At 39.4% G+C, this 144,179-nt stretch overlaps 1 protein-coding gene across 2 annotated transcripts; it reads left to right on the top strand.

Annotated features, from left to right (window-relative positions):
* Nucleotides 1-25,270: 25,270 nt before the first annotated feature.
* Nucleotides 25,271-130,908, top strand: ATXN10 (ataxin 10). Of its 2 annotated transcripts, none has more exons than XM_050915129.1 (11): nucleotides 25,271-25,395; nucleotides 31,105-31,296; nucleotides 34,376-34,458; nucleotides 54,357-54,453; nucleotides 55,403-55,567; nucleotides 68,404-68,484; nucleotides 74,280-74,445; nucleotides 79,528-79,636; nucleotides 82,945-83,114; nucleotides 112,396-112,459; nucleotides 130,235-130,908. In XM_050915129.1, the coding sequence occupies exons 1-11, from the start codon at nucleotides 25,271-25,273 to the stop codon at nucleotides 130,420-130,422; spliced, it is 1,440 nt and encodes a 479-aa protein (XP_050771086.1). In that variant the 3' UTR covers nucleotides 130,423-130,908. The 2 variants fall into 2 exon arrangements, with proteins under 2 accessions (XP_050771086.1, XP_050771087.1); XM_050915130.1 differs by lacking the exon at nucleotides 25,271-25,395 and adding an exon at nucleotides 26,845-26,980.
* The last annotated feature ends 13,271 nt before the right edge of the window (nucleotides 130,909-144,179 follow it).

The raw sequence follows: 144,179 nt of genomic DNA, 5'->3' as shown, positions 1-144,179 counted from the left end.
AACTGCACGCTTAATTGTGTTACATGCCTTGAAGAGGTAACAAGCAGCTCAGGAGGGCTGAGCTTGATCTTCACACTGCCCTTGATGTTCTCTATGGCCTTGAGCAAGTCGTGTAGGCTGTGTCTACGCTAGCAAGAAGTGAAACATAAAAAGATCAGATCTGGAGACTGAAACAGTTGAAGGTAAGGAGTTGATGTTCACCATCCACAAACACACAAACCCTACAGGTTGGGTTTTTTTCCTGAAAAAAATCTAGTCTGATCTGTAGTACCGAACATCCATGAGGCTGGAGTACATTAGGAGCCTTCATGGTACGCATCTTGATTTAGTTTCATCCAGGGTGAATCCAGCTGTTACTCTACGACCTCTCCACAGTATAAACCGAAGCATAGTACGGGGGGGGAAACCAGGAGATTAACTTCAGAAGTGCGCTAATGGTGCAAACTGAAATGCCAATGCAGATAATCCTTTTACTCCTGCTGTCTCATAGGGATAATGCTATACTAGGCTCATTTATGTGTGATCTGTTTAGCTGCTATGATAATGATAGTACATGTGATAGCATATTTTATTTCAGCATTCACTTGACAATAAGTAAGCAAAGATTAAATGATGTTTAGTAGGTGCATAACTAGCAGAGGTTAGACTGAAAATCACCAAGGAGGCGGTTCTTCACACAATGGGTAATTGAGCTGCAGGGTTCCTTGCTACAGGATATTGTAGACACTAAAATTTCACAAGGTTACAAAAGTGGCTGCACAGACTCCCAGAAGTAAAAATCACAGAGGGATATTTTTTCAAAGACTTTTCCTGTGTGTCAGGAACTCTGAGCTGCGAATTGCTGGAGGATCGGAGAGTGTCCTTGGGAAGAATCACTATGTGCTTGCCCCAAGTACCCAGTATTGGCTGCTGCCAGAGATAGGGTAATGGAGCAAGATAGACCTCTGATCTAACATGTTATAACAATTCTTGAATTGATCACTTCTTTCTTTAAAAGGCTTTAGATTTTTCAAATTAAATCATTCAAATAATTAATTTCAATGATACAGATTTTGAATGATATTTATTTGAAATATATCTCTTTGGGGAACCACAACATCATTTCCAAGGAGAGGAAAACTGGATATTCCTTCTTCCAGAATAGCTGAGGTCCTTCTACAGACTCAGTCTCACAATAAAGCCACAAGTCTTCCCCCAAAGTTGGGAAGTGGTCCATGATGGGAAAGGACACAAACTCTGTTGTCTCAATAATGTTGTGGTAGAGTACTGAAAACTGAACATTGCCACTTCAGCCTCAATGTTTTGGGGACTGGGCATTCACATTTTTACACAGAACTGTGATTTCCCCAGAACCCAGATGCTTTTTATGAAAACGGATCTGTTCAGTCAAAATCTCAGCATCCCACTAAACAACAGGCAAAAAAATCCCTTACCAGCTCACACTGAAGCTTTTAATCTGTTACTGGTGGAAAGCCTCAGTGCACACATATGATGCAGTGTAAATCTACAGCTTATATGGACACAAGCAGCTAGTGTCGCTGTTGGCCAAGCTCAGACTCTTCCATATTCATCAGGGGATCCGATGTTCTGGTGGGTCAAACCAGGTCTGAGAGAGCAGCTCTATAATGCTCGGAGAGGTTATATACCCTGTGACAGGTTTCCTTCTCAAAGCCAGTTTGAGACTCTGTTGCTCTTTAGCAGTCTTTTCAAACCCTGCACGGCGCTTTGCTGTCCCATCACTATGGCTGATGCAACTCTTTAAGAACTTCTGTTGTAAACCAGGTCTTTTACATGGTCTGTATTAAAAAAAAAAAAAAAAAAGAAATCACTGCTTTGCTGTGGAAGGTGTTTTAACCTAGGTGCTTTTAGTGGTCCAGTATATAGGTCAATACCTTAAAAGATCACATAAGCACAACAAAGCAGCTATAAATAACAGCACAAGGGTGTAAAAAAAGAAAAAAATTACCTTTGATTTATCATAGAAATCAGGTACACAGAGTTTGGTGTGCCTATACTTGTAGTGACTATAATTCCTTTGTCCAATTTTGGCCTCAAAGCAAGCACCCTTCCTCCACAGTCCCACGCATAGTTTGTTCTTCGTGCAATTCAAAATGTGGACTTTTTGTCAACTGGTGGCTAGAACCTGGTTGACATTGCAGGAAATACACTTTAACCCCTTCTCTATAGACTGGGTGAGGCCTGGCACTCTCTTCCTTTTGGATCTGTCTGTCCCAAGCCATAAAACATTTGCTAGGGGGTAGTGATTAGGAATCCCATCTATAGAAGTGAAGCAGCTGTTACCGATCTATTGCATTCTAGGGATTAATAAGTTCTAACAAAAAAAAAAAAATCATGTCATGTTGTGAGCCTCCTAGTTTGTAAAGCCTGAGTAAATGTTTTTAAAATCTGACCCCATCCTTTTAAAGTAGTTAATTTCTGCAGAAAATTCAGAGGTAAGTTAAACCACTTTCTAAAGTTACCTGAAAGCACATTGGTTTTCTTTATCAGAGGTACGTTTATAAGTATGGACAACGCTGCACAGATCAAAAGCACCCTGTGCTGCAAAAAAGGAAATATATGGTAATTGATAGTAAGAGGCAAACTCCCAGCTCCTCTTTCCTCCTTTACAGGAGGAGCTGGCAGTGCAGCCTACCATTACTTCTGCTTGACACTCCCTGTTACATGATACTCTTTTCAGCGCTAGGATTTTGGCAAAATCTTAGTGTTTGGGCAGAAATTTTCTATGCCTCGGGTCAGTTTTTGTTTCTTAGCCAAAACAAGCCCGATGTTTTCAAGCACGAAGCTGTGGCAAATCAGAGTGACCGTAGACCTGAGCTGATGGGTGCCAGAAGAGGGGGTGAACATGCATCCTGCCACGGAGGAGCATATGATGTGCTGCCTGTTGCTAATGAAAAGTCTAAATTTGCAGTTTTCCTATATTAAAGTAAGCATGGATTTCTCTCTCTCCGTCCCCGCCCCCCCCCCCCCCCCCCCCCCCAGCATGCTCTCAGCCTGCTGAGCAAGTGCTCCCTAGTTCCCAGGTGGGATGGCCTTTCTGTCAGGCAGGCAACTTTTTCCATCTCCAAGAAAATCTACAAAAATACAAGAACTGAGAAACTTTTGAAAACCAGCAGCCTGCAAATGCTCAGTCAATAGGGATATGTTAGGCTTCAGCACCTAGCCACTACATCTTTTCAAGCAGGTAGAATTTAGGTGCACATCTGTTATAGGTGAAACCATCAGAGCTCACGAAAGCTCTTTGGTATTGAATCATCTTAAGTTTTCATCACCAAGTGCACTAGAAGCTTAAATCTCTGCCACGGAGCATGCCCTGAAGTGTCAATCTGACCTTTGAAATTCCTGCCTCCTGCCTTAGGTCACAAGCGATTCATGGGTCGGGCATCTCTGCAGCCTCTCAGTTCCCTGGAAAACCCAGTTCGTCAGGCGTGCCAGGCCCTTTTCTTCTCAGGCATTAGACTAGACTAATTATATGCCACCTCTAGGATAGGCCAAATATTCTGAAGGGGATCTGGTCGTAATTGTGACACAACCTTTGAACAAAAAGAGGTGATAAAAAGATAAGAAATCTTAGAGTGGAAAATGGAGTTTGAAGGAAAAATGCCTGCAGCCAATGGGGTTAAAATACTGATGAAATTAACTGTTTGTTTTTCAAGAAAGAGCATTTATTTATATAAAATCTCCCAAACCCAAGGCAATTCTCAGTCCCAAAGGTTGTCATGTAATTGTGGTATGGCATTCAAGCTGCTCTGCTGCAAGAGTCTGCCTTCAGCTACATTGCTTGAGAAAGATTAAAGGTATCCTATCTAGCTGCAGCGGCACAGAGCTGTGGCAATAATACTGTGGTTACTTTAGCTTAAGCAATTATATTTTGAAATGGGAATAATGAATTCAGTGCAGAGCTGGAGAAAGCTTTGTGGTGACTTTTAATTACTCAGTTCTAGTTGTGTAACTGAATTAAAATGGCATTGCAGAATAGTAGCACTGCACTTGACATCCCAATTTTTCTTCCTTAAAGGGTTTTCTGTGTCTTAAGCTGCTTATTTTTTCCTTGCGATAAGATTTGGGATGCCAGTTTGGATGGGTTAGGTGTATGTTTCAGCAATATCAGGATTACTTTGTTTTTCTTTAGCTTTTATGTTATATTGATATATAAAAAGTAAGATGCCAAAAAAAAGTTACTTTAAAACCATAATACGTGTTCTTTTTAGCAACAGATCTGTACAAAAAGCAGGATAGTGTGTTTGTTGTTCAGAGCTGCTTGTAAAGGGATGCACACGAAAAGCTGTTTGCAATGCATGGAAGGAAGTTTGATCTGGTCTGGGAGAAATAAATGCCATCTATTGGGACTTTATTCATCAGCAGTTAGAATATCTCCACACACATCTCCCTTCCAGGATGTATTACTACGCCCATTTTCAGTTTGAGGTTTAAATTTTGTGAAATGGAGCTGTGCAGTATGGCCAGATGCTCGAAGGAGTCAGCACAAAACAGTGAGTTCTGTCATCTGGAGTAGAGTCTTGGGAGTGCGGGAGGGACGATGCTGTGGTCCCATCGAGTTTGACTGCTACACTGCAGTGTATTTACCCATGCATTTATGCAGTATTTTGTCTTGCCAATGTCCCAGGGCATACAAATGAAGGGCAGAAACAAGAGCCAGACTATCCAGCCCAATTCCTTGCAGAGATAATATTCTTGCAATTAAGGAAATACACTCTCATTCAGCCAAAGCAGGTAATGGAAACCAGGTTAAGCAGGCCACCATCTCTGCTTGCGCTCTCTGTATCCCAGCTGCTTTCTGCTTTTACCCTTCCTGCTTCCTTACTGCTCCCCCAGCCCCAAGGAGAGATCAGGTCTCCACTTTGTGTGTGCTGGCTCCTCAGCCTCTGCTTTCCAAGAACAGTACTTCCCTAGACCCTGGGCTGAGTTTACCTAAGCATTTCCCAGGTATCTGCTTGCACTCCGTGGTCCGAGACAGAGAGCTAGACCTTTGGTCTGACCCGTGGCCATTGTGTTTGTTACTGTCATTTTGCTCCTGAGCTGTCCCTGACAGAAAGTGGGATGCGGATGTGTGAAGAGGTGTTCTTGGTTGGGGATGTGAGGCAGGTTTAGGAGTCTTGGTCCAGCCAAATTTCTCTAATGAGAAATTTCTCTTGCACACAAACAAAGTGTAGCTAATGCTGGAGTCTTCACTAAACCAAGATGGGAAAGAATCCTAAAGTCAAAACAATTCAAGGAACAAAGCCTCCCTTTCTCCTCTGAAGACTTTAACCCACAGGCCAGTAGATTTAGTTGACAAAAGGGCTGGAAAATCTGATACAGGCAGACAGATGCAGACATGTATAAGATACATAAAGTAGTTACCTGTAGGCATAAGGATTATAATACAAACATACTGATGTTTGTTTGTCCTTGCAAAGGTGGGAATGTCAGTATAAACACTGAAGTGCTGGTTTCTATACCATCGTGTAATGATCCATTGTTGACCCTTGATAATGTACAGGGCAAACTTACTTATCCATTCAGCTGATGAGCACAGAAGCAATCCGCCCCTCTGATGGCACGGCGTTGCCTGGACAGGCTGCAGGTGTCTGAAATTAGCTGAAATCTTTGAGACTGAATTACAGCCTGCCTGGGCTCCGGCTGCCCCTCCGGAAAGGTGTGTATCTTCCATAGCTCCTACATCACATCTGCCAGCCCAGTGCGAGTATCTCAGCTAGCCTAAATCATCTATTATGGTGCTGCACATCTGTGTTCAGGCACCTGAATTGCTCCCCTCAGGAGCTCTGCTGGAGCCTGTGTTCAGAGAGAATTATGGCTAGGCAATAGTGGATTTTCACCATTGGGAAGACCAACACACTGTGGAAGGAAGAAAAAAATTATAATAGATTACATAGAGATTGCCTGACTAAAATGCTACCAGCTGTGCACAGGAGCAGGGAGTTTTGTTACTGCTAGCAGGAAAGGGAGTAAAATGCCCACTTTGTTAGTTGGGGGAGACCCAATTTGTAAAGTTCAAATCTGCATTCAGACCAAAGTCTGGGGTTATTTTGATCAAAGGAGTGAGTATTGCCTGCTGCAGAGACAAAAACAATAGCCAGACTGGACTGGCAGAGAGCGAGCTGAAGCTTTCAACCACCAGCTGCTTGTTTCTTGGAGCACTGAGCCTGGATACAGCTGTCCAGGAGTGAATTAGTGCACAAAGAAGCTGCATTTGGGAGCACTGAGACTCTGTTAGGTAGATAAGACACTAGGAGTAGATTAGATTGCAGTGTGCTGAAGGAACATCTGTTTGGGGAACAGCAGGAGAAACAGAAAGAAAAAGACAATATAACGTGCAGAAGTTAAGTTTTTGACGGTATTGTCAATTATTTGAATTATTGGATTTCCAATAAAGTTTTCTTTGTTCAACCATTAGTGAACTTTCCTGCTGCTTGCTGCTGGCAAGGAGCTGTGTCATTGCAGGAGGTGCAAGGAGTTTGCATATAATGGATACTGCAGCGGAGAACGGCCAGTTCAATGGCCATACTTGATTTAAAGCGGTGAACTGCACCAGAGACACCGTTTATGATGTTGTAAAAGAAGCATCTGCATTGCTCAGGGTTATTTAAGAACTATCTTTATTGAATCACTCATTGGGTCAGCAACATGAATTTAACAGCACAAACCCCTCCTGCTCACCTCTTTTATCTCTCTGCGTGATGTACTTTTGTCCTGGAAAAATAAAAATAACTGGTCCTGACAACAACAGTCATTTGAAGAAATAAAAATGCTGATAGGACAGAATTGGTCAGCAGCAGATACCAATTTTGCACTTAGGGTTGTAGAGGCTACAGAGGGCTCCAAGTGCTGCATTCCCGATGAGGATAACATCGCTGATTTATTTCATAATTTCACCTGCCTCTCACTGATAGATGACTGCTTATTTTGATCCCTGGAAAACAGTTCTGCACAATAACATAGGTGCATTGAATGCTCCAGAGGTCAAGCAGCTTGAGCATGGGAAAATATTTGTGAATGAGGCCCAAAAAAACTACTGAAAGAGGTGATTTCTGGCTCAAAGATTAGTCTTCATTTAGAGACTGAGAATTTATTGCTGCCCAAACCAGCATTATCAGCTTTCTGTCAGCAACAATCATCAGGATTTCCTTTCCCAATCAACGTGAGCTGTGACCTCATCGTTGCAAAGGTGAAACCCTGACAGGGATTAAAGGCTAATAGAGAGAAATGAGGTAGCAGGGCTAAACAAAGAGGAGATTGTTACATGGCAATAGCAAACTCAGGCAGAATGTTACAGCTGAAACATGAACCACCGAGCCAAAGGGGGAAAACAGAGTATTTTTAAGAAGACCCTGAGTAACACTGGGTCTCTCTGTCTTTCAGTGGAGAAGGAAGGCAGACTGCCATCCTTGCCATCAGAGATTTTTGAAGCGGGATTAGGATAGCCTTGTGGTTTGTCAAGTGTTTAATTGCAATTCTGCAGGGACGCAGCCTGAAAGACACTGGAAACCAATTTAACAATCATGCCTATCATTATATACACCAAATTGCTCCTGTGCACATATAGCATTTAGTAGTCTGAAACAGAGATGCCGAGTCTGGGGGCAAGGTTTAGAACATGAAAAGTGATGAAAGGCAAATACATGTCTGATATTCATCAAAGCAATTGAATCCACGGCTGAATGGCGAAAAGAGGTAAAAAGGATTTTATGTTGTTGATCTGTGAGTTATTAATTTTTTTCACTCATCCCTTCACTTTCTGGAACCAACAAGTGAGGATATTTATTCTGGGGGGATTCTCCTTATTAAAGGTCACTCTTGGCCGCCGCAATATCTTTTCATCATAAAGCTTACCGCAGACTTGATTCAAGTCCCAGTGGAAGCCGTATGTATCATAACTTCCAGTGGGCTCTGGATCAGTCCCTTTGGCAGTCTCCAACATACCCCTGGTTTTTCCAGCAGAGGTAGACTTGTGCTGTAGTCCAGATCCAGGTGTTTTGGAAGTTCATGGCATCCAGGTTGCTTCTGCATGTTTCAAATGTCTTCGGCCCACCAATACAGGGTAACATCTCCTCCTGCTGTGTGCTGGGCCCTCTTTAAAAGGGACTAGATAATTTGACCTCCCACTGGAGCACAGAAATTACCTAACAGTGGTGAAGGTACTCAGCACCTTACTGCATGAAGTCTCTAGGTTGCAATCACTTGTGAGGGTGCAAGTGGAGGATTAGAAACCAAATCCATCTCAAACGTACAAGAATAGTATTGAATTGGACGTGGACCAGATGCTGTTATATTTGACATGGTCTACTTACAGCACATCTCAATCTGGCACAATGATTTCAATTGAATCTTAAGCAGAAAGGACGGATGAAAACGTTTTTATTATTATGATGAGAAGTATATATGTAAATCAGGGTCCTCGCTGATACTGAGCAGCCTTCAGAAACTACTCAGAATAAAAATATCTCCAGCCTAATGCATTTTAGGGCTTTCTGTGAGGAATCAACACATCTTTAAAACCTCCAAGGTGCTTTATTCTTTCTATTTTAGAGATTAATGTCAGCCACAAATACAACAAGGTTAAGTCCTTCTCTAGTAAAGAAATAACCAACTCAAGCAATCAGGTTGATCCCCAGCTCCCAAAAGGTGGAGCTGCAGGAACAGCCTTCAGCTGCTTTTGAGATGTTTTTAAGCTTGCTCCAAAACTTGAAGTCATGTGTGGATAATCCCCAGCCCACAGGGAAGCATTAAGATGCAAGGTTCATATCTGCGGAGGGTAGCCCGACTGAAATTTGGTTCCTAACTAATGATAAAAACACGCAGCAGCTTTTGGAGGCTGGGCAAAGTCAGTGCCCTTTCTGGGCTGAATTGTGTGGTTTTGGCATGGCTGAAACTTTTCACTCAAGGGCATTAAAATTTTTAATTGTATGAAAATCTTAGAAATATTAGGATTTAGCAATGCTATGGCTTGAGCTCTATTTTTTAGTGCTATCAGGCTAAGAAATATGAAGCCTACTGGGGTAGAGGTATAAAGAGTCCTGTAGCAAAACCCAAAGCTATCCAACATCGAAAAGCAAGTGGCAGGCTTTAGATTTGTTAGACAACAGTTTTCAGAGAGGAAGACACATACATCACACTGAACTGAAGGGGAAATTTAAGTAGGGACAATGTAATTACCTTATCTGGAATCAGGCCAGGAAACCAGACTGGGATCTTTATTCTCAATGAAAACTGCATGGATTTATGCTTGGCAAACTAATTGCCACGAATAATTTATTAATTTATATGTTCTCTTTTGTTTTCAATTTAATTTTTAGTGACCTGCAAACAAAGTTAACTTTTTTCTTTTTTTTTTCTTCCTATCTTCAGTTCTGATCAAACACTCATCAGGATCCATTTCAGTTGCTGCCTTTCTTGCAAAGTTCTTGTTTTGTTTTATTTTATTTTATTTTATTCATGCTATTTCTGCTTCATGGATGACCGGATCTCCAGGCACAAGAAAACGAAAAAGATTTCAAGATCTCAGCCTATTTAAATGTCAGGTTTGAACGTTCTTACCAACACCTGAGTTTGGGGGAGGTGGTTTTGCAGACTTTTACAACATGGGAATATTTTAAAGACAAAATTAACAAATATCATGTCACTTGTTAACATGTCTTTACCAGGAATGAGCACTGGAGATTTCACACTGGCATGTGGCATAAAGCACCTGTATCTCCCTCAATTACAGGGCGTGCTGGCACCTTAATGCCCACACAGTCCTGTGAAAACTCTTATCCTACAGAATTAAGATACGTTCCTTTGAGATCTTTGGCCTGGTGTGTTTGAATACATTTTTATTTGCATTATAATCAACTCTAAAGCATGCCAGCTAGGCAATATAGCTGTGCTTTCCACAACATAACCTATTAAGGGCAGAGATCAGCATTACTCAGCTACAACTACCAGAGCCCTCCTCGTTTCCTCCCTCTCTCTGCAAATACACTCTAATTTGGAGTGAGCTGGAACTATTTTTTTCACTATATGTATTGAAGACAGACTTGGTGTTTGTATTGGCCCAGGGCCTGACATGGCATTTGTGAGGATGAACCACAAGCATGCGTACTCCAGCTAAGCTGAGCTAGGAAAATGTGCGCTACAACCAGAAACTACCTTCTCCCCCCACCCCTCCATTTCCAAACTGATAAGGCAAGGAGGAAAGCACACTTCAAGCTGCTTCTTTGTAACTTGTAGCCACGGCTTCCTCTCTTACATCGCACCACTCTGGACAGTCACACATTGAGACCACTTCGCAGCGCTAGGGACAGTCAGGGCTGCGTGAGCAAGCTTTGTGGGATGGCTTTTGCAGGCGTGGGAGGGGAGGAACATGGAAGTGGTCACAACTGGATGGCGCTTTGGCTTTTTTCCCAATAATTTGTGAGGCAACACAGCTAAGCTTTCATGGAGGAGAAGATAATATGCCCCTAATATGCGTAGTAATTGAGCATGTTCCCAACTAGAACAAGGAGGAGAGAATACTCCAAGGAGGCAGTTGTAACTCTATATCCCAATTTTATCCCTGGTGTGCTCCTGGAGTAGCTCTGCCCCTAGCCCCGGCTAGCAGTAACTCACACTCACACATTGCAGTGAGCAAAACTCCACTGCGTTACACAAAGACGCGTTCTGTAGTACGGTTAATCCGAAATGGTGTGATAGAGCGGTTTGGCGCGTGAAGCAACTAATGAACTGCAGAACCTTTTGACTTGATGGTCGTCAGTTCAGATCTCACCCAAGCTGGTAGCAGCCAAACACCCCCAGACAGAGACTCTCCTGTTCTTGGGCGTCTTTCACAGGGAATCGTGGCTTTCTCACCGCTACCCCAACACCCAATACAAATAACACCTCCCTGCCTGGTAGCTTGCCTGAGATAGACTGGTCCTGCACCAACAGAGCCGGTAATTGATCGTATTTCAACAGGCACCGTCTTATGGTTCTACCTTTGCTGAGGGACATCAATGGAAGTGCTACAAACTGAATGCCAGCTGAGACCCACGCTATTTCTGTCCCTTAGTATGGGAAAAGCTCCTGGGATACTGCCTGATGGTATTTGTGCTGTACTCATTCCAGGGGCAAACCCAGACATTATTTTCCAATAAATTCACGAACTGATGTAAGGAGGAGATGAAATTTGTGTTAGTATACGTGAATCAAATCTGATTTAGAGTGTAAGGGCTTTTCAAGGACCAGCCACTATAGAGCAAACTAGCCCAGGTTCAGTCCCTGTGCATTAACAGCGATGCTTGGACCTGCAGGAAGCGATCAGATTGTAAGGCAGGAATGGCTCCTGTGCACAGGGGTCACAGAGATGCTCATCCTTGTTCGAGGTCAATGGGAGCTTCTAGATGCCCGAGTAACTTCCATTTTCAAAGCCATCTACTTTCCATCTGTGCTCAGCAGAAGGTTGTTCATCTCCTGGAGGTAACTCCTACAAAATACCTTCATTTGTAGTGTGACTGGAAAAAATACCATCACTTAAGCTCATTAAGCCATTTGTCCAATTAATTCAGTGAAACTAAATATTTCTTTTGCTAAAGCAGAAAATTTAATCTGTACTTTTTTCACAATATTCCTTGAGACTGTATTGCTGGCACTTAGTATTTGCAGTTCCATACTTAAACTGTGATATTAAAAGTAGTTGTGTGTTGTTATTTCAACCTAGATTAGGATGCACTCTCTTTTCTCTGTTTTTATCCAAACGTTGCAAAGCTTTTAATGAAAATTTCTTTCCTCCTTCACATTAAAATGTTCATAAACATTTTTCATCCCCACTTCAAAACCTGGACAATTTCAGAGAATTATCTTTCTGAGAAAATAAAAATCGTTACTGTTTTTGAAAAAATCTGAAAAACACTTTATTTCATCCAAATTCAAAATTTAAAGAAAATAACATCATCCAAAATTTGGAAAGCTTTCATCAGCTCTGAGACAGATAGATTTATAAACTGTCACAAAGTGGATATAGTCTGATGGGCTTTTTTGCGATTGAAATGGATAAAACCTCTTTACATTTAAGGTTAGCAAGCGCTAACTGAGACAGTCCACTTCAGCGTCTCCTCTAAGTGAATTATTAAGAATGCAAAGGTAGACACATTGAGAAACTGCAGTTAATATGTTTCCCTGACACATTCCTCAGTCATTTACACATCCTCTTTTTGTTTAATCATTAAATCAGTCAATCTTTTCTTTTCTGCTTCATGTGTGTCTAACTTATATTGTGTAGGGATCTCAGATGTTTTTTTCCCTCAGAAACCCTGCAGTGATTAACGAGATGTTTTTATAAATCAAAGAAAAAAAAATCAAGAAAAGAGGTTTTGTCTTTATACAAGCAGGTTGGCTTCATTCTTTTGGAATTTCTTCCCCTTTACTCTTGTTAAGAAAAAATAATCTACCCACCTAGCTTACTGTGAAGTCCTCTTAGCAAGTTTCTTAAATGCGAAAGACAAGTAGGACGCTGCATTTAAGAGAGATTATTGGACAGGGTGTCTGTAGAGATTGAAATACAACTTTAAAAAGAAAGTATTTTTAAGAATCTTGGCTTGAGGAAGGAAGCTGGAAGCTGCTGTCAGCTCAACTCTTTGTTTGCCAGAGGTCAATGAGTGATGAGAAGAGATTACGCAGCAAGTAAATAATGTTGAGTAACGAGCTTTGAAAATCTTCCGAAGCTTTAAGCTTGCATTTACTTCTTTCATTTCTTCTGCATCAGCTTGACTAAATCTTCCTAATTAAAAAAATCAACATCTGGAACAAACATTGATTTGTCATGTAAACCACAGTGCTCGACAAGTCTTCTTGCTGTTTCTGGCATTAGCAGAGTGCTGAGGGTGAGCTTGTGGCTGCACCTGCGCTGTACCTGCTCAGGGGACGGACTCTGTAGGGTTTTGTCCATCCACCCCTTCTCGGGAACATTTTCCCCTGGACCTAATTCTCTAGAGCTTTCCATTGACTGGCATCTTTCTGCCCTGTGCTCAGACAGGTGTGGGCAGCCCCACGCTGCCCTGTGCCAGGAGGGGACAAAAGGGATGCGGATGGCATTTTCTGGTTCAGGAGCTGCCTGTGGCTTGCCTGGGGTCTAGTTTGGGCTAGGTCCGCTGTAGCTCTGGGCTGTGTCACAGCACTACAGGTGGCCATCTGCCCAGCACAAACTGCAAAGTTTATCTTAAAGTTTATCTTCCTTTCGAGCTCTGACCTGCCTCCCCAGAATCACCTACCCTGTCATCCTTTGCGGGAAGGGTGGCAATGCCAGTTATCACATCCTGCCCTCTCACGCTCCCTGTCCCTCATTCCTGCAGGTCCCATCCCCTCCCTTGCGTTAAGGTGAGTGTTGAGCCACCACGCAGCAGACCGGCGTCAGGAACTAATGAAAATAATGACAATAATACAAATAGGAATAGGAATATGATGTGGCAAAAGCGGAACAGTCAGATCAGGTCACCAACCCAGACAGATGTGTGGCCACAGAAACACTCGCAGCAGCACAGCATGGGAGGCAGGGAGGTGTGGGACACCAGCAACCAAGAGCAGGCAGGAGGAAGGAGGGCAGAGAGTCCTGGAGTCGGCTTCCAGCCTTCCTGTTGGATCAGCGCTCTGAATCAGCTTGTTCTTCTGCCAGGTGACTGCTAGACCTCAAACAACAGAGCGAGGGTGGGAACTGGCACCCAGGGCAAAGCAGGACTGCCCCTTTCCGAGAGCTGTCAGCTCCAACATCAGTCTGCAGCCATCGCATTCGCCTGGCTCAGCTCCCTGAGCTGGATCATCAGCAATCACCGCCAGTGCATGAGGGAGGCCAGACTATTTCAAGGCAGACGATTTAAGTCATCTCTGGCTTCTGAGAGGTACAGTCTCCCACAGGGTATTTACTGCTCTTCCCCCCATCCTTGTATAGCTGCCAGGGAATGCCATGGGGCAGAAGCGGGGCTGTGAGGCTCATTGGCAACCTCTTCTTGATGTCTGCCATTGCACCAAGGGCTGAAAGGGCCCTGAACAGTAAGAAGGGATGAAATATGCCCCAGTTAATGATGCCCCAGTAAAATACCAGCATACCAGAGTAGAGCTACATTGCTCTTGTTTAAAGGAATACATGAGAGGCCAGACTGTTGAGAATGAAGGTATCCCCTGAAATAAGGAGAGGAATTTCTTAGAAAGGCTCTTTGCGGCATATCAATATGAATCAATACAGGGGTAAAGCAGCCCAACTCGTTTAAGACTGGGAACGTTGTTAAACAGTGAACACAGTGGCTGAATGTGCCGTCGTGTTTAAATGTTAGCTATCATTAATGGGATGGGAAAGCGGAGGAAGAAAAGACAAAAATGGCCCATTCATGAGAAAACCAGTCATTATTTCTTCCTTTACAAACAATGGGGAAAAAAAGGAAAAGTGCTCTCATGAGAACCTGTATGAATTTCCTTAAGAGGGTGTACTTTAGATGGAGAATAAGCTAAATTCTGTGAGATATTGGGGTTACCAAGGTAACAATGCAGCGTTTTGAATACGAAAGCAAATAGATGTATAAGCCCAAAGTAAATCATTAATGTGCATCAATATTTTTGAGATGGGTTGAAGTGACTTATATATTGTAGTCCCTCTTTATTTAATATTTCAAAAGTGTTCTTTGATTTAAAAGCAAACACTTAATAGGCCTCTTTTCAGACAATTATGCTCCCTTTTCTACACAGCACTCTGAGAAGAGACTGGTTATTGATGCCGTCTAATAGAACAAACACACAAACTTGATGGAGTCAAACAGAACAGAGGGGCCTTGGTACATCAAGAAACTTAAACATGGGTGTTATTTTAAGGTTGCTAATCATCCCAAGATGGCTCAGTTTCTTGCAAACTTGCATTGGTTTCAGCACCCTGCTGAATTCAGGCTTACTCTGTCAATCTGCATTATACTTTTTAATTGCAGCGAACAATTTTTGGTAACAGTATTTTTTAACCAAGTCTTTCTACAATAACAAATGAAAAAGTGGCTATAGATAGATTGGGTCTGGACATAACTGTTTTCCAAGCAATTATCTTCTTATTCGTACCCTATTTTCCTTGTTTAATACAATTAATTCAGTCCAGGAGACCTGTTTGTAACTGCATGATGAATAACTCCTAAAGTAAGTTAAACAGTCAGTTGAAGAGATTTCTTACAGGATCATGACTTGGCCTTGACAGGTACTGAACCTCTAGTTGCTAATGGTTGCTAATAACTGTGAATGATAATTTTTTCCCCAAGATCCAACCACTGTTCCAACATTTCTTCCCATTTCATTGCTGTTCTAGTGACATACTCAAAGTTTGGGCTACATATTTAGCAGTGCTAAAACACGGTCATTTAAAAATGCTACTAAGATGGAACAAATAGAGCTAGAGGTACTTAGCTCATTGAAGTTTAGGACTAACAACAGAGCATTATTTCCCAGAAGAAAAAAATACACTGCACGCCTAACGTTATGGAAGGGAATTAAACTATGATCTATAGTTAGAAAATCTTTGTAACTACTTTCATTAGTCCAGCAGAGAAACAAAGTTCTTCTCTGATATGGGAAGTGTTAAATCTGTGGCAATTTATTCAGTGCTGGAGTTTTTACAGTTCATAATGCATGTGAATGATTACAAAAAATAAGTTCTTAAGAATTTAAGTAGTGTTTCTTCCCAGGATTATTTTTGGAAGCTCCTATTTGCTGTACATTATTTGTGTCCCTTCTGTCTTGATACATAAGTGACAGCAAGTTTGTAAGCAGCTTCTGTTGCAGGTCTGAAGAAGGACACGGGTACATGAGAACTCCTCTGGTTTCTGCAACTCTGTTAATGGTCTAACAAAACATACCTTTTCTTGCAAATCTTGCCTCTTTTAGACCATCCCGACTACAGCAAACTCCCGCCACTTCCAGACGCAGAGGGCAGCTTGCTACTGGGAGCAAGCAGTTTCCCTGCAAAAGCACCACATCGGGATGCTTCTCTCTCAGGACATCCCGCTGACCGTGCCATGAAGCGACATGCACGTATAGAGGAGAGATGGGGGAAAGCGGCTGCACGGCTAAGGCTCAGCACAAGGATGAGAGAGAACTCTGCCGACCTTCCCTGGGAAGCTCCCGGCCGGATGATGGTGCCACACCACATCACTGCTGACAGTTCCCTGAGCAGATTCCTTCCATGGGTAATTAGCCTTCACGAAGCATGAATGGACTAGTTTTCTATCAGGAGACTGAATTTTAGCTGACAAATTAGACAGATTCCCCGAGGCCAGAGTTATGCAGCTTTGCCAGTCTCACTAAAAATGTGATTTATAACAGATTCCTCAGTAGAGGCACTCCTTGCTTCAGGAATGAAGGTGCACACCATACTCAGACTCTTTGCCTAAAATGATGGTCTTATAAACCTTTGTCTTCTGCTAGGGAAAACTGACTCTGTTACCTGCTTTTGATTTATCAAGTGACTCCTCTTTTGTCCAACTGAGCGTGACGGTGCTGGGCAACTACAGTCCGTATTCAGAAGTCAGGCATGCGCAGGTGTAAATAACATTTTAGAAGGTAAGGGGTTGTTAGTTTGGGAAGTTATACCAGATGTAGCTGGATGGAGTTTCTAGCTGGGAAAAAACTCAACAGATTTTGTCTAAGATAAGTATCTGGCTTTTGATGACGTTGGCATAAAACAGAAGCAGAGGAGCAGAGATTGTGGCCCGCGGAGTTCAGGCCTCTTACCTTGCATGAATTATATGAGAAATATCTCATCCTGCATGTTCCCCTGCACTGGGGCGCTGAACAGCGTGAATCCCGATGCCTGTTATTTCTGAGCATAGCCCCAGGGGTGTGATGAGCCTGCTATGCTGATTCGCCCTGCAGGCAAGGATGGCTATTTCATCGGTGCTGGGCGAGCATGGGTAAAAGACAAAAATGAAGTCTAGCAGACATGAATGCCATATTCTGCTTTATTCCCCTTCTCATCCTGCCTCTAAACCAGACCACACAGAAAGGGAGACAAACAAGATATTTTCCCAAAACTAATGGGAAGACCTAGAGTCTTGTGCAGTTGCAGAGTCCCAGGTAACAAAAATGATGGGCAAGGAGAAAGGGGAAGAAAGAAGTCAGGAGGGGCTTTAGACTAACATAATCCCAGACACAGTTCCTGCCAACTGAGGCTCCACCTCCAACTCATCACTGGGTTTTCTCCTCATTTACCCCTCCAGTGAAACTGGTATTTGTAGTCAGTGAATATCAGCACTTGCTCACATAAAAAGCAGGCTCGCCCATCCCTGACAGTGTCTTGAACATGTCTGTGTTTGCACAGTATTAATAGTTAATATTTATTTTAATTATTAATTTCTATTACTTAATAACTGCATGCAGTGTTATTGAGGTACCAGGCACATCCAGAGGCTGGTAAATGACGGGAGGAGAGGCTAATAAAACCCATGCAGTCTAGATCTAGCAAGTGGATGTGTGGCAGGCAGATGCAGACACAGTGGGCTGATGTTATTTGTATGAGTTTTGGGCTTAAGGAGGACATTGCACAGGTGAACAGATGGACAACCCCCTCCTTCAAAACTTGCTTTTATCTCCATGTGAGCTGGGAAATTTATAGCTCCGTAGCATTATTAATCCCAGTCATTAAAGGTGTGGGAGTTTTAAATTTAGAAAATCGGAATCCTGTCATGTAAATACAAATACTGACTTCTGCAGAGGCTGAATCTTATAATCAGCACATGCAGAAGGAAATTATCAAATTTCATTTATATTTGTGGCTGCTTAAGGAAGTTAAGATGGCGGTTTAAAAAAATAATAATCTATATATCACTTAACTTTAGTCTACTGACATGATCTTGGGGGAAAAAACATATAAAACATGAATGGATCAAAGCTTCCCTTCAGATACATAATTAGATGAACTTTTTGGACAGCCTTTACATACTGGTTTAAAAGAAACATAATTTTCTTTTTTTCAGGTCCACAGGTATGACAGCAAAGTTTCATCAGATGTTTCTTCAGTGTGTTAAGGTTTTGAAATTAAAAGGCAATAAAATATCCTCATATCCACAAATCTTCTGAAATCTTCTGAAGATACTTTAATAGCAATATTTGTTCCCTTTTTTAAAGTTTAGGTTGCATGTTTCTTTCAAAGGAATATAAAGCTGGCGTAGGACAATTCTAAGAAAATAAGACCTGGGATTTTTAACTAGATCTTCAGGAGTTTCATAGTATTATATCAAAATTAATACTCACAATTTTCACTACCCTTTTCTCATGACTATTAAACTTTTCTTATAGCTGCAAAAACTGACAAAGACCTAAAGAAAAACACTCTGGAGAACTGAAGTTTCAACCCTTTATTTCTCAGTTCTGTATCTGTCAGTCAGTCAAACAACTCTGTATAATTGGATATATTTTGTCCTTAGAGGCAGACAGATAATGTATGTGACAACTTCTGAGTTACCAATAGCATCTTCTCAAATGCTATTTCTTAAGGTGACATAAGACTGGCTTTCATAAACGCTCCGAAACCAAACTTCGTAGGTATTTGTTTCCTAACACCTAAGATACAAATCCCAGTCCTGTTGCCCTTGTCTTACAAAGCTTATCTGCTGACACAGTATTGTAAGTACAGAAAACCTTCTAAAGTCTTGAGTTTATGTGATTTAGTTAGATCCTAATCTTATTTCTGTGTAGGCTAAATGAAATGCTGCAAATTTACCTATCATCTCCTGTCATTTTAGTTTACAATAAAGATTCATAGATTCACTCATGAAATTGTTTTATATTTCACAAATGGAATTAACAAATTAAATGAACTGAACATCTGCAGTGAATAATATGGACTCAGTATAGTCATTCTGAGAGATGATTTTAGGTTGAGTTCTGCAGCCCATTGTTTTACCTCCACTAGATGTCAGTCTGTTGACAGAGCTGGAGGGGTTTAATCCCTGTTTCATAGTGAGAAGCATGGTCAGGATCACAGCTACAATTCTTCACTTCCAATCACCAGCAGTAACCCAAAATAGGAGATACTCTGAGTCACTATATTGGTTTTTCTTGTTCTTTGCTCTTTTAGCCCGTCTTTTCCCTCCAGCAAATTTCTCAGCATTGACAAGGTCCACCAATGCTGATAAATGGGAGCAGCGCCGAGTAACGTGGGATTCCCTGTGGGCATTTCCCTTCGCTCATCCATTCATAAGGGGCCAGGCTTGACACATCTACTCAGGAGGACTACTTCACTTGCAAGTTCCTCGAAAATATTTAAGTGCATGCTTTTTTACTCCCTGACAGCGACCAGGTGGTGAGGCACTTTTTGGTTATTTCTGTTCCTTAGTAGGGATACTTATTTTTATTTTCTAGGAAGAAGATATAATTTCAGAAAGTATTCTCACCACTCCAATAGTATCTTTGTAAGACAGCTGAAGGAGCCAGGCTGGACTGCAGGCTTAGCAGATGAATTAAATTTCCCAAGCAGCAGAATCAGGATAATATTTCCAGGACCATACACAGGATTTTGGAGGATTTTGCTCACAGATGCTAAGCGGTGGCTTCTGCAGCCCCGAAAAGGTAAGTTTCCCATGCGCAGCTCTGTAAACATCATGCAAGCCCAGCATGTCAGGTTTAATGTGCATGTGGAGAGTGACTACACACTGCATGCAAAGGCAATGAGTCTGCTTGAACTCTCTGTCCTGTAACACAGAGTTACTCCATGTATACACAAAAGCCTGGTGAGCTCAGTATAGAGCACAGGAGTGATTTATGTGCACGTACTTAATGGCAACTTTTTGGATGCTCAGCTGTCCAGGCTGCTGAAGTCCAGAAAAACTGTTGCTGCTATCAAAACACAGGAAAAGCCAAGATTTTCACATGAGAGATGAGATCTGATTGTATTTGTATGGGAAATCCGTATTATATGGCACAACTTTCAAACTTAGCACTGCTCGTGGGAGCATTTTCACACGGGAGTCTAGGACTTAAAATAACACTGGATAGTAGAAAAGGTCACAAGAGGAGACTAGTAACTGCACACTATCACCTTCACAGTCCTCCTCAAGAATCCTCCTTTCCCACAAAGCCTTAAACAAAAGGCTCGTAACTTATTTCAGATATCCTGTCTCTATGCAGCACGATCCATTTCTGGGCATGCTTTTCTGTAGACCCACTGCTTACTGTCACCTTGCCCACATCCATCTTTTCTTCTTTAGTCTCATGATCAGTGTCAGCGGCAGCCTGCCTTGTGGAGAGAGATGTCCTTCCCTGCTTTGTGTACTGCCTGGAGCATCCCTGTCTTTTCCTACAGACATTAAACTACGGTAACCGAATTTTTTCCCTACTACGCTGTTAAACTATATTATTGTCAACTGACACTCAAAAGAGGAAAAATCAGTGACTTTTTTAAGGTTTAGTTTTATCCAAATTTGCATTACCTTAGTGTACAGGAAAAAAGAAAAATGTCATACAGAGGGTCTGATAGACAGTGAAGTGGACTGTATCCCACCTTCTCCTCTATGCATCCATTTTCTGTTGTGGCTACGCTCACCTCCTTAGTTGTCCCAATCCATACTTAGCCTGGCTCTCACAAAAATGAGAACGTCGCTCATCATGTGCCAATCTGAGTCCTGATTTAGTGTATACTGTACAATAACAGGGAATAACTCCCCATGCTTTTTACAGGTCTCCCTCTCTCTGATGTGCCACATGCCATGGTTTTATACATGTAAGCAGGTGCAAACACACATGCAGGCATGCACAAACTGAACAAGGTGTACACTTCTGTAGTGGTGGGTGCTGTGTGCTGCAGACAAAAGGGATCCTGTTGTGCCCATCAGACACTGGGGTTTTAAGCAGGCAAGCCCTGTACGCAACGCTGCTCCTGCAATGCAGAAGTCAGCATGGGTTTTGCCACCGAGTTCCTCCCAGTCCTGGTAATTAACTCCCAAACATGGAATTTAATGTCAAACCCTGTAGTAGGGAGATTCTCTATCTATGAGAATAAATTTCTAAACAGAAGGAGGCCTCTCCCTGGCTAAGGTTTTTGCTTTGCTTGTGCCTTTGCAGCATGGCAATCGCTTCCTGTCGCAACTACAAACTGACTGGGAGGGAAGAGGTCGCCGTGGCAAGGGAGGGAGCCAGTGGAAAGGCAGGCAGAGAAAGGCACTTCTTAGGATCTCTGGAGGATGCCCGGCCAGCTCGCATCCAAGTTCAAGCAGCCCAAGAGGTATTTTCAGCTGGAGGACAGGAGAGGCGGCAGCTAGGAAATGCGTGGAAGGTGGGGGCAGAGCTGCGCACAGCGCATATGGGTTGGGACGGGGAAAGGGAGGAGGTGGTAAAATAGCACGAGCTTTTCCTCTGTCCTTGGAGGCAGCTGTTGCCAAGGGCAAAGCTAATGACAAGCAGAGAAAAAAAATGACCCTTCCCTGGGTGTTTCCTGGTCGATACAGTTTAAAATCAGAACGCTGGAGAAGTGCAGAGGCGATGAGCCAGGGCTGGATGCAGCCCTCACACTCCCAGGGCTGACACGTACTCTACTGATGTGTAAGACAATCTCTGTGTCCCTTACACACAGAAAACTGCAGGACTATGTAAGGTAGCGTACACATAGCCTCCTTTAACTTAACACCAGCCTTCTTACAATTCAGCTGCATTTCCTGCCATACCAGACCAAAACCTGACATTAAATTCTACATAATATAAATCAACTGGTACATGAATGAGGTGAAATTCATGTACCATGAAATTCCCCAGGTTATGAAGGAACTAGACTTCGGGTACCAGATATCCTAAGTAGCGTCCCTCCGATCCAGCTGAATAGGGCAAAGATTGTGTCCTTCCATACGCTCGTGCAGTTGCCCAACACGATGATGATGCTGATCCCGACAAAAACACTCCATGCAGATGTGGCATAAAAACTTTGTGAAGGGCAGATGACAGTTACAAAATTCCTCATTCACTCCGGAAATTGGACTGCATCTAACAAACGAGGTGAGAGTATCTGCAGTGATTCTGAGCCTGACAACTCTTCAGTGGACAGCATTTAATCCGTATTTACTTCTTGGAAGACACCATTTGTTTCCATGACAAACTGCAAGTGCTTTGAACATCTCCTCCAGGGCCTTGCAGGCTTTCTTTCCAGATGGAGGGATTTCTTTCTTACAAAGAATTAAATTTATTTCTGCTACTACATAACCAAGTAGTGACACATACATCTCAACATCAAATGCAACCACTCTTCTATGGCCTTGACACATGTGTAACATCTCATCTGAAGCCAAATAACCTCTGGAGTTGTTGGCTTGGGGCTGCAATAGCTATTCTTGGGATTAAGACAGTCTGCAGTATCCATTTCATATGGATTCTTCATTGCTCTTGAATACCTCCAAAAAACTTAAAAACTGTTTTGTGTTCCACCTCTGGTGGTTAAGAAGATGGTGCTATCTCCTCTCAGATGTGTTCTTCCTTGTCTTAACATAGGTGTTCATAATTCCTTGGCCAATTACTGTCATTTGCCTGATGTAAGCGGGAAACTGAGGACTGGCATGAGGGTACGGTGTACTCCACAGCTCAGTGGATCCGCTGTGGGGCTCACTGCTCAGCAACAAAGGCTAATCAAAAGCATTTTCCCGAGTGCATCAATCAATTTCACTGGATCCTATTAAATACTAGACCAAAAATAAAAGCTTTGGTCTACAGCTTCAAAGCTTTGTGGCCCAAGTCATACTTAATCTAATACAGGCCCAAAATAAGAGACAGAAAACTAATATTTATGCCGGAACTATAACATGCTGTGGGATTTGCTTCTTTAGTGTAAAGTAACTTTTTCCAGAGCCCAAATTTTATCTTCTGATGGAAGTTACCTCCAATAAAAAAAGGGCAAGGCTAGTATACATGTTGTGATTAGAACGAGCGGCCATCACTCAACATTTGAGACGTGAAGGATTCAAAGTCTTTGACCTGCTTTGCGTCCTGCAGGGCCAGCGTTTGCTGAAACGGGGCAACTGTCTCCCTCCAGAGTCTCAGCTGGGATGGATCTTTCTCTGCATCCAGCTTTAAACACGGGTGCCTCAAGAGACTGGAATACCTCCCAATTTGATGCAGAACTCTTAAAAATAGGTTCTCATTTTATTTTCCGATGGAGTAGTCGGCTCTAGGTGGATTGTTTCCTTTCTTGTAGTTCTCTAAATCTGTGCTAAGAAAAATGAACGTTATTTAGATTGTAAGCTCTTTGGGGGAAAAACTGGATCTTTAAGGGATCTGCCTGTGTTCACAGAATCAGGCAGATCAGATGAGCTCAAGATATAACATCTGTGAGTAATCTGGTAAAAATGACTAAATTCTATAATTGATATCCTTGAGACCCTGCAAAACTCCCTTACGAGAAGCCTACCTCAAAGTATTGCATAGCCTTGTAATAAAGGTGGTTTCAAGTATGTTGTTGACCATGAATGAAAGCATGGAAAGACTAAAATGAGGAAAACCAAAAATGCTGTGGCTGTTTAAGGCAGAAAAAAATTAAAAAGAGGTCATATACATAGGCAAAACTATTTTTCACAAGGATCCACGAATAATAATCAATAATACTGATGGAAGAAGCATTTTATGAAACAGGCAGCAAGTCTAAACAGGGTAAAGCTGGCCTTTGGAAATTGTTGGAAGAAGATATTGCCAAGATCACGACTCTGTTAAAGATTGCCAGAAAAAAAAGACTTTTCTGCTCTGTATTGCTTTCTAAGTGTTCTTAAAAAGAAAATATTTATATGTGGAGCTGCTGTATGCTATCTAACCTTGCCCCAGGATAAGTATGAATTACTTTTGTCTTCCTTTATGTCAGCTGGGGTTAAGTTGAAGCCTTAACAATGCACTAGTTTGAATTAGAGAACTAATGCATCCCCACACTGATGTCTTGGATATCTATGGTCTACTCTGTATTTTCAGCTATTTCATCTGAAACATATTGCAATGTAACTCATCAGTACACTACATGAAAAATCTGTATACTTAATGGAGTAAAAGCTGGTTAACGTCACCTTAAAACAACATGTTTTAAAAAAAATCCCTAAACAGATATGGTTATAAGGGGTAAATAAAAAATTGTTGCTTACAAGATTTGTGTTTGACAGCAGACAGGCAAAATGTCAACTAAAAGATGAAGACAGTGAGTTAAATTGGACTGCTGGGCAAACTGTGTCCCTTCCCAAACAGGGCAGGATAGAACCAAATACAAAATTATGTATTTGCAGATAAAGACTATACCAATAGTCTTGCTGACTATTTGAAGCTATTTTTTCTATAGAGCTGTCAAGAACTGGTTGGTTGTGCATTAGTAACACACAACAATTACCAGGAAGAGGCCTGGAAACAGCACTTACTAATGTACGAACAAGTTTGACAGTGGACGTGATGAAAAGTCCGCCCCACTGGTAACCCAAGACATGCAAGCCGATTTCTAAAAGAAGGATGCATCCTTCAGACACCAGCCATGGAGGGGCTAGCTCTGGGACGGCAGCGAGGTCCCCTCTGCTCCCCGCAGCGCCAAGCACCGCTTACACGGCCTCATTCCTGCATTTACATGGGGAAATGCGGAGGAAGGCATGAATGGGGAGAAACTAATCACAGGTGGGTTTTTCTGCCATACGCTTTCTGTTGGAGGTACTGCTTTCAGGTTCCTTCAAGTATCTTTGGTAAATTTAGTTAGTTCCAGTTTAATGAGGCTTTCTATAGTATTTGGCCACAATTAGTCTTTTTATCCATGGGAAGGTTGCTTTTCCCCCTCCCAATGTACATATGTTAACTTTAACTTTTCATATGTACGTCTAGAACATGCTGAAATATTTATTTGGTCCATTTAAAGGCAGGCACCTCCAAAAGCAGATGGGACGAGGGGAAGGACCAGACTCGAGGTCTGCGATGCGCAACCAGCCCTCACCCAGCTCCGTGAGGAGAGCCGTGGGGCGGCCCCGAGAGCCGCCGTGGGCCCGCGGAAGGAGGCGGCATTGAAAGCTGTCCCCACGGCTAGCTTTTTACGGAGGGAAAAGGCAAGGTTTTACGCCCCGTGGACCCACGCAGGACGCTGCCGCTGCCGCTGCCGCTGCCGCTGCCCCTACGCCCGCCTGCGCCCGCGCCCCCACAGACGGGGCGGCCATTTTACCGCCGGGCCCCGGGCCGGCCCTGCGAGGCGCACCGCCCGTCCGCCGGGGCCGGGCCGCCGCCATTTCTGCGCGGCGGGGGGCGGGGCTAGGCCGCGGCGGGGCAGGCGATGGCGGCGGCGGGAGCGCTGCCCGCTGCGGCGGGGCGGCTGGGGCGCGCCGTGGCGGCCGCGCCGGAGGCCCGCCTGGAGAGCGTGCGGGCGCTGACGGCCCTGTTCCGGGAGGCGCAGCCCAGGTAGTGGGGAGGAGGGGCCGCCCGCGGCCACGTGGGCCGGGGGAGGGAGCTCCGGCCGCGGGAGGCGGCGGTGCCGGCGGGCCTGGGTGGTCCGTGTGAGGGGCAGGCAGGGCTCGCCTCTACTCCGAGCGCAGTCCTGCCCCTCGGGTTGTCGGCTGCGGGCTCCGCTGCGAAAGGGGCCCTCAGTGCCCACAGAGGAGCGGCCAGGTGCCGCCGGTTCCTGCTGTGAAATCTACCCCCCCCCCCCCTCGCGCCCCGGCGGCTCTTCGTGTGGGACCCGGCGGTCACCTTTGGGGCCTGGGGCCAGTGGGAGTGACCTGTCCCTTCTCCACTCCTTTCCCTTGGGGTCCCATGGGGAGCTGGCAGTCCGCTTGCGTCCCTGTGCCTGTGGTGGGCCCAGGACAGGGGGGAAAGCTTTGTGTCTCCCAGTTGCAGGTGACAACGGTTGCAAAAAGCCGTGGTGAACCCGGCAGGGTGGCTAGGAATGCGTAAGATGTGCCCGTGTGAGGCCTTGCTGGGTGACAGTTTCATGCCCGCACGAGGCCAAGGCCTTGGGACGAGGGTGGTGGTTGTAGGCCTCGGTGACTGAGGGCATGTGCTGTGCAGCAGGATGGGCCGTGGTGGCTTCAGTGGGAGGAGAGGTTGGATGCCCCTTAGTAGCTTTAAGATAGGGAGAGAAAGCATGGGGTTACTGGAGAAAGCCAGGGGCCGGTGTGGAGCGTTGATGTGCCTGTAAGGTTGGGGGGAGCTCTGCAATACCGCACAGCACCGCTGGCTTTGGCAGAGGTTGGGCATGCAGAGGTTCAGCTGCGTGACTGGGCTTAGAGTAATGGTTTTCGCTCCTCCTGGAAGGTGGGAGGAGGCATAGGTTGGTGTGAAGCTTGTGCTCACTCCTCCTAACAGTAGTTGTTTGAAGATTATTACACGTAAGAACGAAGAAATCAAACTTTTTAGCTTAGCATAAAATTCTGGTGGTGTTTTGTTTTATTTTGTTGTTTGTTTTTTTTTTTTAAAATTCCCAACAGTATTTTTGTTAACTAAATCCACATTTAAAAGTTGGGGGGCAAGATGTACTTACAAATATTCTCTTATGATCTTTGTTTGTACAGGACACCTGGTGTTCATCTCAGTTTCTCTAGGAAGAAAGGAGGACCTGTGCAAATTTTGGGCTTACATGCTGATACTTTCTCTGCCTGCTTCTTGCCTTCATCCCTGAAACCTCTGCCACTGTGTTTGACAGAGGAGTAGATATTCCCCAAAATAGCCAAGTTTTGTGGGTGCAGGTGGGCTGGAAGAGAGACACTGTAATTGCCCTTGCGGAAGGACAAAGGTGTAGTGTTAGCTTACATCCTATAGGATGTGACAGAGTGGATCTGAGAGCGACTTTGGCAGTAAATTTGCCGGCTGTGGAAAATACTGTTGTTGCTGCTGTTGAACCAGAAGACACAACCCAATGGATGTTTGATATTTGAAGTTGTGATATTTGGTGACATTTCTTTTGTTATTACGTGATTGTTCAGTGCTTGTGGAAACAAAATAACTAAAAATATGAGTTCTAGTGGTCTGTAATTCAGAAGCAAATAAGGTGAGGAAATAATGCCCCAACTACGAGACCATGGTGTGGAATTTGGGAGACTTGAATTCAGCTGTGTGCTTTACTCAAGACTTCCAGTGCTTTTGAGCAGATGACTTGATTTCTCTGTGCTTTCCTTACTAATCTACAAAAGGAAGAAAATGGCTTTATTCTATTAGCAGGAATATTGTGAAGTTAAATACTTTAAAGGCTTGTTAGGGACTCTGCTTACAGGAGTGGAATTGTGTAAGTACCTAAAACATAGAGTGGAAATACAGAATTGCAGACTTCTGGGTTGTTCATATAATTCCTAATTTCATGATTTTTTGAGCCATGGCCTTTTGAACAGGGTTGCATTAATGTTTTTAACTCTGTGTTCACTAGGATGTTATCTTGTGCAGTTTCTATTTTTAACAATCAAACACTTAGGTCTTACAAGGAGTGACAATAATCTTCGTTTCGGCATGGATACATGAATTCTGACTCTTTGTTTTGACTTAACAAGAAATTTTGCATGTCTTCCTTGTTTGAGAGCTGGGCTGCTGTACCCTTTGCTTCTGCTTCCTTTTGTATTCCTGCAGAATACTTCATGCTGAAATCAAGGACAGGTGGCAGTAGCAAATTGTGAAGATCCTGTCTTAGGCAACAAAACATAGGAAACGGACGTTTGTGGAATATCCACAGAGCAGTTCTGAATGAATTTCAATGCCTGTTTACAATAGAAGGTATTTTTTAATCTGAAAGCTACTTAGCAGGCTCTTTGCTAGTTTTGTAGATTAATATTTAAAGATTAGGGAAGAGGTTATGGAAGGAAAATATTTTCCTTTTCAAAAATACATTTTAAATACTTGTAGCTGCTATTTTTATCTGTATGTGAATCTTTGTTGTACTGCTGGAAAAGCATTATTTTTTAAAACAATGGTTGTAAGCGTTGCTGTGGAACAATTACCTGAAATCACTCTTGACTGATTTCTTAATGTTAGCTAAACATTTTCTGCCCTCCTCACTAATTTGAGAATTTCGGTTTTTGTGCAGAAGGATGATTTTAATTAAAATTCCTTTGTAGTACACACTCAAATTGCAATGATGTATAAATGCTTAAGTACCAGAGTTGCATTTAAATTTTCTCTCTATAGAATCTTGCTTTACCAAACAGCTTTTAAGTCATTCCTTGTTTGTTTGGAATAACTTTTGCTTGTTCACTTAGGCTTTTCTGTTCTAGGAGGAGGTTTGATTTCTGCCCAGAAAGATCTGGCTTGAGCACATTCATTTTCTTTCATAGTGCGCAAGAGAGATTTGGAGTTCTGTCTCTCCTCACGGATATGTAAAAATCCACATCTACTTCCACATTCACAGTGAGGACGGCACTTCCTTGTGTACCTCAGTTGCTCTGTTAGGACACGCAAGAGTTTAATCTTCATATTTTACTAGAAATGTCTACACTCTTAGGTTTTTTTTTACTATCAATCTAATATTAAGAGAAAAGTTGTCACAATGGCCCAGTATGCTTGTGATCCAGTATCTGACTAAAACTTCTGTTCTGCTGCATAACTCTGTAACAAGAGTAGAAACTTTTCCAGGATAAGAATAACTGTAAGGTGTCCTTTTACCGGTAGAGTCACAAGAAAGTGCACAAAAGTACTTGCAGCTTTTTTCATTTCTGTTTTACCAATTTCAAATAATTGAGTGTTGTACAGTAGTACGTCTTGCACTGACCACTGATTTCTCTATTTTGAAGTTGGGTCAGGAAATGACCAGTTTCATGTGATAATCCAACACATGGCATAGGCAAATATATAGGCAACTGCAGTTGGTCTGAGAGTTTTCCTATTTTAGAATAATTTCAGTGTTTAAAAACTCAGCTGACTAACAGCTAATGGTTCTGTATGGCATCTTCACTCAACAGAGAAAACATGGCTTTTGTGTGTTTGGGACAGGGCCTGGCTGGGTGCTCTTTTACCAGACTGTAGCTCTTGTGATGTTTAGAAAAACTTGTCTCTGTATGCATTTACCATGTGTACTGTGGTACGTCAGCCATTGAATCTTCTTTTGGCATGCACGCCTGTCATGAAGCGGCAGGAGCTGCATCACTTCTTGTAAGTCGAAGGTTCAAGTCCCATGAATGTCTTTTCTTATGTCTTAAACAAAACCAAATTCCAGACCTTCTTTCTGGTTATATAAGCTCCACTGTTTTCTTTATGACTGAGGGCCAGCTCTGCTTTTGGTCTTTGTTGTGCCACTTTGGTATTTTTGCCTCAGTATTACACCACTGTAAAATGTAGCTTCCTCTCCCCCCCCAAATAATTCTCATTGATGCTGTGGTGCTTTTTTTTAATGTTTTAATGTAGATGGAGATTGTGTAAGTGTATTGGTCTTGATCAGCTGTGAGGTTGTAGAATAAAATACATATTTCCTGGAGATCTGAAATCTAATGTTGTAGTAATTTAATGATGATGTTTGTGTACGTTGTTGTAACAGTACAAGTGCTCTCCCTTCTTTGTAAGTCTACTCCACACCCTAACAGACCTCAATATTGGATGCACTGTACTGTTAGTAAGATGTAGACGAACGTAAAAGTGTCACTATTGGAGCAACAAGAGCGATAAGAGGCTTAGAAAATGTGAACTGTGAGTCAAGGCTGAGAGAATCAGTTTTGTTTAGTCTAGGAAAAAGAACATGGCAGGAGCAGAGGTGGGAAATATGATAGTCTTCAGGCATGTCTAAGGGTGTTACAGGTAGGATGTGTAGGTGTGGCGCTTAGATATGGTCTAGTGGTGGAGTTGGCAGTGTTAGGTTAACGGTTGGACTCGATGATCTTAAGGGTCTTTTCCAACCTAAATGATTCTATGATTCTATGGTTTGGTTTATGGATGTGTGATCACTTATGATAAAGAGTAGGTAGAATTTGTAATGGTGCAAATGTTTAGACATTTGAGTGAGCAGCAGAACACAGGTAATACTGTATCATCCACTAATGTTTGATCAAGAAATGTTTAAATTCTCCTTTAGGAAGAGTTTTCTGTGTGAACTTATTTTGTTTAATATTACTTTCCATTTCATCTCACTTTCTTCTGTTCATAGCTTAGGAGGTATTTCTCAACCTTATGTCTCAGATCTTAACTTTCCTGTTTGATCTTGAGTACACGACAAGTCTGTTTAAGATTCAAGGAGGCTGCGTCTGGATTTCCCTTTTTTGACTGTGGCCAGAAGTATTGGATGAGCAAATTTATTGAACTCTCCTGTAGCAATGCCATAAACACTCTTTGGTGTGGCTTCTTTTCACCGGCATGTAGTATCAAAACTGAGTTAGCACTATTTGTAATGTGTTGCCCTCGTCTCCTTTCTGAATCAGGGGAAAGAGTATGTGAATAGCTGTAGTTTGGAAACGTTGTGCGTATCTGTATGACAGATCATCTGCAGATGTGTGTGTCAGTCGTGGGGGGTCTGGTGAATCTACGTGGTGCAGCAGCATCAGGTCTCTCATCTATTCATATAGTATCTGTCTGTATGCTTATGGTTTTGTAGTGTTGTTGTCCTAGGTCTTGATACTCTAAGAAGTGGCATGGTGTTTTTTGTGTTGGGGTAGTTGTCTGCTGAAGTAGACAGAGTTGACTTTCTCCCTTGGCTTTGATTCACACACTTCAGAATGATGCTAGTGCAGCCACCGACTTTTCTTCATGACTTCTCTTTCTCCCTCTGGTGAAATTTGTGGCAGGCTATTTTATAATGGAGCTTGTGATACCTTCTGAAACATCTAGTGCTGGACATCTAAACTGTGTTCATTAATTAAAGCAATTCCTAATTCTTAAAACAACACGCAGTGTCATGTATAAACATGCTAGCTATATGCATTAGGGAGACTTTTTTTTTTTTAACGAAGATTTCAAAGAGCTGTTGGAAAGCTGTGAGGAATACTAAGGCAACACAACTGTCTCACAGCCCCTTTTCTGAAAACGCTGGTGGGATGATTGTGTGCATGTATTTTGCTCTTTCTACTTGAAAGACCTTGTATACTATGGATAGTTAAAGATTGTTGCAAAAACATCTTCGGGTTTAAGAAAGAAGTGTAATTGTCATAATATAGGCTTTTTGATAGTGCATTTTTTTTTTGTTCACTACAAATTTATTTATTTCAGAGAAATGGCAAAAGAAAGTATATTTCGAGACCTCCTGGAAATCCTGATGAGCGCCTCAAGTGAAATTGAGCAGGCCTATAAGGACTCCTGTGAATTGGTAGAACTAGACACCTGCCTGCTGCTCATAGCAGAGTGTTTCAGATGTCTGAGGAATGCCTGTGTTGAGTGTGCCAAGAATCAAGATGTCATGAGGTATAGTTATGATCCATTTTAACCCATACAAAAATATAACCTTCTGATGTTTGTGTGGTTTTATATAGAGATTCTTATTTTACACTGCTGTGTTAGTTGATTTATTAACTGGTATTTCCTGCTTGATGCAATCACTTGAAATGAAGTATGCAAGAAACAAAAATAGCTGACCTATTTGTAGGTCAGAGTTTGGGGCACTGCTGAATAATAGAACAAAGTGTTTGTGTCCTTAGTACGAGTTGATTATGCAAATGATATAAGCCTTTTGGAAGTCTGACTGTAGAACTATCCTTTTTTCTCTTTCGTTTCTTTAATTTTTTGGATAACATAATAAGTAAATAGTCTTAATTATCAGTTGCAGGTTTAGTATGTTTTTTAAGGTACATTTAGATCTGTCTGGCACTCATGGCAAAGTATAACATGTAGAATTGTGCATATCAATCCTGATACATACACAGGTAAGCTGATATTAATGGATAATAAGTCAGTCTGGCTCCTTAAGTTATTTAGCCTCTCTTTTTTTGCCTGTGTCTGTTCCAACATTGAGGGGATGCATGGAATACAACCAGCTGTAGTTACTGAAAACCTGGTAGTCTACCTACTGTTTAAAAAAAAAAACAAAACAACCCCCAAAAAACCCCAAACAACAACAAACATCCCCCCCTCCCCCCCCAAGAATCCAAAACCAACCAACCAAAAAAAAAACCCCGAAAACCTGTTACAAGTTTGTTAGATCATGAAGAATTGTTGTGGAGTACAGCCTTAAAATTTGGTTTCTTGGGACTTGTAAAATTTGGTTTATTGAACTAAATATAATTTTGACATGGGACAAAGTCGCAACTTCGGTGCTGGGGCAGAATTTTGCTAATGCCACAAAAGTTGCAGGACTTTTCATAGAAGGCATTAGTTTTAGAATAAGGTAAATCTAAGTTCAGGCTCTTACTTTTTGTTCCTGGCAGTGCTAGCGCTCATGATCATGTTGTGGGTCAAGGAACTGATCTGACAGAAAATTTATATGGTGTTTTATAAATTTTTGCTGGGTGGATGTATAGCCAGACTGGGTTCCTTATTGTAACTTACTGTAGCTCCATAGTTACTCGTGTTAACAAAATGAGGGGAACAGAACTGCATGGCTGGGACTTGATAGGATTGCCCTTTTCAGTAGCATGGCAAATACAACCTAGTTATGGATATCTGAATTCCATAACTGAATTCCATTCCAAAAATGAGTCTTTACTAATTTTTACTTTCTAATGGAATTAGGATATCCATCCTGCTTCTGAACAAAAATGTGCTCTGCACTGGTTATACTTGTGCTGCGTACTTGCCCTCACTAGGCAGTTAGCATAGCCTTGCTCATTTAGGAAGCTGGATGCTAATAATTGTACTTTCCTTTAGACTGCAGGAGGGGGAAGGGCTGTGTGTATAGAAAGTTCTGACCATGTTTCTAACAGTGAAGGACTCAGTGGGTCACTCATTGGATACTGTTTTGGCTTTGTAGCAATGTGACAATTTATGCTCCTTTTAATACCGTACTGGGTGCTTTGGGCCAGCTGTATATTAGCCATATGTTTGTGTTGATTTTAAACGGTTACAAATGCACAACTTGTTTAGGAATTACATGTCCTGAATGATCAAAAGTTGTAAATGGAAGGAAAATTATGTGCCTTTGATGTTGGTTTGAAGTGTGCAACATTCAGATATTACAAAAAAAAAAAAAACCCAAACTACAAATTGGTTGATCAAAATCAGAACTGATTATTTCTAGGAAAGAATGCAAAGATTGTAAACACATGGATTGTATAACAGCTTTTAAACTATTGGGGGATATGAAGCTTTGTTCCTTCCAGGGTCAGTTTTTCTGCATTGTGTGCTGTGAAGAAATTTGGAGTCTGAAAGGAATGGGAAATGTTTTAGTAGCTTGTATGTATACCAGCGTGCATGTGTGTATTACATATTTATAAATGTATCTTTGGCTTCTTTTCTGTGTTAGAACTTAATGAGAAGGAGTATGTGTTTGTCTAGAAAACATCTGCAGAAGACAATTATTTAGCATTCATATGTGATATATTTTTTAAGTAACTCATGCATGGGTGTGGAGGTTTGTAGAGATGATATTGCCATGTTCTGAAGTTTCAGCCACTCTGTCTTGGCTGATCTCTTCTCAAAAAGCTTGACTACTAAAGTACAAGAAGTTAAAAGCTGAAAACTTCATCTGCTTATACTGTATTCTTTGACTTCCGTTTTTTACTCCTGTTGCATGCATATCCTGGCATGTGTGTTGTCTACCTCCAGGATTGCTGATCTTTGGCTGTAGAATTATTTTGGTGTTTTTGATTCCAAATGGCTTCACTTCACTGATTTATCTTCACTGTCACCATGTTTTTCCATGGAAGTGTTCAAGGTCCGGCTAGATGGGGCTTTCAGCTGCCTGGTGTAGTAGAAGATGCCCCTGCCTGTGGTGGGGAGGTTGGACTAGATGATCTTTAAAGGTCCTTTCCAACCCAAACCATTCTGAGATTCTACCTATGATTCCTTCTCACTGGAGAAAAGAAAAATGATTACTTGACCTTCCCTGCTTCCCTCTGAGATATTTGTGTTTCCCTTTGAACTGGCCCTGTTGTTTGATGGCCATCACTAATCACTTCGTTGATACTTAAAATCCTCAAAGTTATTACTAAGTACAGTACATTGACACTTTCCCTGAACATTTGAACTTCAAACAAAGCAACATTTTTACACAAATAAAGCTGTTTAAGTTACAGGAATAACCTGCTAATTTTTAACATCTGATTTAGAAGAATAGCGGACAGAGAGGAAAGGGTACTTAGCTCTGAAGGTACTGTGTCCAAAATTGTTAATATGCAGGCTAATGCAGTAAACCTGTTCGTTTTGCTTCTGATAGTAGCAACACTACTACTGATAGTCAGGCACAGTTAAGTAGGAGAAAATGTTTTTTATTTCAGAGTTTATGAAGAAGTTAAAGACTTGCTGTTAACTTCAGTGAAAAGCATTTTCACTTTATTTGAGTGTATTTCATATCAAGTGATTTGGTTTTTTTTCCCCAATTTAATAATAGGAACTTGGGTCTCATCTCTACATCTGTCCGTTTGATCAAATTGCTTCATGGAATAAAAATCAAAGAAGAATTGTTATTGACTGGTAAGGCTGTGGATTTTGTTAAATATATAGCCTGCGCTATATTTTTTTATGTGGGAAGTCTTGTGGTGGTATGATGTCACCTTACTGATGCATTTTTTTCATAAATAAGCTTAATTGTTTCTTGAATTGCAGTTAAGAATTGGGGGGTCCTTCTCTTCTGCTGCTTGAAAAAATTCTCAGCCCCAAGTCTAGTCCAATTGTATTTTCCCTCAACTGTTCCCTGTAGATTGTTAAAGGAAAGATATGTGGAAACTTCTTTAAAATTAACCAGGATATCTGAATTGCAAAAAGGAAAAGTTCCTGTAATACTTCCATTCAAAATATGTTCTGCTGTTTTACTGTCTTTTTATTTGATCTGCAAACATAGTGAAATGAAGAAATACTTCTTTTTTATTTTGATGACACTTGAAATAATTTATCTGATTCCAGGGAACGAATTTTGGCTGTGACTTTTTAAAATTATTTTTTAATTTTCATTTCTGTACTGTGGTTGCTGGCCAATCAGCGTAGTAACTACCAAGAACTAAGTACTGATTTGAGTAATGTTCACATTTACTTAATGGATGAGTGTTTTCTTTTCTTTTTGTGCAGTGAAGAGAAAATCTGACTATAGTATCCTTCCTCCTTAATGGCAGTTGTTGCTACTGATTTCTACCAAACTCATTTCACTGGATATGAAGGCATTTTCAGTAATTCTCTTCACAATCTGCCTTTCCCTGTGTGTGTGTGTGTGGAGCTTGATACAGGGTATTGGACCCCAGTCTTTACCGTCTGCGGTTGCAGAGAGTAGGGAGCATTTGGTTTCTCTTGCTACTTTTATTTCTTTTCACTCCCATTACTTGGATGAGGTTTTTACTGGGTTCCTGTTGCTGCTTTTCTATCATTTTGTGAAAGCAAGTGAAACTACTGTCATACAGTAACTTACCCTCAAACACCTTTATGAAGCTGGGAAAGAGCAGTGAAGTCCAGGATACTGTTTTTCCTTTTGCTGCTATATTTGGCTCAAAATGAAGCCTTTCAGGCATGTGATGGTATTATGCTTAAGCCACGTTCACTCCTTCACCCGTTGCTGGAATCCTTCTTCCAGGGAAGGATCAGTGATGTTAGCAGAGCCCTTCAGTGTGGGAAGACCAGGCCTAAACCCTGTGGGTGGCAAAAAGAGGGCTTGCTCAATGACCATGAAGAGGAGGAACTGATAGCACACAGGAGTGGCTCTCAAGCCGTGTCACAGGGTTGAACAGGGAGGACTGGGAAAAGGCATGGAGGGCGAGAATGTCCTGCCCCACAGTTGTGAACCCATTCATAGACCGGTAAGAGAAAAGGAAAAGCGATGGGAACTGAAATGCTGGTTTTGTCCAGCCTGACATTGTCCCTACTAGAGTCCTTGACAGCAGTAGGCTCGAAAGGCTGTCCTGGGGAAGTGGACTTCCCACCTTCAGCTTATTCAAAGCATCAGGAATTGTGATGTGAGAATACCACCTTTCAGTGGTGCCTCCCAGCATCTGCAGGAGAGTGAGCAGGATGTACCCCTTGTTGGTTACATACATGGCCTGAGGTTTCCTCTTCAGTCTTGTGGCTGCTGACCCCTCCTTGATGGATTATCATATGCATGTGTGCTGTTCTCCTGCTGCTGGGATCTGAAGAACCAGCAGTGAATGTTACTCAGCAAAAAAGAAAGGAGGGGGTGGAACCCAGTAATTTGATTAACTGCTTCAGACTCCTTTTGCTAGCAAGAGGATGTTGTAAAATCTCTTTTTATCACCATTGAAAATTAAAGGGGGCATTGACCAGAAGGTTTTTGACAGTATTTCAATAAAAAGTGTTTTGTGACTGTTACTCTACATAGCTGTTCAACAAATGAGTTTGAGTTGTAACTGAAATTTGATGTATTGACCCAGGATAGATGATTCATTTGATACTCTATGTAGTATTGATCTCATTGGGAAACATCTGTGATGAGCATGGCTGAGGTATTCCATTTATGTTAGTACAACAACAAAAAAAATCATAGACAAGCAAGTGTTGCTAATTCCTTGCTGAGTGATCTGATGAACTTTGTTCTAAGTGAAAATTAAGCTAGTTCCTAGAGCACCAGCTCCTTCTACAGGGTATACCTTGGAAGTTAAGTTACATTCAACTGTGGATTATTAGTCGTATTTTCAAAAGCGAGGCAGATTGCTAAATTGGACTTGGATAGCACTGTTGAAACAAAAGAAACCCATGAAATTAGTAAATGTTACTGCATTTATTTACTGTATTTCTGCTTCATGATTCTCCTCCTCATATTTCATATAGGAAATTGGGTCATAAGGCTAGGGTAGCATGTGTATTTTGTTCTAGCAGATAATTAGGTGTTAAGTGGAATATTTCAAGTTGTTCATTTGGATGTGTGTCCCATTTCCTCCTTTAAATGGCTGCTTGGATTTGATGATCCCTCTCCGTGCCTGTTGTATCCTTAAGGTATTTTAAATACCTTCATGTTGCTTCCATAGCAACAAAATACAAGGATAAAGAGGTAATGCTGTATTGCAGTGAACAACACTAATGTTTCAGTTCATGTCACTGTGAAAAATTCCCAGAGCAAGTCATTGTAGGCTAAATAAATTTGAAGTTCCAACATTATTATATTTATAAAGAAGAGAGATTGAAAATTCTTTATGCAGACTTATTTTAACCTGATCTGTGATATGTTTTCACTCTTTTATCTATTGGTAACTGTTAAGACTTGTAAGTCTCTGAGTGGTGTGGTAATTTTTGTAGGAAAGTTCAGTGTAGTACAATTTGTAATGGATAAAACCAGAAATGAAATGAAGGTTATATTCTCTGGCCACTACTGTAACCAGTGTGGTGGTTCTAAGGGAGGGGACAAACTGCCTGTTCTAACAATACAGGAGTGATCAAAGCAGCAAAAAAGGAGGTGCTGTGCAAACTGGTGTGATTAAAAACTGTTGCTAAGATTCATTCAATTAAATTAAATCCAGACTCCTTTGCATCTTCTCTGCTAGGAGAAATACTTTTTTTAATAGTTTATCTGAGGCCCAAGTGTTACATACATGGTTAATTTGGCTCCTCACTTCAGTATATTTACTGAAACAACTCTACTGCAAGTTTTCAGCATATCTTTTTTTTTTTTTACACTATAAAAAGTTAGATAAATTCCTGTACACTTGTAATGTACTTGTCCTAGCCAGCTGTGGAAAAAGTTGTTGTTTTGAGTACATGATATGCCACTAAGGCAGTGGGCCAGAAAACCTGAAGGTGAGTTAGTATGTCTGTCCTGGAATAGCTCTTTAAGGCTTCAGATAGGTTTAAAAATAGCTAGTTAATTCGTACATATGGCATATAAAGATTGCCCAACCCCAACTGCAAGCCAGCCACCCCTGTAATAATAATCTTCTTTCTTTTTAATAGATATATTAAAAGAACATTTTTAGGCCTTTCCCATATAGTGTTGCTACAGATAACTGTTTGTCCCCACTCTTCCTCCCTTTTTACTTCCCAAGTTAGTTTTAGTTGCATTCCATAGCCTAGTTTCTCTTCTCGTGATTGCTTACAATACATAGTAGTAATTTGTCTTGAGCAATTCATATTCTGTAGTGCTTAGGGAAGGGACCCTGCTCTAAGGAGTTGCACAGTGAAAGCCAACAGCTAGGTGAGTGCAGGGGGTTGATGAGCAATGATGCTTAACAAGTGTTTAACAATTTGTAGCCCTTCTTCTGGGCAGCGTCAAGACTGATTTGTGTCAGATAAGTTACACATCCTTGTAAATGTGCTCTGTTTTCTTACTGCTCCAGCAGTCCTCCCTCCTGTCTGCAAGAGAGAACTTCTCAGTCAAGTAGAGAAAAATTCAAGAGCTACACTTCTTGGACAGTATCTGAAAACTGGACTTCACCTCAGTGTTCTTAAAACTATGCACATTGAAAGTCTAGGAAGTGGGTGATTGTGTAGGGAGGTACTTAAGTTTTTAGATTACGGAGCTTGGATATTCCTGGTGGGAAGACAGAGAAGATGACAAATACTGCACCCCTCTTCCCAGTTCAGAATTAATTTGAATAGGGATTGAAGATGCAGGAACTGTACCTACTCGTGTGGAAATGCAGCATGCAAGAAGGTCCATTACATTTCTTCGTTAACTGATTTGAGACCACAGTCTTCCAACAAATGGCTAATAAGATATTCAAATTTTTACTTTGAGTCTTAGGAAAAAAATTAAGTCTCTGCAGAATATAGATTTAATGGGATTTTCATAGTACCCTCTCCACATCCCTTTTGTTTTAGTTATTTTTTTTAATTAAAAAAAAAAAAAGGCCTCATCATAGTAAGCTTTTTTTTTCCCTGCTGTGGGTACAAAGACCAAGAACACTTGCCAGAGGAGCAGGCTGATGAAGCTGCCAGATGAACTTTAACTGAACTTAAAGCACACCCAGATCTCTTAAGAGCTAAGAAGTAGTTCAGTATGTTAGGGATTGCAGCAGACATAGGAAATATCCTTGTCAGAAACCCAAGTAGAAAATCTCCTTCACTTCATAGCATGTGTCTTGGTTTGGTTGTGGGGTTGGTTTGGGTTTTTTTTTTTCCTTTTTCCTATGGCAAATCTTAAGCTTTCCAGCAGAATCTAGCAGACCTTTGGGAAGGTACATTGAGGTTTGTCAAGATGATGGATCTTTAGATTCCAGAGTGTGAGATCTGGATTTAGGATTCATCTATGAAATCTGGAAAAAACAGATCACTTTGTTTCTCCTTAATAAATTGCAATGAGGACATGCCTGTTTTGAAGCAAGCTTATGTTCAATAGGCTGTGTCCCATTTGATGCTTTCGTTGATTCCCACCCCCACCCCATCCCGGACAGAAGGAGCTTTAATCTTTTTGTTTGTAAATAGATCTTCTCAAACCTTTCACCGCTTCAAAATATTGCTGATGCTGAAGAATGTGCTTTGAATTCCAACATAATTGCTTAAAAAGTATTTATCTGCCAAAATACTTTTCTCTCCTCTAGGATGAAAAGGCATTATTGAATGCCTGATAGCTGCCCTGTGTGGGACAATTTGTTGTGCAAGTTCTCTGAATGAGTTGATTGTCCTCTCTGAGTGCAACTGCACCGTATCAGCCACAGAGCAATACTGCGCTGTTGGTGTGTGCCTGAGAGGTGCTCTGAGCATTGCGCCAGCAGTCCTCAGTTCCAGGCTGCTGGTGATACTCGAGCTAGCTTTAAACCAAGTAGCGCAGGTATTGTTGTTATGCTGATGCCATGCCTCTTAAGTTTTTAGGGGTTTTAACCAACCAGGGAAAGCTGCATAAAAATGCATGAATGGGAGAAGGTTAACAGCATATGTTCATGTCATGGGTACTCCTGGAGATCTTGGTCAAAATCAGGGTCCAGATGTGCTAGCTGTTACACAAAGGTTTAGGTCGTTCGCTGCTCTTAATGTTATGAAGTCCAGAAACATTGGGTAAATTATAGTGGATGATAAGCTTGAATTCTTGAACAGGAATTTGACTTTGCTTTCAATTTTCTGAAAAGTGTTCAGGTGTGGTTAAACTGCTACAGGTACTTTATTCAGAACAGAACTTAAAACATTCCTTTAAAAGCAGTGATGAAAGATGACTCTATGTAAATTTTTGAATACTGCGCTTATTATAGTAACTTGAGCATTTTCTGGTAGGATGTTCAGCAATATGAATATCATATGTCTAACACCTGTTCACACCCCCTTTCTTGAGGGAGGATGTGTGGGGAAAATATGGAATATCTTGTTTTAAACATTTTTCAAATACTCCAAATGCCATGTACTTACAAGGGAGCTATAAAGATATGTTTCTTGCTTTGAGTAGAAGAGGAGAAAGCCTATGATGCTTTTCAGGTAAAGATGACCACAATGAATTTGAAACTTCTTCAGTGCTCCCCCCCCCCGCCTGCCAGGAGCATTAATAATAACTTGGATTCTGCTTCAGTCAGTGTTCTTTAAGTACTCAAACTGATTTGGACCTGATCAGCTATAATGTGTATTTTCTTTTAGTTAATGAAAAAACAATTGCTCTTGACTCATTGCTGCCTTATGGGTTGATCGTGGTCTAGGAAGAAAGTGCATTGGAAAGTACTTTTTAATCTGTCAGTGTGGAAGAGAAGTACTCTGCAGAAGAAATGGCAATAAGTAACCTTGGAATTCAGAGCTCTGTAAAAATAAAAACATCACTCCTTCATAGAGATTAAAAAAAAAAAAAGGCATAAGGGTGTGCGTGTGCTTCAAAAACAAGAGGTAAGGAACCTATGCTATATATAGCTTCCAGAGATATTATTTCTTGCAAAAGCCAGATGAGATGGAAGCATTTCGTCTTTGATGAAATAACAAGAGAAAAACTTTCTCCTGAGGTCTGCAGAAGGGGAACATCACACGATTGAGCAAAGAAGGATACTTGATTTCTTTGTAAACTCTTGAAGGTGAAGGCATGCTGTGTTTAAAAAGCCACTGAATTATAAGCTGTAGGAGTTCATGTAGTACTAGAAAGTCATGTTGACGTTTCGTTATGAGAGATCCCTGAAAAGAAGTGGGGAAGAGGAGATCAGAAATTCCCAGCAGCTGCATTGGGTAGCTTATCCCTTCGAAAAAGTTGTTAATTCAAAGTCACTTTCAAGGGTTTACAGAAAAGGAGATGTTTAATCGAATGTGTTTTTTTCTTGAAGAAGAATGCGAGTAAAACAGGGAGCTTTGAGTTGTTACGTTTGCAAAAGTATTCCTGAAAACAAAAATGAATGAATACCAGTTAAGTGATTTAATTGATTTCTACTTCCTCAAGAGAGGCTAGGAGAAAAAAACCTTTCAGTTCTGTCCTCACTCAGTGAAACTAAGCATGAGATGTTTCTTTGCTCTGACCTGTTCCTAGTTCTGCACTCAACCATTTGCAAATTGGAATTGCACTGGAAAACCAAGACTGGCTAATTTTGAGGATATGGAAAGGCAAGGGAAGGTGACGTTCTCAAACCTGCCAAAGAACGCTAAATTGATTTTCCTTTGTTCTCTTTTAAATGGGCAGCCATGCGTCCTTAACCATTTCTTGATTCTTGTCAATATTTATGTCTCTCTCTATTTATTTTCTTCCCCTAGAAGGCAGTGGCAACAGCAGCGCTGTTACTTTGGGTCCCATTAAAAAGACTGTATCTTAGCAATAAGAAAATGAGCCAGAAGTAAATACTCAGACCTTTTCAGAATGCATCTGAGTGGTACCTTTGCAGAACCAGTTAGTTTGAAAATCAGGGCATTTAGGGCTTACATACTGGCATAGGAGTCTGTCTATCTCTGGCCTATTTTTGATGCCTTCTTCTTTTTTTCCTGTACCTTATGATTTGGAATGACTGGTCATTCAGCAATGTATTTTAAATTAACAGGAAAGAGAAACAGAGTGGTCAGCTATGGAACCTAAATATTCTTTAACGAATGCCAATATTGACCAAAGGAGTCTGTCTCTTATCTTTTGTGCTTCTCTCTTATTTCCTGTTCAGTATCTTTCATGTTTCTGTTTTATTCTTTAAAAAATTAGCATTCTGCTTTCACTGCTCTTTGTAGTTCTTTAATCATGTTGCACTGAATGGTTCCACTTCCAAATTACTGCTTGTGTTTTATATATGAAAAATAAATATTTTAAAATATGCCTGGAAAGTGTGATGGAACAGTAAATTTTTACTAGACACGTCATAGCAGAGTGAATATCCAGAGCTCACCCAATGCATTTGGGAAACCATTGCTAAGTTTTATTGCCTATAAACAGAGGTCTTTTTTGCTGTCTGAACAAGTGTCTCCACACAGGCTTGGTTATATGGATTTGATTGTAATGTGACTACAGTTGGAGAAGATGTAACTTTTAAATTGTATCCTGGAGACTCTCAAACACAATGGCTACTAAATTTAAACCAACAGGACTAAGGAAGGAAAGTTAATCCTTCCTCTCTTCCCACATCAGTGCCCTCTATATTTATCTCTGGAGGAGAAGGCATACTGTTTTGTTGGGGATTTTGTTGTTGTTGGTTTGTTTTTGAGGTTTTTTTGTGAGCAAATACTGTAAATTATTATGCTGGAGATTGTTGTACAAGTTATATGTTATGTGCTGATTTACATGGAATGAGAGAGTAAGTGGTTATAAAGCTTGAACCATTTTACTTGTCATACAGAGTCAAAACATCATGAACTGTTTAATAGGTGACATTTGTCAATTTAAGTTTGTATTCATATTAGCTTTTCTTTCATGGGAGAGGAAGTGGGAGAGAGCGGTTCCTGAATGGACCCACAGTCCATGGCGTTAATTCCCAAAAAGCAGCATGAAAGGAGCATGCCTCAGTTGCTTGGAAGAAGAGAGAATTTAAAAATCTGCACTTCCATTTATTTTTGTATTTGGGGTTTCCTTTTGCTTACTGCTAGCATAATTAAACTACTTATGTTTTACAGCTTAAATAAACCAGATGCTAATTTAAACAGACTTTTTTTAGCCATATAAATAAGGGACAGCCCTGATCTTAAGAGTTGCCAATTTCCATGTGTGATCTTTTCTTTGTCTGTCTAGGCTTTTTGTAGAGGGGATTGGTGCCAGTACTTTGCTGCCACTGTTAAAGTAAAAACTATAATTACATTGTCAAAATAATATTTATAGTATTTTTGGGGAATAATTGTGGGAGTGTGACGAATATATTATACTCATCAAACTTTTATGTAAACATAAGCATGAGTTTTTTATTTGAGTTATTGGTGTTGTTTTTGGCCTTTGTGTTTTTCCAATCTGTAAAAATAATATTGGGATTTTCATGGTCTTTGTAGCATTTGCAGAGTGTATGCCCTAACAATCAGTTGATACACTATCTGGTAGAAGTAAACTGCTGTTTGCACTTGTATTGGGATTTTGGTTTCTTGTTTCCATAGCTTAAGAAAATCCTGTGTTTTTTTGAGTTTTGCTATCCCCTAATTATTATAGCTCAGAGCATTTTACTACTTTACCAAACAGGAAAGTTTCAAGTAATTGGTTTGTTCTCTTGGTACCATTTGGGGTTGTTCGGGTTTTTTTGGTTCCTTTGTGTTTAGCTCATTAAATTTTTTTTTTTTTTTTTTTTTTTTAAATTGAAAGTGAGTCTGAGTGCTTTTGAAAGGTGACTGTGAGCATCTCCCAGAAACATCTATGCTAGGCAGCAAGTATGGGATTTTCTAACAATAGACGATTGCCCCTTTGCTAGTTAATGGTACAGGCGGGACTTAGGCATTCTTGCTGCTGGGTGATGGTGAGTTACCAGATGCAAAAATACTTCAGTCCTGCCCTGTACTGCAGTTTTAACTTTATAACTGCTCTGTCTGTGCTATGTTTTGGTGAATATTGCCACAGCTTTTTAATGGCCTGTCTGCAGAACATCTACAGCAAGGTTTACAGCTGTGCAAGCTTCACCCTTCCTAAGCATGTCAACCTGATGCCACCGTCTGTGGGCAAGAAGGTTCTCTTGGTCTTCATAGTTTGTTCCAAAATCCATTAAAGGCTGTGGAAAGACTCTGATTTGGGTGGGCCTTGGTTCAGGTCATTGTTCCAGATCTTTGTTCTTTGGCCTTTTTTCAGAAACTGCAAAATAGGGAGCCAACTTTTACACCTCTTTCAGCTGTCCACAGAAGGAAAAGAGCCAAACCTGGACTAAGATGAGTCAAACTGATGAATTGTCCTGAGTTAGCAAACACTGAATTCTCTTTAGCTCTTGTGTGTGTAGTATTGCCCCTGTCTGCAGTGGTTAACTCTTGCTCCGTGCACTGAGTGTCCCACACTTTGAATCTTGTGCAGTGCGTACAGGCACAACTAACTGTGCCCTGCAGGGTTAGTACAGTAAACTATATTTGTGTGATACAGCAGTAACTGTCACTTTGAGTAAATGCCAGTGTTACCATTGTTTTCAGCCTGACACATCTGTGTTTGCACACGTGGCTTGGCTGTGACTTCTGGTAGTAATATGGAAACTTTGCACATGCCTTAATTTCTTTTTCTCGTTTTATAACATCTGGAGCGGAGTGAAGTTTGAGGAGAGCAAATTCAGATCCATTGAAGAAGGGCAGCTTTAGGACCAGAGACACTATTTAAATGCAACATTTTCTTATCTTAATGGGGGGGAAAAAGAGGAGGGAGTGGGGCTTCCAACTTCCAACAGGGCCTGGATCATCATTACTAGACCCTTGATACCACAGGCAACTCTATTTGTCAGATCCTGTGTCTGAATATAGTAAGCTCCAGCTTGCTGTGTTTATCCGTTGTTAGTCCTGTGGAAGACTCCCCTCTTATTTTAAAACCTTTTTGTAACTCTGGTCTAAATGTCCTACTGAACTTGAATCCAGTGGTTCTTGATAGTGGGTTTTTTCCTTACCTTGGGCATGATTCTCTACTTGAGTCCTGTTGCTTCTGCAGTGACTGACTGATTTAAGCTGTGCTGAGCTGAATTACTTTGTTTACCGTGGACTGTGAGTATAAAAGTGTATTATTGCAGTGGCTTGTTGAGGTACAATTTGAACTACAGCCCAGATCCTACCTAATGAGGTTCACATGTCAGATACTGATGACATGGATGGCATTGGAAGCAGACTTTGAAATAGTGACAGAAAGGCTGGTGCTTTCCAACAGTTCAGTGTTTGTTGCACTGATGATCAAAACCGTCCTTTCCATGGAAAAATTTTTTGATTGCTGTACTGGGAGACAGAGGCGGTGACTGTCTCAGAGACCATGTAAATCATTTTGCACCTTCTAGGAGAGAGACTAACCTGAGCTAATATCCTTAAGTTGTAACAATTAGTAGGTCAGCGGGCTGCCTTGTAGATTTCCCTTTTCTCATTGCTGGTACTGCTTTTAGGCAGTGTGTATAGCTGTTTTGGTTTTTTTTTCTTGCTCCTGCAGTTTGGAGGCTTTCTAGTACAGCCTGCCAAGATGTTGCTGATTTATGACACATGCATAGTGGTTTTATAATGTGGACTGATATCCACTTGGAGCACAAAGGAAATGGGAGTTTGCTGATGTCTATTTAATTAGAATGGTTTCTGGTTACTTTGGTTGAGGCTTGAAATGAACAGTAATGCCTATATTTCTGTGGACCTTTAAATACAGTGTTCTGTAAGCCCTTTCCTTCCTTCCTTCCTTGCACTTCACTGTCCCCTACCTACCAGCAAATAACGTCAACAAGATTCATAATGAGGCAGATTTCTAATCAACCTTTTGATGATCTACATAAATATATGTGAATCAAAACTTGCAAAAATATCTGTAGATTTAAGATGGTTGCCATTGGTTGACTGTAAAGGTGAGGGGAAAAAAAAAATTACTGTTCTATTATGGATGGAAAATTTGTTCCCTGCCTTTTTCTTTTGATGGAAAGACTGTGGTGTTTTTGCTTTGCTCTGACATTGTGTGGTGAATCGGCAGCTGCACAGGACAGCTCTGGTGTGAGCAGGGCCATCATATTTCTGATCATCTTACCTTGCAGCAGCTGCTCGGTGGCTGCTTCTAGCTTCCCTCTACATCAAAGGCAGGAAGAGGAACCAGTCTTTATCTCATAACATGCTGCTAGGCTTTGGCCAGAAAAGGGCAGGCATCAATGGGTTTTGCGAGTTGTATACTGTCCCTAATAGATCCTGTGGTTATTGGCAATGATGAGCATAGTGCAGGTCCCATGCTTCTTCCCTGTCTTATGGCTGTGGTGGAGGAGAAGAGAGAAAGGATACATTTATTGTAAAGATTACATTATGTTCTTAGAGGATATGACCAGATCTAGGTGGTTTTTCCCAGCAGGGACATCAGGATTGTAACATCAAGGTGGGAAGAATGGGGCAAACAAACCTTTTAATGCAGAGCACTTCCTAAAGAGAGAGCATCCTAAGTATAATGTAGGGAGAAGAAGCTTAACTGTTTTCACATGTACTGAGAGGAAATGCCCCTACTAAAGAGTCTCCCACAGAGGCCCGAGAGTGCTATAGTTCTTCCTCCAGGGAAAGTGAAGATGGAAGGGGGATGGAGAGGAGCTGGAGGAAGATCCAGGCAAAGAAAACAATGCGAGGCATCTGCTTGTCGTTGGGTAAACTGTCACCTGTTTGGATAAAAATCCAAGTAGTTATAATTACGTAGAAGTTCACCATGGCATTCTCTCAACCTTTTGATGATCATTGCCATGGCACGACTTCTGGACTCTCTAGTTACATGAGCATTGTACTAGTGGAAAAGGAGGGGGCTGTCTGTAACTGTGGCTTTCCAGACACAAGCTACAAGACTCTTTTTTTCCATTCTGCAGCATCCTTTTTTGCTAGTAGCTTTGGGCTTGGAGAGAAATGCCTTGTGCCTGTCCTTCACTTTTCAGTGAGAATTTTAGGGAATATTGCCAGTGTAGAAAGGAAAAGTTACAAGATTTGTACCAGGAGACATCAAGTTCTTTCACTTTCTTCCATCCTCTGGGCGTACATCATGTGTGATATGGAAGGGGCAGTAACAAGGCAATGAGAAGAGGCAAGCTGCCTTTGTAGGTATAAATAAAAATAAATGGTAATGCTCAAAAATGTGGACGCTAAAACTGTTGCTGTATATTAATGTGGGTATGCAAGTAAAAATACTAAATGTAAGTTTACTTGTTGATCTCTGTCTATTGCAAAAGGACCAGGATCCATTTATTAGCCAGATACAGAATATAAATGGTCCAAGGGGGGGAAAAATGTCTGATATCCTTTCCACAGACTTACAGAAAAAGATCATTTAGCTTTTCTAGGGAAAATACAAGCACTTCAGTGGAAATTTTGGTTTAAATGAAACAACATCCACAGTATGCCATCAAAAATAATTGGAGAAATTTGCTCATAATCTTGGTTAGTATTTTACATGTTAATCATTTTCTTTTTTTTTTTTAAGACCTGTACAAGGTATCATGTAGTAGTGTGTCATATGGTTAGATACCACGAATAACGCATAGTGGGTGGCCAGTCCTTTTTGTTATTTTTCTTGGTTTCCTGGCATGGTTTAAGTCCAGGTTGAGACTCCCCAGTACTTCAAACTTGCTGATTTTGCTACAGCAGGGTCTTTAAAGAGACATTGTCTGTTAGATTTAGGCTCAACTTTTAGGTTGATTCAAGAAAAAGATTTTACATCCTAACACATGCAGGAAGCTTATAAATGCAGTTCCCAAGTCTGCAAGCACTTACACGTGTTTTACTTCACATAGGAGAGTAATCTCAGGCATGTGTTTTTGCTACTTGTGGGGATATAACAGGAGTCCCATTTATTATGCCTTTAGACTTTAATAGATAATTTATTAAAGAAATGAACACACTTAAGATGTTTACTTTCTAAAAATACAATGATGCAATTAAAATACCAGAAGATAAAGAGAATGGTCCTGTTACTGTATTTAATAAGCATTGCTAATGCTGTATGAATCAGAATCAGTATGAAATTGATCTCACGTCAGGCAGTGGGCTGTCAAACCGGCTCTTTTCCTGGTAAATGCACAAATAAATTTTTTTGAATCTAGCATTATGAGATTTCATTAGAACTTAATTTGCATCAGAGGCTAATTTGATGAGTGGTTTCTTCCAGCTCCCTTCCAATTCACATGTAACTCCATGTTTTTAATAGCGTGGCGGGGATTTTTCTTGCCTTTGAGTCAAATTCTCCTTTTTAGTAAGAACAAAGTGTTGATATTTTGCCTAGATGTTTATCTTCCAAGACCAGAATGGTTGTCCAGTCACTGTACATAATGTTCTGTTAATATTAGAGTTGGCATTTCTGAAGGGAAAGAAAAAAAATTAAGAGTGTTACTTTCTTTTGGAGGTGGAGGAGATGAGGAGTGGGAACAGAAACTTATTAAACACAACATTCTTGGTATTCCACAGATGGTAAAAATGGGTTACTAGTCTGCACTGCAGCAAGTGCAGTATGATCAAGGCGGAAATATAATCGGTAGCTAGACGTTCATTTTATTTACAGAAATAAAATACTAAGCACTATTTTAATAACTTTAAATGACAGAGCCCATATATGTATTGTACATTCAATTTGAGTAGTCTAGACAGACTGTTTTCCAAGGAAAATACATTTTCATCAGTATTTGTGGTATGATTCATGGTGGTGAAGAGGCAAATAACTCTTTTTATGACTGGAAGTTGCTTTAACTTGCAGCCACAAGGAAACAAGTCAATGACCGGATGATAGTGGTGGAAACTAACATTTTATAGTAATAGAGGTCTACACCTTATGCTGAGTTGAAGGTTTTATTTTTCCAGGGATGGCAATATATCACAAAATGTTTTGCCATTGTTTACAAACAACCAAAGGTGGTCTGTGTAATGGCTCGCAGTCCACAATTTAGATTTGTAAAGCTCACAGGTGACTTAAAAGGTGTACAGGCTGTCAGGAGGCTGCAGTTTGGTCTAAGTACTTGTAAACCTTTGTGCATGCCCCCAGTGTAGAGGGGGCACACCAGCTATGTCTTTCATGCATAGTTAACGGTTAGCAAAGCATTAGAGAGAGATGTGCAAGTTTGCTAGCCTTATGTTTGCAGTCTAGCAAGTGATGTTGTACAGCTTCATACATGCTTTGATTCGATGTATTTTGTATCTCTGTGTAACTCCAGTAAAGGCAGAGGATTGTACTTGTAACTACCTCTGTGCTGTCGGCCCCAAATAAAAAAAATGGAAATCTCTTCTTGTGACTGTTGTAAGCCTCTGCAGCTGAGATCAAGGTTTTCAAAGTGATTGGTGAGCAAATTCACGGGCTCCTGTTCTTGACTAGAGAAATTGTAGTAGGAATTTGAAAGATAAGTCTGATTATCCACCAGGAAAAAGCTCATGTTCTGTAAGGAAGACATAAAAATGTGTATGAATATAAAAATTTAAATAATATAGACTACAGCAAAATATGTTGCGTAATAACATCATGGTTGTGTGTAGCAATCTAATCAGGAAAGGTACGGCGCAGGGGGAGAAATTGCAGTTAATCTTGTTGATAGAGGCTTACCAGCAATAAACTCTTCTAACTTTGGTACTGGAGCTTTAATAAACTTTTTGGAAATATTATCACCTAACCATGTGGAGCAGAAGGAAACAATGTATTGTGTTTTAAAATCATAATGCTTAAAATCTTTGTCCTGATAACTTCAAGGATTTAAGTTTTTATTTAATACACAATGTGATTCTGCAGATCACACTGTGAAATGATGTCTTTTTGAGGAGCAAGATGCAGGGTCAGGCCTGTGAAAGGTTCATGTGTGTCCTTCAGACCATCTGGGTAGTACTGCAATATAATTGTTAAATGAAAAGTGTGTGCTAGAGCTTGGAGAGCTTGGTTCAGTTAGTGTGTGATCGTAAGAGATTGAAAGGAACAAATGGGGCTGTGCTCTTGAAGGTACTGAACTGCTGGAGTGCATTTAAGCCATCCTCGTGCAGGGCCATACAGCCGCCTCACATTTTGCATGGGTGGCTAAAAGATCAGTTTACATGTAGACAAACATTTAGGTACCAAAATTCATTAGGAAAAGAGTCAGTGTTTCCCCTTGTACATGTTGCCCTGTTGTATAAAGAGGTTATTTTTGTAGAGCCTAGAAAATTCTCCATAATCCATTGCAGGCTGGTTGTGAAAGCAACATGTAATCTGAGTATTTGCATTTGCTAAAGAACATCCTGCTTTTATAGGAACCATTGAAATCTCAATGGGGGGAAAAATTTCTTCAGCTCTAGGGTTGATCTGTGTATCAGAAGTTACATCTTAGTACATGTAATTTCACAGTGGTTGACCATCAGGTTAAAAATAGTCTTGTTGACCACACACAGCGTAACATTTTTAAAATTAAAATTTAGCTGTGCTGATAGCTACAGAATTATTTGTTAAAGTCAGTGCTTGTAGACACCAACAGCTAGGGGGTGGACTTAAGATGTTAAATAAATCAGTCCTATGGAAAAGACTTTTTTTTTTTTTTGTAATTGTTATGAGTGGTATTTCCCAAATGCTAGCTAATGCAGCTGGAAAGAGTGGTTGACAATTATTTTTAGCTTCATAAAGATCTGGATGTTTTCAGGGAAAAAGTGAAATAGTCTTGTTGTCTTCTTTTTTTTTTCCTTTTTTTTTCCTTCCTCTTTTCAGAAAGCACATGGCTTATTGAATGGATGGCAAAATGGTTTCAGCTGGTATACTGTGCAATGAAGTCTGTCTTAATCAGCTTCTAGATTTTCTTGGTTTTGCTGTAAGGACAATGAAATTGTTGGAGAGGAGAAAAGCAGTAGTTGTATTCTACAGATTTCTAAGCATAGTTGAATCATATGTTGCAGCATTCAAGTCCAATAGAGATAAAACAAAAAAAAAGAAACATCGAAATAGAATGCTAAGAAGAGACTTCCATAGTTGGGAATGCAATACTTCACTTCTGTTGTAGCATTTGCATTTTTTAACACATGCATACCTTGCTGTGAACTAGCAGCTCTAGTTGGATTTTTTGGGGATTTCTTTTTTAAAGCATAAATACCAAAGTACAGATTTCCAATGTTCTTATCAAAATTCAGTGTCACTTGGTAGCTTGGTGCTAGGCTAGTACACTTTATCTGGAATCATCTTTGGAGAGAAATACTGCATATGAGACATTGGCATACTCCAAGACCACCAGGTGCACCTGTGGGGTTTTGGGGGGAGGGAGGGAGTGTTTGGGTTTTTTTAAGCATAACCATGCAGATACTACTGTGATGTGATTTAGAGAACATACTGTGATGAGCTACTCTAGTTGTAGTGCTATAATGACTTTTAAGGCTGTTTGCCCCTCTTCATTGACTTTCCGTCTGTGACTGCTGGACATGGCACATAGAATCATAGCATGGTTTGGGTTGGAAGGGACCTTTAAAGATCATCTAGTCCAACCCACCTGCCATCTTCCACTAAACCAAGTTGCTCCAAGCCCCACCCAACCTGGTCTTGAACACTTCCAGGGAGGGGGCATCCACAGCTTCTCTGGGCAACCTGTTCCAGTGTCTCACCACCCTCATCATAAAAAAAATTCTTCCTTATATCCAATCTAAACCTACCCTCTTTCAGTTTGAAACTGTTGCCCCTTGTCTTGTCACTACAGGCCCTGCTAAAAAGTCTCCCTCCATCATTTTTTATAAGCCCCTGTTATATATTGAAAGGCTGCAATATGGTCTCTTGGGAGCCTTCTCTTCTCCAGGCTGAACAACCCCAACTCTCTCAGCCTTTCTTCATAGGAGAGGTGTTCCAGCCCTCTGACCATTTTCATGGCCCTCCTCTGGACTTGCTCTAACAGGTCCGTGTCGTTTTTGTACTGGGGACCCCAGAGCTGGATGCAATACTCCAGGTGGGGTCTCACTGTATAAGTCTGTCCAGCTTGTTGCTGAAGACCTTCTTGTCCCACTTGGTCAGGTGAATCTCATCAGCTCACAGCAGACCTGGCTTCTCAAAGGTAGATCACAGAAGCCAAAACATAAGTGTTCACACTCCAGTACCTGAACCATATTTGGCATATGTCATTGACCTGGCATCACACTAAATACTCTGAAATGAGTTATATTTTTTTGTAAGATGAGTTACATTTTTTTTTTTTTTTTTTTGTAGGGAAAAGGAGTTCAGGCACTGCAGCAGCAGTGCAGCAGTTGCATTGTAGTTGTGACAGAGCACATGAATTGATTGGACAGATTGCGAGCTAGGTCCCGTTGTGTGTAATCTGTACTCCTGGCGTAGCTCAATTACCTCAGGTGTTTGTAGAATCACATCTTTCTTTTGAATTGCTGAGATTCATCACATGAGATTACTTGCATGGGGAAATGTTGCATTATCAAGACATCCTCTTTTTCTGCTTAGTTGTGAATAGATACAGTAGCTTTTGTCTCACAGATTATCTGCTTGCCCATATATTGATTTGTGTCCTCTAATTAAAAGAAAAATGTTAACCATTACTGGTTAAAAACAAACACTTACAGATGAAACTTTTTTTTCCACGGTACATCCACAGAATCGTGACCTTTTCGTGGATCCTTTTTGCTTGTTCAGGACATCATGATTGAACAAGGGCAGTGTTTATTGCTTTCGCAAATATTAAGACTCCAGTGTGTGATTAATGGAGAATTTGTAGATATTTATTATCGTACTGCAAACGTGTTCATAGCATTTCATCTTTGTTACAGTAAGGATGGCAACTTCTAAAAGATCTTTTAACATTTTTTTTTTCCTGGTCTGTAGTACTTTTTTCACAGCTTAATCTCTAATGACCAAAGTGTAATTGATAGCTGTAAAAGGTCAAGCAAATTTCAGGTAAAGATTGGAGTATAATCAACCAACCTCATGTCTCTTTGAGACGTCTTTCTAAGAGTAGGTAAGGAGTTCACCAAGAGAAATAATACCCTACTCCTAGGATTTACTGCCTTGTTAGTTTTTTCTAGCAGGGAAGTATTTCCATAAAATGTCTGCTAGAAAAGTAGCGTGCCCATGCTTGCTGTCCTTCAGAAAAATTCTGAGTCAGCAGGATGGGAACCAGATGGATGGGAGAAGCGGAAGCATAATGACGAGCAGAAAATAATAAAAAAGTGCAGATGTGCAGGGAGAGAGAACAAAGATCTTAAGAACTAAAGCATAAAGGAGAATATGATTCAAAATGCATTATGGAGAGGACATACATATTTTGGGCTTAAAAAATATATATGGAAGAAAAAGTTACTATTCCCTAAGCCCAAGAGACTTCGTTTTAGACTTGCTTTCTTTTTGTTCCCAAGAGGACAGATGCCCAGACTTCTGTAGGAAATCTGGCTGCCAGCTGGCACAGCACCTTTCAAAGAGACCTAATTTTATATTTTCAGAACCTAGCAATATCAGCCATCTCCATCTGTAATAGGCTGCTGTTTGTAATATCTGTTAAACTGCATTTTAACATTTAATTTTAAGTTTCTTTGCCAACCTATTAATAAGGGCCAGGCTATTGAGAGCCGTCAATAGGACCAAAAAAAGTGTTTTAATTTTGTGAGGTCTGTGGGTTCATGCTTTTGATTTTCATTAATTTACATCTTTTGACGGGCTGTAGGATAGTAGCTTGTATGATGAAATATCATCTTCCCATATTTTAAGTCTATATTGAGAGGAGGCTGGAATAAATCCTTTGTAGTAATAGTAGAAATCTGCCATGTTAAATTCACTGTTAAAATTGGAGGCAAAGTTTCTTGTAGTACTGGCTTTAATTTTTCTGGGATAGAAATCAGAAAGTATTGAGCACATCATCATATTATATAATGATTTGTCCAGCTAAATAGAATTTAATGTGGGTAGCAAGAGAAACAGATTCCATTCTCTTACTCTGGCTCTACCTGTAGCAACAAAATTTTCAAGGCGTTGCTGGCCAGTTTAGGGAGGGTGCCTGGGGAGCTCTCCTAGTAGCAGGCAGAGCTTTTCTTGCAGAGTTCAGGTGATGACAGGCGGCCTCTTTGTGTTAATTTAATACGAGGAAGAAAGCCACCTCAGATCCAGAAGAGGCAAAATGGCTACTGCCATGTGGCAGCCACTGGTTCAGCATGAGTCTGCTTCAGTTTGTGCTAACTGTAGCTCCAAGCTTTCATTGATTTCAATCTGTCTTAAACCTTGACAGAGTCAATTAGTTCTTGTAATCACTAGTAACCAGTGTTTGATATTCATATAAGTCTAACTGAGGAAAAAAATTTATTTGTTTTGGGTATAATTCTAGAATACTTTGTAAAATTATTTGCATTAGAAGAGAAAATGCAAGTATTTATGTACAGTAGCAGTGAAATACTGCACCCAAAGCTTAATTGAGATGGATTCTGTAGTGTATAGCTGTAATGTTGAAGTTTGTCATTTATATGAAATTTATTAGTGTTTCTTTGAATTCCTGTTAATATATTTTCTGGGTTTTTTTCAGCTCTTCGTTGTAGTCTCCAGTTTCTTGGAAACATTGCAGCAGGAAATGGAGATTCCCAGAATAGCATTTGGAAGTGTGCTTTCCCAGATCTCTTCTTGTAAGCATGGATGCGGGGTTTTTTTCTAATGTAATTTCTGTGGTTATATTCAAATCTTTTGTACATGATAGTTGTGCCTCTACTAGCACCATTAAGCTTTGAAAAATAACTTTGGTGAGAATGGGACGGTTGAGACCCTATCCTGTAGATGTTTTTGGTTTTTTTTTTTGTTAGTCAACCGCAGGGGTCAGGACCTTTAAAAACCTGCTTGTTCTAAACTAACAGTAAATTGATTTCATTTAACAGAAACTGGAAGAAACTCTATTTCAAATTATGAGCTTCAAACATAAGCTTTATTTCATAGGTGTTTTCAAGTAGTTATACTTGTTTCCAAGAACATAGCTTTTTCTTTATTCACTTTGCTGCTGTGCAGACCTGTCAGTATTTGTGGATCAGATGGAATCTACAAAAGTGACTTAATCTTTGTGTCTTCCAATCCTTTTGCCCCCCTCCTAACCTCACCAGAATATCTTCCTGGACGTTTGATGACATATGTGTAATGAAATATTACATAAACAATTTTGTGCAGACACATGACAATATTGTTGATGTGTTTGGCCAAATTTTTCGTAGTGAGCTAGTAACAAAGGCACATTCATTCAATTTGATAATCATTCTGAGTGTGGTTTTGGAGCCCACTTGTCAGCACTAGATGTAGAAAGACCTTATGATAATAGAAGCAGATGATTATTATGGTTTCACCCAATTTCTAGATCTCCAGTTAGCTCCAATTTAGCATTAGTTTTGTAACTTGCCCATTAAGTTTGACCTTCAGCTAGGAGTTGGATGTTTTTCTTTGCAGATGATTTCTATCCCTCTTAGGCAATGACAAACTCATGATTCTCTAAAAGACAGTAAAGAACAACTCCTCAACGAGCTGCATGCCACTAGTCTGTTTTTCCAGGGTCAGTTTTAACTTACTTTCTTAACTCCTTATTTTCTCTTGAAGGACATGCCTAACGTACAGTGATAAGAAAATTGTTGCCTATTGTTGTATGGTCCTGTTCACCTGCCTTAATTCAGAGAAAGTGAGAGAACTACTGGATCCTGGGAACTTGACTGTGGCTCTTCATGTCCTGAAAGTCTACAAAGAGCAGTGGGAGTCTGAGTGGTCGTATGTATCTTTACATTTTTTTTTCCCTCTCTTAATTAGGTTTTTTCTAGTGTAAATCTCTGTATTAGAATGTCTAAATTTGTGACACTGCTAAGTAGTAAATGAAGATCTATTTAGAAGTTAGTAATTTGGTAGAGAGATAATTTTCATGATACTTTCAGTGACTGTTCTGATTACTGCTAAAATAAGACTACATTTTTGTTGAGGATATAGACAGGAATTTTAAAATCATAGTTTTTTTTTTTTTAGTGAAACGGAGTTCTAGAATGCAAACTAATTTATACTTGTGTGCTGGTTTGTGGAGATTTTTTAAATAAAGTTAATGCAGAATATAGTCTTACAGACTTTGGTTATTGGGTCATGCTAGGAAGCCTTGTATGACTAGAGCTTGTGAGTACTACATAAAACATGGGGGTTTTTCTCTTTTTTTTTTTTTTAGCAGATCTGTTGTATACTGCAATGTGCAATCATTTTTATACCAAAACACAGAAGACGTTTTGTTTGTGAATCTTGCACATTTCATTTTCACACTTCAAGAGCACCTAATCAGTGGTTTTATTCCATTGAGCTTTTATATTTTTTGCTAATGGCCAGTGTTGTAAATATTGTTGTCAGTTAGGTATTTAAGAAATGTTCTGCCCTGCATCAGCAAGGATGCACATTCAGTTAATTGTTATGTGATGCATTCCAAGGGGAAAAAAGGATAGTTTGTATATTTTTGTAGCCTTCTTTTGAAGGTCATGTTTAAATTAAAAATTTAATTAGGAAGAATTGTCGGGGTTTTACTAGTTATTTGGAAAGTCTCTAAACAGAGTTAAGATGATTGAATGAAAAGCAAATGTCACTTAATAGTTTGCTTTTGTACTGAAAAAATGACTTTAAAATTTGTTTGTGGCTGGGCTTTTTTCATAACCAGGTCAATTTGTTTAGGACATAAATTGTTTTCAGAAAGCAAAGTTAAAGTTTCAGGGTCACACGACCAGACTTCTATTTCAAAAGTGACAAACCGAGTCTTTAGTTTTGGCATCTGTCAATATAAACACATGTGAAAGAATGCTTTTCAGATAATTATCTTGATTATCCTTCATTTTCTTTATGTATTGAAGATATGCTGAAACGTGTTTTGACTGAGATATGAAAGCCAGGTAGAGCTGGAAGAGGTGGTCATGGTGTTAAATTTTTATTTTGAAGGTAATTGCAGAATAAATGCAGAATCAAAATAAATGCTGAGGCATCTGTTTCCCTGATCTTCCTAGCCTGAAGTGAATTTTGTTGATGACGATGAAAATGTCTTACCTCCAGTATGGTTGTTTGATGTGAGTGGGAAACAGTCTCTCTTCAGAGTAGTCTTGAAATTAAAAAGGGGCAAACTTCTATGCAAGATATAAGACCATGATGAAGGAAAAAAGATTGGTAGAAAAGAGTAATCCTAGTCCTGCCATAACACAGTTGCAGAATGTTTGCCCTCTAATTCCTGTCAGAATGCTGAGTTCCTCATACAGGGAATATACAAAAAAGCATTGGAATAACTTCCAAGCATTAAGAAAATACATTTGGTTTTCTTTCATAGTACTTTAACATTGGCTAGTTAAGTCTCAAAGCTCATTATCAGTTTTCCCAACTGAAAGAAAAAAATAGTGCGTTTATAGTATAAGTTTCTTGGCATTTTATACAGTCGTCTTGAACTGAATTATAAATGGAAATCTTTCAATAATGTTGGCACTGTTTCCAAGTCAACACAGGTAAAGTGCATTCACAAGTGCAAAATCTAAACCAAAAGGTATATTGTAACAGTGCAGTATCAGGCATTGAACAGTATTAAAACAGCATTACCTTGAAAGTGAAAAGGATAATTCCTTGCTAGAAAGGGGCTGATTTTTCTGTCTCTTTGTAGCTCTAGAGCCTTTTTGTGATTCATCTTGTACCTATTTCCCCCCCCCATTTCTTGATGCTCACTTCATTTGTTCTTCTAATACTCCATTTCTTGTATCTCCCATCTCAAGAAACACATTTACTCTCTGGTTCTCCCTTGTGTTCATCTGTTCTTATTGTGAGATAATATTTGTCATGGCTGAGGGTAATTTAAATGGCAAAATATGTTCTTTCTTCATATGGAGGTTTTTTTTTTTTTTAAAAAGTTATTTCCATCCTGAAAGAAACTATGATATTTATATATTAGCATACATGTAGTATCTTTGGTCTACTTCATGCGGAGGAGGAGGTAAGAAAGTACATTTTCACATCCTTTTTTATTTAAAGAAAAAAAAGAAAGATTGGTGCAAGAGGTTTATTTTTTGTATTCGCAGTGGAAATCTGCTAGTGTGTACCATTCCTTATGCAACACTGAACAAAGTTTTCTGGTTTTGGTTATGATCTTTCTGTCTCCCCACCCTCCCATTAGCCATAGGTCAGTGTGTTACACTAATGTGATGCTTTTATCTTAGACCATACATGCATCTTGTGAGCCTGTACTGCACGGTGTATTTCTGTGTAGTTTAAAGGTTTGGAAGAGCCTGCAAAGTTAGTAGTCTTGTTACGAGTACAATTATCATTGTAAAGTCTTGCAATATCTTTTTTTTTTTTCCCCAAATTATCAAGAGGTTTTTTTCTTGTTATCTTGGCAGTATTAATGCAGCATGTATTTCATAGACAACAAGTTGTTCTTAGTTTAGCTTTAATTACAGAGGATATTCACTTAATCCCATGAATAACTGACTGCGTTTTCCCAAGGTACCTGCAGCTTGTATCTTGGATTCTTCTTTGCATTTTTCTGTCATTTTTCCATTTGTAAAGCACATACTGTAAGAGTGTTTACGAGTATGACACCTGATGTCACACAGCTGAACCTCCCAGTCCAAATAGTTTTCTCTTATTTTTTTTTTCTAGAATATTAGAATTTGTTTGATTTGAGGGTAGTCTTGAGTTGAGTCTGAAAGCCTGTTTCTTTTATTAGCACTAATCCTTCTACTGTGAGATAAACGTGGATGGATACAATCATGTAATGTAACGATGATACCTTCTGTTGCTTGCTTTCTTTCTTTCCTTTTTCCTATTGCTGAGCAGCAGGAAGCAAGCTAGCCAGTTCTTGTACTGACTTTCTTGTGTCTTGCCTACTCGAGCAGTTTTCTCTGCACGTTCTCCGAATTTAGGGGAAAGCTCTACTGATGGCAACCATGTTGCATCTATTTTTTGTAGGAAACTGTTGTGAACTTTTCATGGCTCTCCATTTACTAGCATAAAGTGCTGCTCTGTTCCTGTGGTCAGACAGAGCAGGCAGTGTCCAGAAATGGCTTCCTAACACGTACTTCGCTGTGAACAGAAAAGCTGAACAGTAAACAGGATTTCTTATTTTGGTAGAAGTAATGTTATTTACTTTGGCTGATGAAAGCTGAAGATTCTTGTCTTGAATATGAGAACGTTTTTTTGACAAAGATAAATGAAAAGTTAAGCTTTGTCCTTGGGTCGGTGTTGGTCCTGATACATAGTAATGCTGTCTCTTTAAGACAGCTTTTGAAATTGTGTGGGTTTGTATGTGCCTTATGCTGATAGTAGCTATTCTTTCATTAGAGCCTTCTATTTCTAAAATATTTTTGGATATCGAATGAATTGCAGTTTTCTGCAGTTAGGTGTGTGAAAGACAGACACAGTCATTGCTGCTTTGAGGATATGTTTAGAATAAGTTTGGACGCTGGTGTATTCCTGCTCTTGCTTTGGTGTCCATTTTTATCATTGCATATAATCTTCCTGGTTTGAACTAATTCTTGGTTCATTACTAAAGCACTTCCCCCCCCCCCCCCCCCCATCGAGGAACTATGTTAGTTTCTGATACGGAAGAGTATGCGTGAGATGTAGTCAGGTAAAAGTGCATAAAAAGATTTCTGTCCCTTATGAAGTTGAAGCTAAGCTTTGGACGCCTCTCTGGCTGGACTGTATAAAAAATATTTTGTCAGCAATTCATTGAAAATTTGGAGCTGTACTTCAGCTCTCACTGATGTACATACCACTAGGATTGCTTAAACGAATTTACATAGCCGCGGTATTTGCAACAGAGCCAGTACTCTGTTGTAAAGATTTGGGTCCCTTGCGCCACAGCTAACAGTGCACAGCAACCATTTTTAAGCAGCTGTTACGGCATTATATGGCTGAGCCGAAATAAAAACTATTCTTCTTCCAGGAGGTTATGCTCGCTGCTGGACTCACAAATGACTGAAATTAAGACGTTCTTACTTTTAAAGTTAAAAATATTACTTAATTCCTGCCTACCTTCTTGTCTCTCAGCTGGAGCATCTGGTTTCCTATTACACTGAATAAAAAGTGAATGCCACGTGTGTTTATTCCTCTTGGCTGGGCTTTCTTGCTGTCAAATGCTGCTTTTAGGTATTGAAAATCTTTCTCTGAATAACCAGGCGAGTTTTGGTTATAGGCAAAACTTTTATTCGCTATTTTGTTCCCTTTTCTTTTATTGTGCACTGAAATTTATGACTTAATGTTCCTCTAAGTTAGTGTCCAATGAATTCCACAAATAAACACTTATGATGCTTGAGTTATTTTTGCAGTTGCTGCCATGGACTGTTAGGACAGAGAGAGGACATCCAGGACAAATATTTGGATTTAAGGCCATTGGCTGAACTGTAGTCTCTCCCATGAGGTCCTCACTACTCCATTCGCTTAGCACATGTTGGGTTTTCTACTCTTCACCCATCACAGGAGGGCAAGCACATCTTTAAAATCTTTTTTTGGTGAATTGGCAATTCCTCCTCTGTTCATGATCCCGCATTCATGTTTAGAGTCCAGTTTTCCATCTCCAGGCTCAAAAAGTCCTTAGGGAAAGTTCAGGAGGAACCTCTTTCCAAGTGTGACGCCTTTGGCTTCTCCCTCCAGTCTCGCAGCAGTTCTGTAGGGAGATTTTGTCAGAGGAAGTCTGAGATTATTCTTAGCAGTTCTTCAGAGCTCCTTTTTTAGAGGCAGCTGTTGGTAGCGGACCTTTTGCAGTTCCTCTTCTGTCTGCCGTAAACCCCTCTCCCAGTTAAGGAGAGCAGAGGAAGCATTGCTAAAGGCAGGGTGTAGCTTTCTGGAATTTTCCTGTCACATTTGCCTACTTCTTGAATCATGAGATGTTCGGTAGAAGACAAGGATCTCCTGTCGGGGAAGAGGGAATGTCTGAAGTGTTGGCTATGCTTCCTGAGAGGGGTGGGTTATGGGAGATAAGGCCTCAGTTTAGCGACTTCTGAATCTAATCAGTGATGGGAAGCCAAGGCATCCGCTTTCTAAGCAGTTTTTGAAACAGAGGAGAGCTATTTTGCAGATCAGCATAGTGAGATTTTGAGACTATAAGCACTGATCCATTTTTAGAATGTGTTTGTAGATTGACAGCATAACGAAAATTGCCTCAGAACTTGGAAGAAAGGGAGGTAACAGTGCTGTGATGCACACCTAAGTGTGTCTTCATGAGTGATACACTTTTTATTAAGTATTTTCTGTTGCATGCTATGAGCTAAGAAATAGTTAATGAATTGTGGTGGTTTAACCCCAGCCAGCCGCTAAGCACCACGCAGCTGCTCCCTCACTCCCCCCGCCCCGCTCCCAGTGGGATGGGGAGGAGAATCGGGAAAGAAGGTAAAACTCGTGGGTTGAGATAAGAACGGTTTAATAAATAAAGTAAAATATAATATTAACAATAATAATAATGACATATAATATTAATAATAATAGTAATGAAAAGGAATATAACAAAAAAAGAAGAGGGGGGAAAAAAGAAAAAAAAAAAAACAGTGATGCAGAATGCAATTGCTCACCACCCGCTGACCGAGCAACGATCTGCCCCTCCTGGCCAACTCCCCCCTGTTTATATACTGGGCATGATGTTCCATGGTATGGAATACCCCTTTGGCTAGTTTGGGTCAGCTGCCCTGGCCATGCTCCCTCCCAGCTTCTTGCACACCTGCTTGCTGGCAGAGCATGGGAAACTGGAAAGTCCTTGGCTTAAGATAAGCACTACTTAGCAACAACTAAAACATCAGTGTCTTATCAACATTATTCTCACACTAAATCCAAAACATAGCACTGTACCAGCTACTAAGAAGAGAATTAACTCTATCCCAGCCAAAACCAGGACATAAATTTAAGGAGGAGTTCAGTTCTATAAGGAATCCCTTGGTCAAATTTTGTCCAAGTCCTTGTATGATCATACCTGTTTGTCTAGACCAGATGGTCTGAAGGCTCATTTCATTAAGCTTGTGGTTACTTGTAAGCATCAGAAATGCTTCTACCTCTGAAATCTGTGAAGTTGCAGAACGGAATTCACACTTTTAATAAATATTCTCTTGATTTAAGAACTGATACCTCCTTTTCTTTCTCTTATAGAAGCTTGATCCTCTAAACAGCTCCAAGATTTTTTTAATGTTGCTACCTTTGCCATCTTTAATACTAGATGCTGAGTGGCATTTTAAAATAGTATTAATTAACATATATTAGACAATGTATTTTTAAACTGCCTCTAAACTTCTAGTCAACACAGCTCCTGAACTTGTTTCAGGCTAGCAATCCTGTAATCTTGAATACTAGGAGCTCTTCTGAGGTTGCTGCTGCTGGTCTAACTCCCAAGAGCAATGATCTGAGGAGGCAGATTGTGTATCTCCAACTGAGGTTCTTCAAAACATTGCCTGACTGGCTGTACAACCCTTTGTTTTGTAGCTTTTGGCTAAAATCTTAGAGCAAGAAGAAACTGGAAGTTTTCAGGACTGAAAGCTGTTGAAACTTACCTGTCTTGTCCTGAATGTTTAGATCTGTAGTTGGGCTTGTGAAGAGTGCCCAGAGCTTGCTGCTCTCAGAAAGTTTCAAGGAGTATGATGTTACAGAATATACTTCAAAGCATATGTCTTTGCAAAGACACCGGCTTTGCAGAAACAAGTTAGTTTCCTTTCTTTGATTTGATTTATGGCATACACTAATTAAATGATCCTATCTCCTTGATGGTTCTTTGCTGTGCAGTTGTCTTCTAGAAAACGTGTTGTTCTTTGCAACATGCAGCTACTATCTAGGCTATTAGCTTAAGAATTAATACCCTCTAACTTGGATGAAAAACTTTTATGCTGCTACAGCCTGGTGCATGAGTGACCATTCCTGTCCTATCTTTAGTCCTGAGACCTTGTCCTTTAATGTAGGCTCCCCCTTTCAGGGGTTGATTATGATCTGTTGCTTCCAGCTTGCTCTGCTCATGATCACGGTTGTAGGATTAGCATTCCCTCTAAAATACTTCCTCATGCATGGAAAGTTTTTAAACCTCTCAACTTCAGTTCTGTTGCTTCCACCCTCTTGTGATCTTTTTTTTTTTTTCTTCTTTTAGTATTACTTGGGGCCTTTCTATCTCTTCCCTAACAGCAGAAGATCTGTCTCTTAAACTGTGATCGGTCTTTCTGTATTATGCATCTTTTGGTTCTGCTTCCTCCACCCCTATGTTCCATCTTCTGTTTCTGTTCAAAGGGATGAGCATAGTTTTCAAGTCTCTGTGAGACAATAATTTATTTTCTGTGTATCTTCCATCTTTCCAATATACCTCTGTAATGGTATGCTGATTTAATTCTTCTGAAGTGTTGACATACTGAGTTGAACTTATCTTAAACATGTAAGCAAATGTACTTACTCCATAACCTAATTCTCTTTTTCCAGTGCTGCTTTTGTTCGATGGCTGCTGCCTACCAAAGGATGCTATCAGGGAATTGGACATATCCTTCCTTTAGGAAACAAAGCTGGAATACACTGTTCAGTAGCTGAAATGTATTTCCTACTCACTGTTTCTATGTGATTGCTGTCGAGGTCTGAAGAGTCCTCTCTAATAAACTCCCTTGCAGTTCCAAAGGAAGAGGAAAGCACAAGCCGTATCCCGTGTCATATGTGCAGTATGCTGAAAAGACTTACCAAGCACTGCCATTCCCCCCAACCCCCATAAAAGCTTTTTCTTAAAACGTGCAGAGAGCTGTGCCTTAGGCTCTGGAAAATTGTGGAGCCTTGAAAAAGTCATTCCTCTGTGTTTCCCCACACATCCACATCCACTCCCTTTTGAGTTTGTATTAATCAACAGCAGAAAATTGTGTCGCAAAGTTTAGAAGCTACTGTATTTAGGAGAGAAACCAGCACAGAATGCCACATGAGATCTATTTTAGAATATTGAACCTGCAAACATATGTGTTTTGTAAAATAATTAGGAAAAAGTAGTACAAAATTACATTATAATTTATCTTAACCGAGACCAGTGTGTATTCTAAAAGCTGTTTATTTTAGAAATACTTTGGTGGTTCCGTTAGAGATGAGAGTATAGCTTGTGTCATCAGTTTTTCCAAGTGTGTGCATGGGGCAGTGTAGCTACTATGGAAAGAAAAAACAGGTTGTATTTTTGATTCCTGAAGAGCAAGGAACAAAAATCCTCCATTTTAAAATAAGAGGCATAATATGCCTTTTGGCTTCCAGAAAAACGATATTAAGAGTGTGGTCAGCTGTTTGGCATTGGAAGTAAGATTTTCTGAACATCCACTTTCTCTTTTTGAAACCACAGCTCAATGATGACTGTAAAGATTAGGATGTAGGGCTCCCCCTCCCCATTTTTTGCCTTGGGTTTTGTCCTGGCTTATGGAAAGAAGTGTGGACAGAAACTAGTGCTCCTGTGGCAAGGAGTCTCGCCCATGGGCACAGATTTAAAGGCAAGGATGGAACTCTTCAGTAGAGCGCTTGTTGCTTAATTGGTATGCATGTGGTGGAGAAACCAGAAAATGTAACTTGGGGGGGGGGGGGGGGGGGGGCTGGCAACTCTGTCTCTTCTGACAGTTTAGGGTGTCCTCCGCCCCCTTCTTCTACTCTCCAGAAAGTAATTCTTATTTTTAATTCCAGGAAAGTTAGAGTTATGTTGCAGGTTCCAGGTTCAACTGTGGTTTTAAATAGTACTGACAATTGGAAAAGTTTCCTTAATTGTAGAGATCTGAGTAGCTTCTACTTTCTATTTGCAGTAGCAGTGTATTGGCACAGATTTCCTCAGTCTTTCAAAGCTCAGCCTCACACATTTATTTATCTTGTCACCTCTTTCTTCTTGTATATTTTGTGGAGAGGGAGGGGCAGGAAGTGATTGTATTGCTAATCATCTTCCAGCTTTTTCTTGGTAGCTCTTCAGAAAAAAATTATTTCAACTTCGTGCATAAGGAAAAATAAACCTCTTTTTAGTGCCTTTCAGATGTAGCTATCAAATTGAATGGGAGTGTCTTCTGAATCAGAGAAATACTACAGATGTTCTGAACTCAGTCTTCTAGACCTGAGAGTTGACTTGGTGAACAGTATCGTGGCCTGTAAGGAGGATGCATTCATTATGGGTAATGCCTTTTGAAGACGGAAGGATGTTCACTGTTGTGCTTCATTCAGCTCAGGAGAGGAGTATTGTGATGCTTGATACTTGGGGTTGAGCCTTAAATATGGAAATGTGTTTTCTTATTCTTCTTTTGAGTGAGAAGTGCTGGTGTTTGAGTAGGATGAATTACCTAGTTTCTAGAGGTCTTTGTGACAGCACATGTGTTCCATTTGTTATTAAATAGCTTTATAATTGTAATTGTTTTTTAAATAGTTTTGATAAGGTGCTTATATTCTTGTGCAAGGACAAAAAATACTTCTGCTTCTAAAATAGGTTCTGGTCCCATGTGGGCCGTGAGGCATGTTGGTTTTTTAGCATCTAAAAAGGCTGGTGATATGGCTTTGAAAGGTTAGCTGTCTAAATTTTCTTCTTTTTTTCTTCAAAATTTGGATGGTTTCTTAAACTACAGTAAAAATAGCTATTTTGTTCTTAATATTTTGGATAGAGTGGCATTATTGTAGGATGATGAAAAATGCTTTTGGTTTTGAGATCAGAAGAGAAGTTTGCTGATCAAATAGATAATCGCCATGCCTTTTTCTTCTTTCTTCTAAAACATTTGTGGGGGTTTTCTTCCTCATTTTGTGAGACCGAGGACAGTGTTCTCTAAACTTGCTAATGGGATCAAATCAACTTAATATGGAGCATGACATTTGATGATAAAGTTGATTGCTTACACCCGGCTTTGATTGGAGCAAGCTTAGTGGTCATTTGGAATATACTGAGCACAAATGTAGCTTATACCATTTCATCTTGGCTGCTTCTCAAGTTCAATTTGGTACAATGCAGCCCTTGTGCTATTGTAAAGTCTTTGAACTGAACATCTCCTCCTGTATTTATCTACTATGGAAGCACTTGATTTTTTTAGGATTTTAGCCAAACAATTTTTAAAAAGTCAAGAAAATTGGCATATTTAACACTGTTCATTTGTTACTGTGTTACGCTTGCATAACAACTTTAATTTTCACCATTTCCTTCACTAAATTACAGTGGTCCTCAGTTTATCCCAGTGATTCTGCTGTTGGCCCCCAAAGAGAGTTTAAATCTCCTACCAAAGCCTTTTGTGTGCATCTGAAATGCCATATTCAGTCAGTAACCCAAAACTGAATGTCTTTTTTAGTTTCAGAGTTGTGGATGGTCTTACTTTTCCTCTTCTTCTCCCCTGCCCCAAATGAAAAACAGGAGAGCTGAGGGCTAAAGGTATTAGATTTAATTTGCTGCATCCTTGCTTAACTACCACCGAAATTTCTGGGCATGGTAGCAAGAGTTGAAAGTGCGTTACTCCACTACTAATTCTTCTGTTATCTCTTCGTGATGCTCTTGTAAAATATGCTAGTGCTCTATTCTTTATGATACAGTAATGCAGGAAGTGAATAAGGTAAAAGAAACATAAATATAGAAGCAGAAATTTCTGAGGTGTTACATCATGTCATGAAATTAAAAGGGTAAGAAGCATATACAGAAGTCTATGCTCCTTTATAAGCAGAAACTTTATTCTGAATTACTGCAAGCTCTTCAAGCAGTAGAGGTCTAGTCCACAGAAGGTGGAAGATGTGTGTGAATAAATACAAGAGTGTAGACCCAAGTAACAACTAAAATACAGGTCTTCCACTTTGCAATAGTAATCACTAATGTGCATCTAGTAGCATTAGATCTTTTTGTGATAATTATTGATTGCCTTTTAACTACAAGGCAAATAGTCCAGAAGATTTCCTCAAAGTAATGTTAATCATGAAAATTAAGATTTAAATTCATAGTCCCAACTGCAAAATTGAAAAATGGGGCTTCAAATTGTCTCCTTAAATGCACTTTTACCATACTTCATTGTCAGCTGGAATTTGTATGTTATGAGGCAAAGTACTGTTCTGCACAACTCCGATTCTTATGCTTTTTTCTTTTGCAGCTCCAGATAAAAGCCTTTGCTTCTACTCAAATCCTTGAAAAATAAAGTCAATTGTTACCATTCTGAAGGTTTAACTGTGGATGGCTCATATGCTGTGAATTGTTAGTTCAGGAACTGTAGAAGTGTTCCCCTTGACTGCCCTGCTGATGGTTTGATTCAGTTGTTATGGCTGAGTCTGCGCTGCTCAGTTGGAATACATTTGTGCTGTTGACTTTGGGGAAGTCTGTAGGTTCAAATTTGTGTTGAGAAACTCTTGAATCAGTGCTACACTGCTCAGAATGCCAATTTTAAGTTGATGATTCCCTACGCCTATACTATTTTTTTCCTTGAATGTATGTACAAATATCAGTAAAAAAAAGCGCAGCACAAAATAGCTTTTCTTCTCCCTTTCCCTCTTAAAAATGTCTGCTTTACAGTAACTGAACCGGATGCTGGCTAAGTCCACAGTTACCGTTAGAAATATAATAGCTATTAATCTTTTGGACCTCTTGTTCTCCTATTTCCCCAATTGTCATTGAGTATTTGTCCAAAAAATACTTTGTTGCAGCTGGAAGGCTTGTATGTGATCTTCCTGTTAGCTATGTAGTGGATTACGGATACATAGAATAAAAGGTTGTCAGCAAAGTGAAAAGTAGGGAGGAGGTGGAGGGAATATTGAAATCACTTGGTTTTCATATTGTTTTAGCTATTCTTTCTCAGTAGCTGCATCAGCTCAGAGGATGCTCTGAGACTTGACCTGTAGTTATTTTATATTTAATAGGTAGACACGCTGCTTTAAAAATGCATAGTTTAGTATGTGTATACCCATGCAGCATATATAACACTGTCAGTACTCCTAGGAATGTAATTTGAGGAGAAAAATATTTCTACGTACTTTGTTTTTTCCCATAATGCTGAGAGTACACGTCTGGGTTGAAATTGAATAACTGGCATCTGCTGTTGACTGCTATGAATGGTGCTTGGGAAAGTCACCAGTGCAAATACTGGCATTAGCACAAGGGTAGACTGACCATACCTACCTGCCTTGTAGAGCAAGGAGTTAGATTTGGTTATCAGCTTAGGTTCCTATTACACAAGGAGGGTATTTTTTGGAAGTTGAGAACAGTATTTTGCTGCTTTGCATCTGACAAAGAAGTTTCCGTTTGCTTTGATGCTTTGTTAGAATTTTTTTAAAAGAGAAATTATTGAGTAGCATAATAGTTTTCAAGCTTGAACTTCGTCTTTTTCTGAGATGCATAAACAATTGGATGAGTGTTTTATTATTTGAATTGTGGTGTGCCTTTTGTGTAACTGGCAAAAGACTCTAACCAGCTTTCCTTCAAGCATTTGAGTAAAAGTGTGCTGAATTGATGGGAAATAGCCATTGCTGTATTAGGAAAAATACTGCAGAACAATGCGCAATTACTTTGTGACAATTTGTATCTATTAGCACATAGAACCAGAAGCATGTCACATGGTCATCTACAAGTAAAAATAAGCAGCACCATTTGGAGTAACTGTAGATGCTGTTTTTGTACCACCAGTAACACTTTTTTTTTCCTTTAGGTTCTTGATTGTTACAGACCATTTGCTGAAATGTCCAGAGTTGGTAAAAGCCCTCTATGCCAAACTGAGCAATCAAGAAAGGTAACCCCAAAACCCAATGTGGCTTTTAGTATTTAGCATTCCATATAGAGTATCCTGTTCACATGATTGAAAAACTGTGTGGTTTCATAGTTGGCACAAAATTTCTAAATACATGTTTCTATGTCAGTAATGGTTTTAAATTGGTTGGTTAACATTACAGCTTAGCCACAACTGGCAGTGATTTATGTAGGGTTGCAGAATCCAGGTTGGCGCCATTACTTGGTAAAGAAATACTTCAAAAAAAAAAAAAAAAAAAAAAAAAAAGACAAGATTTCATGCCTGTGTCTTGATTTCATAAGAGCACCACACCCTGCAGTTTTACAGCTGTATTTGAAATGTCCTCAGCTGTTCATACTCCTGTTGTAATTACAAGAAATTAAAAGGAAGCCTTTACTAAAGTTGGAAGTGTGTCTAATACTGGTTAGCAGAACCTAAAAAATGTAGATGTGCAGATGCCCACAATTACTTAATCTTTTAGTATTTCCACTATTGAAAATATAAAATGCTTCAACAAATCTTGACCTTGAAAGAAATTGGCTAGTTTTCCTTCAAGTGTTTGGGTAAATGTATGCTGAATTGATGGGAAATGGCCATTGCTATAATTGGGAAAATGCTCATTTACAATTGCTGTAATAGAGAATCAGGGAAGATAAAAAATTATTTTGTTAGAATAATCAACTTTGGGAAATCCTGTACTATGATTCTACAGCTTCTCCAACTGCTTGAAGATGTTGTAATCTTGTTTATGTATTCAACATGGCTACTTTGTTCCCCATTCGCACAGGGAAACTGCAAGTTCCCCCTATAGTTTTTGCAGGTGAAAGACAAAGCAGTAAACAAAGCAGTCCCTTAATGCTTTTTTTTCCTGTGTTTTTTTGCTGTGACTAAAGCCACAGTGTTATTACAAACGGGGGTACAGATGCTGATCAGAGATTATAAAGAAACGAAAGGGGTGGCAGGCAAAGAAAGACTATATGATAGGTTGAGAACCATAGACAAAATATCATTAATGTATAGGCATGGAATGGAAAACATGGGATGGGAATGATAAGGAGGGAAATACTGTCTTCTGCCTTTATTCAGGCTGACCAAATGGGAACGAATATGAGCTGTGTGCTTACTGTGCCTGGAGATAGGAGCTCCTTAACCAGTTAGCGGGAAAGACTGTTTTAAGTGAATGAGCTAGATTTAATTCTTTTAGGGGATGTCATGAATGGCAGTTTGTTTGTATGTTTTCGTAATCCCCTTGAGGACAGCCAGGACTGGGTTAGGGTGTTCAATTGTACTTAAAGCAATAGATGTAATCAGTTTCTAGAAAGGTTTCAGCTGGATTTGTTGCACGCACCATGCTACAGACAGTGATCAGCTACCTCGACTGAAAGGCTTTTGGTGTGGGCATCATATGGATGATCACATGCGGGATGGCTAGCATATTCGCTGAATTTATTATCAGTCCCAAGAGTTCTGCAAATCAAGTAAGCTCAATTAAGTTTTTCAAAAACATAATCACAGTACAGTTTATTATGAATTTGATACTGCTTGATTTACTGTCAAACATATGAAAGTGGTGTAGAAATAGTCTGAGCTATAGAAGAAAACCCTGCCATGGCATCTTCCTATATAATGTTAGCATATTTAAGAATGCATACTTTTGAGATATATGAGGAGACAAATCCAATTCGGATAAAAACATTTTGACTGTCATTAACTGGAGAAAAAAGTAACCGTATAAACCAAAGCATAGGGAATTCATTGTTTCAAAATGAGACAAGGAGCCTTCACCGCAAGAGTTGCCACACTGGGTGTCCAATAGGCTGACTAAGTCATATAAATAAAGAAAGGACAGATGTGGTAGTGAGGTGTCTGGGGAAAGCAGCTTGAGCTCATGAATATATGGTAACTCTCAGTTACACTATTCTCTATCATGCACATTAAATACACTTACTTTAAATGTGTTTACTGAAACGAAATTAACTATGCTGAGAAAGTTTGCGAATACATACGTTAGTGGTGACTCTTAAAGTTGGCAGTTGCCTTAGATTACCAAAGTATATGCAGTTGCATAACCGCAGTTATTTGCACTATTCATAGTATTCGCACTATTCAAAGTATTTCCTGTAATTGAAATCTAGTGCATTTGTGATATAGTGGCCATGGTGCGTGCCATGAAGTAGTTCTTGTTGTAGAAGTGGATCTGGAGTCTGAATTTTCAATTCAAATAAAATTCCTGACTTCTGGACAACTTTCATTTCCAATTTTAAGCACTTTGGTGTTGCATGTCTGAGTTTGCAAATGGCCTGAAATAAATACTGTGATAATATAATCAGCTTTTTTTAATGGTATTCTGGCTTTGAAAAGTGTATGATGATGTGACAATGCCTGCTGTTTCTCTGCAAGTGATTATTGCAGAAACATATAGGTACGGTATTGAGCCAAAAGATTGTATATTCTTGAATTCTTTGCCAGATTTGAGATTTCCCTGCATGTGTGTGCAAGTATTTGGCAGAAGTATTTAGAAAAAGCCTGCCTTGCTTTAATCCAAGTTAGCCTTGAGCATGGACAATGTAAGTTAATGCCTTGATAGTCTTAATTACACTGTAAAATCTTCAAAATGAGTACATCTGTGGTGTCCGTTTTAAGAAGGGGTCTTGCTTTAATTAACAGCAACAAAAATGCAACTGAATAGCGTCAGGTGTTTTTAAGATGCTCAACTACTTGCATCTAGTTTTGATTTTTGTGTTCTGAGTGAATGATGTAGCCATTGATTGGATTACCAGCCGGGAAATGGGCACTCAGGTGGTGTAAGGAGCACCAGTTCTTGCTTATGTTCAGCTACAGGGCTGCTAATGTTAATGTTTTGGTGGGGTTTTGTTCTTGGTAATGCTCACAGACACAGAATAGCTGAAGGTAGTGTTGGATTATAGTCCTTCACAAATTTACCAATTTTCATTTAATAGGATACTTGTAAGCATCCTTCGAAGATGAAAGAATTGAAAGTTTCGAGGAAGGACCTAATTTGTCTCATAGAACCATTGCTGTCAGTGAAGTGTTTCAGGAAAGAGAAGTCCCAGTTGCAGAGAAAGAATGTCCCAAGTGTCTGGCACTTGCTAAGAGGTTATAAACCAAGCACACTTGATACAAAAATTGTTCGGCGATAATAAAATTGATAGAATTTTACAGTGCTATTTTTAGACAGGCTTAGCAAGACTTCACTTTATTTTGTAATAATGAGCTTCCAGATTTAAATTGCACTTTAATGCTGTGGTTTATTTGCAGACTATAGGAGACAACCATGTGTTTTACTGGTGATTGCAAATACTTTATAGTAGTTGTTCTAAGTTCTTGCCAATTTGGTCAGCTTCAGGAAGAACTGGTTTAAATTTGGCTAGGGGGGAAAAAAGCAAGCGATTGACAAAAAGTCTTCCTAAGTGGTGCCTAAAGAAAAGGAAGATGACACAGCATGATCGTTTCCAAATAGGAATATAATAATAAATATAATGTACAAAATTAGATTTTAGATATTGAACTGAGTGTTACAGAAATTCATTATGAGACGTGCTAAAACTGGTAGTAACAGTTGTCATATCTGTTGTATTTAGCTATAGGCAAACAAGTAGGACAGAGTTTTCTGTCATCTGAATGGCTAAACAGTTGTGAGATCATTTAAAAGAAATGAGCAAATTGCATTGTGTGGGAGAACTAACTTGGAAAAACTTGGGTGAGTCTTGGAAGAAAACTGAGAGAAACAATAGAAGAAAGGAATGTAAGGGAACTTGCACCAGAACAAAAAGCGTTGCTCTCATGAAATTGTTGGCTGAATGGCAAGACTTGCTTGAAATTCAGGGGAAAGATGGGCATGTCCTGAATGACTGTGCCTGGAAGAAAACTCAGGAAAACAGTTTTGACACGAATGCCTAAAGAGAACAGAAAACTTTAAAAGAAATTACATACAGGTGATGTTCTAATGTCACTCCTGTTTCTCTGGAAGGATTATGGTTGTCTAAAAGGGCAACCCAATTATATTGCAAGAGGAAGAGTAATGCAAAAAAATTCCCTATTGGCAACAATTTCATCTCACTAATACAGTTTATGGAGGTATGTGGTGACCCTCCAACTTCTTTACAGAAGGATTACTTGTCATTTTTAAATGCGTATTATTTGGATTATTGGTGCAACAATAGCTGACTAGAATTCTGTTACGCAGGAGAAAATATTTTATTGGAATAATTCCTGTAATCATAAAGTCTGTGAGCAGCCTGTTTTCTTAGCTGAGCGTGCGCTTGAAAGGCTCTAAACTTGGTAAAAACTGGCGTGTAAATTCTAGCCCTGTTTTGGGGATGAATGACACGTCTGTGCGCTTAACTTGATTTTTGTATAGTATGCCAAATCTGAAAGCCTTCGTTCAGTTAGGTAACTGGACTCTGGTAGTTTGTAGATGGGCAAGCATGTGGTACCCGGTTGTAACCTGCAGAACAAACAGAACGACTGTTCTGTGTTGGTGCTGCGTCACATACGTAAGTGAAGCCTGTGAGAGAGGTTACCAGTGTTTAGCAGCCTTCTGTCTGGAGTCCACCCTTTCCCAAATGTGTTGAGTGCATTTCTGTGCTACTGTGTTGAAAAAGCTTTTTGTCCTCATTCAGATAATTGTTTAATGCAGCTGTATTAATGACATTGAGGGTTGAGTTTAGCAAGAACTGAGTAGCTGTTACTTGATTAATAGGGGTGGGTTCTTGGAGGTTAATAAAGCAGTGACCGTGCTTTTTCCACAGAAAAAGACATTTCTCTTCCCCTTGTGACAACCTGCTTGGTAAATTTAAAAAAAAAGAAAAAGCATTTGAACTATTCCACGTTTAAATGTCAGTCCTTCCATCTGAATTGCAAATATTTTAGTGAAAGAAAACCCTGAGCCTGCTCTTGAATTCATTCAATAAATAGCGCTCTTTCAGGTTGAGAGAATTACAGTGGGGCTTCACTAACCCATATGCTCCTCTGTGCTCGAGTTGAACAAGGAAGCTGTAGGAGGGCCTCTGCCACGTTAAAGTCCTGCTTCCACAAAATACTTCCAGTTTGCCCTAAGAACATGAAGCGATATCGGAAATAAAACAATATTAAAGCTGTTAAAATAAATGACCCAAGTACGTTTTATAGAGCAGCTTCGTTATGTATCCACTTACTTGCTGGTTTAATACACTGAATAACTCTTACTGGCTATATGAGTAATTAACTTGGATTTACGGTAGTCCATCTAGTGGCAATTATAAAACAGCTGTAAAGAACCAAGTGTACATATCAATTTTTATTTCCCCTGTTTCTGCTCAGAATTGGTTTGGGGTTGGGGAGAATTAGTGAAGGACTGCATGCAAGGCAAGGGCCATGAAAAGCTGATATTTTCAAATGGAAGCTGTCAAATAGTCTGTGTTTATTTTGCTGAACTTAACAACAGCTTTTAAGAGCTGTTCTGTTGGAAATTTTAGACATACAGAATATGCACTCACAGTAATGTTATATTAGGACATAAGGAATTAGAAATTGAAATAGTCTTGAGAAAAATATTTCCTTGGCTGTCTGGCCAGATTGTATTTATTGAATGATGAATTAAATTAATGGTGCGCAGAAATAAACCAGCGAACAGAAACTGATTGCCAGTGTTCATAAGACTTCTCAATTTTTAAAAATCAGCTCTGTTAGTAGCATGCTAATTGTTTGTATCATTCTTAATAACTGTATCTGCTTATTCTACTGATAATTCTATATGGCTTAGTGAATTTGATTAACAAATTGTTTTCTGATTCTAGAGTTACTCTGTTAGAGCTGATAATGGCAAAAGTAAGTGAGAAGAACACAGTTACCAGTGAAGAAATGAATGTGTTCATGAGACATGCTGCCTTCCTTGCAGGCTGTTTCCAAGAGAAGTGTGAAGCTGTGCTCAAGTTAACTTCTGCAGCAGATGCAGAAGATGAGGTATGATGGATAAAAAACATTATAGTACTAGAATCTGAAGTGGTGAATCTTCATTGCCACTATTACCCAAGTGGCACTTGTGTACGTTCCCAGTTTACTTTATATTGGGAAAGCAGTGACAGAGTTCACAGGAGAATCTATAAGACAGCAGCCCAATTTTGCTCTTAATTTGAGGATGACAAAGAATATGGTACTTTGAGATAGAAATAAATCTACCACATTGTTAAAGATCTCAAAATTTTAAAAATGTTCAAGTTTTCACATGTTTGGATGTTTTATTATATTCTTACTAAGGATCACGTCTATAATTTATTTGGGTTGTGGATTATATTTATTCAAATATGAATCAAAACTTAGAATATGTTATTTATAGGTGGGACGTGGCAACTTCCCCCCCCCCCCCCCCCCCTTACAATTGGGGTAAAAATGGAGTAAATGTTGTGGGTTTGGTTTTTTTTTTTTTTCCCCCCCTAGCAGTACTAAAGTAAGTAAATCTTGGGGTTTTTTTTTAAACTTAAATAACTGATTATAACTTGATAATTAATGCATCATTAAGGTCCCGAATACTAGTTCTTTGAAAATGCTTTTGGCTACTTGTAGGGCAGGTGTTTGTGATCTGTTTGGGACCTGGAACATCGAGTTCTGATCATGGAGAGCTGTGTGGCGTGTGTGATTGGCTCAGCGCAGAGGAGCTGTCTGAAACGTATAGCGATTCTCCCTGCAAGCGAGGGCTTTCGTTACTGACTCTTCCCCATTTCCCAATGATTTGAGGCTCTCTGGTGGACCTTGCATGGCTCTGACAAGGTGGCAGTCCTGGGGCCAGCGTTCACAGCATCAAGTTGCAGAGCTTGCTGGGCTCCTAGTGGCAGACAGCTCCTGTCTCCTGAGCACCCAGACACTTGCCCCAACTCCAGTCCACTTGGAAGAAATCTGTTATTGCTTCAGACTTAATGAACTGGTTCTGTTGAGGATGGCCACAATGAAGTCCCTTTGCAAGCTAAATAGGAAGGCTTTTGTGGGTCACAGATGGTTTGTGGGTTGCACTTTGGGAACCTCTGATGCAGAGCTGAGTCCTGGATGGCCTTATTTTATTTCCTCCTTATGAAGTATCCAAGAGTCGCTGGCTACCTGTCACATCATATAGTGCAGTAAGGAGGTTTAGGCCATCTAAGGGTAGAGGTCTTTTTAAATAATCTGATGTTCTGTTTTTCCTCTTACTTTCAACAAGCTGCTTGAAGATCTAACAATGCCTTTGGGAATACAGAAAGCAACTTGCACTTTAACTTGCAGTGACCTGATTTGTGCTGTGTTAGGTCATCATATTTTGAGCAGGCAGTGCCAGGTCATATTGGTTGCAGTTCTTGATACCTCTCATACAGATAAAGTTTTAATGTTTTCAGCTGATTTAGGGGTGAGTCGTCTTTTTTTTTTTTTAAGACAACTAGCCGGAAAACTAAAAGCCTGAGAAATCTAATATGTTTTAGTCAAACACAGAATTCGTTAATCACTCATTCTCACTGATTAATCATGCTTAGTTTCAGAAGTGTAATTAACGTATTTTCTTAATACGATATTTAAAAAGTTATATTTAGAAGCTAGATGTGACTCTTTTTTTATCTTGCCAAGTGACCACAGTGGTATGTTGAAATTGTGTTACCCAATATACATGTAATCGGAAGCATTTTATTGTTAAAACAAAATCAACCTGTAATAGTTTCATTTGTAGAAACTCTTGAGAACAGCTGTCATAACTAATTTACTATCAAAGTGAAAAAATACTAATCTTTAAATGCTTTTGTATGATGATGTTACACAGTGTTTTACTTGCTGATTTTTTTGTTTGTTTGTTTAAATAGGCACAAGAATTTTAAATGTATGTTGAGAGGTGTTATGAAAAGATATCAAAAATCACTTTATGAGGAGATGATAGTTGGATGCATTAAAAAAACTCAACCACACAGCAATCTCTTCTTATCTGTCCAAGAAACACAGCTTCCCCCCCCCCCCGGGCCGTCAACTGCTTAGACTAAGTTACGTTAGAAAACTTAATTGACTACTTCTGGAAAAGGTATCAGCTTGGCAGTAAGAGGACATATACTGAGACAATTCAATCTTTCCCCTACCCCCTTCTCTCTCTGTCGCTCTCTTTTTTTCCCTCACCCCCCCCCCCCCTTTTTTTTTTTTTTTTTAATCCTCTGTGGTTACTTTCCAAGTATTCTGTGGTTTCAGTTCTTGGAAAAAAACATTTGTTTGCGCCTAGCGGGAGGAGGTCTCTGTCCATCTTGAAGGTGCTGGGACAGCAGTATTGAGAATATTACTGTATAACTTGCCCTGCTTGACACTGACTTTTTATCCTTTTCTCATGTAAATGTGATGTATGATAAGTTGAGTATCACTATTTGGTGCGAAATGTGGATCATTTAAAGAGCACAACATATAAGTCATAATAGCTGAATAAATGGAGAGCAATGACAAGAATAGTTTTTTAAAAATGTGTGTGTGTGCATATTGTGTGTATACATTTATTCATAACATATGCTTGCCATGGGAAAAGAGAAATTCCAGCTTAAATTCATAAAATTGTTTCTTTTCTTACTAGAAATGATCAAAAATTGCACCAATTTCTCCTCGATTATATAAATATTTTAGTTTTTGCGTAAGAGTTGTACTTAACTGAAAAAATGCAATTGTGCATGTAGAGTCTGTCATTAAAAGTGCTTTAGGCAACATCTGTGATATTAAACTAAACTCTGCCGGGACTTTTCTGTGGCCCTGAAGCCAAGTGCCTTGGTCAGGCACATGTCTGTACTAGTAAGCTGTCTTAGCCTCCAAAACTGCGAGGCCGCACTTGAAAACTGCCTTTTGGGAACAGTCATTGAACTGGCCTGACTCCCAAAATGTTGTCTGGGTGTCCCATCCACTCTTTAATTTATTATATGTAGACACTGCCTTTTTTCCCTAAGGAACCTCAGGTCTTGTAGCTTCCATCTCAAACCAATGAAAAGCTAATCATATGCTTCTGCAATGCTTAAACCAATGTTTAAAATAGCTTTTCCATTATAAGCCTGACTTCACCATCAGTTTGCTTTCACTAACTTTCAACTACACTTGCAAAATAAAACCCTTCCCTGGATTTTAAGTTCTTATTTCATCTCTTTATAAGGAACATCTTTTCTGGGTCTCTCTCGAAATATGTTTATTTAAAAACTCTTCAGTTATTTCCTTATTTACTTTTCAGATTATATCCACATCAAGATAGCTGTCAGATTTCAAAATATTTTGGGGTTTGAACAGCATCTTGTTGCTGAACTTAAAAAGGAAGTATTCTGCTTTATTGCCTTTGTTTTGTACAGGTGGAGGGCAAAAAAAAAAAATAGAACTTGAAAAGTTGGGGCAGGAGGGGGGGAACCCAACCAGAGATGTTTTAAACAGTTTTTTGAAAGTATCAAGTTTCAAATGTAGAGAAGAATTTGGGAATTCTTTTGTGCTTTTAAAATAATCTGTGCCTCTTCTCAAATCTAGGTGGAACAGTTGCTGAACTGAGCCAGGTGGTGGGATAAGAGAAGGCGAGAGATGGTAGTATAAAACTCTGGGAAGAAATATGTAGAGGACAGTGAAGAAAGGCATTTAAAAAAGGGGGGTGGGGGTGTGAAAAAGGATAAGGCTGAGAAAGGAAAAGCCACACCTCCTAGTACCCGCTACTACAGAGCTTGCATTATGTACGTGGGTAATGGGGTACACATAGGCAGCAAGGGCCGTTGTACCTTACTGGTGTGTTTTATAGTTCCCTATTGATACTTGTTTGCTTTACAATTGTAAAGTGTGTAACCTTTTCTTGTGCAAAGGTAAGTGTTAAGTGTATGAGCTGAAGAGGCTTTTAGTTGAGCTACTGTCTTGTAACAATGCAAAATGGCTTAAAAATTGCAAATACCTGCTTACTGTCTCTGAAATACGGTTAGGGTATTCTTACTTTATAACAGGACAAAGACCAATGTATTCAGAGGCTGGTTTTGTGCTGTTGAAAGCAATTTATTGAATAACTTAGGGCAAGACCTGCACCTTCCTACACCTGTGTTAGGAAAAAAATGAAAATACGACTTTAGGACCTGGACCCTATACCAATTTGTTGTCTTCAGGGAGCATAGGAAGGAGCAAAGAATGGATATAATCATAGTACTTAATTACTGAACACTATTGTTGATGATTTCAATTACGTTATATTGATTATATGGATTAAAAAATATTATACTGTTGGTAAGTAAACGTCTGTTTGTCCTGGACCAGACAAGGCAGGAATAGTTACTGTGACCTATGTCTGAGTCTTTTCAAGGCTACTTGCCGTTTACGTACCACACCTTGTGTGGAATCATCTTGCAGTCACAGTCTGGTTCTTGAGCAATATGTGGTGTTCCAAATTATGCCATTTGCTCTTAAGGTAGTTTCTGTAAGTGCTGGATTGTCATTATAAGCACGCATCAACATAGTCTGTGAGAAAAAATAGTTCTCTGGCTGAATAAATAATATGCAAATAAAATTGTGTGTCTCATACCTAACCAAAATGCTGCATCTATGATCCCTATCCTATTTACCCAAGAATAATGTAAATTCTCGCAGCCAAAGTTCATTTGACCACAGAACTTTACAGAATTCCTGCGGATAACAAATTGGTGTCTTGCAGGCAGTGTTGTGTCTTTAAAGTGGGACGCTCCTACTGAATAAACTCAAAGAAAACATTTATACAGAAATAATTTTCTCAGCTAGTAATTTTCTGCATTTCTGCTTTTGGAAGCTACTGTGTTTTTGTTAATATTTTATCCCTTATGGCTCTGTTTCGGTTTCCACGTGATTTTTCAGGGCACATATAAGACTGTTTGACTGTAGAAAAGAATTTATCGCAGTATAATACATTATTGTTATAGTGGAAAGATGTCCTCATTTTATATAAATCTATTCTTGGCAGTTTAGAAGACTTGCAAAGAACCTGAGGTGCTGAGAGTTCCTGTCTTCTGTTTAGATCATCAGTTTTGTGTTCTTATGGTATCCTTCATAAGCCATTTTCAGAAATGTAATTTTCATTTACAGGAAGCCCTGGTTACAATTCGTCTTCTTGACGTTCTTTGTGAAATGACATCAAACAACGGACAGCTAGAACATCTACAGGCTTTGCCTGGTTTGCTTGAAACAGCCATAGGTGAGTGAAAAGCCACAAGGTTTATGAACTGTTGGCTTGCTCCAAATCATGTTGCTCTGTGAATGAAAACATGTTTTTCACAACTGGTGGTAATTATGATTCTGACCTTTTAATAAAATAAATAAATAGGAGATTGAGTTAATCTACATTTTCAAATATTTGATTTGTTCCTGGAATTTTTCTGCTTCTCTACTTGCTGTGTTGGCTCCTATTACCCAACAGAGCCTTGATTCAACTGTCAGCAATGCGCTATTTATATAGTAAGAGTTGTGCAAAGGACAGCTGCTTCCTATGTTCTTCCACTGGCTGAATGTGTGGGGAAGAATTTCCTCAAGGACTTCTCCATGCCTGTTCCCTTCTGTTTCCCAAATTCCTGAAAACTGAAAATGAGTACAGTTTGAATGTTCTTAACCAAATTCAGTGACTTTTAAAGGTCAGTTTGAAAGAAGCTTTCTTCTGCTAAGAAACAACAAGCAAAGGGCTGTACACAAAGAAAATTAAGCCAGGGTGGTCCAGAGAGACACTATATACTTGGGGAGGAAGGAGGAGGAGGTATACATATACTGACCTGTACCTTCCTAAATCTCAGCACTTTGAGACTGATGTATGCCACCGTTTCCTGAGAAAATCATAAAAGTTTATGGATTTTAAAGGGAAATATGTAATATTTTGGCTAAAAAAGACTGAAACAGCTGTTAACTATGACTATTCTTAGATGTTCGGAAGGTCCTTGCTGTAAAAAAAAAAAAAAAAAAAAAAAAAAAAAAAAACAAACAAAAAACGAAAACAACCAAACCTCTATTTTTGATGACAGGTTCATAGTTTTATTGCTTACAGTAAGATGACTAACAAGATCTATTTTGTGTGTGTGTGTGTGTGTTTTGAGGAAACTCAAAGTTATGCATTGTATCGTCTGAATGCTTGTTTGAGTCTTTCAACTTAAACGAGAATTTCAAGGAGCTGCAGATCAGTTAAGTTTAGAAGCCTATAGGCCAGTCCTCCTTTCTCTAGCTGTGTGCAGACTGACTTTTCTCCACATCTGTCTCCAGGCTAATGAAACGGGTGCAGGCTAGAACATTGCTACCATGTGCATCCTACGTATTTCCCACATGTACTCAGCCAACAGGAATTTATCAACTCGTCTAGTTTCTCTTTAAGACTACCTTTTGGCTACAAGACTCCTTTAATCCTAGATTAGCAAAAAGGGTGAAAAACTGTATTGATGTGTTATATCACCTTCAGTATTTAGTTGTGAAGACCAGAAGCATAAGGATGGATAGTGCAAAAGATTTTCATCTTGTAGATCTTTTGATGAAGCAGTTCTTCTCTTCAGTTTATATCATGAGAAATTTCCTATTGGAAATTACTAAAACATTGATTGAAAGATCTGAAAAATATCTGAATGATCTTTTAAGTATTAACTAAGGAGGGTGTTTTGCTATTTTCAGTAATTGTTGGATTAAGTTAGTAATACTGCAGCGTTAATAATATCTTTGGCACTGTAAACAGCTTGATTGCACAGTGTTTGGGGAATATCGCTAGGGATGTAAATGGTCTTTTGGATTGAGGGGCATTTTGGAAGAATTGCTCTCCGGGATAATGAGAGAATGGCATACTGAGGTGTCCTTTAGTTGAGAGCATGGGTGACATCCTGGGAGCAGTTGCTGTGTTTGTGTTGATGTGGAGTGTTTGAGAGGAGCACTGTTCTCTCTGGGCTGGCATCATGCATGGAAGGTGGCCGCTTTTCTTCTACCTTTTCCTGTACTTCTCTTTCCAGGTAGGTGCACTACTCATTGCGTTTTTGTCTGCACTGTAATAAAATCTGAAGAGTTTTATTTACTTATTTTGGTGGGTTTTTTGTTTTTTTTGTTTGTTTGTTTTTAATCCTTTCATTCGGGGTCCCTCTTAAGGGCAGGCAGAAGGTTTGGGAAGACCATGGAATTCCCTCTTGTATGTTTGTGTGTGGGAAAATACTAAGACTATAAGGCAAGGAAGCACACAAAGTGGAATGCCATGAGAAAGATATGAGACACTGCCGACTGTAATGAATTTACAAAAGCAAACAAATATCTATGAAAGAAGATTGTGTTAAAAGCTATTTTATGATGACATTTTTTAGGGGCAATCAGGAGATTGATTGTTTTTTTGTAGTTCAAAATATGAACAAATATAAGTGGTAGCTGTCATACGGGAAGCCTCTAGGGCCTATTCTAGTTTCATATTTTAAAAAAATCTATCAAAAATGTAGTGACCTCTTTATCAGCACAGAGATTTTTTTTTTTTCTTCTCCTGTATCAGCCATCTGGGAGTGAAACTGTAATATGAGTGAAAATATAACATGCAGTTTCTTCTAATTTAAATCCAGGAAATCTAGTGCCCATTCCACTATGGATATTGTCACAACTAGAGCAGAAGGCGCATAGGACTTAATTACTGCTCTGTGCTATAACCTGGTTTTGCTACGTCTTTATTGTTCCAATGTAAGTTGCATGAAGCATCTTGGGGACAATGGCATGCCAGGGCATTTATTAGTATTGCAGGTCACTTAAAGGAGAAATACTTCTTAATTTTTAAATATAGGCACAACCTTTAGTGAATTGGCTTCTCAGCTGTATGAGCTCTCAGGTGTTCACATGATTACAACTTTTCTTCTGGGTGTGGCCTCTTAGTGGAATGTTGTTTTCACAGATTTTAGTTTCCATTCTCCCTGACTTCTCTCTGGAGCATTGTAGAAAAAATCCTAGTTGCTGTAAACTAGCATTTACCATACAGGAACATTAGTATTTCTTAGTTGAAAATATTATGGCACTGAAGGATTTGTAAAGATGTGTCAAGGTGCTAGATGTACTCAAAATCTTATCTCAAACTATAGAGCTCAGAACAGACTGGAGAAGAGAGAAAAAAGTTATTCTGTGATTAGTATGTGTTGCTGTGACAAGTTTGAACTGAAGGAATTTTTCTAAAAAACTTGTTTCTAGCAATATTTTTACGGTGCCAGAATCATCAACAGCCTACAAATTCTGACTATTCAAGTAGAGACCGATAGCACCGGCCTTCAGACTTTGTGTCTGAACTATATAAGTGTGTAAAACGGATGCAAAAATACCATCTGACCTTGGGATGGCCTTTTATGGTTATACTAGCACAAATTATGAAATTAAGAACACTTTCAAAGTTCTTTTGCCATATTGCTGAATATCTGAAATAACGTTGATGAATTTTGAACCTAACAATTGGTAGTAAAGCTCTGTGCAAAATGATACTAATTTTCATGTGGTAATTAATTAAAATATTCTTGTTTTCTGTAGATACCCTGAGATTAACTCATCTTGCTGGGAAACAGGCTGTAAATATTTTCACTGCCACACATGCTATGACAGGGCAAAAAGAAATTTCACATCCAGCTGTGGGTTTTAAATCTCATCTCATTCGTTTGATTGGAAATTTGTGTTACAAAAATAAGGAAAACCAAGACAAGGTAAGTTTATACATTTTTCTGGCAGAACTCTGACATGTAAACAGATGTGTATGCCTGGCCATGACTTTACTGATGAAAATATATTGTTGATCTACAAATAGAGGTTAAAATTAGTCATGTAAAGGAGGTAATATTTTCTTTTTAGTGTCTTTGAATTACTATCACAGGTATGCTGACTTTTTAATAACAATGTAATGTTACCTTTTACTTCAGTCCTATAGAATGCAAGCCAGTGCCTAATTCCTTTATTGTTTTCACATTTGCACTTTCTTTGAGAAGAAAATGTCTGAGACTAAACCTGAACTTCACTTTGAAGGGAAATGGATGGGAATTGTTGCATGAATTTAATTTTAAATCTTTGAATTAGTCTCTAATGCTTTTTCCCTTCCCCCTGCCTTCAGTTTTTTCATGCCACTTTAAAAATGTAGATCTGCTTCCATCAAATCACTTTGAACCCTTTGTCTTTAGAATTCCCGTATGGAAAATTAGTTTTGTTTCCACAATGAGGAAAAAGAGGAAACAGCAGCATGTTTTTAAATATGAAACCTTTTTTTCTTAGAGTGATAAAAGATGTGGCTTTCCTCCAGGACTTGTTAGACTAACCTAATTTTAGCAAGAAAAGCAGTCATGAAATAATGTTTTCTTACGGTTCGTATGAGCATTTACAAAAATCAAGTAGGTTACTTTCCTCATTTGACTTGAGCAACCATGTAGTGTATTACAGTAGCCTCAGCTTAGTGAAAGGTTTCTGTTTCTCTGGTTCTTCCTTGTGAGTTTCTTGTTGTAGAGAAACCCTCTGTTGATTCCCGTATCTTCCTTTTCTCTTAGTAGTGTCTTTCCTTATGGCAGCCTTGTCCTGGAAGGAAATGGTCTTGAGTAGCCTTTGTTATTGGTATTTGTTATTGAGCAGGGAAATTTGGGATTGTTTTCCTTTCTTTATTAATTTGAATCAAAGTTTTCACCTGCTCTCAAGGAAGCAATTTTTAGGCTGGAAAATGAAAAACACAGAAGAAAGGCTATATCGAAGAAGGAGTAAAGGAGGTAATGGAGTACGTTTACTTCTCTCTTATGATGTCAAATGAGGCCCATGTCAGCAAGTACCAAAAATACACTTAATTAATACTGGTTACTCCGCAGGAAGTTACATATGATGAGATACTCTGGGTCTAATTCTGTGTTGCCAAGGAGCTATTGAGACATTGAGTACTAGAAAATCTATCTCTGTTAGAAGCTTCTGTTTCCTAATATTTTTGTGTGTGTATGATTACTTCTGTTGTGGTTTAACCCCAGCCAGCAGCTACGCACCATGCAGCCACTTCCCCCTCCCCCCTCCCAGTGGGGTGGGGAGGAGAGAAAAAAAGTAAAACTCGTGGGTTGAGATAAGAACAGTTTAATAACTACAGTAAAATAAAATACACTACTAAGAATAATAATATAATAATAATGATTGTAATGAAAAAGAATATAACAAAAAAGAAGAAAAAACACCCAAGAAAAGACAAGTGATGTACAATGCAGTTGCTCACCACCTGCTGACCGATGCCCGAGCAGTGATCCACCCCTCCTGGCCAACTCCCCCTCCGTTTATATACTGGGCATGATGTTCCATGGTATGGAATACCCCTTTGGCTAGTTCGGGTCAGCTGTCCTGGCTATGCTTCCTCCCAGCTTCTTGCACACCTGCTTGCTGGCAGAGCATGGGAAACTGAAAAATCTTTAACTTAGGATAAGTGCTACTTAGCAACAACTAAACCATCGGCGTGTTATCGACATCATTCTCACACTAAATCTGAAACACAGCACTGTACCAGCTACTAAGAAGAGAGTTAACTCTGTCCCAGCTGAAACCAGGACAACTTCATTTTACAAAAATAATCGATTCTTTTGTACTGATGCCATCAAGTCTGGTTTCAACTGCTTCAGTGTCTACCAAGTTAGACTTTTATAATGGCAGCAGGGCATTTTCATAGTGTATGAGAGGAGCGCTCCCACTGCCTTGTTTTTTTTCCTGCAGAGTAGAGAAATGGAAAATCTGAGGAATGCTACCCTCTTTTTCTGACAAGTGCTAATAATATGGGCGTATAGATGGGAAATACGGTAATGATCCTCCCTTTCCCCGTTCATATTACAGTATATAATAAAAGATTTTAATATTTCTGAAAAATATTATTAGTCCTATTAATCACTCTTGCATAGCTCTGTCTCTAACCTGTTATGATGTAATATGTGTTTATGTAAGTGAAATACATTTTTGTGGAAGACCTTATGATAGTGGAGGGGAGGGGGTTGCTTTCATTTTGAAAGGGTTGATTTACTGCTTATTGTTCATTTTTGCTGGGATTTTCAAACGCCCCTGGAGCAATTAGGCATGCAGGCTTAGTGTTTTCAATGGAAGCTGGGTATTAACTTGCCTTAACTGCCTGCAAATATTATTGTTTTATGCAGCCTTGAAAATTACTTAGATTCTTGTGTGTGATATCATGGAACATTATTTAAGTGCCGTTGAAATTTTAGAAATGCCAGTAGTATGATATCCTGTCTGTACCTTCAGTTTATTTCATACATTTCAATTGGTTCTAATAAATGCACTTGTCACCTTTAAGGCAGTTTCCATACATAAACACATGCTTGTGAAGTCAGGGTGAGCAGCCCATATCATTGCACAGATAAGAAGACTGAAGTTTTGAAATGAGAGTGAATTGTTCAAAGTGGTGTGTGGGTCAGACCTAGAACTGAATGAAAATGGGGTTAGTTCCTGGGTTCCCACATCTCTCTTCAGAGTAGTATCTCACAATCTAGGTCTTATTTTATATCCATTATTGGGTTTACACAGAGTTCACTTTCTATATTCAATCAAAAGTGATGTAATACAGGGTAGATTGTGGTTTTTATGTAACAAGCCAACTGACCAGTGCATCTGAGAGACCTTGGGCTTTACCATTGGCTGTTGCTTTCGTGTGACTTACCGTGTGAATTGTAGGCACAAGCTGGGGAAGTGGCTTTCTCTTCAGTCAGTTTAGCTGGTTGCCTGGCATGAGAGGGCTACACATCACTTACCAAAGGCTCTTGAACAGCACTGTTAGTATTCTGACTCTTTAATGAACTGAAGCTTTCACACTTGTTTTCTCTAGTATTTTTCTGTGATTTCCAGTCCTGGTAGAGCCCTTTTCCCAGTAACAATGATAATGCATTAGTAAATGGAGTAATAGCACACTACTACTAATAAATAATAAAAAATATAGCCCTTATTTTTATAATATAACCTTAGTGCTTGGTGTTAGTCTGCCTGACTTGTTCTGAAAACATATGTAGTCCCCAACGACCTGGGGCTCGAACGGTGACTTGGGCTAAGCCCTCCGAGTGGACAGAGTTGCATCACTGTCTTCAGGAGCTTCTTCAAGAGTCAAGTGACAACATGCTTGTTCTCTGGGAGGTGGGTCTTGAGCCAGCCTACGCCTCATGCAGTGCGTGTCTCCTGAAGTATGACGATGCAGTCCTGCTGCATGGGGCACTAGTGACAAAGCAACAGAGAATGCCTGGAGCAGGAGGATAATTGCTCTGCACAGACTGCTTCTCCGTCTCTGTTTATGGTCTCCACCTGCTATAAGAACAATAATTGCAGGGGATTAGTGCACTGGGTTGTTGGCAGTGGTGAAAAATCTTGTAATGCTTTGGAACAGAGGAATATCTTACTAGTTCTGTATTTCTTCTTTCTGTTTAAAACCATTCTTTGTTTTTAAAAAGCATTCTTTAGCTTGTACTCTGTTAGCATTAGGAATGCATTCTTTACATCTTTTCTTCCTCATAGTTTTATTTACACTATTGTGATAAGTTCTTAAGATATAAGGGAGTGGGCAGACATTCAAGCGGTAAACTGAGATGCAGTTGTTAAAATGGGTCTTGCCAGGCTTACTGCCCACTCGCATGTTTTGCGAGGCTGGATAGGTTGGTACTTGTAAGAAAAGTGTCTGATAAAATGTTCATTTTTGACTGATAAATGTTGGGTACATGCATGTCCTGAGTTGCACACACTCTTGCATGAAGAGGAGAGAAGAACAAATAAAAATGCTGTGCTTAGGACACCAAGTGTTGAGCTAGTTCAGTGTTGAATCTGCTAAGAGCCTGCAATGGATGTGCAGTTCTGTGCTTTCTCTCTCTGTAGGAGGAAGAGCTGTTGAGTTACTGTCGTACATGTGGGGCAGTCCTGTGGCTTGTATTTTGTTATATCTCATTCACAAAGATGCGTTGTATGTTTTTATTAAATATGCTGGAAGGAAGGAGGTGGGTTCTCAGGCTGAGCAAGGAGTGGAGGTTTTGGCTGGTAGCTGATGAATGAAGTTATCAGAAGGAAAAAGTGAAAATTCCTCCATACTCCGCTCACCTTGTTTGACTTGCCTTCTAATCACCTCAGTTTTATCATCTGGACAGAATTTATACTGTTTTCTTGGGGGGAGGCTTTAGGCACTTATTTTCCACTCTCACTTCTAAAGCTATGAAGTGATTGATTCAGTGCAGCTCATTCTGCTGGTTTAGTATAGTAGAACTGTTTTAATAAAGAATAAAACTTATGAAAGAGACCTAATGAATGAAGTATAGAGGATATAATCCTTTATTGTAGAAATGAAACCAATATAAAATAGGTCATAGCAATTGATCTGCACCCCTATTTCTTTGTTCATTTACAAGAATATGTACTGGAAGGTGAGATGACTAATCTCTGCCTTATTGTGACAGATGGCACTGCTCTGCACAGCCTTATTACCTTTCCCTGAAACTGTTTTTTATGTTGTGAGGTGCTTATGCAGTATGACTTGTTTAAAATACTTGATTTAATTGCAAGTGTCATCAGTACTTGAATAAGCAACGGAACAATGCATTGTTCTTATTCTGCATTGTTTCCCTTCCTCTCTCGTAAAGAGAGGAATTACATAGACTTCAACCATATAACCTTGCTGGAGTTAGTAAATAGGGAATTGAACGGAAGTAGAAAGCTTGACAAAGTTTAATTGCAGCCTTAATTCACTGTTCACTTTAGTTCACTATTACCTCTGAGATCAAACGGGGGAATCTGAATTGCCTGGGGGTTCTGTCCTGTGAAGACTGTTACCGAAGGATGCAGCGTTGTCTGGAACAAGCTAGAAGCGAGACATGAGCTGTGTTCCTTGCAACGGGGGAGCAGCCAGCTGGCAGAACTTTGGCATGCTGAGATTATGCTGTACTGTTGCCTTTTGAGAGGGATCCTGAAGGGAAAAATTGTGACGTTTCTGAATGCAAAGTTAAGCCTAACTTAGTAAGAACAAAGCACTTAGCTTGGGTTTGGTGCTGTAATCTGGTTGCATTGGCTTTGCCGTCTTTAATTGACTCTTGTTACTGATAGGATAGGTAGTTTATTGCTACCTGCTTACTTTGTCTAGCAATACAGTTAGTATGCTGGGACAGCTTGATACATGCTGAGGGATCTCTATCCCCTGCAGAATAGTGGATATGCACAAGTATATTTTTGAGATGTCTCTTTTTCTTAATCAGCCTGTTAAAAGCAAAACCGATCCCTTCAGGTAAAGAAAGCAATCCATACCCTTATGCCAAGGACATTTTAGATACTGGAGATGCTGATGGACCCAATGATAGGATACTAATCTCGGAATGTGTGTGTTTCATTGGTAAAGTTGTTCTGTTGTTTATGTAGGGGAAAAAATTTTAAATACAGAATTGTCTTTGGTATTGGCACCTGGCACCTTCTTACCTAAGTGGAATCACTCTAATGAGGTGAACAATTTATGAGGGAAATTTTTTCACATGCCTTTTTTTTTTTTTTTTTTTAATTTGAGGTGGCAGCAATGCTTCCTCTAATGCAATTATATTGGGTTTTGTCAATGCAGAGTTGAGAAAGGAAGTCTTCTGGGAGAAAAGGAAAAAAAAAGTTTCTACAGTTAAAATTAATCGTAACAAAAGTAGCAAGTAAAACATCTGGACGCTGTTTAAAGTGTTTAATGTAACTTGGATTTTTTTTTAATGTAAGTCTAAGCCAAATTGTTTTATATGAGACTAGCTCCCTTATTTGAAGGCTGTTCTGCCTGAAAGTATGAACAAGATTTGACTTGTTTGGAATTCAGTTTTTCATTCTTTTTTTCACTGGGGCAGGGTGTGCAATGAATCCAGTTAGAATACAGTTAGAAAAAGGTGCCAGCATCCATAGATCAAATTGTCACCGTTCAGCTCCTTAACTTAATCTTCTTGCTGTAGTGATTATAAAATAGAAAATTTCAAACTAAAGACAAATACTTTGTTTTATTTAACAATTAGCTCTTTCTCACCTAAGGTTTTCAGAAAGACTGTATGAGCTTATCTGTTCTCTTTCTTCAGGATTAGTTGAACTTTTTAAAGTAATTACATTCTTCCTGGCATGGCAGGATTTGGAGTTACTTGCAATGAAGAGCATCCCACGTTTATCTGCATATGCTGTTGAGAGAGGGAGGAGAGAAATAAACCACGTCGATTTCTTCATTAGAAACCTACATAATTGTGATTATTATATTTTCCTAATGTTAAACATAAGCCTAAAACAGAAGAGATTCTTGGTTTAGAGTTGAGCAAAAAAGGAGGAGGCATTTGGATCTGGATGCTCTGAAGTGGTGAGCTCCTGCACACCTAACTGTAAAGTTCTGCATGGTTCCACTGTTTGAATGGGGCTATTCTAATGTTGTAGCTGTCTGTATGTTTTAATGCTTTGCTAGATAAGGACAAAACATTCAGGGTGTTTCAGGACTGAGCCCTTTACAGTGCTATACCTAGACAAAGTTTATCCATTAAAAGTCAGCAGTAAAGCTTAAAATGGACTTTCTCACAGAAGTTCTTTAAAAGCCTAGGTTTTGCTGTGGAAATGAGATCTCTACCTAGCTAGTATAGAGATACCCCAAGTAGAAAAGTGTCTGTGGTAAAAGAATCTGTTGCAACATATAAGGTAACTGTCTCTAGTCCAGGTCCCATATGGATTTCATGTTAGTCTTCAGCTCTGTCACCATCATGAATCCTTAATGAAGTGCCAAGATTTTCATCAAAGTGCTAGAGAATGTTAAACAAAAAAGAATCATGAGATCTCTAAGTGGTGGGACAATATGAGTAATAAAGGGTTGGTGTGGAGGGTTTTTTGCCCTGAGGTCAGAGATGCATGCCTAATGCAGTATAGTTTGTAAAGCGTTGAATTATTTTTATAACAATGTGATTCATTTGTTGTTAGAGAATAATACAAAACTATGTGCCCCTTTATAGGCAACAAGTTGATGTTCCCTCTTGTCCTGCTCCTATTCCCCCTTCTGCCCCACCAGTTTTTGGCAGTTGATACAGTTGATCCAGTTGTTCCTTGTGACTAGTCCAGTTTCACCAATTTCACTTGAAGCCTTGATCATACAGTGCATAGAAAGTTTTCTCTTGCAAGGAACGTAGATGCACTTAGGTACAGTCAAAGTTTCATATTAAAGGTAATGTTAATAGTGCATAAGCTATTTTTTTGTTTTTCTTGAGGTTTTCTTTTAAACAGCTTTCATTTGATATTTAAATTGCATACTACATAGAGACATCTTCACATATTGATTGTCTGGATATCCTCAATGATTAGGTGAAGGCTGACATACGCACAGTACCGTACTTCCCTTCTAGTATATTATTGGCCTGCTTCATGTGGAGGATTGCCATAATTACCATCTAACAGATAAAGGGGTATAAAGATCAATCTGTATATTATTATGTTCTCATGAATCATAGGCTGAGACTTTGACCAAACCTTGAATATACATAAATGTAAACTACATTGGCTTCTGCCAATGTGAAGATGTCTGTAGAATGATGATTTTATGCAACATATATTTGCCAAAAGCAAGAACAGGACTTGGGCATTTTGGAGTAAAAGAAAGATTGTGGGAGGAGGATTATTCTTGTGAAGTTCATAATGGTTTAAATTAAGATGTTGGATAGCTCTAGAAATTACATTAATTGCTTTGATTTATGGTGGAGAGGGAAGATAGAAGAGTGTGAGATGACTAGATGTCTTCTAACATTCAAAATTAAAACAAGCTGGCTCTGCATACATTTCCAAACAGTCAGTACCAACTTACAGGCTTGTTGGCCTCTTCTTGACTCTGCACGGTTTTTTGAACCCTATTTGGTGTTGAACCCTATTACCACTGCGGTGCAGCACAGGACTTTAGCCCTTTTTAAAGGAAAGCTCAGCACGCTGTTGTCAGACAGCCATTTCCAGACCTTTTTCAAACTCACAATAAGCACTTATTTTAAGTGTTGAAACTGCACCTATAGCATTGATATTTAATGTGCCTGTTTAAGATGAGCAGCTCGTGTAAAAATGCTCATTTTAAGCCAGACTGAAATGTAAAAATAAGGTATTGACCTTTCTATGGAAGAATTCTCAGAGGTTGCTGTGACTGCTTTCCTGGTCTGATGGGCTGAGTAGTAGTTATCATACAGGTGGCAGACGTGAATTAAACTCGGTGTTCACCAGAGAGTGTTTCATCCTGTTGCAGGCTTTTTAGACTTGTCGGTTGGCAGAATGGCCTGATGTAGTACTTACTTGAAAGGTGTATTGTGTGCCAGTCCTCGCTGCTTGGAGTAATTTCTGTAAACACCAGTGTGAACTATATAATGAGGGGGTTGCAGCTGTGCTGTGGATATTGCAGGTGGTTCTTGGCATGTTACCTCCTTTGTAAAACAGAGGAGTGTTCTTCTGGGCTTTGCAGGCGCTTTCTCTCTTCAAGAATAGCCTCAGCATCTGTTGGGCAAATGCCCTGGTTTAAAGTCCACTGAAATCAGAAAATGTCTTTGCTTTCCTCAGCGATCTTGATCACCCTCGTCATTTCTTTTTCCGGGTGTGTATTTTGAGGCCTGTAAAGATGGGAGGTGATGTGGCCTAGCTTCTAGAAAAAGGAGTCTGGGAGTCATGACAACTTTTTTTCCTTTCTCCAGCTTGGATTCAGATGCTTTAGTAAGACATGGGATGTTAAAGTTCTAGTAGCTTGCAAAGTATTCTAAGGTATTCAGAGATTTTTTTGTTGTTGTTGTTCCATATATCATTCTCAGTTAAGTGAAGAGCACGGTATCAACCAAAAATGTTTCTTGCTGGCTTGCTAGGTGGTGAAGAACTGAATTTGTTTGGCGTACTCAGTGTTAGGAAAACTGTTACTAAAATAACCGCCTTCTCACGTGGCTAATTTAATATTAAAAAAAAAAAACTCAGAAGCATACTGTACCCCGTATTACAGGAAAGGGGTTTATCTGTGTTTCCTGCTTTTTGCCAGTGTTATTGATTGCTGGGAGCAAGACCACCATATGTGGAAGAATGTCTACCTTTCTGAATACTTTTTATCCAGCTCAGATCTGAGCTGTTAATCCAAATTCTTTCCACTTTTACTGGTGTCAGATACAAGTGACATATTTTCCATTACTATAACAAGGAATTTCATTAGTTTTCTATGTTGTTTTTCATTGTTCTAACCTCAGCATGAACTTTGAGTTTCCCGGTCTTTTCTTAACTGCTATCCCACATACAATTTCTTTGGGGTTGGGGTTTTTTTTTGGGGGGGGGGGGGGGGGAGAAGGGAGGATGGGTTGTTTTGTTTTAAAAGCTGCACAAGACTTCACAATGGGCTGGTGTTATAATGCTGTGAGTGTTGAATGTGATCCCTTTTGAATACATAAAACTTCCTCTTCCTTTCCACTTACAGGAGGTTTCATTTGCTGTTTTAATTATGCTGTGAGGCACAGGAATCAGTCATCTTTTCATCTGTTCCCTGAGTAGTTACTAAGTTTTGGTTACTGTGAGATATTAAAGTTTCTCAGCTTGTATTTTTATGATAATCCTGAAGTTTATAAACATAGGTACAAGCAAAAAAATGAAGATGTTCTCTTGTTGGGTATTGAGGTTTGGCCATCACTACTTGTAATTTGTCAGTTCAGTTCGCATTTCAGAAACACCAGTAAAATAGTTTCATTGAGGAAATAATGGAGCATGACATATGTGATAGACTACATTTTGTGGTGAATTTACTGCAGTAACTCTTGGTTTTAGTGGTACTCTGTGCTACATTCAAGGTGAGGAGGACATGAAGGAGACTTTATATGAAGGCTTGTGGAAGGGGGTGGTAGAAGATCCCTTACTAGTGATCAACAAGCAGGATGCTGAACGCGTGCGACTGAGTCCTGATACTAATTTTCCCACCAAAATCAGAGAAGCGTCAAGCTAGACAGAAGCTTACAAATGTGCTTACAGAAGTCTGGTGTCCAGTTTCTGTTTCATCGCAGTGGGGTTCAGTTACTTAACTCCCTCCACTCCTGTGGCAGCCCATCATCAGGTTCAGTAGAGGTGTAATGTCTTGCAAGCTTCAGCCTGGCTTTGCCTTATCAAAAAAGCAGTTGTGAGCCTTCAGTTCTCTTTGCCTGTGTGCCTTTGAGCCCGTATAACTTCTGTTACCAGCCCTGAAAATTGTTTGCTAAAACCCCTGTTGAAGCACCTGAGGCCGTATCAGAGCACCTAGTCTTCCGATAGAGACCGAGCATTTGGTTTTCTTAGGTTCCTTTCCCCTTTCTCCTATTTTTCTTTGTGTCTTTGGGAAGAGAAAGGAAAGTGCAGTGACTGTCATCTGCAGTTTTGAATTTCTGCCATTGGGTGATGCTGTTTGTTCTAAATTGTAGACCTGCAGTATTCTGCTCCTTGCTGTTCAGCATGGCAATGCTTGAGCGAAGTTTGGTGATGCCGGTGCCCAAGGGGAACCAAAGTACTTGAATACTCTCATTTTTAAAGGCGGCAGGAGGCGGGGCGGGGAATACGAATGCACATGTCTGTGTAGGCAAAGGTTCTGCCTGTTCAGCTCTTATTTGCAGGATTCCATTCAGTTATCTTTTCTGCTTGAAATGCAGGGCTCTTTGAAGAGTCCTGATATTATTAGAGGGCTGCAGTAATATAAAAGTAAGTGGTGATCACTTTTGCATCCTTTTATTAACTATAGATTATCTAATCTCCTTGCTATCAACAGCCAATGATTGGAAGAAACCTACCTAGCTTTTCATGCCTTCTTTTATCTATGCAGTGATAGAACAGGTGAAGAGAGAACTTCTTGTAATCTTTAAGGAGATTTTACAAAAATATCTCAGTTCTCACATTGAGGACTTCATAAACAGTGAGGGTCTTCTGTCTGTTTTGAGGGAGAACAGACTTAATATTCCTTTTACAGTCTATTGATACCTTAATTTTGGCAATTCACATTAACTGTGCTTTTTGAAAAATGTCTATTTTTTAATAAAAAAAGCTCAGTATTTCCATAAAGAAGCAGCAAAGATAAAAACTGCCTCATTAGTGAGCATTTAAATGTTTAAAACTGCATGTGTCCAAGTTCACACATCATAATTGCAGTCAATCAGGTATGTTCAGATTGTTATGGCAGAAGTGGTTTGCTGGAAGGATTTCAAAGGGACATTGACCAAAGATCTAGTAAAGACACTGGAAAAACAGTTGGGTTGGTTTAAGTTCCTTGAATGGAGCACTGCCTATATTTAGATATTGTAGCAGTGGGAGCAATATCAAAGTACTATGTCAAGTGATCTCTGTGCTGAAAGTCAGCGCACCAAGAAGATGTTGAATTAATCCTCTGCTGTTTGTGAAATGCATAATGACCTAAATTTGCAAAAGACAAGATGATGGCTTGATTGTATGTATTAAGCTTTAGGACTGCTAGCAAGATTCTTTCCGTCTTCCCTCCAAGCATTTCCACCAGAGAACACCACAGGACTGGTTGCTTCCATCACATATCCTGATGCTAAGCTCTTCTCTAAGGAAAGAAGAAACCTGCGCCTCCAATGTGATTTTTTTTCTTCTCACTCGTAAGGTTATCACTCAGTAGGGTAAGATTAAGTGCTTGCTAATAATCAGTGTATATTCAGGTGGAGGATCCCCATGGGTTTAGCGTGAGAGAGAGTAACTGAACAGACAACAGCATTGCACATCTGTTCATCCACCTTCCAGATGCTGATACAGGCTCCTGTGGACTCTAGCAGGGTTTTATCTGTGTAGAAAAGTGATAATACAAACATAGTATGCCCAAACAGTCCTCATCTCCAAGACTGACTTACTAAATTTTCAGATGCATCCTCACAGTCTGAAATTCTGAAATGCACTTTTTTCCACTGATTGAAGATTGAGAGGAAACAAATGCCTGTGCGCACGTTCCAAATGGCTAAAATAGGTCTAGAAACTGTTGGCAGTTGTGATACAGAGATAAGGGGTGGTTTTGACCAAAGTCATTCTTTGCAAGATAAAGCAAGGTTGAAGTTCAATATGATAACTAATATGTAATCATTCTGATGGGTTATCATAAATGTCCTGTAGGTGTAAAAGTTTAGTGATCTGAGGAGGTACAGAAGAGAGCTCTGCTTTGTTTTGCATGTACTTTGAGGACTAACCCACACACTTGTAACAATTGTTTCTGAAATTGCAAATATAGCCTTTCTGTCAAGATGGTGTTCTTGTCTTACTGTTCATTGTTCTCATTTATGAAATAGAATATTTTCCGTAATTCTAGGGAATAGGGAAATTGATAATCCAATAGAAATAGCTATTTTCTGGTTTACTATCTGTAGACTGTATAATTTTATATATATAGGGGTTTGTGTATGTGTATATTTTATATATATATAGGCACCTGTGTGTATATATAATATAAAAATATATATATGAATATAAACATATAATATATATGTGAAAAAGAAGCATGGCCAGCAGGTCAAGGGAGGTGATTCTCCCCCTCTACTCCGCTCTCGTGAGACCCCAGCTGGAGTATTGCATCCAGCTCTGGGGCCCCCAGCACAAGAAAGACATGGACCTGTTCGAGCAAGTGGGTCCAGAGGAGGGCCACGAAAATGGTCAGAGGGTTGGAACACCTCTCCTGTGAGGGCAGGCTGGGAGAGGCTCTGAGGAGACCTATTGTGGCCTTTCAATACTTAAAGGGGACTTATAGGAAAGCTAGATAGAGACTTTTACCAGGGCCTGTAGTAAAAGGACAAGGGGTAACGGTTTTAAACTGAAAGAGGGTAGGTTTAGATTGGACATAAGGAAGACATTTTTTACAATGAGGGTGGTGAGGCACTGGAACAGGTTGCCCAGTGAAGTTGTGGATGCCCCTCCCTGGAAGTGTTCAAGGCCAGGTTGGGTGGGGCTTGGAGCAACCTGATCTAGTGGAAGGTGTCACTGCGCATGGCAAGGGGGTTGGACTAGATGATCTTTAAAGGTCCCTTCCAACCCAAACTATTCTGTGATTCTGTATACATACATACATGTACACATACACACACACGAACTGATTGGTTGCCTCAATATACTACTGTGGGGGGGCTTCTTTGGAAAAAATGCAGAAAAGGGGTGTTAGTTTTGATTGAAACTAATTGCATTGTATGTCTTTGATTTACTAATCTTCCCACAAATCTAAGCCGTGTTTAGATTGTATTGCTCATATATACTGTGAAAGAGATTTTCAAATATGAGACTAATTAATCTCTTGAGTAAGAATCATAACTTTTGTTCCATTCCTGGGAAAAAAAGTTGCATTGTTAAATTTAAAAAAAAAATAATAGAGTAAGTTCTATGTACCTTATTAGATTTTTTTTTTTTCATTGGTGGCAAGATGTTGTCTTTTGGCATCTCTCAATGAACTTTGTTAAAAAATGAGCTATGGAGCAGTCTTAATGAAGTGAAAAGGAAAAAAGAAAAACAACACTGATACTTGAAAACATGAAAAATTTCGTATGAACATAAATTATATGAATTTACATAGGCTGAAAAATCTTACTTTGCAAGCCAGCAGTACTTTGAAAACTACAAGTGCCAAAAATGTGCGAGTCTTGAACAATGTGTGCATCCCACTGTGCAATTTAGATATGATACAAACCATGGAGATTATATTCCCCTGATGATGGTTTGCTGAGGAACAGAACACCCAGTGTAAGGGATCTATTTGCAATATGAATGGGTATGACCAAGGCTGTTGCAGTATTTTAATTTGATTCATTCTGCTTGTGTAACTTCTGTAATACAATTTTGCTGCTTTTAAGTGTGACAAATTTTAGATAGTTGACTGCCTCTAAAGTAAAAATACCCACTGTGCTTCATTTCAGTCTAACGATTTTTGAGGTGATATGTGCAATATTTCAGGTTGCTTAAATATTTTTACGTTATTACAATCTGACTGATATTTCAAGTGAAATATTGAAACTGGACTTAATATGAGGATTAGCTTCATCTTGAGAAAATAGAAGTTTTTGTATTCTTCATAAACTAAAATAAGTATTGAGTTGCTTTTTTTTTGTGTTTTAGCATTACAGTCTGCTTTGGTTTGACATTAATTTTACAACAGAATAAGAAGGATTTAGATTTTGGTCTAGAAATTACAGTTCTAGAGCACAGTTATGGAGCTCAGTGAATTCATATTGAAGTTGGTGACATTTTGTTGAGTTTTAGTAAGGGTAAATGGCAACATTTACCTCCAAATCTATTTCTTGTCCTTTTAGAAAAGGAGAGGTGCTATCCATGGAGCTGTTCAGGGCTTGCAATTTTCCATAGGACAGTTTCCAACTTTTCTAAAAATCCTTTCACCCTTTAGTCCAGCAAAGTTAAGGTTGTGCATTTGGCTTTGGAAATATTGAAGGGCTTTGTTTCAGGCAATTTTTCAGTGTTGTAGTAAAAAAAAAAAGGCAGTATTTTGCCTGCAACAAAAATGGAAACAGTTCAGTGAAAATTAATAATAAACTGGTAATTTGCCTTGAACTTGCATCTAACTTATATTCCCTTGAACTTAATTAGACGTCACTACCTTGGTATTTTCCAGCCGGGTCTATTTAGTTGTCTCAGCTCTGCCTGTTCCCCACAGCTCCAGTCCTGAGAAGCTGATGCAGTTTGAGAGGGCATTCACTACTGCCAGTTCTTCCGGAACTTGCGATCCAATTGGAGTATTTGGTGGTTGGGAGTGTCGCCTTTTAATTCCAGCTCAAGTCATACGATTTCATGAGCATCTCACCATTTAATGCATTTTTGAAAATGCTTTTAGAATTTGTAGCTGCTGAGAAAAAAAGCTTAAAATGCTTTCTTAATTTTAAAAGTAAAAATGTCATTTGTAATGCCCCTACAATAGATCAGTCTGGTGGCAGCTGATGGAGGTTCTGATTCAATGCTTTTTCTCCTCTCACCTTCTGACCCACCATTACTGTCAACCTGCTCCTGCAGGCTTTTCTATAAAAGTGTCGACCTGTCCCTTTGAAAATCAACTTCAAAGAAAACAGTGTTTATTAATAAACTCCTATAGAAGTTTTCTTTGTTCTTTAAAAAAAAAAAAGTGACTTGTATATCTTAAGAATTTTTAAAAAACTGTTTCTAATTTTGATTGCATTTATTTTAGTATAGATTTCAGCTGCTGAAATGTACCCTCCAGCTCTGTTCATATGAGATCTTTTTTTCTTTAATGGACTTGCTAGGAAGAGTTGCTGTGCATGTTGTAGGTTTCCTTTAACGAAGCTTTAATAACATGGTGTATATATACACTTAATGTGGAGTAATGAAACTGTGTCTTGAAACAAGAACTCCTTCTAGTTTTCAGTTAGAACCTGCAGTCTTGACTTTATAGGTACAGACCTGTAATCAAATTAATGATCTGTTGCAAGAAAGGAAATAACAATATAAATAAAGCTAAACAGAACATTTAAAATTTTATAAACAATTGGCTTAGTGCCTGAGGATATATATACACACCTTGTTTTGCACAATAATATTTCCATGTAAACTGACCGTATGAAAGGATACGTTTATTGTGGAATTTTTAAAATAATTTGAACACCACCTTTACAAATTTAAAAACTTAGAATTCTGTTCATCATGGATATATGAGTTCAGCTAGAAGCTGGGAATTTTACTTTCATAGTACCTGCAGTTGTTATTACCAGACTGCAAGACATTTAGAAACACAAATACTCAAAAAAAAAAACCTCTGGTGGTTGCAATTTAGAGGTAAATTAAGAAACTAGTATGCAATCTCCTTATGTACAGCTTCATGTATCATCTCGCTCAACAGCCTGAGGCATTAGCAAGCTTTCAGCATGAAATTTAGTGCTAGAGCGTGCATACCTGAGTTATTGTATATCGTGCATACTAAATATATGGCTTTTATAGACATATAAATCACAACATCAGGATTCTTGTGTTTTCTAAATGTAAAGTTGATCTTAATCTCAACAAGGTGGCTACATTTATCTTAATAAGAGAATCTGATCCTGTGCAAAGGTTATGCTTCGTGAATCATTAAAAGAAAATGTGTATTCTTAGAATTTCAGGTAAACGTAGAGAATAATTGCTCAACTTTCTGTAAGTCTGGATCATCAACAAAGAAACACAGTCAATGTCACATGAGGACTGGGCCAGTCCCTAGTGGGTACAGCAAGTAAAATGTGTTAGGGACCATTTCTAGCCCTGAGGGCGAGTTGCAGAGTTTGGCGTGGCTCACATCTGCATGACAACATTTTCCTTTATGGGCTTCTCTTCCTTCACCTTAATCTTCCTCCACCAAAATCAAATCACAGAACTGCCTTTCCCATACATCTCCTTGGGAAGAGCCCATAGCCTACACTATATACCCAACCATTCCTGAATGTTATCCAGAGGAGTGCTAGTTGTCATGAGCCAACAGCCCCTCAGGGACCATCCAAAAAGTACAGCAAGAAACTGCAACCACAAGCCAGTGCTGAAGCCCAGCATCCCGGCTCTGCATCTCTTACTAATGCACTTAGAAGCTCTGCTGAAATGAGTTGGAATGACCCAAGTTTGTTGCAGCCTTCAGACTTCACTAGTGTATTGTTCACCTAAGAAGAGGTTGATGATTCTTTTCCTTCCTTCCACTCTATGTTCTACATCTCCTGTAATGATTCTTGTACTTACTTTGATCACAGTAAGAAGAATTAGACCTTGGGTCCCATTGGCTTGGGCTATGGAGACCCGCACTTCAAGATGTTCTGTGTAGGTAAAGCTTTGACAACTCATTGCTAGTTCATTTGCAGATCTCTTGAATTGCAGCACATGGTTTTGAAGCTGCTGTGCCCTGCTCCTGTATTAACCTCATGACATTCTCTAGTTCCTAACCTTTTCAGTAGTTTGTTTTCCTTGAAAATAGTTTTCAAAACACAGATAGCTCTTAGCCTGCAGGAGAGGTTTGTTAAGTATTGCATTTATCTGTTTGTCAAAGGGTGCTCCAGGGGATATGTATTTGGAGTCAGCAGTGGCATTTCAGAATGCAGTTGAGCTGGGTTATGAAGCAAGTGGACCATGTCATTTAATAACTGATTTCCTCAGCTGTCATGGGGGTGTAGTGTAAGGTGCAATGATTATTCTGCTCTTATATATTGGTATGTTTGTAGATAACTGCTGGAAGGGGCCAAGTACTGAACTATTACGCTAATGTAACTTAGAGTATAATTTGGCTTGCTTCCTGAATCCTTTTGTGGTTTGGCAATTTGGGACTTTCCAAAAGTATAATGGAAAAGTTATGAAAACTTTATGCCGCCAGAATCACACTTTGTAGTGATTGTCAGTGGGAAAAGTCTCTAGCAGTTATTTTTAACTGCAGTTACATTAGCAAAAGGGGTTGCAAGTATCAAGAATGATGAACAGTCATTAAAAGATCAACATTCAGATTTCTTTTTCAGTTAAAAATGAAACACCATTACTAGCAAAATCCTGGAATTGTTGAGGATTTGGTTCTGTTTGTATAAAAGCTGTAAAAAAGACCCCAAACCAAAGTAAAACCCTTTTTTGTTCTGCAATGTGAGGAACATTAAATGCTTGAATAGTATGCGTGCACAGGGATTTCCCCCACTTATTTAGTTAAGCTGATAAAGAATAACACTTTAATGCAACTATACCAGTTTATAAATCTTAGGTTAATATTTTTCTCTTTAAACGGCAGAAAGGCTGGTTTGTCATCTTCCCGTGCATTGGTATTTTCCAAGTTTCATATTAGCATACAGTGCTGCTAGCCACTCCATAATAGGTTGGCAATTCAAAACACCTTCATTAGTACATCTCTACTTCTCATTAAGTGATTATTTTATATAAGACAGCTGGTGAGAAATCAAATCGAATTTGAGTTTCAAAAATAAAATTTATGAAATAACATTTGTTGAAATAGTCATTGTTTTTCACGGGGTGCCATAAAATGAGAACGGACACATCATGTTACTGATAGTTAACTTGAATAAAGCCTCTCTTAATGTATTTGAACACTTTTTCCATTGAAAAGTGTTTCTCTCATGCCACGGCTTCCCTTGCATTAATACTATGAAACCTTTTAAATAGGTCACTGAAAGTCTTCTGTTTTCTTTTAATGTTCAGCATGTGAGAAATCATGTAGTCTGTCTGAGATACTCTCTTGAAAACAGAGTATCTTCTTCAGGCCAATTTCTTAACCATGAGGGTTTTTTATTCATAAAATGTGTGACTATAGTTGTGTCAGTAAAAATGTTGCTGAAGTAGTTTGTGGCATTATTTCAGTTATGAAGAAATAAATTCAATCTGACTTGTAAACAATGCTGAACTGAACCAAAAGTTACTCTCTTCATTTTATAGTCACTTAATTTATGGTAATTTCTTATTTTTGACACTGCTTACAGACAATTTGTTTTACTTTGCAGTAGATGCTTTCTACAAAAGCACAATACCAGAAAGAGGCATAAGAAACTTAAACAGATTGTCAGTCAGTCTGTTATTGCTACATATGAAGTAAATGTGGTAGGTTTTAATCGCTGTTCTTCTAGGTAATATGGGCAGGAACTGATAGCTGAGTATACAGAGCTTGTCAAAGAGGATTGAAAGGAGCTTGGAGTTTGATCTTGTTTAAAAGAGTACCTAGTCCTCGTTATGAAGTTAAGCTGAACACTTAAACCTTCTCTTACCTTTCCTGAATGTTCCAGTGAAAGTTGTTGGGATTTATCTGTGTACTGAGCATTGAATAAATAAAAATTGTACTGAATTTGGTTATAAAATGGCTTGGAGGAAGAAATGAAAGGGCTTTAGAGGGAAGTACTTAGACCAGGATTGATATTTTGTACAGGATTTTAAAATAAAAAGGAAGCCAATTAATTACTCTTGAAAAATGAAAGAAAGCATACTTGCTTTGCTTTGTACTTGAAATGAAGTGCCACCTGTTCAGGTTTGGATGAAGAATACTCTGTGACTTGAAGATACCATAAAGGAAAAAGTTACTGGGAAGAAGATATGAATCGGTCCCAGCAGAACAGTGTATGTCTAAAGCTGTTTACCTCCCAGCTCGAGACTTGATTTGCACCTGCATTAGCCTCCTTTGAAACCGTCCCCAGTAGGCTGTATGTATTGCTCTGCAGTAAATTGAGACCACATCTGTTAGTCCTGAAACAAAGCAATTATTGTAATTGCAAGATTTGGGGTTTTTTTCTTTCAAAAGGACCATAGTTCTGTTATTTATATGTTTCTTGGAAAATGTAACATTTCATATAAAATGGAGCGTGAAATTGGCATTGCTGAGTGAGAAGTATTATTTACTGCGGTATTAAGCGATGGAGTTGTATGGCTGGCTGCAGACTTCTGAAGGCTTCCCTGACTGATCTGATTTAAAACACAAGCAGCAAACACCATTAAACTGTCTTCTGGCTTTAGTAGTCAGCCAGGTCACCCACAGTCTACCATTTATAATTTCTGTAGAGTTCTAGAAAGGCATTTTACAATCCTTTCCTGAAACACTTGCTTTATTTTACTATGCTTTAACCTAGTGAAAAATTAAATTATCAAGGATAGTTTTATACTTAACATGTAATAGAGTGCACATCCTTTACACACGTACTAGAAAACTAATGGTTTGTTCTTTGACCCATTACTAAAATCTTGGAAACTCTACGTACAAGGGAATGTGGAAACAGAGAATAGTGAATGCCATTAATAATGTCTATGTGCTGCTTCCAATCTTCTAGCGTACTAGCTTTCTCCTTTTTTCTTTCCTCCCACCTCCCCTTGGCTGTGAAGTTTTGGGGTGATATAAATATACTCAATAACTTATTCTTTACAGTTTCTTAAATTTTATCACTAGTAAAGTCACGTCATAATTGCAATAGGAAACTTTGGGGAATTACGGGAAACTGCCATCACTTGTATGGTTGTGGTACTTTGCTTTTGGTCGTGAGCCTCTCAGTGCACTCCAAGCACTGCAATTCAGTGTGGCATGCTGTTGTATTTAGCTGCAGAATTTTATCATGAAATGCAGCAGTCACCAGCACAAATCATTGTACGTTTTGAAATCATCCTAGATCTTTTCTCACACATTATTTTCATCATTTGAGTATTGTGTGTTGCCATCTTTGCCACAGATGCATTTATATGTCTGACGTTGAATTTTTTTAAACCCTTGGTTCAAAGTGAAGTAACAGGAGAATGCGGAGTAATGCTGGACACCACAAAAGTCATCATTAGAGCAGAGAACATCTGATTGGCATTTATTTTTGCTTGCTGAATTCAGAGGTTTCCAAGGAAGAGTTGTAATCCTTGATGTTGGGAGTGGAAGAAATTTTGGAATACAGTAGTAATGTGGGAGAGTGATGACACATGTGGCCTCAGTGAGGGTGTGTATTCATCAAAAGAGGGTATGAATTTGAATTGCTTTTCCTCCTTTTCCATTCCCACTCACTCTAAGTTGTAAGCAGCTGGTGGTTTTCAGGGATATTTCAGCTGAACTGGGTTTCAAGGAGCAATTGGAATGTTGAGAGAAGGTAGCAGCAAAGCAGGTGTGCAGGCTATTGGGGGAGAAATGAAGTAAGTACCAAAGTTGGCATGAGTAATAGAGCAAAGAAGTTAATAGAGGGTCACAAGACTGTTGTGCTGATTTTTGGCTAGAAGACTGTGTGATCATGTGTAGAACAGTAATGAGGAAATCTTCAACAGAAACATTCTGTGGTAATCTATTTTTCTGTCAATGTCAATGATTTTCAAAATTGGGATGTTTTATGGAATGCCTGGAATTTTGTTCCAGAAGAAAAGCTATTCCAACATAATAAAAAATGTGAAACTGAAAAGAAAAAAAAACCACCCCCCCGCCAAAAACCCAGTACGCGCAACCAAGAAAACAAAGTCCCTCATTTTAATTGAGATGCTTAAAATGCTTTGTTAAGCTTGACATGGAAGACAAAAATACCGTAGCCACCAAAACAGTGGCAGCTTGCCAGAATGACTTGCAACTTCCTATTGCAATGGTGATTAAAACGGCTGAAATGAATAATGTGACTTACCCAACCTTTATCTCTGTATTTTTTTTTCAGAACTTCGGCGTAATTTGAAGTCTTTGGTTTTCACTCTGCTTTGGAACAAAATACAATTTTGAAATTTTGATGATCTTGTATAAGTTGTGTCCTCAGCCCAGTTCTAGTCACGTAGCTAATTCGTACACTTAATTTCCTTTAACTTTCTTTTTTGTTCTGATGAAAGAAAAAAATTAAGAGAACCTTTTTTGTAGCAATGGTTTGAAATCAGCAGACTAAGACAGTCTGATTACTGGCTTTAGTGGACTGAGAATAAGATAGTAAGTGACTAGAAGTAGAGAAACATCCTCTGTTGTTGATGCAAATTTGTACAAATTCAACTGATATAAAGCACAGGGATTTAATACTGGATGATGCTTAGCACTGTTGTTTTCTCTTAGTGCTGGTGCCAGGATAGGCAAAGGCCACACTAGCAAATACGGTGTGTTTCAAGTGAAATCTGTCTTGTGTTGGACCTTACTTTATCCACGTTAAGTGGCAGATCTAAACCTAAAAAAAGCCTGCTCCTCATAGCAGCATCTGTTTGTTACTGAAAAGTAGCTTCTGTTTCAGGAACTGTAAATAAGTGAATGATGAAAGCTAAATTGTTTAAAAAACAAATGAACCAATTGTGTTACTGTCTCTTGCGGGAACCTATTCTGAATTCTCAAGTGTTTATATTATCATCTCAATGGCTGGAAACTCCTGTTTTGCTCTTGGAAAGACTAGTGGAAAAAATTATTCAGCAACTGAGATGGCTTGTTACACTCTCCTAGTAGCTGGACACTCTAGCTTCTGCTTGTTTTGGCTCAGTCCTGATTGTCTGCTTGGTACCTTCGTGTTCTCTTCTCTTTCCTTCCCCCTCAGTAAGGCCAAAACCATCATCTTCTGAACCATTTCTCTTTGGAGAGTTTTAGGACATCACAAAGGAATCCCACTTTCAGAGTCTAAGATTTTTTTAATCTCCCGGAAAGAGGCAAGGGTCACGTCTTTTGGGAGTGTTGAAATAAACTTCATGTCTCTCCAGGAAATAATGCTGAAAGAAGGAGAATATATTTGAAATTAATGTAGCAGGAGCAACAAGTTTTGTTGCTGTGATTTCTGAATTTCAAACATTAAAATGTTAAATGCATGCTTACCTAAACAGTGTAGTAGGTGGAATAGTATTCTGGGGACACTACCTTGACTGAAAAGGACATAAAGATCTCTCTTAGCTCTCAGAGTCATTCACGCTCGTGCAAGGAGCTTTCACACTAGCTAAGCAAGTCTGCTGTGATGTCCTGGAGAAAGGAGCCTCTGTCCACAAGTATTTCAGTAGATCTGCAGGATGTGGTGAACTCCAATAATAGACTTGATTGCCGCAAGCCACAGCTGCCTCTATTCTAAGCCAAAGTGCCTGTAGTCTGCAGTAGACCTAGGAATCCACTAGCACTAAGGGATTAAAGTGTTCTTTTGTCCTTTGAAGTAGAATCTCTGAAGTAGGCTCTTAAGGAAGGACAGGCAGGGGAGGTCAGGAGAGGATGTCGCCCTCTATGTCAAAGACCAGCTGGAGTGCATGGAGTGCATCTGTCTAGGGATGGATGAGGAGCTGACCAAGAGCCTATGGGTCAGGGTTAAAGGGAGGGCAGGGACAGGTGACATTATAGTGGGGGTCTGCTACAGGCCACCCAACCAGGAAGACTGAGCGAATGAGGCCCTCTATAGACAGATAGGAGCAGTCTCATATTCACAAGCCCTGGTCCTCATGGGGGACTTCAGCCACCCTGATATCTGTTGGAGAGACAGCACAGCAGGGCATAAGCAATCCAGGAGGTTCCTGGAATGCGTTGATGACAACTTCCTTCTCCAAGTGACAGAGGAGCCAACGAGGAGAGGTGCTATGCTGGACCTTGTTCTCACCAACAGGGGTGGGGAATGTGAAGCTCAAGGGCAGCCTTGGCTGCAGTGACCATGAAATGGTGGAGTTCAAGATCCTTAGGGCAGCGAGGAGGGGGCACAGCAAGCTCGCTGCCCTGGACTTCAGGAGAGCAGACTTTGGCCTCTTCAGGGATCTGCTTGGTAGAGCAGATGGGTAGAGTACCATGGGATACAGGCCTGGAGGGAAGAGGGGCCCAAGAAAGCTGGTTAATATTTGAGGATCATCTCCTCCAAGCTCAGGAGTGATGGATCCCAACAAAGAGGAAGTCAGGCAAAAACACCAGGAGGCCTGCATGGATGAACAAGGAGCTCCTGGACAGACTCAGACACAGAAAGGAAGCCTGCAGAGGGTGGAAGCAAGGACAGGTAGCCTGTGAGGAACACAGAGACATTGTCCGAGCAGCCGGGGATCAGGTTAGGAAAGCCAAAGCCCTGACAGAATTAAATCTGGCCAGGGACGTCAAGGGCAACAAGAAAAGCTTCTATAGGTACATCGGTGATAAAAGGAAGACTAGAGAAAATGTGAGCCCTCTCCGGAAGGAAATGGGAGACCTGGTTACCCAGGGTATGGAGAAGGCTGAGGTACTCAACGACTTTTTTGCCTCAGTCTTCACCAGCAAGTGCTCCAGCCACACCACCCAAGTTGCAGAAGGCCAAGGCAGGGACTGGGAGAATGAAGAACTGCCCAGTGTAGGAGAAGATCAGGTTCAAGACCATCTAAGGAACCTGAAGGTGCACAAGTCCATGGGACCTGCTGACATGCCTCTGTGGCTCCTGAGGGAACTGGCGGATGAAGTGGCTAAGCCACTATCCATCATATTTGGGAAGTCGTGGCAGTTAGGGGAAGTTCCCACTGACCGGAAAAGGAGAAACATGACCCCCATTTTTAAAAAGGGAAAAAAGGAAGACCCAGGGAACTACAGGCCAGTCAGTCTCATCTCTGTGCCCAGCAGGGTCATGGAGCGGATCCTCCTGGAAACTATGGTATGGCACATGGAAAATAAGGAAGTGACAGCAAGCATGGCTTCACTAAGGGCAAATTGTGCCTGACAAATTTGGTGGCCTTCTATGATGGGGTTACAGCATTGCTGGATAACAGAAGAGCAACGGATGTCATCTACCTGGACTTGTGCAAAGCATTTGACACTGTCCCACACGACATCCTTGTCTCTAAATTGGAGAGCATGGATTTGATGAATGGACCACTCGGTGGATAAGGAATGGCCTGGATGGTCGCGCTCAAAGAATTGCGGTGAATGGCTCGATGTCTGAGTGGAGATTAGTGACAAGTGGCGTTCCTCAGGGGTCGGTATTGGGACCGGTGCTGTTTAACATGTTTGTTGGCAACACGGACAGTGGGATTGAGTGCACCCTCAGCAAGTTTGCCAATGACAGCAAGCTGTGTGGTGCGGTTGACATGCTGGAGGGAAGGGATGCCATCCAGAGGGACCTTGACAGGCTAGAGAAGTGGGCCCGTGTGAACCTCATGAAGTTCAACAAGGCCAAGTGCAAGGTCCTGCACATGGGTTGGGGCAATCCCAAGCACCAATACAGGCTGGGCAATGAGTGAATTGAGAGCAGCCCTGCGGAGAAGGACTTGGGGGTATTGGTGGATGAAACACTGAATATGAGCCAGCAATGTGTGCTCGCAACCCAGAAAGCAAACTGTATCCTGGGCTGCATCAAAAGCAGCGTGGCCAGCAGGTCAAGGGAGGTGATTCTCCCCTCTACTCCGCTCTTGTGAGACCCCACCTGGAGTACTGTGTTCAGCTCTGGGGCCCCCAGCATAAGGACATGGACCTGTTGGAGTGGGTCCAGAGGAGGGCCACAAAGATGATCAGAGGGCTGGAGCACCTCTCCTATGAAGACAGGCTGAGAGCTGAGGTTGTTCAGCCTGGAGAAGAGAAGGCTCTGGGGAGACCTTATTGCAGCCTTCCAGTACTTAAAGGAGGCCTACAGGAAAGATGGGGAGGGACTCTTTATCAGGGAGTGTAGTGAGAGGATGAGGGGTAATGGTTTTAAACTGAAAGAGGGTAGATTTAGATGAGATGTAAAGAAGCAGCTCTTCACTGTGAGGGAGGTGAGGCACTGGAACAGGTTGCCCAGAGAGGCTATGGATGCCCCCTCCCTGGAAATGTTCAAGGCCAGGTTGGATGAAGCTTTGAGCAACCTGGTCTAGTGGAAGGTGTCCCTGCCCATGGCAGGGGGGTTAGAACTAGATGATCTTTAAGGTCCCTTCCAACCCAAACCGTTCTATGATTCTATGATAATAGTACTCTTTTAGTTGACTAGGTAATGTTTCTAATGCCTGAAGTGTTAATGATTCTTTGAAGAGATTATTTTTGCTGGAAGCTTTCTGTTACTGTCTGTATAGTTGCCAGACCTGGAGATTGTAGTTGCATTTTACTAGATGCACACAGATTCAGCAACAAGCACTGTCATGCTCAGAGAATTTGCATTCTTACCCCTGAGCCTGGTTCCATTGCTGCTAAAGATTCAAGAAACAGTCTACGGTCAATTTATACTTTTTCTAGGCTCTGCTGTGAATGATTGTGTTAATGGTATTTACTTCTGTGAACTTCATAAGAAAATACTGGGACATTATCAGAAGTAATTTTGTTCAGGCAGATATCCTTAATTATGCTAGTGACCTTATTTATATATTGATCAATAAATGTGAATTCTGTAAGATAACATTAAAAGCTTTAATTTTGGTCTGAATATTTTCATTGGTTATCAGGAGAAAAAGCATAGCTTTTTCCTCAGGACTGACATGTCCTAAACCATCCAAATGAAACACTATATTGTTCCTTGGCCGTGAGAGCAGTGGACATATATGGTCTGGGCTGGTCACTTTCATAAGCTCTTGTTTAATATTTATATAGCACTTCTAACTACATGGGCTTCTGTTTAGCATCTGGTGTAAGTAATTGAAATAGATTATTAAATTCCAGGTACAGACAAAGAGAAAAAAACCTAGCAGTCACTTTGTCACTGAGGAAGGCATTTTCTTTTAAGGGTAATCATTTAAATTTCTCACTGGCATGATACTGATCTTCATTATGTTTCAAGGGCAAGTACAGAAAACAAGTGGGACAGCAATATAAAGCTGTGTTGTGAAAGATATCTTTTTTAACTGGCAGAGACGGATACCTGCCTTTGAATGCTGCATGTTCTATCTCTCTGCTTTTTAGAAAACAATTTCAGAAACTGACATAATAACATTAGGGCAAAATTTTTGTTACTGACTTGACTGAAGCACGAGAGATCACTAGTGCAAAGCTGTATTTTTTTAATTTTGAACTTGTTTTAAGTAACCTTTGTAATGAACTTCAACGTGGTTGAGATTTCAGCCTACACATAGGTTGCAGCTTCATTTACTGTTTCAGTGTAGTTCAGAATAAAGTATTATAGTTCTTCATAATAAAATAATCTTGTGGTTTTGTTACAGTCCGGTGCAGTTCCATGTTACTGGCCAGCTATGTTGTCAGTAATGTAAATGGAGAATAGGTTTAGTGATCTTTTGTAACACGGGCCAATGTGAGCAATTATGTTCACAAGACAGACACCAGAACTGTCCTAGTCCTTAGTTTCTGTCTATAATTTCTTCCAAAATCTGGATGGATTACAGCCAGTTTCACACCAGCCAATACATGTTTTCTTCCCAGGATATTTTTGCACCTTATTTAAAGTGAGATTTGAGGCTTGTGCAATATTGACTCCTTTCCCAAGCCCTGCAGAAGATCCCTGCAAAAGGTCCACTGCCTTACTCTGCACTGTGCCTTTCACAGACATTTCTCTTCAAAGGAAAAACTCTGAGGCCAATAATTAGTTGGAAAAATTGACTAACCTCTTTGTATTGGGCAGTATAGTTCCAATAAATCTGTGTAAGAGGTTGAGACCTAGGATTGTGGTTTCTTGATATTTACCAAATCAGCTGGTGTGGGAGATTTCAGGCAGATGAGAGTGAGATGATTTGAGAGACTCTCAGCATGCAAGTGGGACAGCCTGGTGGGGGACAGTGATTCCTTCCATTGACTGTCTGTGGCACTCTCGTTGCAGAAATGGCTCCGCTATATGCAGAGCAATTCCTGAACTGGCTCACATTGCAGCCCAGATCATTACAGTATACTGGCATGAATTTTAGGTTACCATAAAATGCTGTTTCAGTGAATCACTGGTGGTTCAGGAACAGCTGGCATAGACTGGAAGTTCTCTAGTAGTGGTTGCTCAGGAATCGGAGCTCTTCACCTCACGAGTCACTCTGAGAAGTATATAGATTTGTCTTGGGTGGGTACATTGTAAGGTTTCTTTTCCTTGCTTCATTTCACTGTGTAGTAAGTCACAGGTGACATACTACAGCTGGCATCATAGTGACAAAAGCTATGCCTAACTAGGTCACATTATATGTACAGTGTAATTGTACGATGGTCAAGAGACTCTCAGTGAGTGTGTAAGGCAGTGGTAGTCAGCAACTGGTTTTTACATTAAGGTATCACTAAGGCTGTGGTTTGCTGCTTCTGTTCCCACTTAACTTTGAAGGAATCTCATTATATTCACACAGTAACTTTTTGAAGCATGTGTGGATTTTAATTAAAATTTTACTTTCCCCAAATACTTACTCTGTTAACTGAACGTCTCGTTTGAATCGAACTGGAACAGATTGCATGGTTTATTTCAGTTGACAGCACTTAATCTAGATTAATTTGTACTGTTCAGCGTTTCACTGATGGAAAATAAAAGGTAACATTGTAGGCATATCAGAGTTTGGTACAGCGTGAAAATGAAAGAACTAATGTTTTTCAAGCACGCGCAAGTACTGTATTATTGAAAGGTCACTGTTTGTTCAAGCTTTGACATATGACGACATACATGATGCATGACCTTTGGAGGAAACAACGGTTTTCCAACTGAGATTGGAAGGGACTTCTGGAGGAACCTCTTGTCCAACCCCCCTGCTTAAATGCAGATCAGGTTGCCCAGGAGTGCATCCAGGTGGCTTAAAGAATATAAATAATATACGGGTATAAGAATATAAACAATTAATCCTCATGCTCTCAAGTCTTTTTAAAACTACTCTTGTAATTTAAAAAAAAATGCTTATATGTCTTAAGAAGGTATTTCCAAGGTTGAAATTTTGCAGATAATTTAGAACAGGTTTTCATTTAAACAACATTTTCTAAAGCTATAAATATGCATGATGATATATGGTGTTACAGTGTACCGTAGAAGTCTAGATAAATTTCTTATGGAAAATACTTTTCTTAAGATAATTATGCTACATATTTATTATTAACATCAGCTTGTCCCGAGTTCTTGGTAGTATGGGTGTGTATGTATGTATGAGTCTATTAGGATTATACGTTATTATCTCATCCACACACACAAATGTATTAGTGTAATTTGTGAATTCACATGTGTATGTATATATAGAAAATAAAAAAATGACAGATCTCATGTTTGCTGGTTTGCTAATAACATAATGAATACCTTATCAAAGGAAAAAAGTCAGTGGCTCTTACTTGATGTAAAGAATTTGTGCTTAGGTACATATAGGTAACACATTGCTTTTGAAGGTTGCATAGATACAGAAGATGCAGAAGACACATGGCCCCATGCTAACTCGTGTGCATGAGTATATGTATTTTTCAACTTCCCCCTTCCCTCCCCCCTTATTTTTTTTCACTCAGTTTTTCATGGTTCTTCCTTCTGGAAGCAAGCATGAGCTGTCAATAAGGATAGCTTTTCTGGCTCAGTGTGAGAAGCATGGTATCGAAAATACCTCAGTCAAACACATGCTAAATGAAGGAAGAATGTGAAATTAATGTCTGCTTGTGTTACTATTTTGTGATACTTACTGATGATAATACCAGATTTACTCTGCAATGTATGTTAACATGTTTAATATTTTTGATTAAACAAACATCCCTGTTATGTTTTTACATATTTCTTGCATGAAACGTCATCAGCATTCTTGAGACATCCGTTAAGTTAAACTTTTGTTTTTATTTAGGTTTATGAGTTAGATGGCATCCCCTTGATCCTGGACAACTGCAGCATTGATGACAATAATCCTTGTATCCTTTACAAAAGAATTCTAATTATTGAATATGACTCATAAGAAAAGATGTAGGGATTTAATATATTTATGCTAGCATTGCTTTCACTTGGTACCTAAGTCTAACTGGCCTCATGAGTTTCTAGGTTGTATTTAAATGCTTGGTTCAGAAGTGAGCAAACTCATAAATATGCTTTCAGGAACTGGTTTCTAAGTAAATTGAACTGTGGTTATATTCTGTTTCCTAAAATAATACATATTACTGGTTTACAAATGTCAATTCAGAGAGCTAACTGTGACAGACATCTGAATTAAGACTGTGGTCATTGTATCAGATCTTGGAGCTTTTGCTTCCACTGAAATCTATTCAGTAGACTGAAATAAGTACCCCATTAATTCTATATGCTTATTAAATCTGACTGGAGAACTTATTCTAAGCACAGAGACAAGGCTAGCAAGCTGTAATGAAAATGTGTATAATTGAGAGAAACAATGATGCAGATTACTGAAATGTTGGGGAGATTTTAATATAAATGGCATTGTGCTTCATATTTGGGATTTTTTCCTCTGGGATTTAAGAGCAGAGACTTTCCAAGATAGATTGTTATTAGAAGGAAATAACTTTATATTGAAGATAAACAGTTGTTAAGCAGACTTACCCATCTCTTCATGAACTGCATAGTAGTCCTGCTGGTGTGTTCAGTGGGTGAGCTATTATTTTCTGTCATCTAATCATTAGCTCCTTGTAAGTTTCTGATAAGTGCATCTGGAAATCACATGCCTTTCCTGTCTAGAGTAATGTCAGCTTTCTTACACTGAACACATGAAACAGGTTTTTTAAATTAATTTTTCAGAAAAAGCTCACTTTTTAACAAGTATCATAAAAAAAAGTTGTGAAAATGTTACATATTCTCATAATTGTGTGCTGTACAAGATCATCTACATATAAATAGATCTTAAAAGGATGCAATAATGTAGGGACAGATGATAGCAAAATGTTAACAAGCTGGGTGGAGGAGCAATGGGTGTTAAGTATCCTCTGAGTTACTCACTTTTTTGCTTTATATGCGAGTTTTTTACATTCATCACTATTCCTATAGTTGGAGACCTGACAGTGTGTCTCCTGACAGTGCACCGAGTAGCATAGTTTTACTTCCACGGTCCAATTCTGGTAAGCGGCACTGCTGGATGCGGCGGGAAGGGCAGGGAAAGTTACCTTTCCCTAAGCAGAACGGAGAGAAAACCTAGTAAGGAGTTTTGATCCCGAGTTACTCTTCCTTTGCTGGAAAGCACAGCTGTGCAACAACTTTTAGAATGTCTTTCTAGGATTAATCCTTCATTTTAGCTGTTAGTAAAAGAGGATAAAGTTTGAGGCCTTCAAAGGGTAGAGTTGTAATTTACAATCTTGAATGAAATGAAAATAAAATGCCATGGGAGCCTTTACTGCATTTTGCACAATGTGGAACTTCTTACACCTTTTGATACAGGCTGACATTTTATGGCTGTACTATAAACTTCTTACCAGAGGATAAAACTTTGCTTACTTGGTTTTTAAAGACTAACTAGACATAATGACACCTCTTAATATGAGCTTTCACCACTGATCCATAGCGTACAGCATTCAGGTATATGAAAAAGTAAGTAGCACTTGGGCAGAGGGGGGACTAGCCTGCTGTGACGAAGTTTGCTGCATCAGCTTTTGGAGCACAGCTTCTGGCTACTACTCTGTTTATCGTTTTGACCTAGAGCTATTCCAGGTGCTCTTGTGCTACATGAAGTTAATGCTCCCCTGCTTCTCTCCTGCCTCTAACGTTCCTCATCTGCTGCGTCGTCAGCATGTCTTACACAGGAAAGCAGAAGAGGAGTTTGCAGTTTGCATCTGTCTCTACTTTCATCTGCTTTGCAGCATATTCTGCTACTTCTAGACACCACAAACCAAGTCCTTAGTAGCGTGTAGGTGCCTGACTCCATTGCATAACATTCCTCTGAAGAGATTCGACTGATCTCGTCCCTCTGTGCACCCAGTCCGGTCTGGCAAAAATCCGTTTTGTGATGCTTGTAAACCAGAGCAGTGCTGTTACTGAGATTTGAAAGCCTCCTTGCTTAAATCTGAAACATCCTAAAATTGCCTGCATTATAACTTTGTGATGCAGCGTGAATGTATTTTGTCTCTTTTCAAGGAAGATTAATTAAAAGGAAGTATTTAGGCAGCTCTTGAGCTGGGTGTTGAGAGAGTTACCAAAATTCAAATACGATCACTCAGTGGTGCTGCAGTTTGCCAAGGTGATGTAGAAAGCTGCAAGGGAAAGCTTGGTGTAGCTCTTCAGCCACAGTTCCTTCGGGGAGTCGTGTCCAGAAACTTCTCTTTACGTTCTTGTTTCTAGTGCCTGTTTTTGTGGTTTCAGGCTGTGTTACTCTGATTTCTCCTTGGATAAAGCTGACTGGAAAAAGTTTCATCCAGATTCCTTCTATATAAGAACTTCTTAGATTTCTTAGTAAAGTCTTTGTAGATGCACATTTTTGTTTGATCTTTATCTGTTTCGGAGACACCCAAGCTCTACAGTTAAGATGTCATTATGTTTTGTACTGAAAACAAAGTTGATATACTGATTTTCTGCATTTTACTAACCAAGTTCTGCCTCCAAATTACACATAGAAAATTTTCCAGAGAAAAATGTAACTTTTGTGGTAAAAGTGATAGGATTTTTTTTCTGGGTGGAAAAAAAAAAAAAATTTCCCTAAAGTATGCAATTCATCAGGAGAAGCTGGACTGCCACGTTAGATGTTTATTACCTTTGAGAGGAGAAATCCTTTGATAAATCTTTTTATTTGTAGTGTATGGAAGCATACTGAAAGAGGAAATGAGTCTGCTCTTATCCTAAAATAAATTCTTTTGTAAACCTGTCATTACCTTAAAATTGCATCGTTGAGATCCTGAACAGTTCTGTAATGTGCATAGAAATATCAGAAGGTTCATAGCTTACAAGATTGCTAGCTGAAGTTCAACTAACATGTTTGCATTGCTTTAACTTTTTAGGTTTGAATTCATCTTTCAGTGCCCAGTTTGGGAGAACTGTTATCTTGTCTAATTACATCTCAGACAGACTTGTATCTTTTGCATTGATACTAACAAACAGTATTTTTTCCTTCAGGATATTTCATGAGCAAAAGCAACAAAAAAACCCCACCCTCGTTAGTACCAGACATGAAGATGGTTATGAACAGTTAAGAACAAATTTGCTGCACCTCTTGCAGTTATTTGAATTGGTATTTTAAGTTTTCAGTTACTATAACTTTGCATGATTCCAAGTAAATTCAATGGAGAAATGCTAAAAGATGCCAGATTTTCAACTATTAGCTGTTAGGCTTTCAGCACAGGGGAAAAGGAAAACAAAGTGAGACTGGGGAGATGCAGTTCATTGCAGACCTTGGGGTCTGAAGAGTTAAACTTCAGAGGAGGGTTGAATGTCACTTTAACTTTTTTCTATACTTTTTAAATCTTCCATCTTGGATTGGCTGTATCCTAATCATAACTGTCCTTCTGTATTCAAAAGAAGAAAGGGTATTTCAAAATGCAAGTGGACTTGTTTGCCTTTAGATTAAGGAGGGGTTATTTCATGAGATAAATTTTTGGTTTTGAAAATTCAGTTTCTTGTTCTGCTTCTGAAAAGTTGGGAGCGTTGTGCTTTACTTATGTAACCTGTGTTTAAAAACAAATAAATTAAACCTGCCACAGAATAGCAGAGTGGATTGGAGATGCCCGTCTGGGTAATAGTAGTAAAAAATTTACTCCAGATCCTGCTTTTCAGGATGAAAAGGTGTTCTAAATTAAAACATCTTTTGTTTTGCTCTCTGAGCCACCATCTTCCTCATCTCTGACAGACTCTAGCATCAGACAAGAGCCCTTCTTTTTGTTCTTGTCTTTTACCTCATCCTAAGCTCTTACTGTTCCTTCCGGCTTCATTTCTGACCTTTCACAGATTCCACTTGCTTAAGGCAAACATAAGGAGGGAGGCCAGCCCATTCTGATCAAAAGATTATTGACCCTAATCATACAAAAAAGGTGCTTATGAAAGACTTTAAATAAACTAACCTGTTTATTATTGAAGACTCTTCAGTTTACCTTAACTAAGTTCTCTGTTTTTTTGGTACTGCCTAACATTTATGCTCATAAGTAACACACACAGATGTGCCTGTTCTTTTTCTTTCTTTTTTTTTTTTTTTTAAATTTAATGGCTGTCCTTAGAAATATTTATTACTATTTTAGGAAAAAACTTACTATCCAAAGTACTGCCATGTAATAGCTGTTAGTTAGTGGTAAAACTTGAAGTGAAATGCAGTTTTGAAGATGGAATATTCTTGTTTTTTCAGGATGCTTGCCAATCTTACCCTTTTGAGATTCTTATAGTAGGTCTCTTGATAAATTGATTTTGTGAATGTCTGAATTTAATTGGAATGACCTTATGTAAGTGTCCATATTATATTAACCCCTAATCAGGCATGTTTTTCTGTTAGCCAAAAGTGCAGTCATACTTGAAGAAAAAAATATCCTGCTGTGGTGTGTGTATGTGTATGTAGAATCATAGAATGGTTTGGGTTGGAAGGGACCTTAAAGATCATCTGGTTCTAACCCCCCTGCCATGGGCTGGGACACCTTCCACTAGATCGCGTTGCTCCAAGCCCCATCCAACCTGGCCTTGAACACTTCCAGGGAGGGGGCATCCACAACTTCTCTGGGCAACCTGTTCCAGCGCCTCACCACCCTATATGTACACACACATATATATGTTTCACCCTATATGTACACACACATATATATGTTTATATGAGTAAACACCCAGCTGGCTATGTTCTAGGAGTAAGAAGTTTCAGTATTTGTGAAACGAAAACCTGTGGTTGCTGTGGATATCTGTACATAGGCCCCTTAGTTTGAATAACGGATGAAAATGTAGAAAATATAAGTTAATTTTCAGAACTCCTTCGCTAAGCTGCTTCTATTATATTCAGTCTGAAAGTCATCTGAGAGGTAGATTGAAAATACTTTTGACTTCATGGCAGCAGCAAGTATAATTGTGGTTCATGAAACCTCTGGCTAAAGCTAGAAGAAATCAAGTTGCTATGGTCTACAACAATGGCAGTTTGTTTTTGTGAGATGCCAGCAAAGACTTCTGGGGGAGCTGACAGACATTTTATTTCTAAGTTACAGAGTGCAACCTAAAACAGGCCACATACTGTAAAAAAGCCTCACAGCTGAACAGAAGCCAGTAGAAAGCAAAAATAGGAGTGTGAGTTGACTTTTTAGAGTAAACCATCATACAGTTGAGCGTTTTCATGTAAATGTGGCTATCTCATGTATGTTGGCAAGAAAATACAGCATAATGTTACATCAGTAATGGTTGCCTTTCTTTGGAAAGCTCACTTTAGGCATTGCCAATGCATTTAGTAGTTTGAGGTGACCTGTTTGATTTTGTATTTTCATAAGCATATATAAAATCATGTTATTTCCGTGGATATGGTCAGTGCAAAGGACCTAGACTACTGATGAAAACAGTAATGACTTCCTCATGCCCAGTCAAGTTCTGTCCACTTGGAAGAAGTTGCCCTTTTCCTCATCCCAGTGACACTTGCTTTGCTGCGCAAGTAAGTTTGAGGTTTGCCTGCATTAAATGGAAGTGTATTCTTTGGTAGAGGGCTTCAGTTTTGCATTATCTCAGGTTGCTGCTGCTGCAACCCTTATCCTTGGACACAGAGCACTATTAGAATCTTATTTTCTGTAAACCACTACTGATTGTGTCATTATAACTTTAACAAAATAGGTAGATAGTAAGTTTTTAGTGACCCAGCAGTGGTTGAGGTCGACAGTGAAAGAATGGGACTTGTCAGCACAGGTAAAGAGCAGAAATTAGTTGGCCTGAACCTTTAGGTTCATAGTGCCAAAGACAACACAAAATATCAGCTGAGTGGAAGCCAACTACCATAGATGGAAGTAGGATGAAAAAAAAAAAGGTCAAACAAGAAGAAATCGCTGTATTGCCATACTCCAGTTCAGACTAATTCAACTCCTATGTGCTGAGAATTCTTCTTTAAAGAGAGTGGAGGATTTCTGGTTTGTGGCATATGCACAAACCTTAGCTCCTTCTTTGTATCTTAGAATTATATTCAGATGAACTGGTCAGACTAGAAGCTGGAACAGGTACAAGTGTGGTTATTCATTGAGCAAGAACAGTCTGAGAGGGGCTTATTTCTTCCACGTTATTCAGCAGACCAAATCCTATCCTGTTCTTGCAAGTTACTGTGAATTCTTTATAGCTGTATTTTGTTAGGTACTAATGGAGCCTAGGGGTCTGTGTGGCTTATAAGGGTATCCCTCAGTGTTGTATGATAAGGGGGGTTTTTTTTGGCTGCAGTAGTGGGCCAGTTTCCTAAGTGATTCCCGAGAGGCTTCAACCTTTTTATTATTTCTCATGGTGAAAGGGGAAAAACACAGCTATTCCCAAACACCACTTTTGGTTTTAGTTGGGAAGGTCATCTGCCCACCAACGCCTATTTCTGTCACTATGTATCAGGGCGTTTTTACACTCTTGAAAGAAGCATTGCAAGTATAACTAGTCTTGTTCTTAAAGAAGCGTTAATGGACTAAAGAGGTCTGGATTCCATTCTAAGCAGGATTTTTCTATACAATATTGAATAAAGCGTCCTGAGTGGGATTATTCTAAAGCTCTGAAGGGGGTGGATCTAGGTGCATGCTCCCTGTTGAACAGGGTACAGGAGGCATTTGTGTAACCTAATCTTATTTTAAATCACTCTTGACATTGGCTTCACATCTGAAGAGTTGGGATAATACAACTTCCATGTCTTAACCCATTGTTTGTCTTTTCTGTGTGTTGCAAACTCTTTGGAGCTCAGTTAAAGCTGAAGAATCAAGCAAAAAAACCTACCACATTAAGTGTGATATTTGGTAGATCTAAATTCTGACTCAAAGACTGCACTTCTGAAATGTTTATTGCAAGAAAATGTTTACTTTAGAATGAAAACAAAAATGTGAAGTTTTCTTGTGAGATGTTCTACATCTACTAGCTATATCAGTAATCCACACTGTTCCCCAAGAACAGATTTTCTCTTGTCAAATGCAGCATTCTCCTTACATGAAAAAGACTAAGACCACAGAAGGAAGGTAGTGTGCAGTACAGGAAAAGATACTTTGAGAAATGAAAGTGCTGTCCTTTTTTTTTTTTCTTCCAGAAATGACCACAGATTAAATTTTGTGTTTGGACATTTAACAAAGTTATAATTCCAAATGGTATATTTTAGGTTCCTGATTCCATAATTTCAGGATGCAATTTATTTGTGCATCTGCAGGATGATTAACGTACTGAAATTCAGAGTTCATGGACGGGGGGAGTATTAATTTTCTTGAGTATATAAAATACTAAAGCAGATTTGCAGAGATGTAAGTATGAAGTCTGTTCTTCAGTATCTCACTTATACCCAGCTCCAGTAAGTGACAACAACCATCATTAAGAAATATGTGTGATGTACAGCATCCCTCTTAGAGCTGGAGGAAGTTTAAGAGAGGTATTCAGAATGCAAGAAGGCTCTTTCAAACGTTACATTATAATATTTCTAATCCCTTGAGAAGAGTAATCTCTGTAGACACCAACTCGTGCATGTAAAAGTGAGGAATTAAAGTTAATAACTCTATTTCTAAACCAAATATTGTCATATTTGTCCTCTGCCCTAATCCTCTTGGTGGATTTAAATCCGTGACAGGCTTGAATTCTTGAAAGAAAGCGGATCTTCAGTTACCAGGAGCACCAAAAAAAGAAGAAACGGAGAAAATATAGTATTTCACTGCTTTTATAGCTCAAACAGCTTGCTTGATTTTTCTGTAGACTTTCTTTTGAAAAATTCCCCTCTGGGCTGAGACAGAGCACTAGAAATTTGAGACCCGAAGGTTTTTGTTTTTTTTTTAAATAAAGCTAGGAGTGGTTCAAAAATATTGTTGAGAATGGAATGCCTTCTACAACCACCTTATCGTATTTCAGTCTGTCTTCTTGACATTGTTTCTTGCATGCCTCCAAAGAATATTCAGATGTCATATGGCCAATGCTTTGCATAATATCTTTATTCTGACATTTTACTGTTGTCCCATTTTCGGTCACTATTATTAAAACAAGCTGTAACTTCAGCTGGTGAATGCATTGTCCTGTGTAGCTCCTTCCTGATCCTTAAATCATTTTCCCTCACTTCCCCAGATCTTTGTTTAGACTTTGTTCCTTCTATTTCTGAAATGGTTTCCAAAATCTAACCTTTCCTTTCTCACTAAGGATATATTTGCAGTCCATTCCACTGACCCTGTTGATCTGTTCTTGTCTCTTGGTGTTCTGAGATTTCTTCAAGGAGATGCAACCATTTCCTGAAATTGTAGCAGATATAATTGTGGCTAATGGCTATTTTGCAAAACATGGGAGAGAAACCTTAGTTGGTTATAATTTAGTTGCATCTTTCAAAACACCCATTTATTTAACCGTTGTTATTTTTGGACACACACTGGACATCATCTGGTGTCTATGAGACTGGAACTGGAGTTTCATTTACCTTCATTGTTTTGATTATTTGTCATAAAGTGACGTTTGAAATTACCAAAAGCAGTAGGAGTGGGAGTTATGCCATGTAAGTTATTCAGAGACCCTGAATCAGTAAAATACTCAAGTACAATGCTGAAAGATAAGCTGGCATACAGATCCTTGTTGAGTCTGTATAAATAGATGAATCTCTAGAGATTATAAATAGTAAAAGAGCTTCTGTCCAAGTTGTGAGTCAGCTTATGTTGTCATCTACCTTAGAGTGATAAATTATAATTAGCTTGACCACATCTCAGGTATTAACTAGGTTGGATTTTTAAGTCTAGTGCCAAATTTTTGAAAGTTTTATTTGACTTATATAATTTCCATTTTAAAGCATTTTAGAAAAGCTGTTTATTTCTATATGTGTGTATATAAATGCACATGAATATATTTCTGTGTGTAGGTGGAGCTTTTTTCTTAACATGTCCAAGGAAATTTAAAATAACTACAGTCTGCCTGATATTTAATCAGTTTGTGAACACAATTACCATCCCCCTATGCTTTAGTGCTTTACATTTCAATGTTTGCGGTAGGTTTTAATAGTAATTTGATACACGAGTTTCAACTTAATGGTATTTTGCATTTTTTTCTGTACCTGGGAAAAGAAGATAAGCTAAGGCATTTTTAACAGTTAGGTAACAGCAGTTGAAGCTTTTTCTTTTTAATGTAACAACCTGCTAACTCTCTGGTACCTCTTATAGATAACTAACAGATTTAGTTGTCATGAATTCTTAAAATGGGATTAGTGTAATACAAGGGACTGTAAGAACAGAATATTGTAACTGTGGAGCATTAGCTTGAGATTGGTCAAGAGTGTGATTCTTTCTGTTTTAAAACCAGATTTATAGTTACTCATAAATTATGGGTTTCTATTAAAAATGTAAGTCATAATTTTAAAAAAAATTGGCAGCCTAAGCAGCAAAAATAAATGTGTCATATTCATGGTTTTAAGCTAGTATTACAAGTCTGAGTATAGGAAAAAGTAAAACAAACTAGAGGTTATGGCTTAATTTTTTTTTTAAAGTTCTGTAAGTTTTGGCATAAGAGACATTATAATAAAAATAGCCTGACATAGCTAAACATGTACTATGGCTTTTGTAGCTCTGGAGTACTTGACCAAAATTTTGTGTTTAATTTCATAGTATACTAAGGTGTGTTGGCACCATGCTTTTAAGTCCCACAGAGCATGAAAGGAGGCACATAGATTATGCATTAAATGTTGTTTAGCTGGCAGGCATTAAAGACTAATAGCAACTGGGTATATAATACTGTTCAGTGGTGTCTTGTGTGATCTGTTAACCTAGAAATGCTAGTGATCTGGGAAGAAAAATCCCCACATTGCTCTAGGTAAGAGCAATTATTATTATTATTGTTTATTATTATTGTTGTTATTATCCAAAAAGGACTGTTGTCGTTTAACCCCAGCCAGCAACTAAGTACCACGCAGCAGCTTGCTCACTCCTCCCCGCCTCCCAGTGAGATGGGGAGGAGAATCAGAAAAAAAAGTAAAACTCAGGGGTTGAGATAAGAATGATTTAATAACTAAAATAAAATATAATAAGAACAATAAAAAATATAATAATAATAATTGTAAGGAAAAGGAATATAACAAAAAGAGAGATAAATAAAACCCAAGAAAAGACAGGTGATGCAGAACGCAATTGCTCACCACCCGCTGACCGATGCCCAAGCAGCGATCTGCCCCTCCCGGCCAACTCCCCACTGTTTATATACTGAGCATGATGTTCCATGGTATGGAATACCCCTTTGGCTAGTTCAGGTCAGCTGCCCCGGCTATGCTCCCTCCCAGCTTCTTGCACACCTGCTTGCTGGCAGAGCATGGGAAACTGAAAAATCTTTAACTTAGGATAAGTGCTACTTAGCAACAACTAAACCATCAGCATGTTATCAACATTATTCTCACACTAAATCCACAACACAGCACTGTACCAGCTACTAAGAAGAAAATTAACTCTGTCCCAGCCAAAACCAGGACAATAAGAAATGTCTTAGTAACCCAAATTGCTGAAGTAGTAAACAGCACTTTAATGAACATTGGGTACCATTTGACTGGACGTCACTGAAGTGAGTAAGTAGTAAAAACAGTCAAGCCTTGGAACTAAGAATGAGCCTCATGATTTGGCTCTGGGTGTCAGAATTGGACAGTGCTGAAAATGTGTTTCTGAATGACCTGGAGAGCTTGGATTCTACTTGTGGAAGCATAGGTAGGAGTGAGAGGGCAACTGAATATTATGAGCTTTTGTTTTTCACTTTTTCTGAATTATTAATAGCCAGAAGGAGCAGGCAACTGCGTTGCATCTGTAATCAGCCACATAGCAAATTTTGGCAGAATTTGTTACATAGCTCTGGTGCCTATGCTTCAGAAAGGATGTTGAAAAATACAAATGGAGGAAAGAGGTACAAGAATGATGCAAAGCTTGGAACATCTACCTCAGTTTCTCTCTTTAGCTCATGCAAAAGGTGCTTACCGAGTGCCTTGATTATGATCTGTGAATTTTTTTTTTTTTTTAAATCTATAATGAAAATTGGTGTTTGGAAACAATTCTAAACGAATCTAAACCAGAAATAAATCACAGGCTGTAATGAATGAGATATTTACCCACTGGAACAGTCTATTTAGGGACACAGTGAAGTCTCCCGCTCAACAATGGATGTCTTTCAGAAAAAGGCATGAAAATACCTTGTAAATGAAACAGAATTGACGGGCTTGATTTCAAGAGTGGCTGACCTTTGGTCGTCTGTGTTTTGTGCAGAAGTGTTGAGCAAAAGAGGTATAGTCATCCATTCTGGTCTTAAAGTATATTTCTTGGTCATAGATACTTAAATGGGTGAACTTTCACTGAAAGTGAATATATAAGGTATAACATGCCTGTCTGTTGATTATACAGGAGATACCAGTCCCATTTTAAAGAAACTTGTATCCCACAAGGCACACTTTAAGAAATGGATTGATCATTACAGATGATGGGTAGGATGTTCAGAGACTGGTATAAATACAGGTTGCCAGAAGGATAGTGTTTGTCTGCTAGAGGAGTAGATAACTACTGGTGTGGGAGGTTAGTGAAGGTGTGGGAGCTGGAAAAAAATATTTGATGTACAATTATTTTCTGCTATGGATGTTTCCTAATTTCTGTAGGCTGTGAATTACAGAGAATGTTGCCTTAGTGTTGAAACTATTTTGGTTACTTTAAACTGAGTAGTGTTGCCCATTTGTCTATTCAGAGATGGTATCATTTGAGATCTTTCTCTGGCAAAGCAGTGTTCTTCTACAGAGTGGAATTTGAGCTGCAAACCCCAGTTCAGGTTTTTGGGGATAGGCTTTCTGTCTTTACCGGAATGTTTTGTGGAGGCAAATTTGTATGGGGAGTGCTTGCAGTAAGCATCAGCAGCCCACCCTGGTCTTCCTGTCCCAGTAAGGAGTGGGAAAGGGCTGGCTGCAGGCATCTTATTTCATGCATTTCCAGTGAAGCTTTGCTGCCACGTAGTGGTGGAGATAGAAGCTTGTTTGGCAGTGGATGGTCCAACCCTCCTACTGATCCTTGGACCAGGTGAGAGTTACCTGTAGCAGAAATGAACCTCTGCTTTAGGTTCCCCAGTGTTACAAATCTTATCCCTAAAAAGTGTGATCAGGAATAAATGCCTCTTCCAGCATCCAATGGTGACTCTCCACCTTGGAGGCTTCTAGGTTAGATGAGTTGTGCTGTGTCTGCTCTGCAAGAGCCAGGTCAAGCAGGGGAAGGAAGGATGGACATTTCCAGCTGATACAGCACTGCCGGTTTCTAGCTTTTAAACCCAGAATGTGGTGACTGCAGTCACAGGTGATAATAACTGCTCTGGAATAAATAAAAATAGAGGCAACCAAAATATTTTAGACCTTTTTATTCTAACTTCTAGGCAGAGTATTTTTAGTTTGTATCGGCTGAACTCCTGAAGTTTTCTGATGCTGATAATTTAATGTCAGGTATAAATAGAGTCCAAAGCATTAATTCTAAAAATATAAATTAACTTCTTTAAAATAAGTAAATAAATTAAGATAAAACCTTTAGTTCTTTACATTTTCTGTGATCACTTTTTTGGTAATGTCTTAAGCACAAGTAAAGTTATGTAAAAAAGGTAAAGGAGTTGTAAGGAATTGCTGTCATCTTATACAGCTTCTAGGACTTCATAAAACTACTAAAACCCCCAACAGGAAGGAACTTGCAGAGCTTTGTAAGCAATTTGGCTGACGGTGAGGGACCAAAATCCTGACTGTCTACTACGTGTGGTCAATCACAGCACATTGATCCAGACTGTGATCAACAGTTGCAGTAGCTGTCTAGAGACCTCTTTTAATGGTGAGAAGAATTATCTTCCAATTGCTGTGAAACAAAAGTACTTAAAAGGACTGAAAGACTTGAAGGGGGGATGGTTTATGTCTCTTCAGTGTGGTCCAGTCAGGTCTGTAAGTGGAAGTGATTCTTGTAATGTGACACTTGAGTATTTCATTCCTGTCTACAGAAGTTTTAGTGATAATTGGATTACTTGTTGAAGACCAGAAAGAAATATAATTAACAAGAATTGTATTTTCGTTATCTCTGGTTTCTAGCCCTATAGACCTGTTCCTGAAAAGCTCTTAGAGAAGTTGGGTGGCTTTAGCTGTTGCATAAACAGCCCATTTGACTAGAGTTCCAACTCACGTGGGTTGTCTTTCTTGATAAAGTTTTGTATCTCTTCCTATGTTTGATTAAAATGTAGTCAATATTTAAATAGTCAAAAATCTGATTTAAATGAGGTAACGGAATTGGGCAAAGAATGTCTTCTTTTTCTCATTAGGGCAAATGACTCTTAAGGAAGAAAGTAGTAGGAACTGTAGTGCAGGAAATGGTCTAACTAAAAAAAAAAAAAGTACACTATGTAATAAATCAAACTCTCCACCAAGGATGTTATATTTAGAAATTCCTCAGTATTGATAACTATCAAGGGGACTTAAGAAAATAGATGTACATATTTCATTCTCCTTGTCACCACTCTTCAGTATCCTATATTAGTTAATGATAATACTTAACTTTTAAAACTTACTGCTTGCCTTTTTCAAGCAACATACTTTCAAGATTACTTATGCATTGCTGTATATCTACCTCGTCAGATTCAAACCTCATTAATGATTATGCCTACTGTCTTTCATCCATAGAATCCAAATTGTTTTATAGAACAATTCATAGGGGTCCTGATGGCTGCAATAGACTTGCCAATAACATTTAGTCCAAATTGGACCTCCTAATATGAGAATGAAAAGCTGGAATACTCTCTTTGGGAAATGGTTTGTAAGTCCTCCTCCCCAGTAATGCATCACAATAGGATATTGGTTAGCGACTCCTGACAGTATGCGGTTGTATTTTCATACACCATTAAACTTATAAAACAGTCACTGTGCTATTGCTAGTATTGACTCTAGCAACCTCTTGTAGCAGAATTCATATGAAAAGAAACAAGAGAATTGTGAAAAGTTCCCTTTGCAGTCAGTGGCAAAACTTCCACAGGATTTAGTGGCATAGATTTTCATGGTTTATGTTGATTCCAGATAGTAAAATTTTTCATCCTCTAGGGCAGATTACAGCACATTTTCTCCACATCTCTTCTTTTCTCCCTGTATGCCCCCCTCCCTGACAATTGAAGTTACAACCCAGAGGAGTTTAGATGATAAATTTTAAATTGCTGTATGAAGATGTTACACAATTATGGAACACAGGGCAAGTTGATTCAGTTTTGTTATTGTTTGTATAAGTCAAAATAACGTAGGAATCCCATAGCGTACAGTACTGATGGATTTTGAAAAAGAGTCGCTGTAAATGCATACAAATGTTTGCTTTCATTCCCTAAACACAGGTAGTCTAGTAATGAAGCTCCTGCAAAATGAAATTAAATTTTTTCTTTCTTTTGTATGCCCTCTGCACTGTGACAGAGAGATTGTAATCTTCACTTCCTTGTCTATAATATTAATTAGAGAGTGCAGTATGTCCTCTTGGAAAAATCTAGACAAGTCTACGCAATCAGATCTACTGTGCTTGCTGCATTTCTTTTATGCAGTTTCACAACAAACAGGCTCATGCCCTTATTTGTAGTAACTATGGAAACTTTAGAAGCTCTCTTTCTAAAGCTGAGCATACAATAAAGTGCTTAAAGTGTTGGTAGGATTAGAGACTCTAGAATATGTTTAATTTTCTCTCTGTGTCTCTATCTTTGGAGAGGAGCAAGAGGGTAATGTGAATATTAGCTGGGGACTAGCTTTAATCTCTGCTGACACTTAAGTCTGTCTAGGTCTGCACACAGCCATCCAAAGGTCTTAGCCTCACACAGCATGCGAACAAGGGAAATCATGCATATTCATGACTGAATTTACAATGGAAAACCTACATACAGAAAAGAGTTTTTGAGTGAGTGAAAACGTTATTGAAACCATTTTGCAGCTTCAGCTACAGTAGTCAATAATGATAAATGCCATGATGATGACAGAGTTCATAAGATAATGGGGATGTCTTAGATATTATGTAAGCATGAATGGATATGATAATAGGAAAACATCATTTGCTGTGGGGTTTAGCAGTGTTTTTGTGTTGAAGGACATAAAGATGATGGTAACGGGAATAATCCCAAGGCTAATAAATAAAAAAAATTTTTTGAGAGTACTTTTTCTCTGTGTGGTGCTTTGCATGATTGAGAACTGTCACTCTTTGAAAATAACTTCTTTTTGTAGGAGGTATTCTTTTATGCAAGTGCTGTATTTTATGCAGAGTTGTATTTTAGGGACACAAGCAGAGAAGTGTGCTCCTCATCCCAGGAGCAGAGCCAGGGAGGGTGGTAGCATGTTTCTCACAGTCCATTGGGAGAACTTCATGTTACTTTTTGGCACTCGTGAAATGCCCTAAATCAGACCTCGGAAAGACGTGCTAGGTATCAGCCTTCATTCATCTGCATTCATCAGCTTGCATACTTTACTATTTTGAAATTTATTCTTACAGTTGGAGCTGATGAGTGAGATTCTGCTCATATATGATTTTATTTCTTTGGTATTTTATTGTTGTTTTATATACTCAAATGTAATCTTCAGTGGAAATACTCAGTTTATGTAACTTAAATGTAGCTTGGCACTTGTCTTTTCACTTAACTATAGTAGTGATGCACTGACAGAAGAGAATACATTGATATTCTCTGTCATGTTCACCTATTAAGGCTTTGAGGTGATATATAATTTTTTTTTCTTAATTTCTCTCCTATGTCATTACCTCACGCCAGAATTTTTTAAATGTAGGAGGTGTGCAGCATGTTTCCTGACAAAGTCTGAAGAACCCTGTCAGAAAAAAGCCCTATAGTTGTTACTGCTTTGCCATTTTTTATTTTCAGTTCTGGGCTGCTTGAATGTGAAAATAAATATAAACTGCTATTAAAAGGCAGGGGGCTGTTTCACCAATGCATTCCAGTGCAGGATTGTTCCCTAGCATGTATGTTTCCTGTGATGTTTGAAGCTACTCTTCATTTAAACCCTTCTCTCTCTGTTGACGATTCCTCATGTGCTTTTTGTTTCAGTCCCTTCTCTGTTCTCTTTTGGCATCTAAGTAGCGCTGTGGTTAGGTATAGTCATAAACTTTTTTTTTTTTGGTCTCCTGTATTCTCAGTTTATCACTTCCTCTCTCTTAAAATGTAAGCTTGTGAAGGCAGGACCAGGTCTTATGTTAAGAAGGCTGCTCCTGCTACATTCTGTTGTTGATCCACATTGCCTGGTGCATCCAACAACCCAGCATGAGAGACTGCCTCTGCTGAAAGTGTATAAGCCTAAGGGGTAAGTGGAGGTGGCAGCAAGGTGGGCACAGCAGTCAGTGCAAGGTGCACAGAGAAAATGCCAAGACTGCTACTGTAAGAATGTGCGTGCAGTGGTACTGGATTTTCCAAATGCTGTCGCGATAGATTGTGTAAGAAAGTCCAGTTCCTGTATTTTATTCTTTTGGCTGAAGTTCCCTTCTTCCACAACTGAGGAGTTTTCCCCTCCAGTCAGCCCCTGGCAAATGCCCATAAGAACACTATCTTATCTCTGTGCTTAGACACTGTCCAACCCAAAAGACGTCAAGGAGATGAGTAAATTATGCATATTCTTCTACTGGATGTGAAGCTACATGTAGTAAATAATTGGTGCCCTGCAGGCAAACCACTTTTGTGTGATTCAGAATGGCTTGCCTCCCATATGGGTAACTTGGGAAAGATTATATCATAACATAGCTTTTCAGCTGCAGAATTGGGGCTAACATCTCTGACACTTCATAAAATGAACACTGTAGTTCACTTGGAAGATGCCTGACTGATAATCCTGGGAATTTAAATCCTTTGTCTGTGGCCCTGACATGTGCCTCAATCCTGGCCTCAAGGGACCACCTTAGAAGGTGAATGAGTTGCAGCTTGTGCCCATTTAAACACGAGCAGGAGCTACCTGCTGGTGATCTTAGTGTCTGTTCTGTTGGCAAGTGTGTAAAAGCACCCAGGCACAAAGAACTGAGTTTAGGTAACATTAGAAGTTAAATATTTTTAAGCGTCTCCCACATTATTTGTGCTATTTTCAGTTGTTAACCTGGATGTGTTTCTCTTTTTCTACCTTTTTTTCAACTTGTACAGTGAAAATAATAGTTGTCTTCCTTCTTGTACCTGGTTTACGGCTCATTTTGTTTGCCAGTTCTTGGAAGTGCAGTGTCAAAGTGTTCGGATCATAAACACAGTGACTGACTTTTTAAAAAATTTTTTTAATCTCACTAGGAAGGTCATTGGAACATTTCAATTAACTGTAATTTTGGTTTAAAACAATATGTCCTTTTAAGTCCTGCAGTTCATTTGTGTTTTGGTTTTTTTTTTTTTAATTCAAGATAAAACCTAGTAAACGTGCCTGAAGTTAATGGACATACCTCATTTAAACTTAAATTACCTCATATGCAAGTATTTGCAGGTTCAGAGTCATTGCCTGTAAATGTCTTACTTTTTCTAACCTTTGATTTCTACTGTTTTTCTGGGTTTGAGGGATTGGGGGGGGCGGGGGAGGCAGCCAGGGGAGGGGAATGCAGTAAGAAATTAAAATAAATATTGTTTCATCTTTAAACAAAAAAATGATCCTTAACTTTGTCCAACAGTTGTGAACCAGTGGGCAGTATATGCTATCCGAAATCTCACTGAACAGAATGAGAGAAACCAAGAGCTTATTGCGCAGATGGAGGCGAAGGGGCTGGCAGACAATTCTGCCCTTGAGAGTATGGGTTTAGAGATAGAGAAACGAGACGACAAGTTAATTCTGAGATCTGTCAGGAAAAAGCCCTCATGAACAAAAAATTAAGAACAGTCAAATCATTAAAAGAGGATTTCTCTTTTAAAATATTTTTCTCTGCTGAGGCTATCGAGATTTCTTCAGTTTTAGTTCCAGTCTGCCGGAAGTGTTACGTTCATTCCTAGAAAAACTGCCAAATGATAATTCTGCCTCACTGTTGTAAACAAAAGGACACCTACATGTTTTCTAAATACCTAGGTAAATTAATCTATGGAAAAAGATCCTTCTTTTCAGATGGTTGAAATGTCATTACTTTCTTGTTTTGTTAGTAGAAAGATGTCGTGCGTGCAGTATTGAGTTGTTATAATTTCCATTGCTGAATCTGGAGATAACTATCATTAAAAACTCAACAAAGAAATAACTGCTTTGCAGTCTGCCTTCTCTGTTTAAAAGATCTATGCTGAGTCAGGGCTAACCAATGAAAATTACTAATTTTCAATCATAGTGCTTAAATATCTCTGCTTATATAAGGATCAGTGGAACATGGGATGCGCATAAATATTTAGTGAATTAAACACAACAAGCCTTCTGTGTATTTAAATTATTAGTAAATTGTCTTTTCTACCTTGTTACCTTTCAGTCTTCATGACAAGTATATTAAAAACAAAGCTGAAGCTGTTGTGGCAACAGATGCTACATTCCTTTGCACTGGGGCATGTCTCTGTTTTGGAGACTTGGGTGTTTGTTTGAATTTTATTTGTTCCTTTGGATGGTAAGTCAGCCCACTTTCCTTTTATTTTGCACTTCTCATGGGTTTTCTGAACTCTGGCAGACTGCTGAAGAGGTAGTTTCTCACTGTGATTAATTCTAGCAGTTTCTTTTCACCCCTCTGCCTTTCCAAAACATTGACAAAACTCATTTCCAGTTAATTAATTCAAGAGAGGCAGAAGAATGGAAGGCCTTGCCTCTTCATTTTGGGTACCCTCCTATATTGTTGTTGGACCCTGCCACTGTGGAATGTGGCATGAATGAGATGGGGGGAGGAGGGGGGTGAAGAAAGGAGGGGGCGGGGGGGGCACGGTTAACTCTGTGTGTGCCATAGCTTTGCCCTGGTAGCCAAGAAACGTAATCCTCCATGCATAAGCAAAACAAGAATTACAGCTTAATATTACTAGCGCTTGTGTATCATTGCTGTCATTTGGTTATCTTCAGTTGTGTCTAACAGGAAGGTCCCAGAAAAGTTAAACTGTTCATGTTGTTGTCGTCATTTAATCCCTTTCTTAAATGGAAAGGCAAGTTTATGTCCTGAAACTACATGTACAAGTAACAGACATTCCGCCATGTGCATCAGTTTTTGCTCCTCCAATTCGTTTTTTGATTTAAAAATGGAAAAAAACCACATGGTGCTTTGAAATATGAGAAATATATCGTAATACTTAAAACTGATGGTGAGTATAGCCGGACTACTAAGATCTTTTCAAGTTAATCATAAGATTTCAGTGTCTACCAAGCTGACGAGGTGGGACTATGGAATTGACCTAGTGGGATTTTAGTCACCTGTTGGTTTTAAAGGCAACGATACAAAACTGCTGTCTTTAGCGGTTTATTAAGTAAAGGATGTATATAAAGGGATAACAGCAATAGCAACAAAGACTGTAACTTTTGTTGCCTTTAGTGACTTCTTACTTTAAAAACAAATGGGGGAGAAAAGTGTTGTTTTAGCAAAGAATAAATATGAATCTAAGCAAAGGGCTTTATTTGCTTTTTTAAAAATAATTTGACAGGAACATTTCAGTGGATATGAAAAACTGTTGTGTTTAAGTGCTGGTTTATAAAGTCATTTCTTATACAGATAGGTGCCTTTTGCTACCTGAATGGAAAGGGATATATGTTTTTGGTTCTTCTTGAGCACATGGTCTATCAGATTGTGGTTTCTCAATGATTTCCATAAGCCTTAATTCTTGTGTTTAGGCCAGAATTCATTTAGCAGTTTAATTACTGTGTCACATAAGATTTACAGCTGGTTTTGTTTGGGTTTTTTAATCTTTTATCTCCATAACGCAACGTAAGATTCATCATTCTAGCACCTAAATGGCAAAAAAAAGAATTCTACTCTTAAAAAAAAAGAAATAAAAAGGTTTTTATTCGGAAGGCTACATCATTCAACTCTAAAAGGAAAAAATTAAACTTTTGCTAACAAAGGAGCATCAAATATAATAGCACCTAGACATGAAATGAAGTAATTTTCAGTTGAGTAATTATAAAACTTCAAACATTTTTATTTTAGCACCACTACTTAGGAAACTCACGTTAGATAATTTAACAAAGTGAGAAAAAAATAACATAATTATCCTGAACAGAAAATGAACTTTCTGTGTAAGGAAAAAATGCAAAGAATTTCCTTTTATTTAGGGTAATAAAGAGTTAAAATCCTGTTCACAAAGCAAATCCAGAAAGAACTTTGGTTGTGGAAAAAGCAGTGGGTGTCCCTTTTTCCTTTTAAGCAGTTGGGAATAGACAGGGTTTGTTTTTTTTTAACTTGATGGTTGCGTACCCACCAATGGAATACATACAAACCCATAAATATAAGCCAAATAATAACAAACACAAATAAATAAAAGGGTTTTGTGTGTTTCAGTACATAATGGAGTAATAGTTGTGTTTACTAAATGGGAAATGTAGGGCTTTCACAGTGGAGAACATGCTGATTACTGTATTGTGAGTGGCTGGCTTTTGATTTTCCTAGATGGATTAATTCTCAGAACACAACAGCTTCCCTGTCCTCCCCCAGTGGAGTCCCAGTCTCCAGTAGGCTTGTTTTATATGCTGGGGGATTAATACAGCACAGCAATCAGTCATAAAAAGCAAGCTTTATTGAGTTTGTAAAGGGGCAGGTCAGATCGAGTCTTGTGACCATCTTATTGCTTTCGAGTGCTTTCAAACAATAGTGATCAGATCTTTTTTGTTTGTTTGTTTTTAAGGTCTATTTTTTATTAAAAGCAAATAGGGAGTTAGTTTTTCATCGTGAGTGGATAGATCTTTAAAAAGCTTTCTTGCAAATGGTGAGAAACAAGCTTAAATGTTTGCAAAGTTCTGAATTTTTACTGCTTGTAATAATTTAGGTTTGTTCTGCCTAAAGCGTTTGTAAAGTACATTTTTAAAAGCAACCAACAAAAAATAAAATCCCAGGCAGTTAATGCCATCGTTGCAATCTTTATTTAGCGGTTGATTTTATATTTTGAGGTTGATGTCAGTGTTTGCATAGCGAGACTCCAAAAAACTCCCCTTTATTTGCAAATGAAAAAGTATGGACAATGTGAGGCTGCACCCAAAATTACCTTAAATCTTTGTACCTAGCTTTATCTATATCATTGTTTTATGTTGACTTAGAATTTGCTGTCGTCTTACAGTACTCTAAGTAGACTTCTTCCTATTCAATGTTGGGTTGGGGGTGGGGGGGGGAGGCGGAAATTATGAAGTAACGCAAGAACAACCCAATTTCCCTTGCCTTTCCTCTTCCCTCTTAAAATCCCTAAGGCTTCCTAATGCGATGTACACCCCTTTGGTAGTTGAAGGTGGCAGTGGCAGCCGGGGGATAGGGAGGGAAGGGGGGGGGGGGGGGGGGGGGGGGGGGGTGCTGGGGGCCGGGAGGGTGCCTTGCCGTCCCGGGGCGCGAGTGGCGGGAGCCGGCGCGGCGGTGGCGGAGTCCCCTCAGTGCTGTCCAAGGTTCTGACAGCGCTGCTCGGCGGGAGGAGCGCCATGCGAGCCGCCGCCGCCCCGCGCTCCGGCGGCGGTTTCCTTCCTGCCTCAGTTGCCGCGGTTTTCCTAACATCCCTTCCGAGCTGCTCGGCGGTGCGTTGAGGTCGCGGCTGGGTGGTAGCGTGCGTGCTGTTTTGTGAAGTACGCTCGAAGGCAAAGGTCTCTTGCTGTCTTACAGGTGGAAGGTGTTCAGGTCTTTTGTGGGCAGACCTGTTAGCGGTGTCTCTGTTTAGGGTTAAGTGATGCTTTCCATGTTAAAATCCGGTTCCAGTTGCTTGTAGCTTGGCCAGATCATAACCGTTCAAGTGGAAATTTTCCATGCTGCTTTAGGCTTAATTGGTTTCTTTATGGGAACTTTCTCTCACAGTGATTTCTGATAAGATCCAGTAATTTATGAGGATGAGAACCTGGCATTGTTTTTTGTATATGTTAATAGTATCCCTAAAATAATTTTTTTTAAAGACTAACTATTCCCGATATAAATGAGGGGGTATGCATTTTTCTCTGTCATAATCCAGTCCAAACTTGGCCACATTGTAAGCTCTGGAAATCCTTAGTTTATACATTGTAAGTAGAGACTTGTGAGAGCTGAGCTACTAAATTTGCTGAATTTGCTTTTGCATTGCCTTTGTTCCAGTCGTGAATCCAGGGTCTGTACAGGGCATTTTCAACAGCTATTGCTCCTCACTAGTGTGGTGCTGGCAAAAGAAATCAAGAACTGAGAGATTCTCTGCACTTCTCTGAGAGCTGCCTGCTAGTGTCCATCTAACGTGGAGTTAGGAACTGCTTAGACTGGAGAACGCAGCAACAAATAAAAAAGGGATCTCGGGGGTGAGAGAGGGAGTAGTTCAGGTCCAAGAGAGGACTACTGGAAGATGGGGAACACATTATCACTCTGTTTGTAAAACAAACGAGGGAGTATGATTATTTTGCATTATTCCTCCTAGACTCTGACAGTTGCAGAAGTTTGCCATCCAAAAGGTATCCTTTAGGAAGAGCCTCCCCTCTCCAGACTAAGATCAAAGCAATGTCTACTTTCACCCCAAATTTATTTTGGACAGGACTGGCTCTGTACTGCTTTTAATTGCCTTATCGAAACCAAGGATACTCTGCTATCTGGCTCAGCATTTTCTGCAGCCTTACAGCTTACGCTAAAAGTAGTATATAATTCAGAAAATACTTAAATAGTTAAAATATTTAAATTGAAAACAGAAGATACATAAATAAAGAATTCTAATTCTTCATGTCTTTTCATAGGAAAGGAAAAAGCAGCTGGAGGTAAAGACAGATGGAAGTCCAGAGTATTTAAAATTAACCTCATCCTCTTTTTGCCACGTGGCATCTCACTTCAGTTCAGAAACACAGCTAACGCCTCACCAACAGTGATGTAGAGATATCACTGAAGCTCCATTAGTAAGATGCACTGTAATTTGCACTTGGTCTTGTTTAAACTTTAGGTGACTTCCATAACATATTTATGCTAAACTTAAGAGTTTCCTGTTGTTTTTGAGTACAAGCAAACATAAGTTTAGAGACACAATCGCACAAAAGGGATTTCCGTTTGAATTTTCACTTTGTCATTCAAGAAGTATTTCAGCCTGTCTGTCCACTTGTGGAGTTGTTATGCAATGCCTTTGGTTTTGGTGGGGTGTTTTGTAATAATTCAAGAATTCTGAATATCTTAACGTTTTTTGACAGATGTTCATAGTCAATATTTGTTACAAGATGAACAGTCCAATCTCTTAATTTGTTTTTTGGTGAGGTGGTTCTTAAGAGGTTTTCTTCGCATGGAGTTTTGAAAATGTGATCAAAGAAGGCACAAAAGCTATGTTGCCTAAGGAAAAAAATCTCAAAAATACACCTGAAATGTGTGAACTGAACAGGCCTCTCAACGGTGGTGTTAACTCTAAAACATAAGCATAGCAAATGTTGGTGATGATAGCTATTCTACTGTTGACCTCTTTTTCAGAAATACATCTTTATGTTGTATTCACAGCACAATAACAAGGAAAATAATATGGATTATGTAATTTATCTTAAATATCAAGTCCTAACTCTGGGTACAGAGGAGATTTTCAGCTGTTAGCCTGGGAAATTTGAGTTTTGACATTGTGTTTACTGTAAGTTGTTATAAAGCTGAATCCTTCTATTATTACATACCTTTTAAAAATCTGTCTTTTGCAAGCTCTTTAATGAATGCTTATAAAAGCAGTTTCTTGGATTTTCATGATAAATCCTTTATATATTGCTTGTTTTAAATATATTTAAACAACTTTAATGAGAAATCAGTGTAACACTGAGCATTAGCATGTAATGTTTGACACATTTCTCACAGAACAGATCATGAAAGTAGTGTATGTGGGCTTTTGTAAGATAAACTGCTTATGGGCAAATTGGGGAAAAAATAGGGAAGTAAGCGTTCATGACAAAGGACTTCCTTGTGGCTAATTACTTATATAATTCACAGCTTGACTAGCTAAACAGTAAGTGATGATCTCTTCCTAGTAATTCCTGAAAATATTTTGTTATTGGAAATGTCAGGAAGTGATACTGAATTTGCGTAGAGTGCTAGCTAGGAAGAACAGTGGGAAGAGTAATAAGAACGTATCATGTTCCGTCTGGAGTGCTCGGAGCTGTGGTCACGTGTTGCAAGATTGGTGTCTTGTACTGGGCTTTGCAATGTATTTTATTTTTGTGGGGTTGTGGGGTTTTCTTGGGGGGTGGGGGGAGAAGAATCCGTTTGCTGCTTCAGGTTACCTATTCATTAACTGTTGCCTACATTTGCTACAGAACTTTTTCAGCTGTTAATGTTATATGTAAGAAAGTAGAGGAGGGGAAGAGCATGCTGGAAGAATATATAAGACGGATTGACTAAAAAAGATTAGACCTAGAAATACAGGTCTAAACAGTCTAAGATTTCTGTGGGTTTTTTTAAAAAAAAAAAGGCAAGCCTTGCAGATCAAAGCCCTCTGGCAGGGCAAAAGTAGCTTATTACTTTGGGGTGATTTTAAAAGAAAAAAAACAAACAGAAATTGTTGATAAACCATTTAAAAAAAAAAAAATGTTTTCCCAGACATAGGATATAGAGTGGGTGATATTCCTGTTCAGTTCCTTATCCCCTTTATTCTGCACCATGCGTTTCTTTTCTTCTGCACATCATAGACTGTTCCTACTTTGGATTCAAAGTGAGGTTCAGCAGGCTGGTTTATATGAACAAGGCAAAAAAAATGCAGTACTGCGTGTGCACTAATAAATGGGAAAATGTTGGGCCAACAATATTAATGAAAAGAAACATGTAAGTGTCTTGTAGTACCCCATGTTCTCCTTCAAACTCCTGGGGCAGCCCTCCTGTTCTGCTTTTTATAGGCCCATCATGATAGGTTCTGCCAGAAGTGTTAGTTTATCAACAAGACTGAGCGCTCTGCATCAAAGGCTGCCTTCCAGCCTGGCTCAGAATACTTAAGATAAAAGATTTAAACCCAGCTTCTCTGTGAGATATGTGTATTCCCTCTGCCTGTGGTTTCCCTCAATTCAATTTGAGATTTGTTTTCTCAAAATGTTTTGAGAAGTCTTGGCAGAAATGTCAACAAAACCACTTCATAAGGGAATAATGGATGAAAATGCGTAGCTCCTTCCTGGGGAAAAAAGCATCCTTACTGACTAATACCAGTGAGGAGTCTCATCCTTAATGTCAAGTCTTCTCAGCTGGACCAACAGGCTGGAGTACCTCACTTTTATCACTCGCTGAGGGCAAAGTGCATGCGTAACACTGTTACAAATCACCAAGGGATTTTACTAATAGTGTCATTAAAATTACAGCACGTTCTTTGTCATTCTAAACCTTTGTGTATCATCCAAATCTTTGCAGGGTGGCTTCACTCTCTTTTCTTGCCTTGTAAACTCTTTGTTACAGGAGTTGTTCATTACTGCATTTAGACAGACCTTGGCACCTACTCTCTATTCTCAACTGCTCTCTGGGCCAACATTAAATACTGTTTAATAAGCAGGTTTTTTTAGCCACATATTTTATAAAGTGGTGCACTTCCAATCTTTGGCCCAAGCCCATGTCTATTTAATGGTACCAAGGTGTGTCTGAAGAGCGTTGTCCTCAATTCTGTGTATTTTTCATTGTCGGTGCTTTATTCTAAATTGCAGCCATCCGTTGTGAGCCTGCACTCCATGGGTTAAAGTGTATTTTGATATTAGAACAAGCTTTCATTATGTTTTCCCTCTTTCCCCCCTTCTCCCACCCCCCACAATTTGGAACTTTAAGCTTTCTAGTTAAGCTATTATGGTGGGCCTAAACAGGTGCGTGCTTTACAGAGGGTCTCATTCTGTGGTTTCCACTGGCGTCCCTGGCCTTCTGAACTCCCCTTTGCTACCTCCTTCCCCCTCAATAATTTTTTATGAATGATAGCTTTTGAACACCCTGGGAACAGCTTGTTGGGAAAAACACTCTTCATGGGGTGCAGTCAAATCCTACACATTTCTTCAAGGGAGTTTTATGAAAGGAATGGTACTGTGTTGCAGGTATGACGTATGCATGGACCCCCCCCTCCCTGCTTGCTCCCCCACCCCCTGCCTCTATGATTCACTGTGATAAATTTGCTTTTTAATAATGCCAGTAGACTCTCTCGCCACAGGTGCTTCTCAATTAAAATCCACTTTGTTTAAAAACTGGAGGCTTGTTTAACTGAGCCCCTGGTGAGAGTTGTCAGATCCCAGGATAGGTGACAAAAATAGATTGGTGGCCCTCTGGAGCTGCATTGAAAGTACCATATCCTGGGGTACCAGAGGGCAGCGTCGCTCTTAAAACAAATCTGCAAGTTTGAGAAGCCCTGGGTGGAATCCCTGCGAGTTGTCGTTTTCAGCATGGGGCTTTTTTTAATCCATCTTTTAGCATTTTGTTTTGTTCCTGCTACCCTTCTCACACCCTCCACCCTCAAGTACTTTCCCCTTCTTTCTACTGTTGATTTGGCTATTTAGAAAATACAAAGGTAACAGTCTCTCTTTCTTTAGTATTCTAATGATATTTGCAAGAAACGAATTGGAATGGCAATGCGGGGCGAGGGGGGGAGGCCTTTTATATGTTTAAAAAAAAAGCTCAGTGTTAGAATCGTGATTTTTTTTTTCTTTTTTTTCCTTTATTTTCTTTTTAAATAGAAAGGAAAATTTACTTTTGGGTGATCTGATCTTTTCCCTGCCCTCTTAGACGGGTATTTTTAGCATTTTGAACACATGTAATGTCCTCAGATATTGCTTACCAAAGCACTTTGAAATAACTATAGAGGGTGGATGGGATGACTCAGGGGACTGGTAATTGAACATGGAGCCTTTTCACCTCGAAGTCACTAGTTTGAATCTAACCCAAGTTGCTAGCGACCTCGTGGTTACCCTCAGATGGCTGTTTAGTGGCCTGTCTGAAGTGAGTTGGTGGTCTCAGTCCAGCTTTTCGCAAACAGCTGTCCACATCACAGAAACCACTGTCACAGTTAGTACTAATTAGCAGCCTTGTTGGCAGTATCGGTAAGTGAGGCGAAGGACCGAATTAGCCATCGAGCTGTCTTCTGCTGTTAGAGGTGGTCTCTCCGAAACAGAGCCAAGGCACCCTGCTCTTGGAGTCTTGCAGCAGCAGCAGCTTGGTTTTGACACTGTCTGGATTTCGTATGCATGTGTATTTTCTCCCTCTGGGGAGACTGCAACTTTTTCCTACTCCCACAATATCAAGCTGTGAGCTGTGTCCCCATTCTGGTTTGGTTTTGCTTTGCCTTTTGCAGTTTATAGATTCCTGGGTTCAGGGGCATCTCCGTACCTGGTGGTTGGACTTTCCCACGCACCCTTTATCTGTCAGATTAGTCCCCTATCATCTCTGCTAAATCTACCACAAATAAGATTCTTCACATTTCAGTCCTTTTGTTTCATAATGGCAATCGCACCGGTGGTAGCTGTCAGTTCCAAAAGTTTCCATACTCCCCCCATTGTTTTGCAGTCCTCTTTCTGAAGTGCTTTTACATTTTATCTCTGCAAGAAGTTTTGTTCTTTTCTGAAGCTAAACCAAAATGTAGTAATTTTGAAAGTGTGAGGATACAATAGATAATTCTGACCTTTTAAAATACCTTTATAGCTGAAAAAAAGAATCTTGCAATAAATATCTTGTATTTGGGGAGTTTTAGAGTATAACCCTGGTGTACTCTGAATGGTGCATTAATGGATTCCAAAGCCCACAGAGGATCCCTCTGCTGGTAGTAAGATTTTGGGTAGATGCATAAGTCTATATGTGGTAATCCATTTGCAAGATCATGAAAACTTTCACATGTAAAAAAAGTTGAAGTAAACATGGTTTACAGCATTTTAATCTGTAGGCAATTCTTTCTGAAAATGGGGAATTCAGTATGCATACTCTGAATTCCATTCAGGGGAAAAATAGTAACACAATTCTAATCAAAATACAGCGTTTTTCCTCCCAAGTACTAAACTAAACCCCGTAGGAAGCCATTTCTGATTTTTTTTTTCCCCCCTAACTTTTAATGTTAACAGTGCTTTCTGCAAAAATAAATATTCCCCCAAAGTATTGAGAGCCCGCATACAAAAGCCGAAACTGAAGGTAACAACAGTGACCTTGTAAGTTTTTCTCTCTAACTTGAGAGAAATTACTAAAGTGAAGAGCACAAATAGAAACGATGTAGATTTTTAAGCTTTTGATTCCTGGTATTGGTAAAAGGGTAAGGAAGAATCTGTATAATAGGAGATTTACGTATTGCCTTTTGAGGAGGAGGACAGGGTTACAACTTTTGGAATCTGTGGTTTAGGTTAGGGGTAGCATCATGCTGCACACTTCCAAGTAACTGGTTAGGCCCACTACCATTTCATTGGTTCTAGTCATGCACTGATAGATGATTAGGTCAGTCTTCTCTGGGGCTGGATGCATTTTGTGTATCTTTCTGGATCTTTTTAGCCAGCAGGAGGATATAAGGAGGCAGGTGGGAGAGCAGCGCTCTAGCTGGGAACAACACAACTGGAGGCGAAGGGAAGCCTAGCTCAGGGCTTTCCCTTATGTTTTGGACAAGCTCGGGAAATTTAACTCTTTTGAGCTCATTGGAAGGGTCTACAAGGAGAATCCCACACTGGCTGGTGTCTTGAGCAGCCCAGAAAAAGAGGCAAAAATGGTTGCTGTTTACAAGTTGGAAAAAGTGAATTAAGCCAAGAAGCTGTTTGAAGTTCAGTTGTGAAACAGATGTATAACTAATCAGGAGCTGACAGTGGTAGAGCATTCCCTCTTTAAAGCTCAGGCAGGAAGGAGGACTGTACACAACACTGCCCTGAAAATGTGTCTTCGAGTAAGTGTTCATAGTGGAAGTACTGGAGGAGACGAAGTCTTCTAAATAATGACGGTTTTATGGAGGAGGTCATGCTCTCCTCTCACGAAGAAAGGAGATGGAAAGAACTGAAGTGGAAACAGTTGGCAAGGTCAGCCTGTCGTGTTGTCACAAGGGTGGCAGGAAGGAGGCCTCCAAATAAACCGAAGCCCCGGGAGTGAGGCAATCACCGTTTCTTCCTGCTCACATCGAATTCTTGTTCAAGGCATTTCCAAATAAGGGTTAGGAACTGAGCGCTGCAACCGCAAGATGACAGTGCAATGCTGTTAAAACCAAGGCTCCTTTTTCCTTCTACTTAAAATAATCTATGTCCAGCCATGAATCAAAGCGTCTCTGTAACCTGCCATGCTCTAAAATAGACTGACAGAAACATACACATATCCTCCTGAAAAAATAAATTATGAAAAAAGCTTTAGCTGGCAATTCCAGAGTAAGAATGATTAGCAAGTTGCACTGTTGAGTTAACGTGATTTTAATCATGTGCTGCTTGTTAATCTCAAGGGAAAAAATGCCATGATGTGTCTCTTGTGTGAGCACAAGGCACACAAAAATCACATGACAAAAGTAATTTCTGTGTAATGGTACCAGCAAAAACAACAAAGAAAAAGAGAACGAGGAGCAAAATTTCCTGGCTAATATGAGTTAGCCTGAGATCAGTGGAGCTTTACTGATCTGCACCAACCAAAGTCTGCCTTGTCACCCATACCCTCAAAGCCCTCCCCTTTAGCTTGCCAACATTACAGCAGCAAAGAGCCGTGGAATAGTTGTTGAGATGCCTCACTGAAGTAAAAAGCAAACCAGTATGATACTGAGGAAAAGAAGGAAAGAGTAATTTCAGCATTTAAGACTAGGGCAGTGCTGTCAAGGCGGGAGCAGCTTTGAGTTGCCAGTACTTGAGCCTACTTTCACTTTTTATGAACTTTTAAATATTTGGGAAACCTTTCAGTGATATTTTGATTTCAAGAGCTATCTCATGTCCTAAATGTCCATACCCAATAATTAAACCAATAAATTCAGAGGCCGGTCTTTAAAGTTCTGAGCTTCAAACGCTGCCACTAGTGCATTATTCATGGATTTGTTTTTTTGCTTTGATATCTCTCTATGGTGTGATCTATATAGCAGAAAAGAACCCACATCTGTCTGTTTACACCACCCTGGAAATTCCTGTGGGCAACCAAAAAAGTCAACCACAAATAACTGCTGGGCTACCAACAAACATAGTATCTGGAGCGCCTCCACCCACCTGCCATTGGGCAGATTTCTAAATCTTATTTGAAAATGGGAAAAATCAGATCAGGGTGGGAGGGAGAAATAGAGAGCGAGCTGGGGGAAAGGACTAGTTTGAAAAACTAACCTGAAATTAGCAGAACTAGTATAGGATGTTTTTTAGTTGGTTGGTTTTGGTTTGTGTTTTTTTTAAGTGGAGTAGGTTACATATGGGCCCTGAGCTGAGCATCACATCGTGACACAGTGCATCTCATTGAATCAGATCATTTGACTCATTGTGGGGTTTGGGGTTGAACCCTTTCGTGCTAAAAGTGGGTAGGTTCTTCTGAGCTCCATCTTGGGGAAAGGTGGACAGAAAACATCCCGTAAACCATTTTGAAAATTCAGGAAAAGTTCTCCAATGGGATGCTGGGAGAGGCTTTAAATTCCAGCTTTGCCCTAGCCAGTTGGGGCTCTCTGGTCATTCTTGCTTTAACTGCAGGGTCTCTTTACGTTATTATGGGTCTCGTTGGAGAGAGTTACAATTTCCGTTGGTTTGAAAAGTTTCTCAACACATCCAATGATGAATTACTAACCAAGGCCTTCATTCACCCAGATTTTTTTTTTTTTTTAATGCATGTACCTCAACTAAAGCATTTGGGTAGCCTCCTCAAAATCAATGGAAGGAGTTATGTGCTGAAGAGTAGGCATACACCAAGCTGAATCTCATCCTATGACTCTTTGCATTCTTGAGAAGTATGGAAAATATTCTGATTTATTAAGTTGATCCTGCATTGTGCTACTTGATTTGCAATATACAGTGAGCTCTTAACTCTGCTTTGACTGTTATTTATCTCACACTAGTATTCAATCAATCAGATGTTCCACTTTAACTTGATACCTGATTAAAAAAATAAAGCCGTAGTGCAGATGGTACAAAGAATTCATTGTCCATAAATAGTTTTTCAGTCAGGTGTTGTATCTATTTTTGAGCCTTTAATTTTTGGTGAGGTAATTTCTCCCTGATGCAGATCATCTTAGGTACTGGAGTATACCGCACTTAAGTTGACTTATCCCCTTGGAAGTTTGTTACTTTTACAGCTTTTATTTCCTGCATCTGAGTAACAGTTTTTCCCTTCTAGTTGTGTTCAATTTTCTGAGAAATACTTTTTCTTTTTTCTTTTTTTTTTAAAGTAGCATGTAATAATCATTTTTTATGAGGAGACATTTACATTTGCTAGGATCTTATGGCTAGGTTGCAATACCCTCCACATCCTGGACCCCTTAATAAATAAAAATTAAATTTTTTTAAAAAAGCTTTTTTTTAATCTAATGTTTTTTCTTAGTCTTTCTCTTAAATCAGAAACTTAAAAACTTGATTTAAAAAAAAAAAAATCACTAAACCTCCAATTTATTCATGTCAGCTGAAAGTCTAACCAGTTTTTGGATTTGGGGTGCCTTTTTGCCTCTTCC

Source organism: Gymnogyps californianus, chromosome 1, assembly GCF_018139145.2.
Source record: "Gymnogyps californianus isolate 813 chromosome 1, ASM1813914v2, whole genome shotgun sequence".
Taxonomy (NCBI): Eukaryota; Metazoa; Chordata; class Aves; order Accipitriformes; family Cathartidae; genus Gymnogyps; species Gymnogyps californianus.
Note: the sequence above shows the minus strand (reverse complement) of the source record. Positions and strands in the feature narration are given on the sequence as shown.

Excerpts from the sequence above, each read along its gene's own strand:
- ATXN10 (XM_050915129.1), top strand. The coding sequence starts at position 25,271 with ATGGCGGCGGCGGGAGCGCTGCCCGCTGCGGCGGGGCGGCTGGGGCGC. Across the intron at positions 34,459-54,356 it reads AGAAGAATTGTTATTGACTG|CTCTTCGTTGTAGTCTCCAG; the intron begins GTAAGGCTGTGG and ends GGTTTTTTTCAG. Across the intron at positions 55,568-68,403 it reads CAGTGGGAGTCTGAGTGGTC|GTTCTTGATTGTTACAGACC; the intron begins GTATGTATCTTT and ends TTTTTCCTTTAG.